Genomic DNA, 121,091 nt, shown 5'->3' on the forward strand with positions numbered 1-121,091 from the left:
CCTCAAATCCTGCCTTTTTCCCAAGACAAGAGTTCTCACCTACTACTGTTGCCTGCACTAATCCCTAATAGAAAACCCAGGGTTTCAGTTTCCAGAAGCTTTTGCCCCATTCCAACATTGACAAATGCCTTTTTCCACATTCCCAGTATTTGCAAATGGTTTGCATCTCTGCTGGATCTTTCTTTGGATTCTGCATCTCTTCACTCTTTGCCCTATTACTTTCCTAAAGGCATTACAAAGTAAGGTGTTACCCATCACGTGAGCCCGAGGGCGAGGCAGAAAAAAGGTAGAGGAAGCCTTGGGATTTGAGCTGAATCCAAAGCTGGGATGGACTGGCTCTGCTGAGATGGACATGGAGGGTTCAGTGGACCATAAATAGGATGAACATCTGCAGTGTCTCCTGGCTGCTGCAGTGATGTCCTGGGTTGCATGGACAGATACACCTGTCAGGGGCCAGTAAGGGATTGTTACCTTTACCTGGCACTCATTAGATCACACCAGTTGTGCTGTGTTCAGGCCTTGCAAAGCAAGAAAAACTTGGATAAACTGGAATAAGTTCAGAGGAAAGCCATGAAAATGTCTGAGGCCTGGAGCATGAGGAGCAATGGAAGGAATGAGCTTTTTTCAGCTTGGAGAAGTAGAAGTGAGCTGAGGTAGATGTAAAACAGCCACCTGAATTTCTGATTAACCAGTGGAGAACAAGAGTGATCCATCCCAATGTTCAGCAAGTACAACAGGAGGACAGACAGACTGAGTGGAAAATTCTGGATCGGATTAAAATACAAAAAATTAAGAATGTGGGGGGTGGAAGCAGCATCAAAACTACCCAAGAGACATACACAGGCATTGCAAGGACATCAGGAACAGAACTAGAAAAGTCAGAGTTCCTCTTGACCTCACTGAAGACCAGGAAAGAAGGAAAAGTGCAACACCTTACCCTCCCCTGGCTGCTCCAAGTTGATGAAGAGAGAGCCTGTTGAAGGTTAGGGTTGTTGTTTTTCTCTTGGATTTTTCTGCCATCTGTTGCTAAGAGACAATAATAACTGGTACTTAATATGGAACGAAGCGACCAAGGTGGAGGGAAAGCCAGCACTGTGCCCTGGTGGCCAAGAAGGCCAATGACAACCTGGCCTGTATCAGGAATAGTCTGGCCAGCAGAACCAGGGAGATCACTCTTCCCCTGCGCTTGGCACTGGTGAGGCTGCACCTTGAGTGCTGTGTCCAGTGTTGGGCCCCTCAGTTTAGGAAGGATGTTTAAATTCTTTAGTGGATTCAGAGAAGGGCAACAAGACTGATGAGGAATGACTGAGGGAGCTGGGGTTGTTTAGCCTGGAGAAAAGGAGACTCAGAAGTGACCTTATCACTCTATCACTCTCTACAGCTTCCTGAAGGGTGGTTGCAGTCAGGTGGGGGTTGGTCTCTTTCACCGGGGGCACCAGCTGATGGAACCAGAGGACAATCAAGCTGCATCAAGAAAAATATAGATTGGATATTAGGAAAAAGTTTTTCACTGAAAGAGTCATAAAGTTCTGGAATAGTCTGCCCGGGGAAGTGGTGGAGTCATCATCCCTGGATGTGTTTAAAAAAAGACTGGATATGACACTTGATGCCATGGTTTAGTTGAGGTGTTAGGGCATGGGTTGGACTTGATGATCTTAAAGGTCTCTTCCAACATAGTCATTCTGTGAATTCTGTGAAAAGTGCAGCTGCACTCTTGTAGCTGAGGTGGCTTTCTTTTGGAAGGGCAGAGCTATCACAAGATTTTGCCGGGGTGTGAGGGGTTGGGTTCAGCTCTTTTCTCTCTCAATCTCAGGATCTGAGGGAACAGTTGAGTGGCTCCTATTGCTGGCACTGCGGAGTCCAGCCCGTTACTATTTTCTCCTACAATAGGTGAAGCTTTTGCTCATACGAGCATCTGTTGCACTGGGACCTTACTGACACCTGCCTCAGCAGAAAGGACCCTCTCCGTCTACTCGGGTGCCTCAGGGGAACCCCCGCGATCCCCAGGCCCCCTCCCCCTCCCAGCGGAGTTCGGGAGCCGAGCGGCCACCGCCCGGCCCCGCCGCTTCTCCGCCACGGCTCCGGGCTTCTCACTGCCCCGGAACTCAGCGCCCCTGCCTGCCGGGACACCCCTCGGCTCCTGCTACAGCTGCGGAGTTCCTGTTACATTCTGTTTGCTACTCCGGAGTCTGCTCGTCCCTGCGGCTCCAGACACCGCTCGAGGTTCCTGCTGCGGCCCACTCGCGCCATCCAGCCCGCCGCCATTGCCGTGGGGCGAGGCGGCTGAGCCCGCGCCACAGCGCCCCCTGCAGCCGCGGGGGAATCATCGCACCTGCCCGGCCCGGCCGGGAGCCACCGGCGCCCCTGCCGGCTGTGCCCGGAACTGCGCCAAAGGGGAGAGTGCGGGCGGCCGGGAGAGGCAGGGCCGGGGCTGGGCTCCGGGCCGGGGCTGGGCTCCGGGCCGGGGCTGGGCTCCGGGCCGGGTCTGGGCTCCGGGCCGGGGCTGGGCTCCGGGCCGGGTCTGGGCTCCGGGCCGGGGCTGGGCTCCGGGCCGGGTCTGGGCTCCGGGCTGGGGCTGGGCTCCGGGCCGGGTCTGGGCTCTGGGCCGGGGCCGGGGCTGGGCTCCGGGCTGGGTCTGGGCTCCGGGCCGGGGCCGGATCTGGGCTCCAGGCCGGGGCTGGGCTCTGGGCCGGGACCGGGGCTGGGCTCCGGGCCGGGTCTGGGCTCCGGGCCGGATCTGGGTTCTGGGCCGGGGCTGGGCTCTGGGCCGGGGCTGGGCTCCGGGCCGTGTCTGGGTTCTGGGCCGGGGCTGGGCTCCGGGCTGGGTCTGGGCTCCGGGCCGGGGCTGGGCTCCGGGCCGGGGCTGGGCTCCGGGCCGGGGCTGGGCTCCGGGCTTCTGTTTGTTGTTGCTGCTGCTGTTGTTGTTTGCCTTAATTTATATATATATATATATATATATATACACTAGTAAAGAACTTTTATTCATGTTTCCATATCTTTGCCTGAAATTCCAAAATTTTGAAGTTATTATTATAATTTGGAGTAAAGGGGGTCATAATCTCCATTCCAAGGAAGGTTCCCACCTACCTTGGCAGACAGCTATTTTTCAAACTAAGACATAGCACATGCTAAAAAGAGCCCCATCTGTTACACAAGAGTAACAGATAGGCTTCCTGCAGTACAGCTCATTCACGGTGTTCCCCAGGTGCAGGAGGAGTGTATGGTGGGATACAGGGTAGCCCTCAGGGTAGCATCACCTACTGTGTCTCACCTCTACTGGCTCCCCAGGATTCAAGAATTCTTCCAAACTAATAGGAAAACAGATTTCTTGGCAGCTGAATGCCATGAAAGCACCACTGAAAACAAATGAGTCGGCCAAGTAGAACAATGCCATTGCTTATTTCCAGTCTGACTGTGGCAGCCTTTGGAACCAGACCATGGGTGTGCCTGTGCAGAGCAGCTGCTGTTTAAAGAGAGAAATAATAAACATTATTCTAAAGTCAAGGAAGGGATTATTTGCATCATTTTTAATGAAATTATGCACCAATAATCTCTAACACTGTGAGTTTTGTTTTTCACATACAGAGCTAGATTTTATTCTCATTAGACTTCCAGGGATCCAACTGTCAGAGTAGCCCCAATTCTCAGCAACCTGTGGAGTTCAGGTTCCTTCATTTCACGTGCAAGCCCCTCATCATTTAGTCTTTTGGCAGTTTGGAGAGGACTGTGAAGGAGTGTGGGGCTGGCCCTGAATGCAGTTCCTCTGAGTTGAAAAAACTCACATTATCAGCCAGGAGCAATCCCAGCTCTGCTCCAAGAATCACTGCTATGCTGGTAGAGCTATGCTATGCTGGTAGAGCTGTGGGAGGGGAGCATTCACTGCTCACACCCCTGCATTATTATTATATAATGCCTGGCACTCATCTGCTAAAGAAAACAAACACAGTTTTTTTTTTTTAAATAACAATTTGGCACTTAATTTTCAAATCCGCAGCCCAACTGCATCTGGCTAGCAATTACTTATTTTGTTCTCTTCTTTTTCTAGTGAATTGCTTAGGCTGGACTTTTTGGCTTCTGTCCAATTGGCTATCCTTAAGTTTGAGGCAAAGTCCCCAAGGTCCTATAAGGTGTCTTTTAACCAAATTGAGGAGAGAAACTTCTGGGTTTTTTTTCTTTTTAAGGAGGCAGAGGATAATTTGGTCACTCTATCAACAGGGGGCACATTCCCACACTTGTGCTATTAAATAAACAAACCAGCTCCCACTGGAGTTCAGTTTTTAGTGTAGAAAGGTGTAAGAGGCAGTCTGAAGACCCTCACTCATTTGCCTGCCGATTGCCACAAGAAGGAACTCCCTTCCCCCTCTGCAGTTCTGGCTTAGAGAAGGCAACAGTGCAGGTGCAGCCGCTGCACTGTTACGTTGCTGTTCCCAACGAGGCCCGGCAAGAACATGGCAAGGAGTTGACAAGGACTTGGCGAAGACCCAGCACAGACCCAGCACGGAGCGGCCTGCTGCAATTCCTGCTTCACTCTCCACCTATTAGCCGAATGAACTGTTGGGGTGACTCTGGTGGTCTCTCACTGAAGACCCCTCATCTGCCTCGCTACCACTGTGACAGACAGAGATCAAGAACCCTCTCCCCCAAGGACTGAGACTGAGACCCCTACCACAAACAGTGGGCGGGGGGGAGAGAATGACCTGACCTGTTCTTCTCCAGTAACTTCAATGGACTTATTATTCATTGTGTTTGTTCAGCCTGGATGATTTTCTGTAGATACACCTGTTCCCCCCACAGCAATTTCAATAGACTCTCATTGTTCTGCCTATTCCCCCCTTTTCCCTCTGTGGACTATAACTGGACCCCTGGGTTGGGTAGGACTTTGGAGACTCTCCCCAACACAACAAGACGGATCCCAATCGTCCGGACCAGTGAGGACTCCGCCTGTGTTGGTAGCTATTCCCATCCCCCCTTCTTTCTCTCTCTCTCTCTCTATCATTTTTATTTCTTTTCTGACCCCACTATCGCATTTATTGTTTTGGTTCCTAATAAAGGTGCATTTGTTGTGATTAACCTGCTGTTTGTCTTTTGCACTTTGGGATCGGCTAACGAACCATCATGACACCCCGCTATATGCGGATCGTGACAAAAGGTCAAAGCAGAAACCTTTGGTTCCACTTTTGAAAGAGAATTATCAACTTATCTCATAATGCAATGTAACATGCTACATGTGTTTGGGAGTGCTGATTACTTAACCCAAAAGGAAAAATTCTGTGTGAAGAATCCTGTCCTGGGTTGTAAAATAAGCTTGTATTCTATTTGCCATCTGTTGGAGGTTGGGGCAGGTTTGTTATCTCTCCCAAAGACAATGGTTTGCCCCGTAGAGGCAATGGTTTGTTTATACACTATTGACTGACTCACTGCAGGGCTGGTAAATGTAACACCATCCCATTGTGAGATGCTCCACCCAGAGGGGAAGGCCAAGCACTCCTTTATGGTATAAGGGGGTACCTTTTTGGGGACAGAGCAGCTCTCTCTTTGGGGGATTGCCAGAGAGGCAGCTCCTTCGGCGGCACTCGCAGAGAAGCAGCCGGAGCGCGGTGAGGCGGCGGCGGCGGAGCTCGGAGGCAACCCCGGCGCAGAGGAAGACCGGCCCCACTGCCACCAGATCTTCAGAGGAAAACTATACCCTTCAAAAGATCACCACTGCAGCTGCAATTCATCAGCCACTGCAAGAGGAGCAGCTATCATTTCCACCGGACTACTACCAGCACCCCGACTCCTCAGGTTGTGGACATTATCACTAGTTTTTGTTTGTACCAATTGCATTTGCCTTTTTAAATTGTTATCTAGTTTTCTCCTAGTAAAGAATTGTTACTCCCATTCCCATATCTTTGCCTGAGAGCCTTTTAATTTAAAGATCCTGGTAATTCGGAGGGAGGGGGGTTTGCCTTCTCCATTGCACAGGAGGCTTTGCCCTCTTTCACAGACTCCTGTCTTGTCAAACCAAGACAGATTTTGGCGCATCAACGTGGGGCCCGAGGGCATTGAGAGGGAAAAAGGATTAACAGTTCTTAAGTAATTTGGTTTTGTTTTTTTGTTGTTGTTGTGTGTAGAAACATCTTAAGCATCACCATGTGGTCTAGTTTACCTTGGTTTGGGTGGCATGTGATCGTAGCTATACTTTTCCCATTTGCAGACCCTTATCTAAAAATGAGTCCCATAACTAAGGCTATGGTGTCTGTTATCAAGTTTGGCTGCTGGGTTAATTGGGTGAGGAATTCATGGATCTTTAATTTCCTCTGGAAGGCAGGTACATGGATTCATAGCTATCACACACTAACTGTATGTTTTTGGGGTTACTTTAATAACGGTACATACTGTGAGGAAATAGCACCTGGGGAAACTTTCTCCCAACCTTTTAACCTTCTTTTTGGGTCTGCTCCACCAGTTCTCAAAGGGTTAAGATCCTTTCTAAGTGCTAATGATACCATACAATGGGTCGTGTTGCTGATAGTCCTGTTATATTTAGCACTCAGAGATAAGGGAAGATTAACCTGGATAACTACCCTCACACCTACACCAGAGGCTAGATATGCTCCTGCAGAACCTGACACTGCCCCAGAGACTCGAGATGCTGCTACTCCAGAGCCTGACCCTGCCCCACAGCCCACCTTAGAAATGAACCACCCAGATTGGGTGAGGGCTCTGGTTAAGGAGATACGAGAGATGCTGAAGGAGTGCATTTCCCCAGCTGGTGAGAAACCAGCCCTTTGCCTTGAGGAGGAACAGTCTAATAGTACAGCTGTGGAACCCACAGATGTTACAACTGTCCAGGATCCAGCTGAACCACAAAGGCAGTCACGGTCAGCAGCAGTTGCCCCGGTAGAAACAAGGAAGTCTAAGGTGAAAGCAGAGCACCCTGCAGATAGGGACAGGAATGGAGGAACCTCACAACCCACAGGGGAGCCAGAGATTGCTATCATCACCAAGTCCCTGACGTACGAAAGTCTTCGTAATCTGCATAAAGACATTGTGAGACGAGGGTGTGAGGTTTATACTACTTGGTTACTCCTGGTTTGGGATCTTATGGGTACAGGCGTGCAGCTGGACAGTGGTGAGGCAAGGAACTTGGGACCCTTGACCCAGGACTCGGGTATAAATCAGGTTTTTGTAAGGGAACCAGGGTCCCTTTCTCTCTGGGAGCGGCTCTTAATGAGTGTCAGGGAGAGCTTTGTCCACAGAGAGAAAATGCAGGAGCACCATCATAGAATGCGCTGGAAGACCCTCGAGGAAGGGATCCAACAGCTGAGGGAAGTGGCAGTATTGGAGGTACTCTTTGGGAGGGATGGACGACACAATAATGACCCCGACAAGGTCAGGTGTACGGGACAAATGCTGTGGAGTGTAGCAAATCTTGGGCCATCTCAATACACCACTTTCATTGCAACAATCAATGCTGACGCTCACCAGGAGACAGTGGGCTCTGTTGCCAACAAACTTAGGAATTATGAGTATGATTAATGGCCCAATGAAGGCTCATATCTCAGCTGTGATTAAGGAGTTTAAAGAGGAGATGAGGGAGGAGAATAGGAAGGTTAATACAGCACCCGTGAGAGTCACAGGCCCCAGAATCAGCGCCCAACAATCCCCAGTTAGAGAGAGAGGGTACACCCCAAGGGCTAATCTGTGGTTCTTCCTGCGTGACCATGGGGAAGACATGGGGAGGTGGGATGGGAAACCCACTTCTGTCCTGGCAGCACGGGTCCGTCAACTTAAGGAGGGAAACTCTAACCAGGGGAGTTCCACCAAAATGAAGGTAGCCTCAACCTCCCGTGACCAAGCTTGTGGGTACGATCTGTCAGACCCCCTTGAAGGGACCTCTAGTATGTATGCCCAGGAAAGGAATGATAACCAGTTAGAGGGGCCCTGTCTCTAGCCAGGGAGAGGCACGGGAAAACCGGATCTTCTGGACAGTGTGGATCCGATGGCCTGGCACATCAGAGCCACACAAATATGATGCTTTAGTTGATACTGGTGCACAGTGTACTCTGATACCATCGGGACATGTGGGGGCAGAGCCTGTTTCCATTGCTGGTGTGACAGGGGGATCACAACAATTGACTCTGGTGGAAGCCGAGGTGAGCCTGACTGGGAAGGAGTGGAAGAAACATCCTATAGTGACGGGCCCAGATGCTCCGTGTATCCTGGGCATAGACTTCCTCCGGAACGGATATTACAAAGACCCAAAGGGACTCAGGTGGGCTTTTGGAATAGCTGCTGTAGAGGCAGAAGACATTAAGCAATTGAACACCTGCCTGGACTGTCAGAAAACCCCTCTGCAGTAGGACTCCTAAGGGTGGAAGAACAACGCGTGCCAATTGCGACCTCGACAGTGCACCGCCGGCAGTATCAGACGGATCGAGATGCCATGATCCCCATCCACAAAATGATTCGGGAGCTGGAGAGCCAAGGGGTGGTCAGCAAAACCCACTCACCCTTCAACAGCCCCATCTGGCCTGTGCGCAAATCTGACAAAGAATGGAGATTGACTGTGGACTATCGTGGCTTAAATGAAGTGACTCCACCACTGAGTGCTGCTGTACCGGATATGCTGGAACTCCAGTACGAGCTGGAGTCCAAGGCAGCAAAGTGGTATGCCACCATTGATATTGCTAATGCGTTTTTCTCCATTTCTCTGGCAGCATAATGCAGGCCTCAGTTTGCTTTCACCTGGAGGGGCGTGCAGTACACCTGGAACCGACTGCCCCAGGGGTGGAAACAGCCCCACCATCTGCCATGGACTGATCCAGACTGCACTAGAAAAGGGTGAGGCTCCAGAACACCTGCAATACATTGATGACATCATTGTGTGGGGGAGCACAGCGGCAGAAGTGTTTGAGAAAGGTGAGAGGATCATCCAGATACTACTAGAAGCTGGCTTTGCTATCAAGAAGAGCAAAGTCAAGGGACCTGCCTGAGAGATCCAGTTCCTGGGAGTGAAATGGCAGGACGGACGGTGCCAGATTCCCACTGAGGTCATCAACAAGATCACAGCTATGTCCCCACCAACCAGCAAAAAGGAAACACAAGCTTTCCTAGGTGCCATAGGTTTCTGGAGAATGCACATTCCCGAGTATAGCCAGATTGTGAGCCCTCTTTATCTGGTTACCCGAAAGAAGAATGATTTCCACTGGGGCCCTGAGCAGCAACAAGCCTTCACCCAGATCAAGCAGGAGATCGCTCATGCTGTAGCCCTTGGACCGGTCAGGACGGGACCAGAGGTCAAGAATGTGCTCTACTCTGCAGCCGGGAACCATGGGTTGTCCTGGAGCCTTTGGCAGAAGGTCCCTGGGGAGACTCGAGGCCGACCACTGGGATTCTGGAGCCGAAGTTACAGAGGGTCTGAAGCCAACTACACTCCCACAGAGAAGGAAATCTTGGCTGCCTTTGAAGGAGTTCAAGCTGCCTCGGAGGTAATTGGCACAGAAGCACAACTCCTCCTGGCACCCCGACTACCGGTGCTGGGGTGGATGTTTAAAGGAAAGGTTCCTACTACCCACCATGCCACTGACGCCACATGGAGCAAATGGATTGCCCTCATCACTCAACGCGCCCGTATTGGAAACCTGAATCGCCCTGGGATTTTGGAGATAATTACGAACTGGCCAGAAGGTGAAAACTTTGGTCTCACTGATGATGAGGAGCAGGTACAAGTGGCAAGGGCTGAAGAAGCTCCACCATACAACCAACTACCAGCAGAGGAGACCTGCTACGCTCTTTTCACTGACGGTTCCTGTCGCATTGTAGGGATGAACCGGAAGTGGAAAGCAGCCGTATTGAGCCCCATACGCCAAGTTGCACAAGCTACCGAAGGAGAAGGTGGATCAAGCCAACTCGCTGAACTCAAGGCCGTTCAGCTAGCTCTGGACATTGCTGAAGGGGAGAAGTGGCCAAAGCTCTACCTTTATACTGATTCGTGGATGGTAGCCAATGCTCTGTGGGGCTGGCTGGAGGAAGGCCAACTGGCAACGTAGAGGAAAGCCAATCTGGGCTGCTGATATATGGAAAGACATTGCCTCTTGGGTGGAAAAGCTAACGGTGAAAGTCCGTCATGTAGATGCCCATGTCCCCAAAAGTCGGGCTAATGAGGAGCACCGAAACAACGAGCAGGTAGATCAGGCAGCAAAAATAGAGGTGTCAAAGATAGACTTAGATTGGCACCATAAGGGGGAGTTGTTCCTGGCTCAATGGGCTCATGATTCCTCAGGTCATCAGGGCAGAGATGCCACCTACAAGTGGGCACGAGACCGAGGGGTGGATCTAACCATGGACAGTGTTTCCCAGGTTATCCATGACTGTGAGACGTGTGCTGCCATCAAACAGGCCAAGAGAGTGAAGCCCCTATGGTATGGTGGGCGGTGGTCCAAGTACAAGTATGGGGAGGCCTGGCAGATTGACTATATCACACTGCCCCAGACACGCCAAGGCAAGCGCTACGTGCTGACCATGGTGGAAGCCACCACTGGATGGCTGGAGACTTTCCCTGTACCTCATGCCACTGCCCGGAACACCATCTTAGGCTTGGAAAAGCAAGTCCTGTGGAGACACGGCACACCTGAGAGAATTGAGTCTGACAACAGCACCCATTTCAAGAACAGCCTTATCAACACCTGGGACGGAGAACATGGTATCAAATGGATATATCATATTCCCTATCATGCTCCGGCTGCCAGCAAAGTTGAACGGTGCAACGGACTCCTTAAGACTACCCTAAAGGCACTTGGTGGGGGAACATTTAGAAACTGGGAAATTAACCTGGCAAAAGCAACCTGGATGGTCAACACCCGAGGGTCTGTCAATCGAGCTGGCCCTGCCCAGTCAGAACCCTTACACACAGTAGATGGAGATAAGGTCCCTGTAGTACATATGAAAGGTATTTTAGGGAAAACTGTTTGGATTAATCCCACCTCAGGCAAAGACCAACCCATTCGTGGGATTGTCTTTGCTCAAGGACCTGGTTACACTTGGTGGGTAATGCAGAAAGATGGGGAGACCCGCTGTGTACCACAGGGAAACTTGGCCTTAAGTGAGAACTGGGTGTAAGATTTCATGGTGTGCAGATAGAAATAGAATAAGGGGTGGATAATGTCCTGGGTTGTAAGATAAGCTTGTATTCTATTTGCCATCTGTTGGAGGTTGGGCAGGTTTGTTATCTCTCCCAAAGACAATGGTTTGCCCCGTAGAGGCAATGGTTTGTTTATACACTATTGACTGACTCACTGCAGGGCTGGTAAATGTAACACCATCCCATTGTGAGAGGTTCCACCCAGAGGTGGAGGCCAAGCACTCCTTTATGGTATAAGCGGGTACCTTTTTGGGGACAGAGCAGCTCTCTCTTTGGGGGATTGCCAGAGAAGCAGCTCTCTTTGGCGGCACTCGCAGCGAAGCAGCCGGAGCGCGGTGAGGTGGCGGCGGCGGAGCTCGGAGGCAGCCCCGGCGCAGAGGAAGACCGGCCCCACTGCCACCAGATCTTCAGAGGAAAACTATACCCTTCAAAAGATCACCACTGCAGCTGCAATTCATCAGCCACTGCAAGAGGAGCAGCTATCATTTCCACCGGACTACTACCAGCACCCCGACTCCTCAGGTTGTGGACATTATCACTAGTTTTTGTTTGTACCAATTGCATTTGCCTTTTTAAATTGTTATCTAGTTTTCTCCTAGTAAAGAATTGTTACTCCCATTCCCATATCTTTGCCTGAGAGCCTTTTAATTTAAAGATCCTGGTAATTCGGAGGGAGGGGGGTTTGCCTTCTCCATTGCACAGGAGGCTTTGCCCTCTTTCACAGACTCCTGTCTTGTCAAACCAAGACAAATCCATACTTTTGTGGGCCACCTATGGGCACTGTGATTACTGAGTCCTTTACTTTTGATCTATTGTTGCATAAATCTCTTGAATTTTGTTTACTTTTCATCTAGTTTTCTCCTCACTCTGCACATTTCTCCTTTGGTGTCAATGTCAGGTAACACCCTGGCCACACCAGTCAATTCATGACCAATTTTCCTTTTAGTTCTTGTCAAAAAAACCTTCTCATATGAAAGAAATAGCAACATTTGATTTCTACAGGACACTCTGTTCGGATATATACAACAAAGGACTAATTGGAAGATAAGCTTATTGGAAGATAAGATATACCCCCATTACTCTTATCTTCCCAGGAAATGGTTTTGCCAGGTTGTCCCTGCAATTCTTGGCCCATTAGTGAGTCTTCATCTGAATGAATTGACTCTAGGAAGGACCTCCCCTTTGCAGTTCCCCCATCTTCCTCAACCTTTGCATCATTCTTGCTGCTTTTCTGACTTCCTTCCTTGAGTACCTCAGTGACCAGTGGCTGTTGCCTGCCCTGCAGAAGGTCACACGTATACCCCAGAGTCTGCAGATACTCCTTGTCTGCAAGGATAAAGCATGGGCAGGTAATCCATCCACGCAAACAAGAAGCAATAAATGTTAGAGTTCTAAGCTTTTGTTAACCATGTTGTGTCATGAGATCAGTCACAAAAACTGCTTTGTAGCTGCCTGGTGGCATATGGTACAAACAAATAGCACAGCTGAGAGCCAGCTCACACACAGTTGCTCCTCTGGAATGGTGTCACTGGAGGATGAAGAGGAGTTCTTTTCGCCTCCATCGTGGCCACTCAAAGCCCTCTTGGGGTAGGTAAGAGATGTGCCATTGCTCAGCGGGACTCAGCCTGGGCAGGCAGTGTCCAAACAGCTTCTCTTACAAGAAGTACCTGGGTCTGCTCAGGTAAATGAGCCCAGGTCACCTTGAGGCTGCAGGAAAGCTGGTGCCAAAATGGTGGAGGATCCTTCCCACAGGCACTCTACCTCTACAGATATGCCTCCTTCCTCTGCAGCACCTATGTGAGTCTACCTGCACAGGGCACAGCAGTTTGCAGCAATTGTCCTCTTCACTGGCTGTGACTGCTGTCCATGTCTCTTGTCCATGCTGCAAACTGAGCATCTCAACCCACCTTCCCCTCAACCTCCCCTTCACAGTCGGGTTCCCCACAAGCTCATTCTGGCAACCCCTTCTCCTGTGCCCTGTTCCTGCACAGCAAAGAGCTGTGAGTCTATGTGAGTCTACCTGCACAGGGCACAGCAGTTTGCAGCAATTGTCCTCTTCACTGGCTGTGACTGCTGTCCATGTCTCTTGTCCATGCTGCAAACTGAGCATCTCAACCCACCTTCCCCTCAACCTCCCCTTCACAGTCGGGTTCCCCACAAGCTCATTCTGGCAACCCCTTCTCCTGTGCCCTGTTCCTGCACAGCAAAGAGCTGCATGCTGGGCCTGGAGGAGTGCTCCTGCCTGGGCCCAGAGCACCATGCCTAGATGTCAAGGTGCCAAACACCAGGCACCAACAAAAGTAATTTGCTTACACTCTCCTACGGGTAGGCAAAGGAGAGGGAAAAAAGATGAAGGACTCATGAGTTGAGATAGAGACTAGGAAAAAAACACTCTAAGGGAAAAACAGGTTTAAATTTAAAGGTACAAATTAAATTTATTAACAGAGTCAGAGGAGGATAATGAGAAGTAAAATAAGCGCTTAAACCACCTTTTTTCCCCTCAGCCCCTCCCTTCTTCCCAGCAACAGCACAGGGAGACAGAGTGTGGGGGTTTTGGTCAGTTCATCACTCAAGATCTTCTGTTCATTCAGGGAGAGGAGTCTTTTTTCTGCTATGCCATGGTGTCCCTCCCACAGGCAGTCATCCCAAACTGTTGTGGCTTAGGTCACTCATCCCTTAGGGGTGCAGTCTCCTAAGGATAGGCTGCTCTAGTTTGGAAGCGAGGGGTCCCTATCTCTGGAAGCTGGGGCCCTCTCTCTCTATTCGGCTCTCCCACTGGGTCACAGCTTTCTCTGGCATCCATCTGCTCCAGTGTGAGCACTTTTCCCACAGACTGCAAGTGGCTATCTTCTTTCCTCATGGACTTCATGCATTGCAAGGGAACAGTTTGTTTCACCACAGTCCTCACTACACCTTGCAGAGGAATCTTGGCTCTGACCACTGGAGCACTTATTCACCCTCTTTCTTTACCACTGATCTTGGTGCTGCCATTTTGTTTTCCCTCACGAGTCCTCACTTTCTCTTCTTCTCTGACTAGAAGAACTACTGACAAGAACTACTTGTCAACAAGTTTTACTGTCACTATTGGACACAAAATGAGTATATAGAAGCTTGGCGAGTTCAAGAGAGAAAAGGAGCTAATTTTATTTCTGATCTTGTAATATATATAATTTTAAAAGTGACAGGATTGGAGGATGAAATCATCACCTCTCCAACCACACTGATTGAACCAACAGTCTATCAATTCTCTCCTCCTACAAAGAAGAATACAAAACAATCATTATTTACATGAAAAGTGTGTAAGAATTCTAATAGAAATATGTAAACATTATCAGAAGGCTAAAGAAGTTTTATGAAAACTTTAGCACTTTTAAAAGAACTACAAAAGAAAACTTAACACTTTTAAAAATCAAGGTAACATTTCATTAATTCAAAGATTCCTGCAGGATCCCACAGTGCTGAGAAGCTGATCTCGTCTAGGTTCCACACTGGGGAATCACCCGTCATGCTTCTGCTGCAGCCACGTGGCCCTGCTGCCATTGCTCAGGCAGTGGTGGCTGCCGCGGCGCTGCACCATTCAATGCCTCTCCTTGTGCAGGGCACCGGGAAGGGGAAGCTGCCACCACACCTGCCCTTCTGCCCGTGGCACAGCTGGCTAGGAGTGACCAGGTGAGTGCAGCTCGCCACAGGCCGCACCAAGGTGGCAGCAGCTATGGTGGTGCATTGCTACATGCTACACCAGGGATGGCCCCAGTGGTGGTGTTTTCACTATCCATTGAAAAAGCAGTGTGTGCGCTGTGTCCATTTTCTTCTTAAATATGTAATCACAGAGGTCTTACCAACTGTCTGTAATTGGACCAGCAGCATGTCCATCTTCAGAGCCATCAGAGATTGGCTCTGTCAGACATGGTGGAAGCATCTAGCAACCTGTCACAGAAGCTACCCATGTACCCCTCCCCAACCCCCCACCCCTCACTACCAAAAACCAGGCTGTGCCAAGCCAACATAATGGGTCAGGGAGAGGTGTGGGGTTGTTCTGGTTTGAAAACCAGCGAGACACTCTAAGTCAGAAATACAATTTATTGGGAAAAGGGAAAAGAGACAAAATACATGCAATAATATAAAAGGAAGACCACCGACAAAGTCAGAATACAACCTGACACCCCTTTGGCCAGCGTGTTGGTAGCAGTCCAAATTGGAGTGGCTGCAGTCCTCTTGGAGTGGCAGATGTGGTTTCTGTTTGAGCAGTGGCCCTGTAGAAAAAGTGTAGTCAGTCTAGTGGAAAATCCCAGCTGTGTCCTCTTGGAAACCTGTGGGAAGGCTGCCTCTCTGTCTAAAAATCCCAGCATAGATCTAGGTGGGAACGCTTAGCTGCTCCCCCCTGGGCAGAGCATCTCACAATGGGCTGATGTCATTCTGACTCATGTGGTGGGTACTTGATCACCTGTTAAACTGGCTCCTGGATGGAGTTACCTCTGAGTCATGTGGGAAGACATTGATGGGCCCATTCACAGGAGATAAGGAAAATTGCCCAGAGAATAACTGCTACAAAGATGGCAATAGAAAACTTCTTGCTCTCAATCTCGGAGAGGGGTCCAAGAACACACCAAGCTAGAAATGAGGGCCAGCTTCAAGTCTTTGTCTGAAATCGGAGGTCCTCACAGGCTCCACTGAGATGCCAGTTTGTGCTCTTGCCTGTCTCTGGAAGCTGTTTATGGCTGGACAGCCCAGGACACCACTGGTACAGAGTGACAATTGGGCAGAGTTCATCCAGCTTCCTAGTGCTGCCCAAAGAAGCAATGCCCCCTGGCTTCTCCAGCCACACCATCCAGCCTGCTCCCCCTTGACAGCAGTGACTTTCAGGTGGCCCACCAAGGGACTGAGGTATGGCCTCATACCCACAGAAGCTATTCCTAGCTACATGGCATCTGGCCATTGCAAAGCACTGGCCACCTTGTAAAAGGCAGCAGGAGTACAAATGGAACTTGCATTTGTCCAAAGTGACTACTCCAAGGGAAATCTGTGGGTCTGTAAATGGCGTTTCCCATCTGATAAGGATGAAACATTTCCATCCCCAGCAAGACCAGCAAGGAGGAAAGCTCAGTTTCACATGGTCGCACTGCACCATACCCAGAGGAGCAGCAGTGTAAAACTCCCTGTACAGTGGCTGCAGGGGAAACTCCTTTTGTGTGGGTCCCTCAAAGAAGGCAGGACATTGGCTTCTCAATGACAACAATAAATGTAGTTTATCCAAGGATATACTTCTAATTTAGAAGTGATTAGCAACTTGGAAGACCAAAGCTAAGACATCTATAATTGCAGAAGTGGATACAAAACGAGGGAATTCCATCACATGGCTGCAGAGACTGTTAAATCAGTGTTGTAAGGCTCAGTGCAGCTCCAGAAGGGTTAAATCCTTTCCTTTAGAAGACAAGAGCAGCCTGCCTGAACTGGCAGGTACAGATAGTGTCACTATAGTGTTGCAGAGGATAGATAGATATGATTGTTATTTTAGCTAGCCAGATGTCACTTCTACCCTTGGATGAATCCTGGAGTGAAATGGACTGTTCCATCCCACCCTGCAAAAGATTGTGGTTCATCCCGCACCTCTGTACCTGCCCCTAAAACAGAGTCTGTAACCCCATTGGCCCATACCTTGTCCCAGCCCACCTGGGAGCCCCTAATAAGGGGGCTCTGAGCGGCCATGCGGCCTCTTGGCCCTCTCCTCCCCTCTTGGACTTCCTCCCTCCCTGGGGCTTCCCCTCTCCTAAACCCTCCGTTTCTCTCTCCCCTCCCCCATCCTCCTAAGCCCGGCCACGTGCTACGCCTGAGAGCACGAGGCTCGAGCATCCCTGAATTCTCCAATAAACCTCTTCCCCCAAGAGCAAGCTTCAGAGATCTCTGCCTCCCAACACCCCCAACCGTGCAACAGGAGCCTACTCTTCCCTCAACTGGCGCCCAACGTGAAAGAAAAAGGAACCCACGAATTTCGACACCTCCATGCACGGTAATTACCTGTGATAGCCTCCTCTTCGCTCTGAGCACAGGCTGTCGTTGCTAAGCAACGTAGAAGCCTTATCTCTTTAAAGTTTGCCGAGGCATTTTACCCTCGAGCACCATCGCCTGTGAATAGCCGGCTTTTGGAGCTCTTGGGACTGCCCGAGCAAGGAGCTGTGAGCCGGTGGCACGTGGCCACGTTAAGAGAGCGCACCGAGCACTGCCCAGCACTGCCTGCGCTGGAAGCCCCGAGGGGGGAGGTCTGAAGGTCCCGAGCACGGAAAAGCCGTCCGGAGAGACGCCCGGAGCTCTGAGGGGACCTGTGCAGAGTCCTGAGGAGAGGATCTCTGCTTTTGCGAACTCGAGGTGAGCTACACAGGTCTAAAATATGGGACAATCCCACTCTACCCAAGATAGAGATCTCTATAAGCAATTTAACCATCTTTTACGTAGTTATAACAGTAGTTTGCCTAAGAAAGAGTTAAAATCCCTTTTGGAATGGGTCCTGCCCCACTTCCCTCATGCGGATCGATCAGCCGCCTTTACCAAAGACTTCTGGGACTCAGTAGGTGATAGGCTTTTTATTGAGATTTCCAGGAGAGACGCCGTTGCTTGCAGGTTACTCCCAGCTTTTAGAGCTGTGGCCGAATTGTTCGTTCTGCAAAAGCCGGTCCCGGCCATGTGGCCGGCCCACGCGGCTGCTGACGACTGCGCCGCGATCCCCTTCCGCCCCGCCCCTCCCCCTCCCGCCGCGGCCCCGGCCGCAACCGCCGCAGCCGCCCCCCTGAGCGACGCGGTTCCCACCGCCCCCGCCCTGGCCCCTGCGACCCCCCATCCAACCCCCGCGCCGCGCCGCCGGGCGCCGGCCCCCGCGGCCGCTTCCACCCCTGCCGCTTCCGCCGCGACCGCGACCCCACCCCCAACCGCCGCGGCTGCGCCGGCCCCCGCGACCACCCCCCGCACCCCCCCGATCCCCGCGCCGCGCCGCCTGCCGCCGGGCTCGGCGGCCCCCGCCGCGGCCGCTCCCGCCCCTCCCACCTCCGCCGCGACCTCACCCCCCACCGCCGCGATCAGCCCCGGCCCCGCCCCACCCCCCGCGGCCGCCGCTCCTGTCCCGGCCCCCGCTGCCGCCCCGCCCCCCCTACTGGCCGCGGGGCTCGTGCCCGCCCCGGCTCCCCCCGAAACCCCCCTAGCAGCGGCTGTTGCTACTTTCGTTGGCTCCTTACAAAGCGCCTTCGCCGCGTTTCTACAAACGCTCGATCCGGCGATCACCGCCGCCGCTGCCTTGCCGCCGCTGCCCGCGCCGGGAGGGCGCTTGGCCACGCCCCCAATCCCGGACGTGCGACAGGAAGCACCGGGAAGCCCGGTGCGCCCACCCCAGCCCGAGCCCCGGCCGTGGGGGGACACCCCGGGTCCCCGCGCCGCGACCCCGCCACCCCCCGCCCCCCGCAAACCCCCCCGCGGAACGTGCCCATCGTCAGCATGCTCCGGCGGGGCGGCAGACGCGGCCGCCATCTTGGTTCGGCCGGCGGACCACGTGGTGCGCCCCGCGCATGCGCAGTTCGCGGTGCCCCCGGTCCAGCCGGTCCCCGTCGCCTCTGCCGCGCCGCCGATAGAGCCTGCCACTCCCGCCGCGCCCCGTGCCGCGACCCCACCACCCCCCGCCTCCCGGCAAACCCCCCGCGGTGCGGGCCCAACATCAGACGGCTCCGGCGGGGCGGCAGACGCGGCCGCCATCTTGGTTCGGCCGGCGGACCACGTGGTGCGCCCCGCGAATGCGCGGTTCGCGGTGCCCCCGGTCTGGCCGGTTCCCGCCGCCTCTGCCGCGCCGCCGACGGAGCCCGCCGCTCCCCCCGCGCCCCGTGCCGCGGTCTGCGATCAGCCAGAACCCCCGAGCTCAGCGGCGGCGCCGGCAGAACCCCCGGAGCCGCCAGAAGGAGCCCCACCGCCGACGCCGGGGACCACCGAGTCGCTTCCGGGTTTGCCGCTAAAGCCCTCCGTGCCGGGTGCCCGCCCGGAACTCCGGCCAGCCGTGCAACAAGTAATTCTCGTCACCCCACCGCCGCCCCTACAGCCCCTGGATGCCCCCACTTCCTCTCCTAGGCTGCATCCACATTCCACAGCTGCAGCCTCAGCTTGGAGAGATCCCTCCGCATCCTCAGGTTTCTCCCACGAGCCTTTGCTGACAGTCTCCACTCCTGCCCCTCTGCCCCAGCTGTTGGCAGCTGCTGCATCTAATTCACAGCTTAGCATGCAGCCAGGGAAAGAGGAACAGCACCTGGCAGCTGCTTTGACGAGTACAGGATCCACGGAGAACTGTGCTACCCCTACCAGTACCACCCCTGCTGCCTCAGTTTCCCAGGATGCTCAGGGAATCATTGATGGCCTCCAACTGATGGACAGGCATATATCCAAGCCTCATGGTCCCAGAGAGTGGACAGCTGTCCCATCTCTGGACGAGAGAGAATTCCTAGTAGCGGCAGGAGATAGTAGCTTCCATTTCTCCTATTGTTACCAGCTGTTAGGGGGTACCATAGAAAAGACATCTGAGGCCCTAGAAAGCAGCTTATTAAAACAGACAAGGGGAATATATAAGGCCACACCCCAAAATAGGTTCAGCAAAGCCCCATACGCATACAATCTTTCAAATTGCTGTATAGGACAGCCTGACATGCCCATTTACAGACACTTTCTGAACAACAAAAAAGTAAAAATAAAAGTCTTGATCAAGACCTCAGTCACAGGACAAATAGAAAGCCCATGCAACCTTGTAACGTGGGAGAGAGGGTTTGCTTGTGTCTCTACAGGCGAAGGACTCAGATGGACCCCGGCAAAGAATGTAAGGCCTTACCATACACCGAAATCTGGCAGTGCCCTCACCAGTGGCAGTGACTTTGCAGGTGCAAACCAAGAAGCAAGCGCTCAGATTTGAACTGTGCTAAGACGAGATGAAAACTACCTGCCAGAAACAATTCAAGACTATGGACATTTATTTTCACATGCATGTTAATTTTGTACCCTTGTTGTTACATTTGTTCTCTTATTTCAAATTTTTGTATTGAGATTTCACCTATAGGTTAACCAAAGACAAATGCCTGGGTAACTCTGGCCAAGACTGCAAGCTCTGATACCATATCTCTAACTGATACAAAGCTCTAATAGACTTTTTCAACCTAGTCAATTATAGAACCTTCCTCAAAAGATTTTAATAACACTACCTCAGTTAAATTCTTCCATTAGACTAAAGCAGTCAAAAGGTTAAAATGCTCAATCAGTAAAGAAATAAACGCCACCTTGATTACAATTAATAATCTAGCTAAACAGTTTATCTGAAGGTTTGAGCTCTGCATCTTGGCTGAAGGAACTCTGTAAAGTAAGCTTGATTGTTTTTAGAGTAATAAGTATAGTTTCATTAGCAATATGTTATGTACCCCAAGTTGTGCAAAAATAGTAATTAAGTCTGTATTTACCTTTTCAAAAGTTTAATGAAAAGGGGCAATTGTTGCAGAGGATAGATAGATATGATTGTTATTTTAGCTAGCCAGATGTCACTTCTACCCTTGGATGAATCCTGGAGTGAAATGGACTGTTCCATCCCACCCTGCAAAAGATTGTGGTTCATCCTGCACCTCTGTACCTGCCCCTAAAACAGAGTCTGTAACCCCATTGGCCCATACCTTGTCCCAGCCCACCTGGGAGCCCCTAATAAGGGGGCTCTGAGCGGCCATGCAGCCTCTTGGCCCTCTCCTCCCCTCTTGGACTTCCTCCCTCCCTGGGGCTTCCCCTCTCCTAAACCCTCCGTTTCTCTCTCCCCTCCCCCATCCTCCTAAGCCCGGCCACGTGCTACGCCTGAGAGCACGAGGCTCGAGCATCCCTGAATTCTCCAATAAACCTCTTCCCCCAAGAGCAAGCTTCAGAGATCTCTGCCTCCCAACACCCCCAACCGTGCAACAGGAGCCTACTCTTCCCTCAACTGGCGCCCAACGTGAAAGAAAAAGGAACCCACGAATTTCGACACCTCCATGCACGGTAATTACCTGTGATAGCCTCCTCTTCGCTCTGAGCACAGGCTGTCGTTGCTAAGCAACGTAGAAGCCTTATCTCTTTAAAGTTTGCCGAGGCATTTTACCCTCGAGCACCATCGCCTGTGAATAGCCGGCTTTTGGAGCTCTTGGGACTGCCCGAGCAAGGAGCTGTGAGCCGGTGGCACGTGGCCACGTTAAGAGAGCGCACCGAGCACTGCCCAGCACTGCCTGCGCTGGAAGCCCCGAGGGGGGAGGTCTGAAGGTCCCGAGCACGGAAAAGCCGTCCGGAGAGACGCCCGGAGCTCTGAGGGGACCTGTGCAGAGTCCTGAGGAGAGGATCTCTGCTTTTGCGAACTCGAGGTGAGCTACACAGGTCTAAAATATGGGACAATCCCACTCTACCCAAGATAGAGATCTCTATAAGCAATTTAACCATCTTTTACGTAGTTATAACAGTAGTTTGCCTAAGAAAGAGTTAAAATCCCTTTTGGAATGGGTCCTGCCCCACTTCCCTCATGCGGATCGATCAGCCGCCTTTACCAAAGACTTCTGGGACTCAGTAGGTGATAGGCTTTTTATTGAGATTTCCAGGAGAGACGCCGTTGCTTGCAGGTTACTCCCAGCTTTTAGAGCTGTGGCCGAATTGTTCGTTCTGCAAAAGCCGGTCCCGGCCATGTGGCCGGCCCACGCGGCTGCTGACGACTGCGCCGCGATCCCCTTCCGCCCCGCCCCTCCCCCTCCCGCCGCGGCCCCGGCCGCAACCGCCGCAGCCGCCCCCCTGAGCGACGCGGTTCCCACCGCCCCCGCCCTGGCCCCTGCGACCCCCCATCCAACCCCCGCGCCGCGCCGCCGGGCGCCGGCCCCCGCGGCCGCTTCCACCCCTGCCGCTTCCGCCGCGACCGCGACCCCACCCCCAACCGCCGCGGCTGCGCCGGCCCCCGCGACCACCCCCCGCACCCCCCCGATCCCCGCGCCGCGCCGCCTGCCGCCGGGCTCGGCAGCCCCCGCCGCGGCCGCTCCCGCCCCTCCCACCTCCGCCGCGACCTCACCCCCCACCGCCGCGATCAGCCCCGGCCCCGCCCCACCCCCCGCGGCCGCCGCTCCTGTCCCGGCCCCCGCTGCCGCCCCGCCCCCCCTACTGGCCGCGGGGCTCGTGCCCGCCCCGGCTCCCCCCGAAACCCCCCTAGCAGCGGCTGTTGCTACTTTCGTTGGCTCCTTACAAAGCGCCTTCGCCGCGTTTCTACAAACGCTCGATCCGGCGATCACCGCCGCCGCTGCCTTGCCGCCGCTGCCCGCGCCGGGAGGGCGCTTGGCCACGCCCCCAATCCCGGACGTGCGACAGGAAGCACCGGGAAGCCCGGTGCGCCCACCCCAGCCCGAGCCCCGGCCGTGGGGGGACACCCCGGGTCCCCGCGCCGCGACCCCGCCACCCCCCGCCCCCCGCAAACCCCCCCGCGGAACGTGCCCATCGTCAGCATGCTCCGGCGGGGCGGCAGACGCGGCCGCCATCTTGGTTCGGCCGGCGGACCACGTGGTGCGCCCCGCGCATGCGCAGTTCGCGGTGCCCCCGGTCCAGCCGGTCCCCGTCGCCTCTGCCGCGCCGCCGATAGAGCCTGCCACTCCCGCCGCGCCCCGTGCCGCGACCCCACCACCCCCCGCCTCCCGGCAAACCCCCCGCGGTGCGGGCCCAACATCAGACGGCTCCGGCGGGGCGGCAGACGCGGCCGCCATCTTGGTTCGGCCGGCGGACCACGTGGTGCGCCCCGCGAATGCGCGGTTCGCGGTGCCCCCGGTCTGGCCGGTTCCCGCCGCCTCTGCCGCGCCGCCGACGGAGCCCGCCGCTCCCCCCGCGCCCCGTGCCGCGGTCTGCGATCAGCCAGAACCCCCGAGCTCAGCGGCGGCGCCGGCAGAACCCCCGGAGCCGCCAGAAGGAGCCCCACCGCCGACGCCGGGGACCACCGAGTCGCTTCCGGGTTTGCCGCTAAAGCCCTCCGTGCCGGGTGCCCGCCCGGAACTCCGGCCAGCCGTGCAACAAGTAATTCTCGTCACCCCACCGCCGCCCCTACAGCCCCTGGATGCCCCCACTTCCTCTCCTAGGCTGCATCCACATTCCACAGCTGCAGCCTCAGCTTGGAGAGATCCCTCCGCATCCTCAGGTTTCTCCCACGAGCCTTTGCTGACAGTCTCCACTCCTGCCCCTCTGCCCCAGCTGTTGGCAGCTGCTGCATCTAATTCACAGCTTAGCATGCAGCCAGGGAAAGAGGAACAGCACCTGGCAGCTGCTTTGACGAGTACAGGATCCACGGAGAACTGTGCTACCCCTACCAGTACCACCCCTGCTGCCTCAGTTTCCCAGGATGCTCAGGGAATCATTGATGGCCTCCAACTGATGGACAGGCATATATCCAAGCCTCATGGTCCCAGAGAGTGGACAGCTGTCCCATCTCTGGACGAGAGAGAATTCCTAGTAGCGGCAGGAGATAGTAGCTTCCATTTCTCCTATTGTTACCAGCTGTTAGGGGGTACCATAGAAAAGACATCTGAGGCCCTAGAAAGCAGCTTATTAAAACAGACAAGGGGAATATATAAGGCCACACCCCAAAATAGGTTCAGCAAAGCCCCATACGCATACAATCTTTCAAATTGCTGTATAGGACAGCCTGACATGCCCATTTACAGACACTTTCTGAACAACAAAAAAGTAAAAATAAAAGTCTTGATCAAGACCTCAGTCACAGGACAAATAGAAAGCCCATGCAACCTTGTAACGTGGGAGAGAGGGTTTGCTTGTGTCTCTACAGGCGAAGGACTCAGATGGACCCCGGCAAAGAATGTAAGGCCTTACCATACACCGAAATCTGGCAGTGCCCTCACCAGTGGCAGTGACTTTGCAGGTGCAAACCAAGAAGCAAGCGCTCAGATTTGAACTGTGCTAAGACGAGATGAAAACTACCTGCCAGAAACAATTCAAGACTATGGACATTTATTTTCACATGCATGTTAATTTTGTACCCTTGTTGTTACATTTGTTCTCTTATTTCAAATTTTTGTATTGAGATTTCACCTATAGGTTAACCAAAGACAAATGCCTGGGTAACTCTGGCCAAGACTGCAAGCTCTGATACCATATCTCTAACTGATACAAAGCTCTAATAGACTTTTTCAACCTAGTCAATTATAGAACCTTCCTCAAAAGATTTTAATAACACTACCTCAGTTAAATTCTTCCATTAGACTAAAGCAGTCAAAAGGTTAAAATGCTCAATCAGTAAAGAAATAAACGCCACCTTGATTACAATTAATAATCTAGCTAAACAGTTTATCTGAAGGTTTGAGCTCTGCATCTTGGCTGAAGGAACTCTGTAAAGTAAGCTTGATTGTTTTTAGAGTAATAAGTATAGTTTCATTAGCAATATGTTATGTACCCCAAGTTGTGCAAAAATAGTAATTAAGTCTGTATTTACCTTTTCAAAAGTTTAATGAAAAGGGGCAATTGTTGCAGAGGATAGATAGATATGATTGTTATTTTAGCTAGCCAGATGTCACTTCTACCCTTGGATGAATCCTGGAGTGAAATGGACTGTTCCATCCCACCCTGCAAAAGATTGTGGTTCATCCTGCACCTCTGTACCTGCCCCTAAAACAGAGTCTGTAACCCCATTGGCCCATACCTTGTCCCAGCCCACCTGGGAGCCCCTAATAAGGGGGCTCTGAGCGGCCATGCAGCCTCTTGGCCCTCTCCTCCCCTCTTGGACTTCCTCCCTCCCTGGGGCTTCCCCTCTCCTAAACCCTCCGTTTCTCTCTCCCCTCCCCCATCCTCCTAAGCCCGGCCACGTGCTACGCCTGAGAGCACGAGGCTCGAGCATCCCTGAATTCTCCAATAAACCTCTTCCCCCAAGAGCAAGCTTCAGAGATCTCTGCCTCCCAACACCCCCAACCGTGCAACAGGAGCCTACTCTTCCCTCACTATAGGACACGTGAAAACACGACACGAGCTGCTGCTATTGCAAAGGTGAAAAAGAGAAAGTTTATTTTCTGACTCCAGCATTTATACTTTTCCAAAAGTGACAGTGGATTGGAAGGTGAATGTGCCACCTCTCCAATGACAGTGGACAAACTACCAGTACATCAAATTTCTCCACCTCTATGGAGGAACGGTAAACAATAGATTGTTTACAGAAAGTTGTGTGAGAAAGTTCTCTACAAGAATGTAAACTCAGAAGGCTTTAAAAAATCTTAAGAATCAGGACAACACAGATAGGCCCTCTTCTCAGGCAAAGCAAGCAGTTGGATTGGCCAGGTGGTCAGAAACCATAATTCAGCAGAGGCTCCAAGGCATAGGCAATGGTTGTTTTCCAGTTTTTCCTAGAGCAGCTGGATTTGGGAGCAGTTGCTGTCTGTGGCAACATGGGTGACAGCTTTAGTGGTGTGCATGTGCTGTAAAAGAAGACCTTGCACAAAACAGAACAGCAGAAATACAGGCACCTCTAATACCCTGTTCATGGGTGTTATATGTGGTGACCAGGGAGCTGCTGCAGGGGCAGCTGCCTTTCTCCTCCTTACAGGAGGGCACCTGCATGGCCCCTCTGTGTGTGTCTGTGTCCATGCACATGTGCTGCTCCAGAAAGGAGACAATGACTTGACCAGAGCTGCTGGTGCCCTTGCATGTGAGGTGATGTAGGAAAGGATTTCGCCCACTGTTTCTTCTGGTTTTGGTGGTAGAGGCTGTTGGTTTCTGATCTGGTTGCAAAGTCTTGCAAGTTATCAAATACTTCTCAGGGAGACTGTCTAGACCTCAGTTTACTTGCTAAGAGCAGCATTTTCTTTAAAGTCAGGTTCAAACTCTTTCACCTAGAAGATCCAAGGACCACTGTGAAAACTGTCCTGTGATGTGATGTGATGTGATGTGATGCGATGTGATGTGATGTGATGTCATGTCATGTCATGTCATGTCCTGTCCTGTCCTGTCCTGTCATGTCATGTCATGTTATGATGTGATGTGATGTACAAGGCAGTGTTTTGTTTAAAAATGTGCTTGAACCTAACTAATAAACCACCACCAAAAACTGTAGTTAGAGTCTCTGACTGTCTCAAAGCAGGGCTTAAAAACTCTTGAGAGAGCCAGTGAGGAACACAGTAGCTGCACAGCACAAGGCAGCCAGACACTGACCTGGCTGAGTTGAGATTGCTGCAACAGCTCTCCATGATGCAGCAGTCACTGTGTGAGAGAGAGACGGCATCCAAAGACAGCAGGGTCATTCCAGTGGGAGGGGGCTGTTTTTATTAAAAGAGGTAGCAGTGAGGACTCTGTGGTGACCTTTACTTCCCTACCAAGGAGTTTAAGCAAGGAAGCCTTGTGGATGTGGCAGCCTGGTCAAAGAGAGAGAAAACTAGGTAAGTTTTCTCAGAATTGACTTGAGAGACTTTAGGGAGTTGAAGATAAATAATGATAGCTTGCTATTATAAACAACCTGCAGATGCTGTTTTCCTACTCTCTGCTTTCTTGTTTTTCTCAAAGATTGTTTATAAGAAAGGTGTCTTCTTAATTAGCCAATCATGTGAAATGTGTTGATTAATTGACCAACCAGGTCTGTCTGTATTGGAACAATGTATAAAAAGAGAGGATCTGAAGTAAAGATGAGGTGCTATGCAAACCAGCCTTCTAGTGAGTCTGTGTAATTTCTTACTCAATACCAACAACATCTAGTGACCCTGCTGTTAGTCACAGCGATTGGCCCTTTGTGGATGGCAGGACAGACAGAGACGCCCCGGACCCCCGTGTAGTAGATAGGGACAGGCGATCGGAAGATCTCGGGATGTGATGGAAAGAAAGACCCTTCCCCCTCTCACCCTGCAACATGTTATCTATTACCCCCAGAGCATGTAACCACACCTAACCCAGTAGTTTTCCACTCCTTACTAATCCTAGAGACCCTACCAACCCCCCCTGATATAGCAAAGTCCCCCGAGACTATTTAAACCCATGAGATAAGATAATAAACGCTTTTGACCATCCACCACATTGGTGTTAGCGTCTGTTGTTAGCCCGAGTAGCCCGGGCAAAGCTGGGCTGCCGTGCTGTTCCTTGCAACCAGGTTGCCTTGCCTTCCCCTGAAGGCAACATATCTGGTGCTGAAGCCCAGGAAGATTCTCTCGGGTAGTGGGAGTCACCTGGACAAGGGCAGCGGCCGAAGCGGTGAGACCGTATCTTGGCGAGGGAGACGTCCCGGGACCCGCGATCATCATGGACACCATCGTGAAGGTCGTGAGTGCGATTCATAAGCAGTGGGGTATTAAGTGCAGGCTCAAAGACTTTTATCTTGCTATAGCAAGGCTGCTTGAGCTTGGGGCAATTGACTGCTCCATGGATGTTTTACATCCAGAGATATGGGAAAAATGCACAGCCATGCTGGCCGAGGACACGAAATCCTCAGGCAGTGGCAGAAGCCTTAAGGCGTGGGGCAAAGTAGAGAAAGCCCTACGCAAAGCAATAGAAGAGCAGGAGACATGGAGCGCAGCGCGTACGTGTTTATTGGTTACACCCAAGCTAGGGGTAGGAGCGGCAACGCAAACCGCCCCTGAGGGCGATCTGCCCTGGAGCGGGGATCCGGGGGGGCCCGGCGCGCCACCCTCCTCCCTGGGCTAGAGCCCAAACCCCCCCGCGGAAACTACCCAAAAATATGCGGCTTCCCCATCCGTCCCGCCACCACCGATCGGTGACCCGCTGCCGGAGGTGCAGCAGCGCGCGGAATCCTTTTGGCAGGGACTGGCGAGGGAATCCAGAGAGGCAGAAACCGCGGCTCAGGAAGAGATCCTAACCGCGCCGCCACCGTACTCTGTTGAAAATGGCGCCGGCGGCCAAGGAGAGGGGCGGGGCGCGGGCGGTCTCAGCGGGAAAAGCCCGGAGGCGCGGAGTTTTACGAATGTGTGTATGCGGGAGAAAGAGGAGGAGAGCGGCAGAGGGCACGGAGCCAATCGGCAGCCGTGGCGGACGCTGCTACCATTTAAGGGAGAGACCCCCCCCTGCAGGAGACAGGGCGAGCCCGGGGGGCGGCAGCGGCGCCACCCCCGGGGGGAGGAGCAAGGTTGGAGCCAGGCAAAAAAGCACCAAGCCCCGGAAGTGCACTGGCATTCGACTTCCGACTCGGAGTCCAGCAGCAGCTCCGGCAGCTCAGAAGAGCTGATGGAGGCTGGCTGGGACTCTGAAACGGAGGAAACGGAGCCAATGCAATTTAAAACAAAACCGAGTAAAGCTTTAAGCCGCACCGAAAAGCAACCACAATATGAACCAGCCCAGTTTAACAACTGGAGAAAAATAAAAATAGCCTGTGCTGAATGGGCCCCAGCGGCTGCTATCCAAGCCTTCCCGGTGAGGATCACCGGCCCGGAAGGAAACCAGCAGAGGGTATATACCCCGGTAAACCCAGAAGATGTACAGTCAATTGTCAAAGCCATTGCAGAAAAAGGAATCAATTTGGCCATGGTCTCCACTTTAATCTATGGTCTCTTTGGTAATGACGACTTGCTTCCCTTTGATATCAAGTGAATAGGTCTCATGATACTTGATGGTGCAGGAATGATTGTGTTTAGACAGGAATGGGAGGATAATTGTACAAAGCTACTAGCCCAAGCATCTGATGCGGGGCAACCACTGCACGGCTTGAGCTTATCCAGGCTGATGGGAAAGCACGATGATATGATCACGCCTCTGCAACAAGCCATGCAGATGCGGGCTGAGGAGGTCAGGGTGACCACTCGGGCTGCTAGGGAGGCTATTCGTGCAGCCTCCCGGGTCGTGGCTAAGCCGTCGCCGTGGTCCACCATGAGGCAGGCAGGGATCGAAAGCTTCACGCAGTTTGTGGATCGCCTGCAGGCAGCGATAGACTCCTCTACCCTGCCAGCAGAGGCAAAGGACCCCGTGGTAGCTGACTGCTTGCGCCAGCAGTGCAACTCTGTCACCAAGGATATCTTACGTTCCCTGCCAGCCGGAGCCAGCCTGGCTGACATGATCAGACATGTAGTGAGGGAAGAGCACCTGACACCCATTCAGGCAGCCATCCACACCCTGACCAGTGCCATGGCATGTTTCAAGTGTGGTAAGGCAGGTCACATCGCGGTGAGCTGTCCCCAGCCGGCACGGCAGCCCGCCGCGGCGCCTCCACCCCAAGCACGCCCAAGAGGAGCCTGTTGGGGCTGCGGGAGGAAGGGGCACCTCGCTAAGGAATGCAGGTCCTGGCCCCAGGGAAACAGGAAAGGGACGGGGTGTGCGTGCCGCACTCAGCCTCCTCCCACCACGAATGCAAGGCGGCCCATCTATGCCAATCCCCAGTGGGGCGGGGCGCCCTTATACCCCATACCCCCACGGGAGGCAGCCAACTTTGTACCCCCACCAGCGACACAATTGCAGATTTTCGCAACACAGCCTGCGGTACCTTCGCACCCACTACCACCGCAAGCAGCGCCTGTGCCGCAGGGTCAGCAGGAGATGCCCCAGAGCGGGACCCCTGGGTGGCCCTGGCCATGAAAATAGGGAAGGAGCCCCCGAAGGTGTGGGGGACGTGCCGCCTTTATGGCAGTCAGGACCCCCATGTCATAGGGCTTCAGTTTTGGGCAGACACAGGAGCAGACTGCTCCATTTTTCCCCAAACACTGTGGCCCCAACATTGGCAATGCCAAGAAGTCCCCCCAGTGAACGGAGTGGGAGGGCCGTCCCGAGCTTGGAAAAGCACCCAATTAGTAGCTATAACACTTCATACAAAAAAGGGACCAGAACAAACAGTAGCAATCCACCCCTACATTTTGCAAAACTCTCCACCCCTGATAGGAAGGGACATCCTTGCTATGTTAGGAGTCAGGATTACAAATTTATAATGAGGGCCACTGACATACACCCACTGCTGCCAATCAAACTGACTTGGAAATCACCAGACCCCATATGGGTCGAGCAGTGGCCTCTATCAAAGCTTCGAATGGCAGCCTTGCTGGAACTGGTCGACTGCGAGCTGCAAAAGGGTCACAAAGAACCCTCCACCAGCCAGTGGAACACCCCCGTATTTGTAATCCCCAAGAGATCTGGAGAAGGTTATCATCTCATCCACGACCTGAGGGAGGTGAACAAGACAATCCAACCCATGGACCCAGTTCAGACACTGCTGCCCACGAACTCAGACATCCCTGAAGGGCAGCCATGTGCGGTGCTGGACATCAAAGACTGTTTCTTTTCAATACCCCTGCATGCTGAGGACAAAGAACGATTCGCCTTTTCCATCGTGTTCCCAAACGGCGAGTGACCTAACCTCCGTTTCCAGTGGAAGGTGCTACCACAAGGTCTCGTGGACAGCCCGACCGTATGCCAGATCACCGTGGACAGGGCACTGATGCCAGTCCGACACTCCCACCCTGCTGCAACCATCATTCAGTACATGGACGACATCCTCGTCGCTGCACCATCAGCAAGCCAAGTGGACCACCTAGTGTCCACGATCACAGAAACTCTCCAGGCCAACGGCTTTGAGATCGCAAACACGAAGATCAAGAGAGGACTGTGCGTGACCTTCCTGGGAGTGGGGATCACAAATTCCTACATGACCCCCCCCAGGGTGAAGGTCCGCCAAGACATCAAGATGGTCCATGACATGCAGCGCCTTGTGGGATCTCTGCAGTGGCTCCGCAATGTCATCCTGGTTCCTCCAGAGGTCATGGACCCCTTATATGACCTCCTGAAAGGAAAACACCCCTGGGACCCCAAGGAGCTGACACCACAAGCAACGGACTCTCTCGATTCATCGAACGTCAGATGTCCACTGGCACACTTGCCAGGTGGAACCCAAGCGTACCACTAGATTTATACGTCCACTTCATGCAGAAGGGAGGAGTGGGAGCACTGGCCCAAGGACCTTCCGAAAAATCCCAGCCGATCCAATGGGTGGTCCTCGGAAGACCAACTCATGCATTTTCCCCAGGAGTTGAATGCATTACTAACCTCATCATGGAAGGCAGGAAACTCGCCCTGAGACACCTGGGGACTGAGCCGGCAAGGATCCACCTCCCCTTCCGCAAGCGACTGACCATGGAGTCAACCGCGATATTGGAGCACCTGGTCCTTGCTCTCACTGGCTTCGGAGGAGAAATCTCCTATGCCACCAGACCACCTTGGACCCAGCTACTGACCATTGTCGACACAGATGTGCCACCAAAGGTCATGGATCGACCGCAGCCAGGACCGACGGTCTTTACAGACGCCTCCTCCACGACTTCTACTGCAGCAGCAGTGTGGCAGGCAGGAGAAATATGGCATTGTGTCAAAACATGTGACCCCACACTGTCAGCAACAGCTGGAAGCAGCAGCAGTCGTCTTGGCATGCAGACTCTTCCAAGATGAACACCTCTACATCGTAACAGAATCTATATTCGTGGCAAAGCTTTGCCTAGCCATGTCGAGACCAGGTGTGTCAGCATCTACAGCGGCCTCAATGCTTGAAGAGGCACTCATGACAGGGCACTGTGTCTGTCATTCACATCAACAGCTACAACCCAGTCAAGGGTTTCTTCCAGACTGGAAATGACAAAGCAGATGGCACGGCAAAGGGAGTGTGGACGTTGCAGGAAGCTCATCAACTGCACGAGTCACTCCACATTGGAGCCAAAGAACTGGCGAAGAGATGCGGGATCTCGACAGCAGACGCAAGACACGTGGTGGCCACTTGCCCTCACTGTCAGAAGTCACCCCTATGGACCGGTGGGGTCAACCTGAGAGGCCTCAAGGCCTCAGAAATCTGGCAGTCAGACTTCACTTTCTGCGAACTGCTGAAGTCCCGAGCATGGCTTGCAGTGACAGTGGACACTTACAGCGGAGCAATCGTGGCAACACAGCACCTCAAATCCAACTCTAATGCCACAATCCAGCACTGGCTGACAGTTATGGCATGGCTTGGTATCCCCAAGCAAATTAAAACTGACAATGCTTCCAATTTTATCTCCAAATCAGTGCAGGAATTCGCCTCGGTGTGGGGCATCGCCTTAGTACAAGGGATCCTATATAACAGCACCAGACAGGCCGTAGTTGAGCAAGCAAATCAGACCCTAAGAGCCAAGCTAGAAGTATTGGCAAAGGCAGAGGGCTTTGCCAATTCCATTCCCTCAGGAGACCAAGCACGCATGCTGGCAACCGCGTTGCTAGCACTGAACCAATTCCCTAGGGGAGATGAGACAAATAGTCCCATTCAAAAGCACTGGGCCACCCAGACACTAGAGGAGGGCCCACAGGTCATGATCAAAAACGAGCTAGGCGAATGGGAACGGGGCCAGAGACTGGTGCTTACGGGACGAGGGTACGCGGCAGTCAAAAAAGAGGACAGAATCAGGTGGTGTCCACTCAGGTCAATCAAACCTGACCTTCAGAATGAAACTAATGAAAAACTGTGAGTTTCTGTTTGCAGGACATGCTCGTGGACCATCCCCATGACGCATACACCCCTGTTCCAGAGGAAGATGATGGACCACCAAGCCACCAGACAAAACCCAAGAGTCCCACACCAGTGAGATCCAGACATGCACAGTGTCTTTGTGTGATTTTGCTGTTGGGGCTTGTGGCCGGGGGGCAAGCCGACCCAGGCCATTACCCCCATCAGCCATTCAGGTGGGTCATGCAACATCTTTCAAGCGACAAGGTGTTCAAAGAGGTCACCACAGTGAACACCCCATCCTTCATGTTCCACATAGCTGATCTGTTTCCAGGACAACCAAAACTACGGCCCATAAACCCATGTATCGTACTCATGTACATATCCTACTGGTGCCTAGCGTCCAACCCAGGGAAAAGGTACTGCAACTACCCGGGGTGGGGACATCGCGGATATTGGGGCTGCGAAACCATTGTTACAGATGCCAGACCATGGGGAGATGGGTGGCAACTGCAGGAGCCCGACAAATTTTTACAGTTCACCTGGGCACCCTTTGGCTGTGGAGACCACAATGCACAACCTAGATATCGGGGATGTGTAAGTTATAACATGACTGTTCTACAGCCAGATCACCCTAGTTGGGCCACAGGTAGAACATGGACAGTGGTCCTCAGAGGACCGAGAAGGTGGGTGAGTGTACGAATTATCAGGCTCCAACCACCAGCACCTCGACCAGTAGGACCCAAAAAAGTTATCAAGAACGTGCTAAAAGGGAAAAACACAACGCACCCCAGAACCTTGCCCCCAAAGGTCACCGATACCCCAACCGGCCATGCGGATGCCCTCCAGATAGGCCACACAGCTGAGTCAGACCCAAACCCAATCTTTCGTATGCTAGAAGCTACCTGAATGAAACCAAACCGAACCTAACTAACTCCTGTTGGCTTTGCTATGATGTTAAACCCCCTTTCTACGAAGGTATTGTTTTAGACACTCCCTTCAGTTACTCCACAGCCAGTGCCCCCCACCAGTGCAGATGGGACACTCCCCGCAGAGGAATCACCCTGAGTCAAATCACAGGACAGGGCAGATGTTTTGGCAATGCAACTTTAGCAAAGCAGAAAGGCAACTTCTGCACTAAAGTTGTCAAGCCCAACAGAAAGACCAATAAGTGGGTGGTCCCATCCACATCTGGGATGTGGGTTTGCCAACGATCAGGAGTAAGTCCTTGTGTGTTCCTTGCCAAATTTAATGACTCTATCGACTTCTGTGTCCAAGTTCTGATTGTTCCTAGGGTCCTGTACCACTCGGACGAAGAGGTATACCACCTTTTCGAGGAACCCGACAGACTCCACAAAAGAGAAATAATCACAGGTATAACTATCGCAATGCTGCTCGGCCTGGGAGCAGCTGGCACAGCCACGGGTGTCTCAGCCATCGCAACCCAACAGCACGGACTCTCTCAGCTGCAAATGACCATCGACAAAGACCTGCAGAGGATCGAGAAATCCATCTCCTATCTAGAGAAATCAGTCTCCTCGCTTTCAGAAGTAGTTTTACAAAATAGGCGAGGACTGGACCTCTTGTTCATGTAACAAGGAGGACTATGCGCAGCCTTGAAAGAGGAATGCTGCTTTTATGCAGATCATACAGGAGTCGTTAAAGACTCCATGGCAGAACTCTGAGATAGACTGGCTCAGAGAAAGAAAGACAGGGAAACCCAACAGGGCTGGTTCAAATCCTGGTTCAATCAATCGCCTTGGCTTACCACTTTAATTTCCGCCCTGGTAGGTCCACTGGCAATACTGCTTTTAGCTGTTACCATAGGACCATGCCTGCTGAACAAGCTAGTCTCATTTGTTCAGCCCATCTAGAACGGGCGAACATTCTGTTTGTAGGCCAGCAACAAATGCTGTAAACCAAAAACTGCAAACACTGCCAGTCGCAAAAGCCTTCGAAACTCACCTTGCGATAATTACTCAGGTTTACCAAACCCCTTTTTCCTTACCAAGTTACAAGTTTGTACCTCACTCCAGTGCCTATATCTACGACTACCTCATTTTATTTATGAAAAGGAGGGGGGAGATGTAGTAGATAGGGACAGGCGAACGGAAGATCTCGGGATGTGATGGAAAGAAAGACCCCTTCCCCCTCTCCTCCTGCAGCACATTATCTATTACCCCCAGAGCATGTAACCACACCTAACCCAGTAGTTTTCCACTCCTTACTAATCCTAGAGACCCTACCAACCCCCCCTGACGTAGCAAAGTCCCCTGAGACTATTTAAACCCATGAGATAATAAAGGCCTTTCGACTGTCCACCACATTGGTGTTAGCATGTGCTGTTGGCCCGAGTAGCCCGGGCAAAGCCGGGCTGCCATGCTGTTCCTTGCAACCAGGTTGCCTTGCCTTCCCCTGAAGGCAACACCCCCGCCAGACCTCTGCCAGGACCCCACAGCGCCCACATAGCCCACCTGTTTCTGGACACCCTCTGTTCCACCAGAGAGGTAATGACCTTTCCGTGCATCCTCCTGGAAAGGACTGGGAACGTGGTTTTGCCCTGATAGCTTGGAAACGTGGGCGGGAATGAATTCCCCAGCAAAGCGGACAGTTCATACTTCTTGCTGGAGGTTGGGGGCCAGTATTTCTGTGATGGGGAGTCACCTCTCTAGAGAAGAACACGCAATTGTTTCTGTGTGAAAGGACATGATTTCCTTTATTGAAGTCTCTGTGTCAGATGATTCGCTCTGCACTCTGCTTGCCTGGGCCAAATCTCATGACTTTCTGGTAGATATATACACTGCTGTTAGTCTGCAATTATGGGAGGCATTGGGCTACGGGCTCTGGAAGAAATTTCTAAACTGGGCCCCACCACAACTCGACTTATACCTCTATGGGGACTCCTATCTCGTGTGTTCTAAGGCCACACCCGGGGGGGCAGCCAGTCAGATATGGCGATCCTCCACCCTGGGGGGAGGATTTCCAGACCGGGTGGCTGTTGGCTTTTTCCAGCTCCACGTGGACTGGCAAGGAACATGGGGACCTCCCATGGAACCTATCTCACGACTAGAGATTATGTTCCACCAAAATATCCTTATCCCTACAACTCTGTGAAGCCGATATCTTCTCCTCCAGTAAAACCAACACTGCTGAGAGCGATAGCTGTGTCTCTGCCATGCCCGGGGAACGACCTCTCTCTGTTTGCACCATTTTCGACCCCTCCATTGCCACAGATAGAGCCAGAACTATCACCGCTGCAACCAGTGGGTTGTTCTTCTCTGCCCTGTGAAGAGAGGCTGGCAAGCCACTGCAACAACTGGCCCTGCTCCAGCTGCCAGTGATTCCTGCCTCCATCTGGAAGGGAGCAGGGGGATGGCCTTGCGCTGCCCCACAGGCAACTTGGCCCTGCCAGACAGCCCTGCCTTCCCCCTGCCACATGTTGGGACCGACTCTTTCAGGGTTGGCAGGAGCTGCTGTTCCCCCCCCCATCGTGGGTGAGGGTGGAGCCATCTCTGCTGTTGGTGGTTGCCACAGCCAGACTGGTCACTCTGTCAGCTCCCTTGTTGTCAGCACAGAGCCTGCACAGATGTACTGGCCACCCCCATCATCAGTACCTACCGGTGGGTGTTTCTTCCAGCCAATGTTGCAGCCCCTGCCAGCTTGCCCCTCCTCTTCCATGGTGCCTACACAGACAACAGCAGCTGTCACCACTGCATCAGCAGTATCTCTCCAAACAGTAAATCACACAATAGGAGCTATGTTCCCATTCGCCCGCTCACCTTTAGTTGCAGAACAACTGCCTTTTCCTCCTCCCTGCGCAGCAGCTGACTTGGTTGACTAAATGTCTTTTTCAGCTTTGCCATTGTAACCCACGGCAATGATAGCAGTGCTGACAGCCACAGCCACACTGCCCACTGCCGTGCCTCCCGCCGCACCATCTGTGGCTGGACCCCCGGTTGCAGCACAGCCGGAGGCCAGTCCCCCTGCATCTGAACTTGTAACCAGGCCCTTGGCTTCGCAGTCTGCAGTCAGCCCCTTGACTTTGGAGCTTTTGGCCAACCTGCCAACCCCTGCTGCTCTCAGGCTGTCCTCCCCATCCCTGGATGGGGACAGTGACAGTGATGAATGCCAATGGGCAGCCCCTCAGCAGGGGTGTGCCTTGGCGGCAGAATGCGAACACTGACAGGCAGCATCATTGTCCCTGTGTAATGTCTGGACTTTGACCCTCTGCTGAGGTGAGCCCCAAGAACCCTCGCCGTTTTTGGGAAGCAGCTAAGAGCAAGTTTCAGAAACTAGGGATTGGAACCTCTTAGAGAGGGTGGGAATGACACAGTGTGAAGCTAACAACACACTAGATCTGAGGGAAGGGGCTACAGATGTCAGTCAAACAGTTAATCCAGAATCTGTGGGGGAGACACAGGTGGTTCAAGACCACAATGTTCCACCACAAGGAGAGAGTCAAGCTTTCCCCATGTATAAAGCTGTCCCAAATACAGGACATGCTGACAGGTATGATGTGATTGCCTGGAGGGTGGTCCAATATTTGCGAGATAAGGTTGCAGAATATGGCCTTGGCTCCGTGCAAGTTATGCAATTTCTCAGAGTGTTAAACACAGACCTGCTTGCTCCATTTGATACTAGACATATAGCTCGGGCATTGTTCCAACCTGTGCAATTTAGGGTTTTTCTGGACAGCTAGAGGCAGGCCTATGAAAGGCTTGCAACAGAAAACAGGCATTTGCCTCAGGGGGATCCTAGGATTTATGTGGTGGATATTCTCAGAGAAGAGGCCTTTTCCAATCCTGATTTTCAGGCTACCTGGGACTCTGCCATTCTTGAGTAGAGTCATAGGGTAGGATTTAATGCATTGTTAAGAACTATTGAGATGGCTTCCCCCAGGCCATGATATACATCAATAACTCAAGGAGCAGATGAGCCTTTTCTGCCATTTGTTGAGAAGCTTGCAGCTGCTCTGGAGAAGCAAGTTGAGGATGGTATCTTGAGGCAGGTTTTATGCAAGTAGTTAGCTTGGGATGATGCAAACTCTGAGTGCCAGGAGATCATAGATGCTCTTCCAGGCCACCCGATGCTAACAGACATGGTCAACACAAGTTTCAAAATAGCTGCTGTAGATCACAAAGTGTCTGCTCTGATGGTTGCTTTACATCCAGGCCAGAAATCCTCAGGGGGCGTATGACAGAAAAGCAAAAATAAGGGCAAGAAAAAGCAAGGAACACACAAGCGAACAGGGCCAAATACCAAATTCTTGTGCTCTAGATGCCTAAGGGCAGGTCATTATGCAAACAAATATAAGTCTAGATATGATGCTAATGGCCAATCTTTGGTAGGCCTGGGAAACAGGAGGATGAGTACACAGGGGAATTAAGCTCTGACACAAGTGATTCCTCAGGGTGTTGCACAGGCTCAGGCCTACCCAGCCAGCTCAGAGGCAGCACCCACAGCTCCGCCAGGGTGGATGTATGTATCACAACAGCAGTCATCTTAGAATCCTGTCATGAAGATAAGGTTCCTTTGGATGTTTGTTGTGGGGTGATTTTATGGCTTACCCCAGAACCCCGGTTTCTCCCGTGAAGGTGTCCTTCCAGTTGTGTCAATCACCGGAACCCCCCTGGACAGAGCCCCCAGAGACACTGTCTGTGATCTCTGTCCATGGAAAATAGTTTTCAATCTTACAGGATGAATTACCAGCTCTGAGTGTTTGATATAAGTAATAATTAAGTCTGGCACAGGTGCAAAAGTAAAATTTTAGGATTCTAGATAAGGGGTTCAAAGGGGACAAGATGGAGGACATTGGGTGTGCCTTGTCCTTTTTCTCCTTTTTCATGCCCTCCATGTTTCACTGTGGTGTTGGCATTTTTCTGTTGGTTCAGGCTGGGGACACACTGTCCAACGTAGGTGGCAGATATTGGCACGTTATTGTAAATCCAGCACAGGGAGTTTCTGGTATTTAATGTTTGTAACATCCCACTGAGGGCAGAGCCCCACATGCTGCCCTGCAGGACAGAGCTGCAGCAGGGCAGCAGAACATGTTAAACAGAATAAACTACCTTGAAATCAGCACAGACGAATAATGACTTCTTCTTTGGCAGTGGGGCAGAAAGAAAGAGACTTTCTACAATCTCGGAATCATCAATACCACAGATTCCAACAGCCTGTCACTCCTGGCATTCCCGAAGTGAGCCATCCAGGTGTCCTTTGTCCCTTGAGACCTCCTCTCCTGTACCTGGTTGGTGGCTCCCTAACCCTTCCCTGTTGCAGAGGATAGATAGATATGATTGTTATCTTAGCTAGCCGAATGTCACTTCTACCCTTGGATGAATCCTGGAGTGAAATGGACTGTTCCATCCCACCCTGCAAGAGATTGTGGTTCATCCCGCACCTCTGTACCTGCCCCTAAAACAGAGTCTGTAACCCCATTGGCCCATGCCTTGTCCCAGCCCACCTGGGAGCCCCTGATAAGGGGGCTCCGAGCAGCCGTGCGGCCTCTTGGATTTCCTCCCCTCTAGGACTCCCTCCCCCTCTGGGGCTTCCCCTCTCCTAAACCCTCCGTTTCTCTCTCCCCTCCCCCATCCTCCTAAGCCCAGCCACGTGCTACGCCTGAGAACACGAGGCTCGGGCATTCCTGAATCTTTGAATAAACCTCTCTCCCCAAGAGCAAGCTTCAGAGATCTCTGCCTAACTACACCCCAACCGTGCAAAGGAGCATAATCATCCCACACTTCCCCCCTCGCCTCCCCCAGGTAAAAGAGAGTTCTGATGGGGCAGTGACAGGATTCAGAGGTCTGCATGGGAGTTCTGCTTAGAACTGTGACTGGATTCAGAGGCCTGCGGGCCAGAATAAAAGCTCAGGATTAAACCCCCCATCAGAATCGACTCCTTTCCTTCACCATAGCCTTAAAGGCTTCTCCAACAGCGGGAAATCTGAGGAGCGGACCTCAGTGAAAGGAAGCCCCATCCCGCCACCTGAATTCTGGCTTGCCTGGACTTGTCTCCATGCAACAAGTCCTGCAACATCCAGCTAGCCAAAAGTGTCTCTGGGGTGAAACACCACAGTTGCTGCTATTTGGTTCAACAGCAGGGGCCAGACAAGCCAGGGCACGTCCCATTCTCAATACTGGTAACCACCAATAGATGTGTTTGAACCTCTGAGACAAGGATTGAGTGCACCGCTTGTGGGAAGATCTAGTGTCACCCACCAAGAAATCTTTGTTCAACCAGGTGTCATTGACTTGGCTTTTCAGGTCAAATTTGTACTAAGTTTCCACAACAACCACCCCCCCTCCCCCTCCACGCCCCCACACCCCCCCCCACCCCGTCACTATTCCGGCAGGGACTCGGATTGCTTCACTTGTGCCTTTTCAGTCATGTGTCCCCAGCACTGGCCAGTGGACTCGTGGGAATGGTGGCTTTGAATACATGAGACTGACACAAGTCTTATGGTCTACAAATTTTTCTGTTTGACAACCCCAGATGATGTGTACTCTGACCCTACTGCTATATGTGTATGATAATTTGTGCAAATAAAATTGTCATGTATTTTATAGTTATGTGCTGTAAGATATACTCTTATAAGAAGTTTTTAAAAACACACAAGCCAGCTACAGGGATTGCAACACAATGTTGAAACCACCTAGACAAAGGAGGGAGGACTCCATTCACAAGCAGTTGAACATAGCCAGCCCGGAGATGGATCACCCATCAAGTGGTCCAAGGAACGCCCAGATGATAAATATGCTGTAAATATCTGAAAGTGAGATAGCCAGAGCCATCAGGGAGATACATCTCAATACCTAATTCCGGGAACATGATCATGGGTGTTCATCACTCTCCGGACATGTACTGTTCAACTTGCCACAGAGAAAAGAACTCCACCTGAATACGTGCAGTCCAAAAAGGAAGAAAAGGGACTCTGCCTCAAGCAAGAAAAATCATATAAAAATCAGCCAGACAGGTCAGTCAACATGGAGCATAAGAGACCCTCTGCTGCAGCAGTCAAACCTGTGTCTCACACAACACCAACACCCGGGCTTGGCACTGACCTTTTTTTTATTTTTTGATAGTGTTTGATAGTGACTTTTCTTTTTGTTGTTATTCTCTAAATTTATATTTAGTACATTTAATAAATTTTCTTAAATTAATAAATTGGAGCTTTCATTTATATACTACCGGATGCTTCCCTGACGAAGATTGGGCTTTGAGGTTTGATCGACACAGGGGTGGATGTGACAGTTGTCTCCCTCTTTGCATGGCCTTCTATGTGGTCTTTGGCTCCCAGAGGGTTGGCCATTGAAGAGGTGGGGGGTGCAGCACATACTTTGGTAAGCCAATGGTCTGTGCTGATCAGTAACATGAATGGGCAGACAGCTGCAGTTTGGCTCCATATCACTCCATCTCTGATCAATCTTTGGGGGCAGGATGTATTGTCTGCCTGGAGTGTATGAATTGGGATGGATTTTTAATTGGGGCCACTGTATTGAAGATATGCTGCACTGCCTTTATGGTGGCTGGTGGACAAACCCATTTGGGTACACCAGGGATCCCTGACAAAAGACAAATTGGTCACCCTTCGTGAATTGGTTCAGGAACAACTTCAACAGGGACACGTTGAGTGTTGAGGAATTTTTGCAGGTCAATGGACACATTCAGCAGATGCACAATCCAGCCTTCTGGTAACAAAGTAGCCAGTTCAAAGAACGGGGACAGTGAATCCTTGAGGACGGAGAAAAGAAGAAGAGTCAGCAAGAATCAGCAAAGTTGTCAGCAAAGTTGTCAGCAAAGCTCGGGAAAGTGAAATAAAGAGGACTAAGGGTGGGCCAGATGACCACAGCAATATGCATGTAGAATTGGGTGATCCAATCAGCATTTAATCTTAGATGTGTGGACAGTTTAGATTAACCAATACTGTGTTAGCTAGAGGAGCATGGACAGCAGAATATATTATAACTATAGGCTTCTGTATAATAAAGTTGGCTTCACTTGATCATATTGATCAAGGTGTGATGTCCCATTTCTGATCCTCCGCATCACAACTGAGCCTTCTACTAGTCCTTGGAATACTCCTGTCTTTGTGATAAAGAAAAAAATCTGGGAAATGGAGTCTCTCATAGGACCTCTGAAAAATTAATGCAGTAATAGAAAGCATGGGGGCACAGCAGGCTGGTATGCCCTCACCTACCCTTCTCCCTGGAGGATGGGAAGGAAATCTTGATCATTGATTTGAAGGATTATTTCTTCACAATTCCTTTGCATCCTGATGGCAAACCAAAGTTTGCCTTCTCAGCGCCTTCAATCAACAACACCAAACCTGTGCAGCTATATCAATGGAAAGTTTTGCCACAGGGCTGTCACAATAGCCCTGGTCAGTCATATGTAGCTCAGGCCTTGTCCAGAGTTCACAAGCAGTTTTCTGACACATGTTGTTATCATTACATGGACAACATCCTGGTGGCACCACCCACCCAGGATGAGTTGCTGAGGATATGGCCTCAGCTGTTTGCAGCTCTGCTTTCTTGTGGGCTGCAGGTGGCTCTGGAGAAGGTTCAACAGCATCCTCCTTGGAAATATCTGGGAGTCAAAATTCTTGCCCAAACTATTCAGCATCAGGAGGTGCAATTCTTGGATTTTTGACCTTGAGTGATGCACAGAAATTGATGGGTGTCATCAGCTGGTTGTGTCCTTACTTGTCACTAACTGACAAACAACTGTCCCCACTGTATGATACTCCAAAGGGGGACCCTGACCTGAGATCACCTTGGGAATTGACTCCTGAGGTGCAACGAGCGCTGGGAGAGGTCCAAAAGGCTGTTTCTGCTTGTCAGGTTCATTGAGTAGACCTTTCTATAGATATCACTGTCTTCATTACCAATCCAGATTTTTATCCTATGGGTGTCATTGGCCAATGGAGTGACAAATGGTTTGATCCTTTGCACATTTTGGAATGGGTCTTCCTGACCCATCAACCAAGAAAGACAGCACCCTCATTATGTGAGCTGATCACTCATTTGATAATCAAATGCCATCAACGGTGTTTGCAATTAATGGCAGCTGATCCCGCAACAATCATTATTCCAGTAGAACGGGAAGAGTTTGCTAACAGTGTTCCTTTGCAAAGTGCACTGCAAAACTTCTCAGGGTAGATTGCCTATCATATGCCCAATCACAAGTTATAGTAGTTGGCAAAAAAAACTAACCTGTTGTTGCGGCTAAAAAGTAGCCAGGTGCCAGTGCAAAGGCCCACTGTCTTCACTGACAGTTCCAGAAAAATGGGAAAGCCATTGTTACCTGGAAGGATGAATCTGGATGGCAAATGCTGGAGGGCCATGAGTAAGGCTTGGCCCAACTGGTTGAGTTAAAAGCCATTGCCATGGCACTCCAGAAATTTTCTCAGGTGCCCCTGAACTTGGTCACTGATTCTGCCTTTGTTGCAGATATAACCAAGTGTTTGGATTGTTCACTTCTGAAGGAAGTCAATAATGCAGTTTTGTTTCAGTTATTGACAGCTTTATGGAGTGCAATTCAGGCCTGAATTTATATGTATTACAACTTACACATTTGGAGTCACACCAAATTGCCAGGTTTCATAGCAGAAGATAATGCCAGGGCTGACAGGTTGGCTAACCCTGCATGGGTAGTGCCTCAACCTGACAAGATTGTGCAAGCCAAAGCGTCACATGATTTTTTCCATCATAGTGCAAAAACATATCCTGCAGAAACAATTTCATTTGATGCCACCTGAGGCTCATGACATCATCAGCTCTTGTGCTGAGTGTCATGGAATTGCTGCACCTTTACCAGCAGAGGCCTAAAGGCCTTGCAGCTCTGGCAAACAGATATTACTCACAGCGCTGAATTTGGCTGACTCAAGTATGTGCATGTCTATTGACACATTTTATTCCACCATGTGAGCCTCTGCTCACACTAGAGAAAAGGGTTGCAATGTGATTGTCCATTGGAGGATGGCTTTTGCAATCTTGGGAATACCTTTTTCTGTGAAAACTGATAATGGCCCCACCATGTCTCGCAGAAGATGCGGCAGTTTTTACATTTATGGGGAGTGTCACACAAACTTGGTATTCTGCACTCTCCAGTGGGCCAGGCCATTGTCAAATGCACTCATGGTACCTCAAAGCATGTCTGAACAAACAAAAAAGGGGAATGCCTGGGGAGACCCCACATAGTCAATTTGGAAAAGCTCGATATATAATCAATCATCTTACAGTGCCACAGAACTCAAAGAATCCTGTCATTCTAAATCATTTTCTCTCATTGCACTCTTCAGGTGAGACGCACCTGCCTTGAGCGAACGTCTGGACACAAGACCTAGACACTAATACGTGGGAGGGCCGATACGACCTTATCACCTGGGGCCACGGGTATGCATGTGTTTCCACAGATACTGGAGTATGATGGGCACCTGTGAGGTGTCCATCCTGATTTGTGACACCAAAAAGAGAATGTGTCCAACAAGCAACCTCCAACCAATGATCAAGATGTCAACCATCAGTCAGATGGTCCCTCCATGAGTGGGGAGTAAAAGTTCCATCCTTTCTTTGTTTCTGAAAAAGAACTGTTGACAGGCTGTCAGTTCTTTGAACAAATTAATGATAAGTTATTGTTATATTAGACTTAGTATTGAGATTGTATTAGAATAGCTAACTGATTTTAAGATTAATAGTGTATTTCTGGTAAGAGGGAATCACAAGATTTGATTTCTCTGACCATTTCAAAATGTTGTCCAGTTGAGGTTCTGATTAATAACTAGCAACTGCTAGAGGAAGCTTGAGCTGTGCTCTCCTTTCTGCAAGGGACCTCACAGAGGATTACAAACACTGCCTCCTCCATTAAACAAAAAGGGGGACCTGTGGATGTGACAGCCTGATCAGAGAGCAAGAAAACTAGGTAAGTTTTCCCAGAATTGGCTTGAGAGACTTTAGGGAGTTGAAGATGAATAATGACAGCTTGTTATTGTAAACAACCTGCAGATGCTGTTTTCCTACTCTCTGCTTTCTTATTTTTCTCAAAGATTGTTTATAAGAAAGGCGCCTTGTTAATTAGCCAGTCATGTGAAATGTGTTGATTAATTGACCAACCAGGTCTGTCTGTATTGAAAAAATGTATAAAAAAAAAGGCTCCAAAGTAAAGATGAGGTGCTATGCAAACCAGCCTTCTGGTGAGTCTGTGTAATTTCTGACTCAATAGCTACAAATCCTCAGTTTGGTTTCGATTGCTCCCTGGTTCTATTACACACCAGGGACTCCTTCACCTCTTTCATTTTACCAACAGAGGCTGAATAGACTCTTGTCCAGCTCTCTCCTTGTCTTGGTTTGACAAGACAGGAGTCTGTGAAGGAGGGCAAAAGCCTCCTGTGCAATGGAGAAGGTAAACCCCCTCCCTCCGAATTACCAGGATTTTTAAATTAAAAGGCTCTCAGGCAAAGATATGGGAATGGGAGTAACAATTCTTTACTAGGAGAAACTAGATAACAATTTTAAAAGGCAAATGCATTTGGTACAAACAAAAAACTAGTGATAAAGTCCACAACCTGACACCCTGAGGATTCGGGGTGTTGGTAGCAGTCCAGTTGAAATGACAGCTGCTCCTCTTGCAGTAGCTGATGAATTGCAGCTGAAGTGGTGATCTTTTGAAGGGTATAGTTTTCTCTGAAGATCTGGTGGCAGTTGGGGCCGGTCTTCCTCTGCGCCGGGGCCGCCTCTGAGCTCCGCCGCCGCCGCCTTACCGCACTCCGGCCGTTTCTCTGGGAATTCCGCCGAAGGAGCTGCTTCTCTGGGAATCCCGCCGAAGAGAGAGAGAGCTGCCCTGTCTCCCAAAAGGTACCCCTTTATCCCATAAAAGAGTGCTTGGCTTCCCCCTCTGGGTGGAGCATCTCACAATGGGATGGTGTTACGTTACCAGGCCTGCAGTGAGTCAGTCAATGGCTCATTAACAAACTATTACCTCTTCGGAGCAAACCATTGTTCTTGGAAGAGATAACAAACCTGCCCAACCTCCAACAGATGGCAAATAGAATACAAGCTTATCTTACAAACCAGGACACTCCTGCCCAAAGGACAACGAAGGAGCACAGTGGAGCATTAGTGGCAATTACCATCAAGTGCCCAAATAGGGCTATCACAGCACTATGTGTTTGTAAGAGAGGCCTTGCTCATCATCATCACAGGTTTTGTGTCTCACAGCCACAGCCACTTCTTAGCTGGTAAAGAGACAAATCATTTCTGTTGTCTTCATGCCCTCTTTTCAGAGCCATGTTCTTCTGTGTATAGGAGTAATTCCAGCCCTCAGAGGTCCACAGTTGCAAGAATAGTGTGTGTGATGAACCCCATGAAGAGATTTTTGCTGCCTGCTGTTGTGAGTAATTATTTCCTGGAAGACAGAGAGGCTTCATCACTTGGAGAAACACTGTTCTTGGACATGTGAAGCACAGGTTAGAACCACACAGCCCTGAGACTTGCAGAAGTGAGTGGGGCTTCCAGCTGTTTCAGGTCTAGAGGCCTGATGCAGAACAGCCAGGATGCACTGGAGAAGGGGCACTTCCAGAAGAAACCAGACATTAAGAGCAACACCCTTTCATCTCAAAGGGAAAGCCTCTTATTACCTATGGGAATGGTTCTGAAGTTCTTTCACATTGGTTGCTATGCATATTTTGTTAATTGACATAAGACAGTAGCCTCTGAATTTAAGGTAGCCTGGATTTAAGCATGAAGCTGAGCCTGTCTCCTGCCTGCCTTCCCTATGACCAGTCTCTAGCTACTTGAGGCTACTGGCTTATGGGGTGACCCATGCTGCCTACTGGAAGATATCTAGCAGAAAACTAGATCTAGATCTTGGCAAATGCAAATACCTGCACCTTGCAAGACCTTAGCCAAGAACGGATAAGAGAGGAAGGTGAAGCACTGCTGAGCAGTATCAGGCTACTGTCTTGCTTGTCCTCCTCCCTTCTGGGGAGATGAGTCAGTTAATACTTGGAAACGACAGGTAAAGGGCTTTCCCCCACTGTGCCAGCTATGGAAGCACATCCTGTGAGAGGATCTTTCATCCGATGTTACAAAACAGTTTGTTGTTGGGTACAGGCTTCACAGTGACCCTATGGAAATTCTGGCTCCCCTAGAAGAAGGGAAGGGAGATTTGCACTTCCATAGCTGCAGGTGGTGGATCTTGGGAGGTGTGTGTGTATTTTTAGCCATGGTGTCATGAAAGGGGCTGGCTGAAAGATGAATGCAGTCAAAAGGACAGGTGGAAATCAGTTTATATCTGGTGTGTTTGCCTGCTTTAAGAATCTATACCTCTGCAGTGAGAAGGATGAGCTTCAGTTTCAGAAGACAGTGGGGTCCCAGGGAACACCATTCAGCTGTGCATTCTGTGCCTCTGTCAGGCAGGCCATAGGTTGTGCTGATTCTGTATTTGGAAAAGAGGAAGTACACTAAAATAAACTTCATCCGTCTTGAGACAGAGAAAATCTCTGTCTCGGTTTGAAAGACAGATGTCTGCCAAGGAAGGTGGGAACCTCCCTGGGAATTGAAAATGTGATCTCCTTCCCTCCAAAATATTTTAAATTTGAATTTATGGAGCATTCAGGCAAAGATAAGGGAAAAGGAATAACAGTTCTTTACCAGAAGGTATAATAAACCAAACAAACAACCGCAGCAGCAGAAGCAACAGAACCACAAATCCACTCCCGGCCAAAAGCGCAGACCCGGCCCCGGCCCGGAGCGCAGACCCGGCCCAGAGCCCAGATCCAGCCCGGAGCCCAGCCCCGGCCCCGGCCCGGAGCCCAGCCCCGGCCCGGAGCCCAGCCCCGGCCCCGGCCCGGAGCCCAGACCCGGCCCGGAGCCCAGCCCCGGCCCCGGCCCGGAGCCCAGCCCCGGCCCGGAGCCCAGCCCCGGCCCCGGCCCAGCCCCGGCCCCGGCCCGGAGCCCAGCCCCGGCCCGGAGCCCAGCCCCGGCCCTGCCTCTCCCGGCCGCCCGCACTCTCCCCTTTGGCGCAGTTCCGGGCACAGCCGGCAGGGGCGCCGGTGGCTCCCGGCCGGGCCGGGCAGGTGCGATGATTCCCCCGCGGCTGCAGGGGGCGCTGTGGCGCGGGCTCAGCCGCCTCGCCCCACGGCAATGGCGGCGGGCTGGATGGCGCGAGTGGGCCGCAGCAGGAACCTCGAGCGGTGTCTGGAGCCGCAGGGACGAGCAGACTCCGGAGTAGCAAACAGAATGTAACAGGAACTCCGCAGCTGTAGCAGGAGCCGAGGGGTGTCCCGGCAGGCAGGGGCGCTGAGTTCCGGGGCAGTGAGAAGCCCGGAGCCGTGGCGGAGAAGCGGCGGGGCCGGGCGGTGGCCGCTCGGCTCCCGAACTCCGCTGGGAGGGGGAGGGGGCCTGGGGATCGCGGGGGTTCCCCTGAGGCACCCGAGTAGACGGAGAGGGTCCTTTCTGCTGAGGCAGGTGTCAGTAAGGTCCCAGTTCAGTGCTGTCACGGGCAAAAGTCCTGGCAGAAGCAGCAATATCGGGCTGGGCTCCTTCAGTGGCAGTGATCCCTATCAACTCCAGCCCTCTTCCTCTGAAGCCGAGAGTAAGCCATCTTGTAGCTGCCCCAGCCCTTTCTTTTACCAGCCCAATCCTTGCAGTATTTGCCACTCTGAGAGAAACCCTCAGATTTCAGAAACCCTCAGAGAAATGCAGCCAGATGCCCTTCTCTCCACTGAGCTTGGCAATTTATTTTGCCCTTCTTAAGTACCCAATCGTTATTGTTTCTTACAAAAAAATAAAGGGGATGGGAGGAAATTCCCCAAGAGAAAAGAAAAACAAAAGGAAAACCTTTAACCTCCAAGATGCTATTATAAACAAATCACTCTGTAGAAAAATGACAATGGAATTCTGGAAACTTGGGATACCCTGAGCACTGACCCCTCAGCATCTTCTTTTACCCCTTTTCTGTTGAAATGTTGGGAAATATGTTGTGGTTTTTAAATTAAATTATAATTTCTTTCTGATCACATGAGACCAGTGTCTGGTTCCAGTATAAGAGTTTAAAGGGCCATGCTTAGAAGTTACTTGCCTTCCTGCCACAAAAGAGGGAACAATTCCAAGCATAAACCAGAATTCTCTCTGTCCAGACTTGGTTAACACTTCCTCCAGTGTGATACAGGTTGAATTTTGCCTCAGTAATGTTATAAATGAAAATATGTCCAACCAAACTAATATTTAAAAAATAAAATATTTATTTTGCAATCATATTCTATCTAGCCAGCCACAAGGAAAGAACAGAGCTGAGCCCGGGGTTGGCACTGGGTGTGCATCAAAAAAGTCAGCCTCAGCAGAGGTTTTCCTTTATGCCACACACCTCCATCCTGGCACAAGTGGTTTTTATAGGGAAAATTCCACCTGAGGCCAAGATTTCATCAGTCAGTTTTTTCTTCTATTCAGAGTCCATAGGTTAATAAGATTTTATTTTTCAGTGATGAAGAAGAAAAATTCAGTGTCAGGAGTTGGTGAATCTCTTGATGAAATTTACGGGAACACTGCATTCACATGGATCTGTCCGAGGATTTCCATGATATCCATCCCGGGTCGTTCACCAGATGATCAGCGCCTGGGGTCCCCCGTATCTCTCCAGACATGGTCCATCTCCTGGCCGAGCCGCATCCTTCTACGTGTAAATCGGGCTTCAACATACACCAGGTTTCACCTGCGAGGGTTGGGGGGAGTCCTAATACAAATGTGTCCAACAGATATTCAATATCACATATATCATACTAGAAATGGCATGAATTTCTACTACTACACATAACAGTAAGGACGTAAATTTTGTAGCAAAAGAATATTATTTTTCAAGGCTCCTGTCAAACAATAGATGCTGGATTCAGAAAAAAACACACCCTTTACACATTACAGTGTGATGTCTTGTCTTGAAAAAAACCTTGTCCTGCAGTCAGTCTGCTATTGGCTTTAAGCCCACAATTGTGTGCCATGTTCCTCTTTGCTCTTTTTTACATCCCAGCAAACTTTCTCGTAGTGCATGAGGAAGATTTCACCCATTACTCATGGTATACCATTCATTTTATCTACTTGCTTTAGTGCTTTCTGTCCTGACACTGCTGGAAACAATTTTATTCAATGAAAGATGAAATTCAGGAGCAGAATTCTGTGGTATGAGTACTACTTCCAGACTTGGACTCATTACTAGCAATTTTTTGAGCACTAATGCTGAGGCCAGATTGAATTTGGACTGATAGGAAAATGTTATGTAATATATGTTGAGTCCCTTCTAGAAGGAGAAAGCTAGAAATAATCCTATTCAAGACACATAAATACAAGACTGTAAAATGAGAAACAGGAGGCCATGGCAGCAACTGCTGAGAAACCAAAGCAGTTAAGAAATAGCATTGGAAATCCTGTATCTCCAGATTTATGAAAATGTCAGTCATTATAAAATCCCAGATAGTATCAGAAAACTTGTTAGACGCAAATGTACAGGAAACTGGTCAACAAATGAGAAGGAGCTCTGCATCAAAGGCTACACAAGGTTTTCCTTTGTCTTTATTACGTACTGGAAGCAATTCCATTATTTATCTGGTAGAAGAAACACTCCATACCTAAACAGATCCAATCTCTACTGTCTGTGTCTGACATCCCAAAAATTTAGTCTTATCCTATGCACACAGTCAGCTATGTTGCAAGTGTCTTTGAGCTAGAGCTTAAATGACTTTTTATCAGGGTGGGACCTGTACCTGCAGCAGTTTCCTCCTCTGCTCCACCTTCCACAAAGGGAAAGCCTGGAAGAGTGGGCAAGGCAGGAGCTGCAGTGTACTCTGAACAGGTTTCCAATCTGAATGCGCAGGAATGCAGCCCCAGGGATTGCCAGGATCTTCTGTTTTCCCAGCCAGGTGAGGCTGACACATTCCTATACCATCCCTTGGTCAAGTACTAAATTATTTTGTCTTGGGGTTACAAATCCATTCTACCTGCTCAAACCAGATGGAGTTTATTGTGAAATTTTTTTGGTAGCAAAGACCTGTCAAGGCCTCTAATGAAAAACTAATTGCTAAATATTAAGAGATGAATCACCATATTGAATGTGGTTCAATACTAAATCCCTATCATTGGAGGGATCCAAGAGGACCAGTGCCACAACTGAAACATATGTTGCACTGAAACATAGCTGGTGAGTGGCCACTCAGCTTTTCCACTTCCCTTTCTTCCTTGATGCTTCCTCTCCCCATCTCACCCCCAAACCATTCCCTTCATTTTAGAAGAGATAGGAAAAGTGAACATATTCAGTTAACAAGTGGAGACTGGTGTCAAGGATGAAATTGTGCAAGTGTCCAGGTTACTGCTAAAGAAAGGGTCTTCCTAAAAAATGTAGAAATATCAGGTAATTATCAATGCAAATTTCAGGAAGTATATTTTGAAAAAATATTTATTGCAGTACAGTTGATAGCAACACTATGAAAATACACAGTAACACCAGAAGGGGATAAAAACCAAACCAAACAAACATTAAAAAGAACAAAACAAACAAAAAAAAACCCCACAAAAACCCCCAACCCAAAATGAAACAAACCACAAAAAAGCCAACCCACCAAAAAAAAAAAAACAAAAAAACAGCCACAACAAAACCAAAACCAAAACCAAACAAAAAAACCCAACAAATTCCAAAGCGCACAAACTCTTGTAATAAAGTTTCTAAGCCATTTTCTCAACTTCATGAACAAAGGGGATTTACATCTGGTTTACATTATCAATCAAAATTAGGCAAAAAGCTTAAAATAATTTCTAAAATATGAAAGATGTACAGATGATCACATCAAATAACAAGAGAAGTGAGCTAACCCAAAAATGCTTATACAGAGGCTTTCAGCATTCTTAAAATATTTTTCCTGTCTTAACACAGAGTTTATAGCTGGTCTTCCACAAATTTGCTAGTGTTAGAAACTGAATGTTAAAGAGAGAAAAAGTTCACTCTTAAGTGCACGGCTTGATGCTCAGGGGTCTTTTTTTTGTTTGCTCGGGTGTTAGAGATGACACGGACTGCGTGAGGCAGGAGGAGGGGCCGGAAGGGTGCTGGAGCCGGTCCAGCAGCAGTTCGGCTACAGTTTACAGACAGGCGCCAAAATTCAAAACACGCACTGTGCTGTACTGCAACTCCCAAGTGTGGCTGGAACAAAGCGCAAGAGGCAGATGGGGCAGGTTCCGACCTCATTACGAGCAGCGACCACAGCACCCTGGGATTTGTAGTCTCTGCTTCCTTCCCGATTCAGGCAGAAAGCTGAATGTCATGCTAATTCGCTCATTATATCATCAGATCTCACTAGCAGCACCCTGCCGGCAGTGACCCTCATGTAGAGAGATTGTGCCTTTCAGAAAGTACATGGGAAGTGATCTTGCTTTCATTTTAGCTGTCACTCATAAACACCCTCTGGGGAACCCACTGATATCCACAACTCCACAGACTGGTGTGGAAATTTCTGTCCTTGGCTCTTGGTAGGAGACAGAGGTGAAGGGACATGCAGCGCTGTTCCAGGAGAGGTGATGCATGAGCAGGTGGGACAGGCACTCTGCTGTCCCACACAGCCAGGACAGCTAGTTTTGTATCAGATGCAGATTTTGAGGTAAATGCAGTCAGGTGAAAAACCGTGATTTATGCAGTGATTGCTAGGGAGACTTAAAGCTATTTGCCCACATGGATATTGAGAACCCAGAATTCCTGGGTTTATTCCAAGGTTTTCCAGTTTGAGGTGTATTTGATACCAGGATTTCACATGAAGATTGTTTTAGTTCTATTTTGAGACCAAATAACTACTACCTGCTTTTTCACCCTGGGTCCCTAAGTTTTCCCTAAGTTTTCATTGTATGTTGTATTTTCTTGCTGTCTTTCCTGTTTTTCTATCCAGACCTATCTTTGTATAATGCTCTTGCTACTTTTTCTCTTTGCTGTTCATACAGATGACAGTCTTTTCAATCAGTTTTTTCAACTTCTTTTTCTCAGCCCTTCCTTGTAGCTGAAAGGCACAAGACCAAGAATAGCTTTTGGGAATGGTAATCCAGTTTATACTTGTTAATGTGCAAGAACAGATAGAATTTGAGGTTTTGGGGGAAAATACAATTCCAAATATTCAGGAACAGAAAACTCAGCAAATTTTAGTTTGTACAAACTTTAACTATGTAGCCAAAAAACATCACTCTTTAGGAACTCCTAAAAACATCAACCTTGGGGACGTCTAATGCTTTCTCCATTTCAGCACAGAGCTGGACCCTATCCTGTGCAGAGCGGACAGCAAAGACGGGCAAAATCACACAGTGCACAGGCGGCTGTGGGCGGTATTTTAGGGAACTACAGTGAAAACACACGAATACACCTTTCAGTGAACCCATCAGCCCACAGGCCTGAGCCCCGTCAGCGACCCGGGCTGCTGCTCCGCCAGGAGCGGGTGAAGGTCAGTCCTGTTGGTCGCTCTGGCCCCTTCCACAGTCGCCACCAAAACCTCTTCGCTTCAGAACCGGCCCCACGCTCGGTTCTGTCCTTGACGCGTAATCCGAACAGCAACGGCGAGCCTTGATCAGGCGCAAAATGGCGGGCAGCGCTGAGCCCCGCGGCCATCTTGGCGGCGGGACTGCATGTCCCAGGCGGCGCCGCGGCGCGAGGGGCCGCCCGCCCGCCATCTTAGCGCTCCCTCCCCCGGTGCGGCGGGATTGAATGAGTCGCTGCCCGCCCGCCTGCCAGCCCAGCGCCATGTCAGGCACTCCGAGCCGCGGCACCCCCGGCGGGACCCCGCTGTCGCCGACCCGCATCTCCCGGCTGCAGGAGAAGGAGGAACTGCGGCAGCTCAATGACCGCCTGGCCGTTTACATTGACCGTGTGCGGGCGCTGGAGCTGGAGAACGACCGTCTTCTGCTGAAGATATCGGAGAAGGAGGAGGTCACCACCCGGGAGGTACGGCCGGAGTTGGGGACCAGCAGCGACTGCTTGTGGGGCGCCCCCCACCTCCATCCCGGGGCAGGTCCGTGGCCCGGGGCTCGCCCGGCCAGTTCCCGCCCGGCCAGTTCCCGCCCGTTCCCTGCGCGGGGTGCGCTGTGGCGGCTCCGTGCGGCCGCCGCGCCATGCCCGTCCGCCGCGCGGGGAGCGGGGGCGATGGAGACCCTGCACCTACTCGCGCGGCCCCGCGGGGCAGCTCTCTGGCCGCGCTGTCGCGCTGAGGGGCTACTGGCGACACATTCAAGGCGGCTCAGGCCGGGATTCGGCACGGGGAGGAGCCCGTGCCGGTGGCGGGAGTGGAGCGGGGCGGACGCGGCGCTGCGGGCGGTATTGGCGGCTCCCGCGCCGGCCGGGCTGCAGCGCGGAGCCGCTGTGGGGCCCTTGGCCACGGGCGGGGCTCGGCCGGGGTCGCGGGCGGTCCGAGCTCTCCAGTGCCCCGCGCCCACAGCACACGCGTACTCTGGTACCAGGGTGTTGGGTGTCCCCTACGGCCTCTGTCTTGATGGCTGATGCAATGGGATGGGAGATTTGAAAGGGTTTAGACTGGCTTTGCCTCTGACTGTAGAAAATATTTTACAGATTCCGTAAATACTCGGAATCAAGTCTGTGTAAGCGACTCTGATTTGTTTCCTCGAATTTTGGAACAAAACTGCGTGACTTTTTTCCCTAAACCTTGCTTTTCCCTATTCTGTGGTGTCTGCTTTCCGCGGTACTCTCCTTTCCTCATGCCGGAAGGAGGTAGTCGGTGACACACTGGGGTCAGTCCCGTCCTGTGCAAGCCCAAACCCTCTCAGCAAGGTGCGGTGTCCCGCCACTGAGGTGATGTTAAGGTGCTGTGGAAAGCCTATCAATAAACAGCCTGGACTGTAACTTCTGGGATGTGATGGATCGCTGTGCCACTGTGTAGCTTTTAAATTTTTTTTCTTTTTCCTTTTTTCACCCCTTGAGATGCTGATTTAATGGTGCTCGGAGTGTTGGGAATAGGGTTTGATTTAATTTAGTTTAAGCAGAGCAGATACTAGAGTGTCTTATTTGGAGATGGTTTGGAGTACCTGCAATCAGTACATATATGCCCAAAACCAAAGTACCTTTAAAGTCCCTTTGTATCACTTAATGATATATTGTATCTTCCATGCTTTCAAAATCGCTAGCTGTTTCTAAGCATGAAACATCACTTGTCATGTGAAATCATGCTATGAACAAAATAAATACATTTAATTTAGGGAATTTCTATGCTGTAGATCTCTGGAGGCTAGAAGGAGTATCCCTTTGAAATGCGAGAGGCAAAGTGTAATTCTACTGACAGCACACATGTAGCAAAAGTAAGAGAACAAACAGACAACGTAGATATAATTTCATTCGACTTTTAGCATGAGCATAAACCAACTTGTAACAGCGTTCTGTGTGAGCAATTCTGAAAAGTATTCTGATGCGGTAATCAGAAAGTAAACTGGAGAATATTTGGTTACTTTTTAACCTTTTGGTTACTTTGAGCTTTCTGTCTCCAGTTTTTTCATCCAGACTTTAAAAAGGTCTTAATCCTTGAACATAACAAACTTCTTCAGGATTCATGAAGCTCTTCCTTTGGACCACCTTTGTTAAATACTTTCCTCATCCATTTAGGAAGGTCTGTTTATTCTTTTTATATGTCCACAAAAGGAAACTTTATAGTTTTACTGTGTTGGTAGTGGGTAGTGGACATTGGTTTTGGACTATGGAAGCAGTAAGCCTTCACATAGTTGTCAGATTTTTGATTTACTGGAATGGGAGAATCATATCCTTTTACTTTTGGGACCAACCTAGTAGATTGGATTTTCTGCTGACAATTCAGCAAATTCCGACAATTATTAACTGTTGGAATTTGCATTCATAAAATGATTAGGCTTAGTGTGAAATAAGATATTAAATAAAAATAAACCCTCCAAATCCCACAACCCCCACAAACATACCCCAAAGCAGCTCTTAACTTCTGTGTAGAAACACAGTTAAACATAATCCAGTGAAATTTGCATACTGTTCTCTCTGTGTTATTAAATATATATGTAAGCATCTAAGCTCTGCATGCTTATAGGAGACTATTTTCTTTTTCCGCAGTGTTCAGAATGAAAGCTCATTTTTGTTGTTCTCAACTGTGTGTAAATTTGAGTTGGATCTTATTTATTATTTATAAAAGCTAATTGAATATTCTATTATTTTTGGCTTTTCTTTGGTAATGGCAGAAAACATCACCTGCCACTGTGGTAGGTGGTATGCTGCACATTGTGGGAAGCAGACACGAAGAACTGCTCACCAGTGGGCTATTGGTTACTACCTGAGACTTTTGCCTAGAGAGCAGATGATGGGGTCCATGATCAAAAGTGGATTTCTCAAGGTTAAGGATAGCTATGGCAAGCAGTATACAGAACCATGGTTAACATGAGAGAGATGTTTGTTCTTTGTTTGTCAACTCCACAGGGACCATACCTGAGCTGGGTGACACTGTTGTTTACTGACATGACATGTCCTCAGTAATGGGTGACCGTTCCTGACACTGCCTGCCCCCACCCTGCAAGTGTGGGAGCAGTTTTGATCTGTCCTCAAAGTTCTGGTTTAGGGTAGCATCTCCTGGATGAGAGAAGTTCTACTGATGCTGATCAGGCAAGGGCTGTAGTCATTCTTCTGCCAGAGATTCTTTAATCATCAGCTGATCAGGATGTACTTTTTCCTCATTGTTTCAATCACCAGTTTGAAGAAGATTGCAGAAAGCAGCTGTTTGCTGTTTGTGTGGCAGTCTCAGCATAATCATAGACAATATTATTCCTGTTCTTTTTTATGAACACAGGGCTGCCATCTCTTAACAGCAGAGAAAAGAAGCTTTGCAGTTGATTGATCTTTAGTTCTTTCTTAATTAAAGCCTTTTTCCTAACCTTGTCCATTGCTGCTTTACTTGTATGTGTGGGAATCAAGGGCTTCCCTCTGGCTGCCCTGGAAAGTCTGGGACCCTGGCAGGGGTCAGGAAGCCCCCTGGACAGAGCCCCCAGAGACACTGTCTGTGATACCTGTCCATGGAAAAGAGTTTTCAATATTACAGGATGAATTACCAGCTCTGAGTGTTTGATATCAGTAATAATTAAGTGTGGCATGGGTGCAAAAGTAAAATTTTAGGATTCTAGATAAGGGGTCCAAAGGGGACAAGATGGAGGAAATTGGGTGTGTCCTGTCCTTTTTCTCCTTCTTCATGCCCTCCATGTCTCACTGTGGTGTTGGCATTTTTCTGTTGGTTCAGGCTGGGGACACACTGTCCAACGTAGGTGACAGATATTGGCACGTTATTGTAAATGCAGCCCAGGGAGTTTCTGGTATTGAATGTTTGTAACATCCCACTGAGGGCAGAGCCCCACACGTTGTCCTGCAGGACAGAGCTGTGGCAGGGCAGCAGAACATGTTAGAGATAAACAGAATAAACAGCCTTGAAACCAGCACAGACCAATTATGGCTTCTTTGGCAGCAGGGCTGAAAGACAGAGACTTTCTACAATCTCAGGATCATCAATACCTCAGATTCCGACAGTATGCAGTAGGTACCTAGACAGATAAAAAGTATATACTGTAAGCCCTCAGTCAAATGCAAAAAAAAAGGTTTACAGATGTGGCTGAGGGAACCTCTAACTGTTCTCATTCCTTTTCTGCTTTCCTCCATCACTGCCCTTGTGTAAGGTAGCCTGTGACAGAAGAGAAATTGAGCTTATCCCCTTGTTTTTTTAAACCTTAGTACATGACTGATTCTGTTCTCACTGTGTTGGGGTCACTGTTGCAATAACATAATTTGTGAGGCTGGGAGGGGACATACTGGAAGAGTTAAGAGAACAGTCCTAGAGCTCTCCTCAATTCCCTTTTACTAACTCCCTTCCCTCTCCTGCAGTGCTTATGGTTGTAGCCTTCTTGAATAGATGTTTTAATGGGGACAGGAGAGATTACTGCGCTGTTCTGAGGACACCCCACTGTGCTCCCCCCTCAAAGGAGAATTAGAAAAATAAGATCCTTGGGAGCCTCAGCTCCCGATGGGAATTGCCCTTGTAACAAAAGCAGGATCTATGGGGTTCCTTATTCATCCATGTCTTTCCATCTCTGTGGATGTGAGTGCAGGTGGCTGCAATCTCACATGGTTTCCTCTTACCTGCCAGTGTTGGAGCTACCATGCCCTTTGGTGACCAGAACTACTGTCATGACCAGGATATGAGTGTCTGGTGTTGCCTAGGTGTCACCTGCAAAATACATGCTTAGACGCTGCTGTAGATGTTGGGTCACTCAAGTTGCATCCTCTGAAATACTGAGTTAAATTATTTTCTGGCACTGTAGATGTCATCTGGGAGGTGACGTAACACACATCTTCATTGTTCTTGAGAACTTGACTGATATTCTCGGTGGGCTTGAGCTATAGCTGACTGGCAGTCCTTTGTCAATCTATAACTGGCTAAATAAGAACATACTAAGCCACACCTGGTGGGAATACACTTATGTTTTGCACATTAATGTATTCTTATGAGATTAATGTTTCATCGCCAAATTTGTCTGGAGTCACTTGTGGTTGGCTGGAACATGTTTCTTGCCATGTTCTCGTTTCTAGCATGTTGCTTCAGTGCCTTCTTGACATGTTTCAAGTCTTCACTGAATTACATGCTGCAGCTTTTCTCAAGTGGGGTTGTTTTGAGAGGGTGTTGGTGTGTCTGCCCTTGACCCACTGCCTACTGAGCTTTAAATGCTCCCAGTGAAGGTAGGTAAGAGCATCCAGCAGTTGTAGCTTTCAGAGTCTGCTATGGAAGCATCTCTGTTTTCTTTTTCTATTTCCTTGCTCCTGTGTTGCCCAACTACAAACTCACAGACTCTTTTGCCAGCAAAAGAGGGGGTAAAAAAGTGAAAGTACATTTGTGGTGCAATAAGGGTGTCTAGGTTGGCCTATGTGCAGGAAAAGTTATGCTTGGGTGCACATGGACATGAAGTGGATTGGGCTGCAGCATATCCTTTTGTTTTCTGGTAAACATTTTGGGTTTTTTTCCTTTGCTTTCATATGGGGTTTCCATTTTCACAGTTGAGAGACCAATTTGCTGGCCTAACTTGTCATCTTGGAATGTTTGTTGCTGCTTCCCAGGGTTTGTATTCTGGGCATTGTAGAAAATCTGCTGAAGCTCACATGGCCATATGCGTTTATCCATTCTGCTCCTCAACAGAGGGACCAGTGCTGGGGACAAGAGGGACCTGAAGAGTATCAGACATAACTACATGGCTCTGGGTCATTGTTGGAGGTTAGGGGTGGGTTCTGTTTGGGGTTTTTTTGGCTTGGCTGTTTTTGGTTTTGGGAGTTTTTTGGTTTTGGATTTTGTTGTTGGGTTTTTTCCCTTTTCTTTCTCATACGGAGTTTTTCTCCCATTTGTTGCTTAAGAGACTGCAACTATATATTGAGAAAGACAAAGGCCAAGATGTGCAGAAGGCATGCAGCTGGCTGCAGTACCTAAGGTTTTCTCTTGAGAAGTGCAGAGGCACTATGAGATTTTGGCTGGAGGTTCAGGGGCTGGGCTCAACTCCTCACTCGCTCTCAGGGTCAGAAGGCAGGCAGTTGGGCTGCTGCTACTGCAGGGAGAATTTGCTGCCACCACGGAGTTCTGTCCTGCTTCTACTACCATGTATGAGCCTTTGCTTATAAGAGCGGCCGTTGAACTGTGACCTTTTCAATACCCAACCTCACTGCAAAGGACCCTCATCTACTGGGGTGCCCCAGGGGAAAACCTGGAACCCTGAGCTCCTGGGATGAAGTGTCTCCCAGCTGCCACTGCCCAGCCTCTCTGCTTTTAGCGTCTGTTTCTGGCTTTTTGCTACACTTTATTGGACTCTCTGGGTCTCGCTGACCCTGGCCTCACTGTGTTTGCCACCCTGGGTGTGCCTGCCGCTGCTCTTCCAGCTTGTTTCTCTGAAGTTCCTGCTGCAGGCCATTCAGCTTTCCAAGTGGCGCTGAGACCAGCTGCCCCACTGAGGGTTTGCAAAGGAAGCCCTTTCTCTCTTTCACCCGCCATTGCCGTGGGGCGAGGCGGCTGAGCCCGCGCCACAGCGCCCCCTGCAGCCGCGGGGGAATCATCGCACCTGCCCGGCCCGGCCGGGAGCCACCGGCGCCCCTGCCGGCTGTGCCCGGAACTGTGCCAAAGGGGAGAGTGCGGGTGGTCGGGAGAGGCCGGGGCCGGGTCTGGGCTCCGGGCCGGGGCCGGGTCTGGGCTCCGGGCCGGGGACGGGTCTGGGCTCCGGACCGGGGCCGGGTCTGGGCTCCAGGCTGGGACTGGGTGTGTTTGTTGTTGCTGCTGCTGTTGTTTGTTTGCCTTGTTGTACATACACATACTAGTAAAGAACTGTTATTTGTTTTCCTTTATCTTTGCCTGAAAGTCCCAAAATTTCAAAGTTATAATAATTTGGGGAGAAGGGGGTCACATTTTCAATTCCCAGGGAGGTTTCTGCCTTCCTTGGCAGACACCTGTCTTTCAAATCAAGACAGTGATCATCAGTGGCATCAGAGCCCAGGTGGTGTGAGGAGAGTGAAGGGCTTGAGGATAGCCAAGCAGATCCTGCAGAGCAGCTCTGGATTCCACAACTGCTGTTGGCAGCAGGGTTTTGGATTCTGTAACAAACCCGCAGTGCAAATTTAGTCTGGGTGGAGAATAGATTGAGAGTCACTCTGGGACGGACTTGGGGGTGTTGGTGAGTGAGAGGCTCAACCTGCCCTGACCATGGGCACTAGCCCCCACAAACCCCCTCTGTGATGGGCTGAGCCCCCAGTGTGGGCAGCAGGGGAGAGGGCATTCTGAACCTCTGATCTGTTCAGAGAAGCTATGCCTGCCCCATCCCTGGAAGTGTTCAGGCCAGATTGAGGCTTGGAACAACTGGGGATAGTGGAAGGTGACCCTGCACATGGCAAGGGGTTGGAATGAGATGAGTTTTAAGGTCTTTTCCAACCCAACTCATTCTTTGATTCTTTGACCATGGAACTATCTTTCAGGATTCACAACTGCTTCAGAGAGACAGGATCAGGATCCACCTGACTAAATGTTCAGCATACAGCTGGATAACCCTGTCACATGCTGTGTGAGGAACTGGCTCACGAATTGGTCACAATGGGTTATAGTAATGGAGGGACATCAGGCTGACATTGATCACAAGTGGAGTTCCATCCTTAGCCCATCAATATCTTCATCAATGATCTTTAGATCCAGGACTGTGGTGGATTCTACGAAAGTTTGCCAGTGACACTAAACTGGGAGGAGCTTTCAACACCTGCAAGGGAAGAGAGGCCCTCCAGAGAAATGTTGACCAATCAGAGATGGGAAATCAACAACCATCTGAAGTTTAACAAGGGCAAGTGCTAGATGCTGCCCCTAGGATGGGGCAGCCATGGTTGTGTAGATGGACTGGGGAACAAGAAGCTGAAGAGGGGCTACAGAAAGGGGCCTAGGGGTTCTGATTGATTGATTGAAGTTGGATCTGAGTCAGCAGTGCCCTGGAGCCAGGAGGGCCAACCATGTCCTTGCCAGCTGGGCGAGGGAGAGGATTGTGTCTCTCTGCTCTGCACTGGAGCAGCCTCACCTTGAGTTCTGGGGGCAGTTTTGGGCACCACAGTATAAAAAAGATATTAAGCTAATAGAGAAGTGTCCAAAGAAGGGCCACAAGGATGGGGAAGGGTCTAGAGAGGAAGTTGTATGAGGAGCTGCTGAGGGCACTTGGTTTGTTCAGCCTGGAGGAAAATAAAGGGAGACCTCAATGCAGTATTCAACCTCCTCATGAGAGGCAGGTACCAGTCTGTACACTCTCATGACCAGTGAGAGAGCTTGAGGAAACAGCATGGAGCTGAGTCAGGGAAGGTTTAGTTTGGATATCAGGATGTTTTTTCCCAGGAGGTAGTTGGGCACTGGACATGCTCCCTGGGGAAGTGTTCAGAGCACCAAGGCTGCCAGAGCTCAAGGAGCATTTGGGCAATACTCTCAGGCACAATGTAAGATTGTTGGGGTGCTCTGTGCAGTGCCAGGAGTATGACTTGATGCTCCTGACAGGTCTAACTCAGCATATTTTATGATTCTATGAAAGTTGTTCTGGCATCCTTTCACAGAAGCAAAAGTAGTATTCTTACATGGTCTGTACCTTTTAGTTGTCTGATATAACTTTGAAATAATCATGCCTTATAAAAAATAAAAAGGTATAAAAGACTTCAAGATGCCTCATGCAGTTTGTATTGCTGATTATATGATAAATGATTTTGGGACAGGGAGAAGTCTGTAGTTCTTTATCCTATGAGATAGAGAAGACTGGAAGCTCATTTCTGAGCAGTTCACATTTCTATAGTTCATCTGGTTTCAGACCCTTTGTAGCTTTGTAGTGGAAGAACAGCAGAGTCAAATTGGGCCCTTGGGCTTGTATTCCACAAAATGTCTTCATGTGTTAAAAAAAAAAAAAAATCTCCCAAAGCAGCAGTGTTGGGAATAACGGCAAGTAATTGAAGTTAAGATTGTAAGGTGCACTGATCTAGTTCAGTTTATCTCTTGGGAAGGTTTGCACATTTCAAACATAGTATGTTTTGTCGCAGTGGTAATAAAAACTAAATATTTGGGTTGCTCGTTAATGGAAAATGTTCAATATAGAATGTTCTTAAATGGCAGTAATCATATCATACACCCTTTTTCAAAAGAAACTTGTGTGTAACCTGGTCCTATGTTTCAGTTCTTTGATAGTTGTTGTGATGTTCTCATACCCAATACTTTTTTTTTGCCTTAGGTGAGTGGAATCAAGAGTCTCTATGAGTCTGAACTGGCTGATGCTCGAAGAGTTCTGGATGAAACTGCCAAAGAGAGGGCTAGATTACAAATTGAAATAGGAAAGCTGAGAGCAGAACTTGAGGAGTTCAATAAAAGGTGAGGAGAGTATTCAATTTCTTTTCTTTCAATTAGAATGGACAATATTTGCTGTGCAAATTATACTAATGATGCTTCTTAAAACGCCTTTTGGAAGCAGATCCATGAGAAGATTCCCTCCATGTCAGAGGGAAAATCCTTCAGCTTGTTGGTACAACTGTCAGAGCACATAATTCCAGCAGTATATACACAAGTATATTTGTAAATGTAAGATGAATGTCATGTGATATGCGAGTCAAGCAAATGGCTGTGCCTGCTTTGTTGTGTCATACCTCCCCTTACATGAACGTGCATGTGTGCAGCTGCTTGGTTGTCCTAGGTTATAATATTGGGGTGTATTTCATTACCACCTCAAGATGCAATCCCTTTCTTTCCTTATCTCGTGACTCAGAGGTAAGTCCCTCCAGGAGGACCTGTTCTTTTAGGCAGGTGACTGATAAGATCACATCATTCTGTTGTGAGATGCTCCGCCCATAGGGAGGAGCCAAATGATGCCATCAAGGATATGAGCGGGGTTGTGCAGACAGCAAGGAGATCCCCTCTTCCAAGGGGAACAGCTGAGACCTTCTCTACACTGGACCTCCAGAGGGAAACTACATCAGTCTACAGGAGCACTGTTTGGACAGAGCCATATCTGCTACCACCGCCCTAGCCAGCAAATGTCAGGTTGTATCTCTAACTCTGTCAGTGGTTCTTCTTTTGTTATATTGTGTGTATTTGGTTCTTTGTTCCCTTTTTCCTAATAAATTGTACTTCTGACTTAGAGCCTCTCACTGGTTTTGCTTTTCAAACCAGGGCATAATTTTGGCGCCCAATGTGGGGCTAGAAGCTACTAAGAAAGTCAAAATTACAATTTTGCTATGATGCTTAACATGTTTATATGGGTCTCATACCTAACTCTATGTTTTTCCATGCTCAGGCATTATCTGCTGATCATAATGCTCCTGTGTAAATCAGGATACAGTATAAAAATTGCATTATTGGTCTATTATTTCTATAGCATGATAACCTCAGAAACAATGAATGTAATTTGGAATATATATTCACTTTTGTTTTCTTGTCCTCATCTAAGCTGCTATGTTTGGGGCCTCAAAAATCTCACCCAGTCCCTGGGGGGGGGGGGGGTAAAGAATTACTTTTCCCAGCCTTTCAGGTTTGACACGCCATTTTTGAAAAGGTTGAGCTCTTTCTATATACCAAAGATAGCATAGTGTTGCTGTTAGTTCTGTTTTGTCTTCTCTGCACATCTTGCAACCTGCTTAGGAGCAAAGCACTATATGATGTGGTGCAGCATTTTCTTGAAGAAGAAGAAAGGAGAGGCAAAACAACAGTATCCATGCCCACGCAGACTGCCACAAAGGAAGAAGAAACCAGCAGCGAAACAGCATCCATGTCTATACAGACTGTGCCAGAAGAGGAAGGAACCGAATGTGAAACAGCAGCATCTGTGTCCATGCAGACTGTCATAGAAGAAGAAAGAACCACAAATAAAGCAACAGTGTCTGTGTCTACACAAACTCACAGAGGAGGAAGAAACCCAAAGCACCGTCAGCATTTCCACACAGACCATCACTGAACCCAAACAGCCTGAACCAGTAGCAGTTGCCCCCATTCAGAAGAAGAAATCAAAAAGCAAATCAGTCCGCATAGTGACCGACGAGGATGTGGCAGGACCCTCGCACCCAGCAGAAGAGACAGAGCCAGAAATCATCACTTGGTCTCTATCCCTGGGTGAGCTGCATGACCTGCAGAGAGAATTCACCCGCCAGATGAACGAGTCCATCCTGACCTGGCTGCTCCGCATCTGGGATGCTGCAGCCAATGATACCATTCTGGATGGAAGTGAGGCCAAGCAACTGGGAGTACTGTCCAGGGATGTGGTCATTGACCAGGGGATTGGGAGAACCCAAGAAACTCTCAGTCTCTGGCGACTACTGCTGACAAGCATGAGGGATAGATACCTTTGCAAAGAAGACCTCCACGTACACCAAGGAAAATGGAGCACAATAGAACAAGGTATCCGATGCCTGAGGGAATTGGCTGTGCTGGAGATAATTTTCTCAGAAGACGAGACTTCCTAAGAGCTCAGATTGTGTCCAGTGCAAATCACAGATGTAGTTGATATTTGCACAGCTTGGAACAGAGATGTATTCCCGTTACCTGGCAACGCTGCAATGGAGAGAAGGCGAGGACAGGGTGGGTGTCTTAGCCAATAAACTAAGAATTTACGAGGACACTGTCACCGCCCCGTTTCATACCCATGTCTCGTCCTTAGAAACAAGACTGGCTGAGCAAGTCTAGGGCTTGATTGAAGACAGCCATCAGAAACTAAAAAAGGAACTTAAGGAAGAAGTTGACCAGATCTCACCAGAACCAACAAGAGTCTCTGCCATTAGGAGCCGGTGTTCCCCAGCCAAGGAGAGAGGATACACTCCATGAGGTAACTTCTGGTTTTTCCTTCAGGAGCATGGAGAAGCCATGAGGAAGTGGGACAGAAAACCCACCTCCTCCTTAGCAGCCTGGGTACGTGAACTGAAAAGAGGAACCCCCAACACGAGAAGCTCATCTAGAGTCAATGCTGCTCCAGTCTCTCACACATGAAATTCTAGACAATATAGGAATAATGATATGACCGACCCTCTTGAAGGAACTTCAGGAAGCTATTTGCAGGAAGAGAGAAATGTGTACTATGACCAGGCATAGAGGGGCCCTGCCTCTAGCCAGGTAGAGGACAGGGACAGTCGGATCTATTGGACTGTGTGGATCCAATGGCCTGGCACATCTGACCCACAAAAATATACAGCTTTGGTTGACACCGGTGCCCAATGTACCCTGATGCCATCAAGTTATGTAGGAGCAGAATCCATTTCCATCTCTGGGGTAACAGGAGGATCCCAGCAGCTGACTGTATTGGAGGCCGAAGTAAGCTTAACTGGGAATGGGTGGCAGAAACACCCCATTGTGACTGGCCCAGAGGCCCCATGTATCCTTGGCATAGACTACCTCAGAAATGGATATTTCAAAGATCCAAAAGGACATTGTTGGGCTTTCGGGATAGCTGCTGTAGAGACAGAAGACATCCGGAAACTGAATACCTTGCCTGGTTTTTCAGATGACCCTTCTGCTGTGGGACTGCTGAGAGTTGAAGAGCAACAGGTACCAATTGCCACAGCAACAGTACACTGTTGGCAATATCACACCAACAGAGACTGTGATTCCCATCCATGAGATGATCCGTAAACTGGAGAGCCAAGTGGTGGTTAGCAAAGCTCATTCCCCTTTCAACAGCCCTATATGGCCAGTGCGCAAGTCCAGTGGAGAATGGAGACTGACAGTGGACTACTGCGGCCTAAGTGAGGTTACACCACCACTGAGTGCTGCCGTGCCAGACATGTTGGAGCTCCAGTACGAGTTAGAGTCCAAGGCAGCAAAGTGGTATGCGACCATTGATATCGCCAATGCCTTCTTCTGCATCCCTTTGGCAGCAGAATGCAGGCCTCAGTTTGCCTTCTACTGGAGGGGAGTGCAGTACACCTGGTACCGACTGCCCCAGGGGTGGAAACACGGCCCCACTATCTGCCATGGACTGATCCAGGCTGCACTGGAAAAGAGCAAGGCTCCTGAACATCTACAGTATACTGACGACATCATCGTATGGGGGAGCACAGCAAAGGAAATTTTTGAAAAAGGAGAAATGATTGTCCAGATTCTACTGAAAGCTGGTTTTGCCATTAAGCAAAGCAAAGTTAAGGGAACAGCTCAAGAAATTCAGTTTCTAGGATTCAATTGGCAAGATGGACGTCGTCAGATCCCAACAGAAGTAATCAAAAAAATCACTGCTATGTCTCCATCTACCAACAAGAAGGAAACACAAGCTTTCCTAGGTGCCATAGGTTTCTGGAGAATGCACATTCCTGAGTACAGCCAAATTGTGAGCCCTCTCTACCTGGTTACCCACAAGAAGAATGATTTCCACTGGGGCCCTGAAGAGCAACAAGCCTTCACCCAGATCAAGCAGGAGATCGCTCATGCGGTAGCCCTTGGCCCAGTCAGAACAGGACCGAAGCTAACAAATGTGCTCTACTTTGTGGCCAGGAACCATGGTCTGTTCTGGAGCCTTTGGCAGAAGGTGCCTGGTGAGACTCGGGGTCGACCACTGGGATTCTGGAGTCGGAGTTATAGAGGCTCTGAAGCAAATTACACTCCCACAGAGAAGGAAATCTTGGCTGCCTATGAAGGAGTTCAAGCTGCTTTGGAAGTAATTGGCACTGAAACACGGCTGCTTCTGGCACCCCAGCTACCAGTGCTGGGGTGGGTGTTTAAAGGAAAGGTTCCTTCCACACATCATGCCACCGACACCACATGGAGTAAATGGATTGTCCTCATCATCCAGTACGCCCGTATCGGAAATCCAAATCGCCCTGGGATTCTGAAAGTTATAACAAACTGGCCTGAAGGGGAGACTTTTGGATTGTCTTCTGAGGAGGAAGAGCAGGTAGCATGTGCTGAAGAAGCTCCACCATACAATGAGCTACCAGAGACTGAAAGACAACATGCTCTTTTCACTGATGGTTCCTGCCAAATTGTAGGCACTAACCGGAAATGGAAAGCTGCAGTGTGGAGCCCCACACGACAAGTTGCACAAGCCACTGAGGGGCAAGGTGGATCAAGTCAGGTTGCAGAGCTTAAAGCTGTCCAGCTGGCTTTAGATATTGCTGAATGAGAAAAGTGGCCGAGACTCTTATCTCTACAGCTGCTCATGGATGGCTGAGTTGCTGGAAAAAGGCCAACTGGCAGCACAGAGGGAAACGCATCTGGGCCGCCGAGATTTGGCAGGACACTGCCACCAGGATAGAAAGGCTGACTGTAAAGATTCGACATGTGGATGCACACATACCCAAGAGTTGGGCTAATGAAGAGCATCACAACAACAAGCAGGTGGACCAAGCTGCCAAGGTGGAAGTATCACAGGTGGATCTCAACTGGCAGCATAAGGGAGAATTATTCCTAGCTCGTTTGGCTCATGATGCTTCTGGTCATCAGGGGACAGATGCTACATACCGATGGGCCCATGACTAAGGGGGTGGACCTTACTATGAACAACATCTCACAGGTCATCCACAACTGCAAAACCTATGCTGCAATCAAACAGACCAAGTGGGTAAAGCCTCTGTGGTACGGTGGACAATGGTTGAAGTACAGGTATGGGGAAGCCTGGCAAATTGACTACATCATGCTTCCCCAAACCCGCCAAGGTAAATGCTACATACTGACCATGGTGGAAGCAATCACAGGATGGTTGGAAACCTACCCTCTGCCTCATGCTACTGCCCAGAATACCATCTTGGGCTAGAAAAGCAAGTCCTGCGGAGACATGGCACCCCTGAGAGAATTGAGTTGGACAATGGAACCCATTTCAAAAATGGCCTTATAAATACCTGGGCCAGGGAACATGGTATTGAATTGATATATCCCCTATCATGCAGCAGCTGCCAGGAAAGTTGAACGGTGTAATGGACTGCTTAAAATGACCCTGAAGGCATTTGGCGGAGGAAGCTTCGGAAACTGGGAACTGAACTTGGCGAAAGCCACGTGGATGGTCAACACCCGAGGATCCATCAATTGAGCTGGACCAGCCCAGTCTGAGCCCCTGCACACAGTAGATGGAGACAACGTTCCTGTGATACACATGAAAGGCATTCTAGGAAAGACTGTTTGGATTAACCCCACCACAGGCAGGGGCAAACCCATCCATGGGGTTTTTTTTGCTCAAGGAACTGGTTACACTTGGTGGGTAATGCAGAAGGATGGGAAAACCCATTGTGTACCACAAGGAGACCTAATTTTAAGCGAGAACTGTATGTGAAGCTTCAGTCTGTATTTGTAAAAATATGTTGGTTTGGGTATAGGTGGTAATAGAATAAGGAGCAGATTATGTCCTAGGTTATAATATTGGGGTATATTCCATTACCCCACCTCAAGATGCAATCCCTTTCTTTCCTTATCTCGTGACTCAGAGGTAAGTCCCTCCAGGAGGACCTGTTCTTTTAGGCAGATGACTGATAAGATCACAGCATTCTGTTGTGAGATGCTCCGCCCATAGGGAGGAGCCAAATGATGCCATCAAGGATATGAGCGGGGTTGTGCAGACAGCAAGGAGATCCACTCTTCCAAGGGGAACAGCTGAGACCTTCTCTACACTGGACCTCCAGAGGGAAACTACATCAGTCTACAGGAGCACTGTTTGGACAGAGCCATATCTGCTACCACTGCCCTAGCCAGCAAATGTCAGGTTGTATCTCTAACTCTGTCAGTGGTTCTTCTTTTGTGCTATTGTATGTATTTGGTTCTCTGTTCCCTTTTTCCTAATAAATTGTACTTCTGACTTAGAGCCTCTCACTGGTTTTGCTTTTCAAACCAGGACATTGGTAAACTGGATTGAGCAAGACGTCTAGATTAAAATTGATCCACCCAATGAGGGTTAATTAATGATTTTTATTGTCTGGTTCACTGTATGATTGATGGGAGGGATGGAAGCAAAGGGAAAGGGTTGGCTCTGAGCAGTTTGGGAATATAGAAGCAGTGTTGCCTTGAAAAGACATGAAGCTACAATGTAAATGTGCTGGGAGAAGACCTTGTACTGACTAAATATTTTTACTCCTGTTCAGTTTGCATCACAGAGAATTGGCATAATAAACTAGTTCCTGAAGTGAAGTAGAATCCATTATTTCAATTCCCATGAGAATTATTTGTAATAAAACACTGTTTAGCAGTATAAACTTTTTTAAAGTTAATATATGTAGTGGAAAAATAAATTTTTGCTTCTAATTGAATTTTGCTACCTATTTTAATATATAAGATTTGTGAATTACAGATTTTTCCTGAGCAGGTAATTATGTACATCACCTGTTTATCAAATGGTGTCATCTATAAAATAGATTTTAATCTGGCAGTGCCACTAAGGCCTGCTTTAAATTTCTCATCTCTCTTCATTTGCAGCTAAGTGGTTATAATAGGACTTAAGTGTTTCCCTCTCCTGTCTTTTATTTTTTTTCTGACTAGCTAGTTGATTTATGATAAAGTATTTCATGTTTTCTCTGTAAATTTTGCTATATCACTGGATGCTCATTTTCTCTGCTGGGCCCTCTTTTTAAAGTCATCCATTGGAGATATTTTTGTAATTTGTCCTAAAACAACTGTCCAAACATGAAATAGCTATAGTGTAAGCATCTGCATTTGAGTGAGTCAGTGTAAAGTCTGTTGAAGCATGGCTAATACCATAGGCCTGCATGTGGTCAGGCAAGCTGTGTGATGGTATTTGTGGACTTGGTTAGGTCACCTTTTGTTAACCATGAAAAAGTCCTACGGTAACTAGGTCAGCTGTAAAACCTCTGAAGTGTAGTGAGGTGAATCCCATCTGGCCCTACTGGGATGTTCCTGTTGGGACTTTTTCCTCTTCAAAGCCTCAGGCCAGCAGTCTTGGCATTTATTTTGGATAGTATATTTTGCATGGCAGTTGGCATCACATGGACTAAGGTTGTCTCTCTTGTCTTGTGATAGCAGGTACTCTTCTTGCTTGGCTTTTAAAACAAACTCCATAAGAGAGCAACAGTAGTAACTGGGAATTTGGTTCACCTCTCGTGTTCTGCAATATGGTGTTTCTCTGTTTTGATTAAGGTATCCTTAGAAGTATCTTCACTTGGCAGATAGTGAGAATCCAGTTGATTCCTGTTCTTTAGACTTTTCATAGCCCTAAGAGATGTTACAAATACTTTGTTGTGGAAAATTGTACATGTAAAGTGATGGAGATGGTATTTTCCCTTGGATCACTCCCTCATCCAGTGTGGACAACTGAGTTGCCCCTTACCAGTCACTTCAATGACAAATTCTACCAAACTAATTTACTCTTTTTGTTTGCTTGTCTTGTGCGATAGATGAGGAAAAAATACCTGGTTTTCTGTGTTTGTCTCTGTGTTTACAGTTCATACCAGTAGAGTTGAATTCCTCAGCTTTAGAGTTTCTTCTATTTAATTCCTTCTAGTCCATTGAGATGCTTGTAATGTTCTTGGAGTGTTCATGGAGTGTCTAGCTTGTGATACGGCCAGATTTTAAATATGATTCTTGTAAGCACAACTTTCAATTTTTTGTCTGATTTGCAGTGTTCACTTGACATCTAGCTCATTACTGAAGCTTCCCTGTCTATGCTGATAGTCAGATGGTGCTTCTCTCAGACCAAACTTGCTTTGAGAACTGTGTAATGGAAGAGTAGGTTATTGCATAAGTTTATATTCACTACTATTTCCTCTATCTCTCTTTCAAGCTCATAACAGAGGAGAGATTCAAGGATGCCAGCACAGTCTGGCCAGGAGGGATCCCGAGCATTGCCATTCTGTTGTTTGCTTGGAATAGGTTGGCACTGTCAAGAATTCTGTATGGTTCAAGCTGTACATCAAATACTTCTATTCATTCCCATCCCTGGAAGCACTCGCTTGCTGCCTGGCTTCTGCAGGTGGGAGGAAGCAGGAGGTTGTGTGAGCACATACTGCTGTTCATGATCAGAGTGAAGTGGCATTTGCTCTTTGAGTCCTGCACAGGCAGAAGGCTCCCAGGTCTGATTGGTTGTGACACAGGCACAGTGGCTTCTTTTACAACACATGTGTAATATAGTGCTTGTAACCTTCTGACTACTGCTAAATAACTGTCTTTTAAATAGAAGCCATGTTTTGTCTGTGCCTCCAGGAAGCTGCTGAGTGTGAAGACACTGCACATATGTTGCAGAACAGAATTCACAGTGACAGATTGGACTGATGATAAGAAAAATTGGTTACAGTTAAATAAAAACAAATTCCAAGATCTAAACCATGAAATGCAGATAGAAAACACAAGCATATTGCATCACAAAATAAAGATGTCAGCTTAGAAAAAGATTTACCTGGGCCTTCATGCTGAACCATGTAAACCATTGGTAAACCACTGTATGAGCCACAGGTAAAGAGCACTGTGTGTAGGGCACACCAATACTCAATAATGGAGGATTTTTGTAAAGTAATTCTGGCCAGTTCAGGCAAATCAGAAATTCAAGAAGACAGTACAAGTGCTGAGCGTTTTGGGAACCAAGCTTCAGGATCCGGACTGGTTAGCAAGGTTTGTATTAATCTAGAACAGTGTTTTTTCAGCTTTTTTTTTTTTTTTTTGAAACATAATAGTTTTTTTCCATGTTTGGAGTTGCAGATTGAATAAAGAGCTTTTAAAAGCCTGTATGTAGTAGGAAGTCTCTTCAAAGCTATTTATGTGGGCCCTTAAAACAGCTTATGGACCACAGGTGCAAACTACAGATCTATAGATCAGATTAGAAGTGTGAAGATAGAAAGGGAGAAAAGGTGTCTGCGATGACGTAAGAGAAAAACATTTAAAAAACTGTTCCCTCCATCCCATGTGGTGTGAGACTAGAACAGTGAACTTAAGCAGCAACAAGGAAGGATTATAGCACATAACAGATCCATTTTTAATAACATAATGATACATGCTGAGAAAAGCTGCAGAAAGTCACTATGTTAGATGAAAAGAGTAAAAATTACTTGGTGGGCAGAAGGAAAATTATCTTGAGCATATCTGAAAGTTGGATATAACAGCTCAAATAATGATATTTAAAGCACTTCGACATGCTTTGCCCGTAATGAATACTGCTGAAGAAATACTGTTTTGTTCCTGAAAGGTGACCACATTTCCATAGTGGATTACTGTATTTTACTACTTTTTGTGGGATTACATCATAAAGAATACGCTTGACCACATGAGATGTAAACCCTTGGGTGACAGATGTAAACCCAAGGGTTTACATCAGGGCTTACACATGGGATGTAAACCCTTGGATGTTCAGGCCTCTTTGACCACTGCATGTTGTGCTGCATCTGTGGTCCCCAGGGGGGGCCCCCAAGCTGTGAATTCGCTGGTAGCAGCAGGCAGGCAAGAAGACTCCACACAGCTTCTGAGAGTGCTAATTAGATGAGGGTTTATTGGGGGTCCTACCCCTGGGAAGCAGCATGGTTTCTGAGGGAGAGGGGAGGGGAGGAGGAGAGAGGGAGAAGCTAGGGAGAAAAGGGCCAAAGAGAGCCTGGTCTCCCCATCACACTTATCAGGGTCATTCAAAGTGGGCACAGAATAAGACTTGGGCCAATGGGATTACAGATACATGATACTTTAGGGAAGGATTACAAGCTTGGAGTAAACTGTACTTTTTTGAGGGGTGAGACAGAGCATACCATTTAACTAAAATGTAGCATCACAATTGCATGCACTTTGTTTGCTTCATGGACTGTACTGCAAAGTAGAAGGTACCGGATTTGAAGCTGCCAAATAAAAAAGTACTGTTTATACTTTGTGTGTGTTGCCATCTCTTAGCTGCCAGAGTTGCCTTCTCGTTTTTCTCTTGTCTGTCCATGACATGTTTTTTACTGTACCATGCATTTACAGACCATAGTACCAGCTTCACATTTTGGGGGTGTTCCAGGTCAGTGATCAGCAGCATTTGCAGACTACTGTAGGAGCCATGTAGTGGTGAGCTGGGCTTGATGAAAGGTATCTGATAACAAAATACCTGTGGCTGTAATTAAAACATGCTCAGGGTGGGTGTGCACCCATATAAGTATAATGTACTTTTGTTTTTCCAGCTACAAGAAGAAAGATGCAGATTTGTCTGTGGCTCAGGGTCGTATCAAGGATCTGGAAGTTCTCTTCCATAGAAGTGAAGCAGAACTCAATACTGTCCTGAATGAGAAACGCAGTCTGGAAGCAGAGGTGGCTGATCTGCGTGCCCAGCTTGCTAAGGTATGGTAGGGAATGCTCTCTTGCTTGAGCACAGGACAGGCTGTGTAGCTTAAATTCCCTTTTTTCTTTGCAGTTAGTTTATAGTCTGGACATCAATGATGCACCTTGCTCACTGCTGAATCTTTGGCTGCCCCTCTTGGATACAGAATGAAATTTTAAGAAATCTATGTAAAATATCCAAAGCAAGACAATGTTTTAGACATTTTGGTTGTCAGATGTTTGTTTTTTTTTAAATTCCTGATGTGTTTATATCTTGAGTCATTAAATATTATCCTTTGTAAGGTCCTGCATTATTTTACACCTGTGCTGGAGTACCCAGTGGGACATTGCTAGCAAGAAAAAGAAAGTGCAGTGTATTGTGCATGAGGAATTAATAATCCTTAGCCCCTTATCAGAGTGTATTGAACTAATCCTACATTTTAAATAGCTGATATGCTTGTTTTTTTTTTTCTGGAGCTTTTTTATTTATTGTGTTTTCTTTATGGTGGTGGTGTGGATTGGTTTTCTTTAAATCAATGGCTAGATATTAGTTTTGTTGTTGTGAGTAACTGCTCCAAAGACATCAGATGAAGACTGTAAGAGGTTTATGGATGGACGATAGGAATCCAGACAAAATTATCTTTAAAATTCTTTACTAGGCTGAAGATGGTCATGCTGTGGCAAAGAAGCAGTTGGAGAAGGAGACACTCATGCGTGTGGACCTGGAAAATCGGTGCCAGAGTTTGCAAGAGGATCTGGATTTCAGGAAGAATGTATTTGAGGAGGTATTATCAATCTAGTAATCTTGCCACTGTCTAAAGTTATGTAGCTTTTAATCAAATTGACTATGAGCAACTACTAACTAGTCCAGGCAGAGAAAATCAATATTATCCTTCCTATAAATGGGTTGAGTAATAAAATATGTGAAGGTTTTATACCTGTTTACATGGTAAATCAGTGGTGGAATCAGTGTGAGAACCAGGTGACAAGAGTATTTTTCCATGGGCAAGTGAACTGGAGCCAGCTGACTGCTGTGGGAAAGGGAAAATCTTTTTCCCTCTCTCTGGACCTGTTTGCATGATCCTGCTCTTTACTTACACCGGCTTTGGTTGCTGGACCTGATTATAACCTGTTTTTATTGACTAGAATAGTATGCAACTGCCTTGCTTATTGCAGAGGTAGTTTTCTGCCTGTTAAGTGAATAGTTCTAGTAAAGACCAAAATTTTTGTAATAGTGGGAATAGGGAGAGGAAGGCAAGACTCTCTCTGTACCTGATGCAAAGTGTTATGTCTGTTTATTCCATCTCTGGTGGCTCTGCTAGCTCATTCAATTAGTGGCTGCTGAGCAGTCGCCACCTGCTTCCACTGTTTATCTCATCTACTCTAGGTGTGATTCACCTAACCATTTCAACCAGATTAACTAGAAACATAATAAAGTTTTCTTGGTTGAGTTTAATTTTTGACTGCTTAGTGGCTGAGTTGATTTACCACAGAATCCAGATGAGTGCCAGGGACAGGGCTATGTGGCTAAGGACAGGAGACAGGGGCTGGAGTAGGGCAAAAAAGCCAACCAGGGAGATCAGCCTGAGATGTACTGACCATAGTCTCATTTCTATGCCCTGGAGTGGTTGGATTGGTACACTGACTGCGGTGACAGATCCTTATTTGCTTGTAGGACCTTAAAATAACTTTTCTTCTTGGGAATAATGTGTTGTTATTGAATGAAGGTGAAACTAAATGAGATAGCAGAAGCTAATCCTAAAGCTTGCTGTGCTCAAGGGTATGTTCTTTAGCCATTTCTGAAGCTCTTTGATTCTTGTATGCACCAATTCAACACATGAAGCAATAAATTGATTTCCTTTACATTAGTGAATTTATTTGGTTTACTGAAGGGTCCAAATCTCCATTAGAATTGAGTCATCATGACTGGGGGTGTGGCAAGTGAAGCCTGCTTATTCTAGTGGTGTTAAACTGCTGGATCAGCTCGGCCCTTCACCTGATCCTTTGTAGTCCCCCACAATATTCCTTTAGCTTCTGAGCTGTCATTGCCTACAGTTACTGAGAGACTGCTGCTTGCTAGTTTTCTTGGTGTAAAAATTAACCACAGAAAGAAAAGTTTATTCCATATCACTTCAGAGCACATTGCTGCTAGTAAAAGGACATGTTTCTGGGAATCTATTTTAGATGTAGAGCATTTCTGTTAAACAACTAGTAAAGTTGTTTTGAGTATGTGTTAGCCTCCTATGACTCCAGTCTAGCAAAATTGAGCCTTGCTTCACTTGCTCTTGTTCCTCATGGCCCTGCTGCTAACTTCAGGCGTCCTCCCAGTACTCAGAGCTACTCCTTGGTTGTTTGTCCTGCCCTGAAGGAAGAAATTATTTTTCTCATACCACACATTCAGATCTAGCCAGTCTCTGCATGAATATGTGCATGAGTAAACCTTACCTTACTAGTTTGCAACCAGTGTTCTTAAGCACAGAAAACAAATACACTTCTAAAAATGAAAATTTCTCAGTGCGAACTCGGATCATAAAAAATTATGTCTTCAGGATTGCTTGGATTGCTGCTTTATTAATGCTGTAATCGAAATCTAATAAGAAGAGGACATCAAGTATATAGAACATAGATGAGACCCACATGTGCTTAAGAGTGAAATTTGAAGATGCAGTTTTTCTCTATAATTTTTTAAAATATATATAATGTTCACAAATGGTGTTAATTTTCATTTGACTCCTTGTAGACTGCTATTGTAATGTCAGGATGCATATTGAGATGACAGGGTTTGTATTGAAGCATATGGAATCTCTTTGCTATGTAAAAATTGATGTTTTTTCCACCTCCCTTCCCCCCATGTTGACTTTTGTAGCATAAACCAGCCCCTTACTTAGACAGTATGTAGGTATTTTTGAAGCTGGTGTTAAGTTGGATCACTTTAAGAATTACATCCTGACAAATGAGAACAGTAATTTGAATCTGTTAGTGCACGCAGCAATTCCCAGGCTTAAATGCCTGTAATACTGTAGCTCCATTATGCTAAATAGTTAGTACTGCAGTAGTTAATTGTTGTCTGAATGTAAATACTTGAACTGTTTACCTTAGTGTGGGAATTTGTCCCTCTTTGTATGTGTGTATGTAGGAAATAAGGGAAACAAGAAAACGACATGAACATCGTTTGATTGAGGTGGACACAAGCCGCCAACAGGAGTATGAATCTAAAATGACCCAGGCTCTGGAGGATCTGCGAAATCAACATGATGAACAAGTCAAACTGTATAAGATGGAGCTGGAGCAGACATATCAGGCTAAGGTAACAACTGCTGTCCACAGCACTGTCAGACTGGAAGCCCAGTTTTTGAGATAAAAACCACTTCTACCAGCTCTACTGGACTTGTGTGAAGGTGCATTTCCAGGGAGGTTATAGCCAAGAAGCAATAGCTTTAGTCAAGAGAGGTCAGTGAGAAAACATGTGGAGCTGTTGTTGGTCTCTGCAGAAGACACAGTGGGAATAGTGGATGTCAAACAGTAGCTGATTAGACAATGTCTTCTGCTATAAGGGTTCTTTTCTTATATCAGTAGATCCAGTTTTTCTTCACAAATGGAGGGGTTGGGAAAACTTGCAATATGGTCAATATGTTGTGCATAAGAAGCTGGAGGGGGGGATTGGAAGTGGATGTGTCTCAGTATTGGCTTTTGCTTGGATGCAGTGAGCTTGCAAACTAACACAGACACACTGGAAGGGGCTTCTTATCTAAGGGGCATTGTCACTTTGCTCTTAACTGTGGCTGTTGCAGTGTTCATAATCACGCCAATACACTTTTAAATATGTCTAAGCCTTGCAACATTTCAATGATCTAAGATAGTTCTGGACTGGAAAATTACTAGATGCAGCTGTGAATTCTTTGGTGACAGGGAAGCTTCAGGCAAGATACCAGATCTTTCTTAACCAGCTTTGATGATGAAAACCATGGTATGTAATTGGAAATCATAGAATTATAGAGTGGTTTGAGCTGGAAGGGACCTTTAAAAGCCATCTAGACCAGCCCCCTGCTGTCACTGTTGAGGCAGGACGGGAATGAGAAGACTTACTCAGAAGGCTGCTGAGAGTAAAAACTCCGGTTTATTCAAAATACACTGCTCTTTTATACAGAGCTTCGTGAGGGCCAATTACATTGGACCTGAAGTGAGAACAACTCACAGCATTGGTGCAAAGTGCTTGACGCAAAGTGATAGAACTTAACTATAAACAATGTGAATAACAAGAGAGATAAAGAATTATTTACATTCTTCTCCAGCTCTTTCCCAGGCTTCTGCCTGGATAGACACTCTCAATTTCTCTTTGACTGAATCTGAGACCCACATTTCCCCCTTTTTGTTTAAAGAAGGAGGCGGTGTTTGTCTCCTTTCTGCAGGGCCTTTTGCAGAAGAGAGGACAAACACGACTCCGAGGTTCACTAGTTGATAATTCAAAACCTCATTGGATGTTGGCTCAGAATGGTCAAAGAGCTTCCAAACATATAATTTTCAAGGAATCAGTTACCAACTCTAAGATTGTAACAACTCATTGTCAAACTGTCAAAGGACTGGCAGTCCAACTTGTCAAAACCCATTTCCCAGTGTGAGCATGACATGACAGAAAAGAAGGTATTTACAACACAAGCACATACCCAAATCAGCCAAATTTGAATTTGGCAAGATGCATAACATCTGTTTGCCACAGCTGCAAAGCCTTTAGGCCTCTGGGATTTGTCCCAGCCAGTAAGATGCAGCAGGTGAAACATTGGTTGGCATTCATCAGAATTGCTTTTACAAGGTGTGTGTTAATAAAAGAATCATGCAAGGCTTTGCCTATGCAATCATGTCCTCAATGGACAGCTTGAGTGATGAAATTGAACTCAGGTCCAAATTGCATCCTCAAAGCTTTCAAAACAATTGAATTAAATTGACCCAATTTAGAAAGGACTAAATTCACAACACTTGAGAAACCTCTGAAATGCCATGAAATCTCTGAAATGCCATGGCCACAGCCCTTAATTCAATCACTTGGGCTGAGGTTGATTTGTGGCTTTCCAGTACTTTGAGCTGTCAGTGAAAACACAGCTCTTTCTGCCTTTTTTTTTTTTTTTTGAAGAGCCAGCGGCAGGCTCTAGGACCCAGCGATGCTTGTCAAGGCGGGGGACCCGGCTCCGTGGGCAGGGCCAAGTGTCCCAAATCCAGCCAGGGGGGCGGGGAGCCCAGGCTCTCTGCTGAGCCAAGATTCACCCAGCTCGGCCCCCAGCTTCTCTTTGGTATTTCCTGGGGCCCCTGAATTTGGGGTCCCTGGGACACTCCAGGACCACTGATAAATCAGCAACCTCTCCCAACCTTACAGTTCAGTGCACGTCCCCAACAGGCTGCGAGAAATGCGGCAATTCCTCCGAGTTTCTGCTCTCCCCTCACTCCGCTTAGCCATGGGTCTTCCTACAGCTTCATGGCATCCCGCTCCACAAACCACAAGATAAGGATGCAAATGGTATGAGAAGGGTGGGTTTCCCCAGGAATATAAAATTCCACCCGGGCTCCAGGGCTCCCTGCACCACCCAAGCCCGCCCAGAACAAGGGGCTGCTCCTCTCTTCCAGTGTGCCTGTGCTGCCGCAGAATACAGTCGATCACTGCACAGTTCCCTGATTCGCGGCCCCACACCCCTCATTCCCAGCTTTGGGACCAGCAGCAGTGGCGCTGCCGCTGGCCAAGCCGGTGCCTCTTCCCACCCCCTCTCCCTTGGAGGGACAGAACTCGGTGCAGTCTGGAGGAAGCGAAGGGCTGAATTCATTGTCCAGCGCGGGACTCTTGGCCGCCAGATCGCAGGGTGGAGCCGCTGCTGATGAGCCAGCTTCAGGGGGTGCAGTGTCTGGAGCTACTGCATCCTGTGGTCCCTTCCCCACGGTGAGCAGGGCGGGAAGCACCACCGCGTCTCCCGGCAGCGGCAGCCACAGCACTTCCGCCAATTCCAAGGTCGGTGGCAGCAGTGGCACTCTTGGCGCTTGCAGTTGCAATGCAGAAGGCAGCATGGGCACTGGAGCCGGCAGCGGGCAGTGCCGCGGCTGTGGCGGTTTCTCCTGGGAGTGACACTGGCGGTCCTGGGGTGGGCAGAGGCGAGGCTGCTGCTGCTGCTGGAGCCAGTGGTGGACAGGACAGTAAAGCCTGCTGTTGGCAGGGGTGGCGGCATGGCAAGCGTGGCATGGAAGGCAGGCACCATCCCCAACGCAGGAGTCTATCCCACAGTGGGCAGGGGGGAGAACAACATGGGTGTCCCGCCCAAGACGTGCTGTTGGACAACTAATGCCAGCACAGTAAATGAAATCAAAACAGCCGGTCCACATGGCACGCAGAGGGGTGGACCGGGAGTCAAAGGCTGTCCCTTCGCTACAGCTGAAATCCCCGCAGGTGGCGGTGGGCATGCCAGGGGATGGACCAAAGGCTGCAGTGGCGTCTGCGCAGGCTCCATCAGCGAAGGAGTCAGGAGGCAACCCCCACTCCGTGACATGATGCGGGCAGTGCCAGCCTCCCCACAAATGTGGTTTGGAAAGGAGGGGGCTTCAGGGCCATGGGCGGCGGCGGCTCCTGCCAGTCCAGGGCCACCCTGTGCAGTCCATGCAATGCTGGGTGTGCTGAAGCTGATAGCTGTGGCAAAGGCACCCCGGCTGCCTCCTGAAGGGCGGATGATGTCGCCGACACTGCGTTCAGGGCAGAGTGCACCTGTGCAGCCAGCCACCACACGGGCTGTGCCGCGGTCTGTGTCCGGAATCCCGAAATGTTCTGGTCAGAATCGCTGCCTGTGTCCAAGGCTATGTTGATGCCTGCCCAGATTGCAGCCAAGTCAGACGCTGTAGTGTCACCTTTGTGCATTTGCGCCGTGAGACAGCATCCCAAGTCGAGCCAGACCTTACGATCAAAGGAGGACCTAGGATTCACAGAAAATCCCTGATCCTGAGCCCAACTCAAAAGTCTGACCAGGTCTTCCTCAGAGAGCCAAGCTCCCACAAGAGGGATGTAGGCTCACCAGGCAGTCAAGACTGCTCGCTCGACTGCAGATGGCTGGTTTCCCATTGTTAGGAAACCTTTCCCTAGCAGATGTCAACTTCAAGAGTCCGACAGTCCGCTATTTCAGGGAAAACCCATCCCACGCAGTTCTGACCTCTAAGAGCCAGTCCGCAGTCCAAACAGGACCATGCCTTCTCCGGAAGGCAAGAGGTTTCAGCTTTACCTTTCTTTAAGAAGGCAAAGGTGTCCAAGCACAGCCTCCAGGCTGTTGGCGTGGAACCGCATCAGAGGGAGACCCCCCGCAAGATGCCAGGTTCGGGTCTGCTACCGAGGCTGAAATTCCACGTCAGGTCACCAGACCCTGTCCCTTCAGGGCAGGGTGCGTATCACGTCAGGGTCACCAGATGTCGCTGTCAAGGCAGGACGGGAATGAGAAGACTCTGATCAGAAGGCTGCTGAGAGTAAAATTCCGGTTTATTCAAAATACACTGCTCTTTTATACAGAGCTTTGTAAGGGCCAATTCCATTAGACCTGAAGTGAAAACAACTCACAGCATTGGTGCAAAGTGCTTGACGCACAGTGATAGAACTTAACTATAAACAATGTGAATAACAAGAGAGATAAAGAATTATTTACATTCTTCTCCAGCTCTTTCCCAGGCTTCTGCCTGGATAGAAACTGTTTATCTCTTTGACTGAATCTGAGACCCACACCCAGCCTTGAACAGGAATGTCTTTAAACTAGGCCAGGTTGCTCAGAGCCCCATCCTGGCAATTCTCACTGTTGAAAGTACTTGTCAAAGTTACAGCCACTTGTTCTTTTGTGCTGGAAGAATGATGGTACTGCTTACATTGTTCTCTCCCAGCCTTCACTGAGATTCCCTTTGAATTCTTTGGGGTAATGATTTGAGAAATACTTATCTACAAATATTTAACTATTACTTATGGCAGCAACCCTATAGATAATAGATACTAATACCCCAAAATTAAAATTAAAACCCCCAACACAGTTGACAGGGTTGGAATTATTCACAGAACTCTGGAACATGTAATACCTAATACAAGGAGCTATTTGGGTTGACTTGTCACAGTATGAAGGAGGTTCAGGATAGAAGATGCTTAGTAGAAAAAAAAAAAAATTAAAAATGATGCAATATACAGACTTAGAGAATGAAAAAGTGACAAGTTTTGAACAGGGGAAATTAAGCTGCTTTTTCCCTGCATAAAGGTGGTTGTTATGGATGAAGTTGGAGTATGGGGGGAAAGTGATTTAGCTGTGAACTTAGTTCTGTGATTTCTGAACAAAGACATGTCCCTCTTAGAGAGCCAAAGCTGGGGAGGAATATTATGTCAAAGCAAATCACTAGGTTTAGCTACTGAGCAGCTCCAGGATGAGATGGTCTTGGTTAAAAGCTCACTTCTTGCGCAGGGCAGTTGTGGAATGTCTGGAAAAAGTCCAAAGAAGGTCATAAAAGTCATCCTGAGGACTGGACCACCTCTCATGGAGAGAGTTGGGAAGTTTAGCTGGGATGTTCAGCTTGGGCAAGAGAATTCTCCAGGGAGACCTTATTGCGACTTCTGAATACTTAAAAACAGCTTCTAAGAAAGATCATAATGGTCTGTGGTAATAAGCAGTAGAAAGCCTGAGTACTTGGCACTATGCCAGCTTGACTGTAAAGTAGTGAAGGCTAGTAAAGTTGTCAGATTTCAAATATTTTTTAGTTTTAAACTTTACAAGAAGTAATGGCATGTGTAGTTGATGTTCCTTCAAAATCTGTAGCCTAAAGGCTCTGTGTGTGCTGCTCAGAAACTAGTGAACAGCAGAGCTAGTGAAGATTGATTTTGTAAACCTTTGTGCTGTGTGGCTAAAGAACATCTGCCTGTAACTGTTCTTAGAATTAGATCAATTTAGTTTTTGAGTGGATTCCATGGTGTGGCAAAATTGTTGAAATCCACCTCTAAGGCATATAAAGGATGGTTTTTCTAGCTCTCTGCTTTCATGAAACTTACCATGTAAGATTACTGGTTTTGCTCTGTTTTGGTTAAAATTAGCCACTAGAAATTAAGCTTGTTCACTAGGTGAATTTAACAAAAAATAAAAACCAAATTTTTTATTGGCAACTATTTTGGAAAGAGAATAAAACCAAACCAATTTTTTGCCTCTGGGACAGGATGTCATCTGGAGTGCCATGCATAGTTTTATTTGCAAAAGTACTACATAATTGACAGAGACAATTTAGAGTGGGAAACAATTCATGCATGAGAAAATTTTAAGTAAAATTTTACCTGGAAAAGAGATACGTTGCAAGAAGTGAAAGATACAATGGATGTCTGTAAGGGGAGAAATAGCATGGAGGAAGGTGAATGAGGAGTGATTGTTTGCTATTTTTCCAGTAGGAGCAGGAACAGTGAATGTCCAGTGAGAATGTCCAGATAGAGAAGAAACAGAAAGTATTGTTCTTTAATATAGAGCTAAACTCATTGTCCCAAAAATTCAAAATTCCTAAATTTTGACACAAATTCATGCCTGAGAAATCCACTGAGAGATAGTAAGCAGTAAAATATTTTCCCTGACTGAGGAAGTTCCTGAGTTGCATATAGCCAACAGAGACATAATACCCATGAAATATTTTATTGGGTTAGTCTCTGGGCATCCAGGGAACTGTTGGACCAGGACATGAATTAGGTAGGCAGCCTTTGCTGTCACCCAGTGTGATTTGCCTTAGGACAAACAAGCAGAGCATGTGGTCAGTTTTTTGGAAACTAAGGTTGTTTGTATAATGGGAGGGCTAATAGAGTATTTTTTTAACAGCATAAGTGAATCCTGAAATACATTTTCCTTCAGTCCTTAGGGCATTCCTTAATGTTATGCAGTTCTTATCCTAAACTTACCAGACCATTTAAAATTTTATAAAATTAAATACATGCTATTTTTTTACCAAAAGCATATTTCAGGATTTCTAACTCAGTACAAGTGAGCTATATAAAACTTTCATTCCAGCTGGAGAATGCCAAATTGTCTTCTGACCAAAATGACAAAGCTGCTGGTGCAGCTCGAGAGGAGCTGAAGGAGGCTCGCATGAGGATAGAAGCTCTTAGCTACCAGCTTTCTGGTCTTCAGAAACAGGTAAAGGGACTAAATTGGCTTTCATCTCAAACACACAGCTGTTTTATGTGAATATATTAATGTTTCTGACCCTTCATATTTTCTGAATTTTGCACAGAGAAATCTTTATGTTCATTTGGGAGGGAGAAGGGTTTTAACTTTTTGAGTGGACCTGCATGGATGCCAGGCGAGCTTTTTCTTCTGCTGTGTGCCCAGGCCAGTGCAGCAGAAGATCGCATTCGGGAACTGGAGGAAATGATGGCTGGTGAGCGGGAGAAGTTCAGGAAGATGCTGGATGCAAAGGAAAGGGAAATGACAGACATGAGGGACCAGATGCAGCTTCAACTTACGGAGTACCAAGAACTACTTGATGTTAAATTAGCCCTGGACATGGAGATCAGTGCTTACCGAAAGCTCCTGGAAGGCGAGGAAGAAAGGTGTGTAAAGAGTCCACTTTCTTTTCTAAGGACTCTTAAGTGTTACTTTCATTTCTTGCCCTTATTTTTTTACCCCTTGAACAGGAATGCCCAGATTACCTTTCACTGAAATTATATTGGCTTCACACCACAATGTTGTTACATGGAACACTTGTTCTCAGCTGAACACTGTACTTATTTTGGGGTTTTTGTAATGGTCTTGGAGTACAGTGAAATACACCGTTCTGTGCTTGGTCTTTATATCATCTTTTTAATTAAATGCTTGTACTCTATGGTTTTAAATCATGGGGCTCAAGAATAGTGTGTTAGATAGTAGCTGTACTGGAGGGAAGGGTTAAGGGATCTGTGCTGCTCTCAGTATCACAGCTTTCCATGTCACGTGGTCATACTGCAAGAACATTCCTCAGAAATGGGTAGCCCCCTCCTCCTCATATATGCAGTACTCTTGACATATAGAGTGAGAATACTGTCAGCCTTGGACCACATTACAGTCTGGTTACTTGATGATATTGTAGCTTTGTGGTTCTCTGGGTGAGTTAATTCAAATGTTTTCTTGGTTGTGTTAAGGTTGAAGCTCTCTCCAAGTCCCTCTTCCCGTGTCACAGTCTCTCGGGCTACCTCCAGCAGCAGCAGCAGCAGCACTTCACTTGCTCGCTCTTCCCGAGGCAAGAGAAAACGTATTGAAGCAGAGGAGCTTTCTGGCAGTGGAACTAGTGGGATTGGCACTGGAAGTATCAGTGGCAGCAGCAGTAGCAGTAGCTTTCAAATGTCCCAGCAAGCTTCATCTACAGGAAGTATCAGCATAGAAGAGATAGACCTGGAGGGCAAGTATGTTCAGCTTAAGAACAACTCTGAGAAGGTGAGCATCAGCAGAACTCATAGAAAACAAGCAGGAACTAAACACAGCCTTTTGCAGCATGAGTAGGTTCGGCCACGTGGAGAGTAGGAGCAGCATCTCAAGGTGCAGAATTCTGCAGGAATTAATGGGGACTTTAAAAGTTGAACATAATGGTGGGCTGACATGCTGCAGGAAGATAATACGATTTGTGTCCCAGGTGTGTAAATGTGTGCTGGGACATTGCTCACAGAAGCAGCCTGCTGTCTAGCAGAACTTTGTTGTGTGAAATGGTTGTCTTTTAAAATCTTGCTGAATGATGTTAAGGGATTTACACTTTAGACTCTGACTGGATATAGGCAAATACTTTCAAGGTAGAGTGCAAATGTCTAACAACCATATAGATAAATTTATATTCCTATTATTTTAATAACAAAGACCTAGATTCTGATGCTTGTTTGTTCTGTTTTGTTCACTCTGAATAACTTTCTGACTCTCTCCATTAGGATCAGTCTTTAGGTAACTGGAGACTGAAAAGACAAATTGGAGATGGAGACGAAATTGCTTACAAATTTACTCCTAAGTATGTCCTCAGAGCTGGGCAGACTGTTACAGTAAGTTGTATTTACCGTATGTCAACAACATATTCTTCTGTTGATGATGTGGCAATTGAAAATCTTGAAGTCTGGTATAGCCTGATTCGATTTCATGGGTCTCACTCTAGAGGAGCAAGATTTCAGTTATAAAAATGCAAACCAAAAAATTAATTTCTATATTAGTACTTCCGTATTTAAGACCATTTCTTTGGGCACATAATAAATAGAAGAAAAAGGTATTTTTGGGGATAAGTCAAGAACTATTTGTTTCCAAACACCTTTGCCCTGATTTAGAACCCTAATCCTTAAAGAATTGGGAACAGTTCAGAGCATTCATCCAGACTGTAGTTAAGATGGACATTGATAGCATTAACTGTAGTTAATGCTGTTGAACAGCTGCTTTTCAATAATTTTGTATTTTATTTTCAGTCTGCAACAGATGTTCTTTAGGAAGAAACAAATGTATCTTTTAATCATTTGCAGCTATTTATACTTAAGTATCAATTGTTCAGATATGGATAAAAGATTAAGTTGATGCACTATGTGTTGCTTTTTGCCTTGCAGTATGGTTATTGAGACAGTGGTAGGAGAAATTTGTTCAGAAAAGAATTCATGACTGCAGTATTAGAGTTTTTAATACCTTACTACAAGTAATAGTGTCATTAAAATTAGGGTAATTCCAACTGCCATTGGAATTCAGAAAAGAAACCTAGTATGTAGAGAGAAGTAAGAGAATTAGGGGGATATGTATATTTAAAAGAAAAAATTGGATAAACAGCTAATTACCGATTGTCATTCTCTCTAGATCTGGGGTGCAGATGCGGGCGTATCTCATAGTCCCCCTTCTGTTCTTGTGTGGAAGAATCAAGGCAGCTGGGGCACTGGTGGAAATATCCGCACTTATCTTGTCAACTCTGAAGGAGAGGTAGGCTGTGTCGATGGGTTGGGTTATCTCCCAAACTCTTAATTTGAGGGTGGGGAGACATGACACTATGACAAAATCCTGATTGTAAGATCTCTGTGTTGTCTTCTAATATGACAGTTTATAACACTGAAATAATTACATATTATTTATGTACATATCTCTGGCATTTTTTGGATATTTTTAAAAACTGTGATCATCATGATAATGCCCACAGACACTTATTTCCTATTTTAGAAGAATACCCTGCTAGTATAGAATTTGTTTGGAATTTGAGTATGTACTTTCAGAAGAGTAAAAAAAAGAAGCATTTCTGGCAATTCAGTTTCATTATATAGTCCTTATGATGTTCTGAGGTGCAATGTAAATATTAATGTAAGAAGATAATTGTCCTTTCCACGTTAGAAACATATCATAAGTTCTAATTTGGCAGAGGTTCCTGAGCATTCTGCATTGTCCTACATCTCTGCAGATGACTTTTGCAAGGAAGAATCATGCCTTGGCTGTTACTCATAACCATACCATTATCCAAGCAATCTGATAACAGTAGGAAAAGGAAACAGACCACAGTCATATCAGTTTTTGTGTTGCCTTTCTCGCAGTTTTCTGGAAGAACTTTGTGGGCAGGATGAGGTAGGAGAGGGTTAATTTGTACAAATAGAAAACTAATGCTCTCCATATTCAAACTGTGTGGTCAAACTAGTATTTGAAAAACTTTCAAATCTGTGTCTGTTTTCACTATTGTTACCTTTAGTATCCCTGCTTAGGAGTGTATGTTAAGGGCAACTTCTTCCACAATTAGAGATTTTCACCTGTGATTTCCATGGTGCAAGTAGGCAGAAGAATTTCTTACTATTTAGAAGTGTTAAAATAATTTAGTAGTAAAGGAAGCTTCCTGGAGTTTTAGAATGTCCTTTAGTGCCTGGCTTGTAAAACCATGCTGATAACCAGTGTATGCAATTAACATTGGATATTTATTAGAAACTGGGAGTATTCCTTATGTTGTGTAATCATACTGAGAAAGTTTGGTTTCTTACATTACACTGTGTCTCAGACAGCTCCTACCCGTGTCTGCTGTGACCTTGTGTAAAACTGACTGTGATCACCTGAAACATGTCTGCTTCCTCTTAAATCCCAGGGTAATGAAAAAAAATTAAGTGACTGAATTACATTACCATGCCTTTTAGTGCACAGAAATAGGAATTATGCTGTGGTTTGCAAGATATTGCTTGTATTTGCTTGCATAGTTAGTGGTTAAATGTAGGCCAAGTTGCTTTAAACTCTCCAAAATTTAATAAGGATATTACATTGATGATATAGCAAAAACTTAACAAATAGATAAAGACTCCTGGCCATCTCCTTATCTGTCATTTTGTGTAGGAAGTTGCAGTGAGAAGTGTTACTAAATCAGTAGTCATGCGAGAGAATGAAGAGGAAGAAGATGAAGCAGAATATGGAGAGGAAGACCTTTTCAACCAACAGGTAATCAGATGCAAACCAGATGTTTAACTTGTGCCTCATTAGTTGGATCAATCAGGCATAAGGTTTAGTGGGGGGATCCCACTTCAACTTTTGTCAACTCTGAGCTTCCTAGTCCTTTCTTCCAATGGTTGCTTGCAACATTGCAGTGCACCAAGAGAGGACAATGTGAGCAGTGCTGCCAGGAATTACTGCTGGGATCCATCCTGGTACAGCTCAGGCAGTGGCTGATGCCTGCTCAGGGTATCTGTGCTTCAGATCACATAGTTTCAGTGTTAGCAGGCAGTGTTCCTCCCAGTATATGCTGCCCCAGGGCATTCTTACTGGAAACAGGATATTACCAGATAACCACTGAAAACCGGGAATGGGGGTGCTTCTGTTGCTGCAATTATTTTTCTTAATAATACCACATGTATGTTTTGATAACCTTTAGTTTAATAATGTGAAATAAGCAACCTGCAGTTGACAGAGTAAAAAAAGGAGAAAGATATATAGGTGATACCAGAAAATATTTTAAATTTGAAACTTAAGGGATTTGTTCTTCTGATCAATGGCCATTAGTAGGTCTTTTCACAAAGAATGCATTCTGTGCAGGTTTGCAGGTGAGTTATCAATGCTTTTTTGGTCCCAAAGTTTAAGCAGTGTGTTTGTAGTATAAAACAACTGATTTTTCTTACCCAGAAAAACAGCTATACAATACAGCAGAGATTGCTCTCAAATAAAATCAGCATTTGAAATACAGGAACTTGCTGGTCTATAGCTAATCGCATCACAATTTTTGTTTGTCATCTGTATCACTGTTGGAAATATGGAGACTAACCAGTAAGCCTGTTGCAGGAAACCACAACCAGGGGCATGGCATGTACTCTACTTCCTCTTATGTGGTGATGTTCCCTTAATGTAACTAAACTACTAAAAATGTGCTTTTGACAACTGAGATGATAACCAGAGTTTAGGCTTGCAATCTGAATAGCTGGTAAGAATTGAATTCAACTCTGTCTCTTATTTTAGGGTGATCCCAGAACAACCTCTAGAGGATGCTCAGTGATGTGAAGAAAGAAGAAAGAAACTATTATTTACGCTTTTCCCCCTTCATTTATTTCCTTTTATTTTTGCTATTTTTTCCTTCCAGAGCCACTGAAAACTATTTTTATATGCATCACCTGATTTCTTTGACATTTACTCCTTGGTACATTTTTATAAAAAAATTCAAAAAAACTTTACTGAACAAAACTGCCAGAATTTTTAATAGATTTCTTTATTTTTCCCTCTTTGTTGAAACACTGTATTGGAATACAATATTTTTTCCCCCATACAGAATTTAAAGTCTTACATAGAAACCTAAAGGAGAAAAGAGATTTTTAGCTAAAATGAGATGAGACTCCTTGAGTGTATGGTAAATCTATAATTACATATATAACCAGTATAATACCCCAGAAAGAAAGTTTAATGAAGTGTGTTCATTTACAGGGCCCTGGGAGAGATTCACAGAGTGTTTCCTCAGCAGTTGTAGAAAAGCTAGTATTTTGCCTGGTATCCTCAGCAATTCCCAGCTTAGGAAAATTAGACCACAGATTCACTCAAAGTGCTGCTCCACAATTGCAATGACATGGGGAAGCTTCATTTTAGTAATTTTTGACTCAGGACCTTGCCATTGTGTCTTTCTTCAGGGTTTGACAGCCTAATGGTAAAACATCTGGGTCTGTCACACCTGAGCTCCATGTCATCATTTCAGAAGTTGAATGGTGGGTTCTGCTTCCTGAATATGCACACCATCCTAAGTTGGAAGTGTCAAACCCAGAGATTGAACTGTTTGATTTTTAGGGGATTTTGCCATTGTCACAAGTTAAATCATGGACACAAATTGTGATATTCAGTATTTATAATTTAATCCTTTTGACATATTCAACTTTTAAAATGTTTGATTAAGATTTTAGAAGTAAAACATATTTATACTTTTGGCAGTGATAAATATTGGGGATTTTAAAGGTTAACCAATGTAAATGTTGACCTTTTTAATCAGAGCTAGATAGAGCTTGTTCATACTTCTCTTAGTTTCAAAAGGGGCATTATCAGGTATCCCAAGGAGCAATATTTGCAAAATAGAGCAGAAATAATTGAATGACTTTTAAACAGTTCAAAGGAACTGCCTGTGTTAAGGATGTAAGCAATGCAGCGTTCAAGTCCTCAAAGCAAAATCTAACAACGAGTGAAGGAACAATAATGCTTTTTATAAACAATGTGTTGTATGGGTAGCAGGTGATTTTTATTTTAATAGGATGCATTTTTTATCTGATAGTGTCCATTTAGCTTGAGGTTTCTGCTGCTGCATTTCTCTGGAGATAACTGAGTCCCATAAGGGTTAGTTAGTGTTCATCTTTAAGCACAAGGAAAAATACTTGACTGTTCCAAAGAATGCAAATGTTTTTTCAACTACCAGCTGAAAAACAAACTTAGTACTTTGGATACAAAATTTGGACACCATTTGATTCCAGCATAAAATCCTGTTTTTACCTGCACTCTTGAACTCTGATCTTGTAAATCAAAATGTTAAAACTCCTCAGACAAGTGACAAGATGTGGATGTTTTCGGTGGCTTTTGGACATCATGTTCTCTGAACAGTATTGTGACTGACAGATATAACCTAGAAAGTTGGTTTAGTGGCTTGGATTGATGGCTTTGTTATGCAAGCAGAGTGGGAACAAAAGGGGCTTTAAGCTTCAGGATTTATTTTGTCATTTAAAAATAAAGATACTACTTTTCTCTCCTTGAGTGGGATAACTGAGTTGCTGAAGTTAAGCTAGTAGACATTTAGAATTATGTTTTAATCCATTATCAGAAGACCCATTACAAAAAAATGAGATAAAGATTCGGCTGTTTGGGCTGATGGGATAACTGCATTAATGTACTTGGCCATCTTTCTATTGTAATTTTTCCACTCTGCTTGTGTAGAAGGTTAAATATGTAGTAAATCATGTCTCTCTCTCTGTAAGATGTATCTAGTGAAATTATGTTTCTCAGACATACTGTTAAAATTACCTTTTCTAAATTCATTGTTATGCAAATGAATGCAATCAGTGTAAAGTTATTTTTGCAACACACCTTCCAGCCACTGGACACAATTTCCCTTTTCTGACCCACAGCTTCTATAATATACTGACATAGTGTTTGAGGGCTTTTTTGCTTTTTCCCTAAAGATCTGTATTTTTTACATTGGCCAGTTTTTAGACTGCTTATTCCTTTAAGATTGTCCTGTAAATTTAAGATTATTTTGTGATCTTAAATACTAAAGTAATGAATATGTAGTTAATTTACTTTTTTTTCTGTGGTTTTTGGTTTGTTTGTTTCCTGTAAAGAATGGCTTCAGAAAGGCAGCTCAAATGAAGAAAAACCTCTTGCTACCTGAGCCATAGTTTTCCTAACAGCTACTGTATGAGGAGTGTCTCTTTTTGTAGCCTGAAGAACTGGTGCTTGCAGATCTCGTGTAATGAGCACTGTGCCCTTGAGTAACAGTCTGCAGAATTTGTCTTTAGAATTGGAACTGTGGCCTTTAACTTTGGAAACGGTTTATTTGATTCTTTGGGACCATGCTTAGGTGCATACAGGTCAAATAAACCTGTGAACACTGTGGGAAAAGCCAAGTCTGAATGTGGATGATTCTGTTACCACAGTGCTTTTTAATAGGCTACTACAAATATGATAAATAACTCCTGGCTGTAAATTACAAGATACAGAAGAACTACTGTATTCCATGTACTTTGTTTTTTGTGTTGCCTTCTCCAGACACCATCCTGGCCTTTTGCTTTTGATGCTGAGCTTCAGTCTAACAGCGCTGTTCCAGCCATACTGGGAGGCAGTTTTGTTGCTTTAAATACCCAAAAAACATAGTTTATTATTTTTTTCTGTCTTTCCAAGATTTCTCTCTATTTTCAGGATATTTAAATTTTTTTGTTCAAATAAAATCCAGTCTCCTTGCCCCCTTTTTCTCTTGATAAAAGTCTTGATAAAATTAGAATGTGGACAGCAGTTCTACTTCAGTGCTGGTACTCGGCATAAAGCTTGAAGGAGAAATAGATTTGACTTGCCCGGAGAAAAAGTATTTTAAGGTGTCTCTGATGAGGGAAATGAAGCTCTTATCAAGTAGTTACTTGAGCATAACTACCCATATGGATTTTCTTATTCCAGAAATATAACCTTATTGTGAATGAAATAGTAAATAGTTTTTCCTATGTGTAGCTCGTAACAGAATACCATATAAAATACAATAAGCACATCCTGCCTCCTCCTAAGTTCATGCCACATGAAAATGCTTGTCTCAGAACAAGTCCATCCATCTGCAGACCTGTCAGGAACGTGGTGCCTTCTGGAGTGAGGTGTGGCCTCAGAGTCCCTGGCATTTCATGCCATTTTCTTCTCCCTCACTTCTGCATTTGTTCCTTTAACTGTTGCATTGCAGTGACATACTCCAAGGAGTGGAGTGGCTGGGATTCCCTTGTTCCTACACATCCGTATTTCCTGTGATTTCTTTGCTGCCACAGGTGTATTTCCTGTTCCCTTTGTTGCTTCACAGCTCTATTTCCAAGCAGGTCTCTTTATGTCTACATGAGGCTCCAGCTTGGCTCTGACAGAACCCATCATTTGCACTGACATGTTGCTCACTTATCTTCAGCTCTGTGTTACCATTAGATGGGCAGTTGGCTGCATAGTCTTTGTTTATAGCAGGAATCAAAAGTCTCAGGACTTTTTAATGCTCATTCTATATAAAGGCCCTTTAACTGCAACCTTAACAGAGGTTGCAGGTTAGAAGAGACCTGTAAAAATCCTCTTTACACCCCAGGACCTTGGAGAATCTGTTACCTTTATGCACATCAGAAAGGTTTTGATGCTGCAGGAAAGTATGCACGCTGTATGTTCTAGGTCTCTTGTAGCCACCTCTCATGTCTTCACTGTTAAACCACTGTGTCTCTTCTTTCTGTATCTTCTTTTGAAAGTCTTATCTCTAAACAAAGACATATCTATATTTGATCCTGCATTTTATTGACACTGTTGGGTCCAAACTCTGTGTGAGCAGAGCCTTGTGAACCAGTGAGCGGAAGGTGACATAGTGATTGCATTTTTCAAAGCACTGTTTTAGCTGAATGTCGGGACAAATTATACTGGATAGATTGTTTTCTCATTATATTGGCCTGGGAAACAGAATTTTTATTTGCCTTTCAATATGCTTAGCTTTAAACCAGTTTAAAATTATTTAAAGGTGTTTGTTGGGTTTTTTTTTATACAAGACCATATTTATATGCAATTATTATTTGTAAACGTAATGCTTTTCTTGAAATGCTAAGGTCTAGAGTGAAAATGATGCAAAAGCCTCCATTAAGAATAGCACAGTGAATTGACTTGGAGTTCCAGAAAAGATGTTGTTTATTGAACTTCCAGATTTTCTAGTTAGCTATTACTGAAGTGACAAGTCCATCTTGGTAAGGCAGATGTTACTATATATTCAGCTACCCAGATTGTTACACTAAAATTACATGCAATAATCTCTTGAGCAAGTTTAAGCCAAAATGCTTTCCATTTGGGCACAAAATACAGTTGATCTCTTATTTTCATAGAGTGATGCCTTGTGACTTGAATTGTGATTTTTATGTTTAATTTTTTTTTACAAAATTTTGATTTAAACAGGTCTGGCTTGAGGGTGCTGCAGTAACCACCTCCAGTCAGCTGCTGCAGATGGGTTTTTGGAAGGTTCATGTTTTTTAAATCAGGGAGCTATGAAAAAGGCTGTTAACAGAAACATAAAGACAAAACAATGAAAGTGTTCACTTGAAACTTAGAAAAACTACATCATGACCTAGACTTTATAATTTCAAAGTGGTTTGTTTTTTTCTTTTTAGACTATGCATGCCAAATGTCTTGTCTTTTTCAATGATTTGTAATATACATTTTATGACTGGAAACTTTTTGTACAACATACTCGAATAAATGTTTTGCATTTTATTGGTTTTCTTCTGTCTACTAGCCAACACACAGGTAACATGGGCTATTTGAGATGATTCATCAAAGGAGGCCTTTCAGTGTGGAGAGAGGACATAAAGAGCTGCTGTCTGTGCTCCTAACTGATCAGCTGAATTGTGTTCCAGCAGGGATCGTGGGGTGTGTTCCAGAAACAAACAAATGCTTTCCTTAAATGTGATGGAGCCTGGTGGAACCTGCTGTCCTCTCTGATCAGTACCAACAAAAGCAGGGGGAAGAATATCTGGTGCGGTGTGGAGGATCAGAAACAGGACATCACGCCATGATCAATGTGATCAAGTGAAGCCAACTTTATTATACAGAAATCTATATTTATAATATATTCTAATGTCCCTCTAGCTAATACATGATTGACCATTCCTGTCCATGCATCTCAGACTAAATGCTGTTTGGATCACACAATTCTACACACATATTGCTGTGGTCGTCTAGCCCACCCTTAGTCCTTTTTTTCACTTTCTCGAACTTTGCTGACAACTTGGTGATTCTTGCAGACTCTTCTCTCTTCAGGAATTCACTCTCCTTGGTCCTTGAACTGGTTGCTTTGTTACCAGAAGGCTGGATTGTGAATCTGCTGAATGTGTCCATTGTCCTGCAAAAATTCCTCAGCAATCTGGGGCCGGAGCAGATAAACCTTCACTTGCTTTCTCATTGCCGCTGCACTGAAGGGGTTTTTTGATTTAACCTACTTGACGCTAAATAAGAATGAGAGTAGAAACGGATCCCTGGCAGGGATGGACAGAAGTATTGCCACCAGCTGATGCATTTGTCTGCCTGGCTCAGCCTCCAGCCCATTTTTGAGTACAGACTCAAAAGTGGGCTGGAAGCTGAGCCAGGCTGGCAAATTTTAAATTCATTTTAAACTTGTACCTTAAACGCGTTTCATTTTAAATTTGTACCTTAGGTGGCTGCCCTATTATTAGCAGTAGCAGATGATGTTTCTTGTGGAGTGGTAGGAATGCCTTCTGTTTGAAGTGGGCAGATCCAAAGACAGGATGATATGGTTTACAATACTCTGAGTGTGGGCTCGGGCTACTGACGATGAGCACAGTTTTGGCTTCAGCTTTGCTGTGGTACTCAGTGCCCTCCTCTCATGCCATCTCCTACCTGCACATCACATCTCACCCATGAAAAAGAGCTCCCTAGCGTGGTCCTCTCGCATTCGTTTCTACTTCGACCCACAGCATTCTTACTTAATGGAAGGAAGTGTAATGAAGCTGACTTTAAGGGCATGGGCCTCTCACCCGAGTCACCTAAGGCAGAAGAAAGCCTCGAAGAACAGAAGGATGAATTCCAGGAGAACCCATACGGCAAGTTTCTCTCTGCGGGGATCTCAGCAGAGCTGCTGTTTCACCACCGGGTGCAGCTGTGCGGCGTTTGTGTCTCTGGTGATGCCAGTTTAAAGCCCCTTCCCGTTGCCCTCAGTTCGTGGGGCTGCGCTGAGCCCTGGTACTCGAGCCCTGCTGCCTGAACCCCTCGGGAGCTCGCTCGGGGCCGCGGCCGGCAGCGGCACGGGCGCCCCCGGCCGCGGGGCGGGCGGAGCGCTCGGCCCCGCCCCGGCGGGGGCGGAGGCGGCGCTGGGCCCGCCGGGAGCCGCAGGCCGGGCGCCGCCATTTCTCCCTGCGGCGGCGCAGGGCCTCGGCCGCGCTGACTCTGGGCATGGAGAGCGGCTTCGGCTCCGACTTCGGCTCCGGAGGAGGCGGCGGGGGCAAGCTAGACCCGGTGCTCATCATGGAGCAGGTGAAGGTGCAGATCGCCGTGGCCAACGCGCAGGAGCTCCTGCAGGTCAGAAGGGGCGCGGGGCCGGGCGGGGGCTGGCTCGGTCCCGGCGCAGGTCGCGGGGGACGGCCAGGCCGCCCCGCTCCCCTCGTAACGGGGGCGGCGGCTGCAGTCGGAGCCCCCGGACCGCGCTGCCACTCATGGGCTCTCTCCGCAGCGGATGACGGACAAGTGCTTTCGGAAGTGCATCGGGAAGCCCGGCGGCGCCCTGGACAACTCCGAGCAGGTGAGGGCGGGCGGGAGAGCTGGGCACCCGCGGCCCCTTCGCTCGGGGCTGCCGCTGAGGCTCTGTGTCCCGCAGAAGTGCATCGCCATGTGCATGGACCGGTACATGGACTCCTGGAACACAGTTTCGCGAGCCTACAATTCTCGGCTGCAGCGGGAGAGAGCCAACATGTGACGCCTGCCGGCCTCCGGGCCGAGAGGGACCATGTGGGGAAGGGACAGCGGCCAGTCCAGGTGCTTAGGGGTGAATCCTGCTGCCTTCCCAGCCCCTGCCATGGCAGAGCAATAAAACCTCGCTGAACCTTTTGCATCTATTGGCTTTTATTAGCACCAGCTCCAGGAGAGAGTAATTTTTTTTTCCATGAGCTGCTAGGTTTACTTCTTGTCCTTCCTAAGTGTCCAGACTGGCCCAAGGCATTATATCAATTGGTAAGTCCCTACTGAAAGGGCTGTGACAGGCAACGAGCCTTCTGTGGAAAATAGGGACCAAGCCAAGTCAGCAACACAGTACCCTTGCTTGGGATTCCAGCATGGACCCATCCATAAGGTTGTTAGTCCCTTTTCATAGTGGAAAAACTGCCAGAAGATTGTCCACATGCCACCTTGGATCTTTCATTGCTTAGATCTGTATAGCATTTTGTGGGGCTGTCTTTGGGGTCACAGGCTTTGACTCAGCTCAGGCACAGTGTTGGGGAGCAGGACAGCCTTGCAAATGGTTGTATGAGCACAGCTAGGGATGCAGGGTTGAGAAGGACTGGTTGGGAAGTACTTCTTTTCTTTATAGAATACAGTGTGTTGTGTGGCTGTGATACACTCTAGTTTCTGGTTTGGCTCTGGCACAGGTATTCCCTCTTGGAACCTATATCCTGAGCATAATTTTTTTGATGGAGGAGCATGTCTGCAACAGAGAATGTCAGTCTGCATTGGAGCACAAATCTATTTTTGTGCTTCCACACTGCTCCTGAAAAGGTTGGTTCATGCTGTGTGGTCAGCAGTGGATACAACAGCTGGAAGAGGAGGGTGTTGGAGATCAACAGTGCCCATGTAGTGAGATTTTTTTGTTTAATCCTTTTTTTTTTGAAGCTCTTCTGTATTATATAAAAGATTTTGTGGTTTGCTGGACACAGAGACAGACTGGAAGAATGACACCTCTGTACCTGCTAGGACATTCACTGGGATGTGGTAGAACCTAAAGTGTTCTCACATCAGGTATACTATGAGGAGATATTGGGGTATTTGGACTTACTGAAACTGGAGTTTCCTTTCTAAATTGTAAGAATGACTACTTGAAAATAAAGTGCTTTCAGACATGTTTGCTTAGGGAGCTTTTTACTTTTCTTTAAGGCTGTATGAATTCTGTGGTACTGGCTGTGCAGCAGTGCCATTTCATTCATGGGAGCATCCCACAGGTGTTCTAGCCAGGAATGTGAACCCATCTGGAGCTGAGCATGCCTGGAAGCCAGGTCTCCCACCTAGCTGGTGCTTTGTCTCAGAAAGTTGCAGATCTTGCTGCCAGCTGGGTTGGGATGGAGGAAACATCTTGTTATGCCCAGATGCAGAACTTGAAGCACCAAAAACGAGGAAGGGGTTTGGGGGTACAAGCAGCTGTTCAGTTTTGGTGGCTGAATCAATGGGGACATGTCTAAGTATGCTTTGCCTAAGACTTGGCACATGAGCTCTGCTTCAGTACTTTGCTTGTGAAAAAATTTTGTCTACACGTCTTACCCTGGCTGATAGGATCCGACAAGTGTACTTTGCACTGCTATCTCAGCACTTTAAATTTTTCCCACCCAGCTTAGCCAGACAGTGGTCTGTGTGGTCATTCCTTAATCTGTGCCAGTTTAATCACCTGTTACCTAATGCAGAAGGAGGTGCAGGCGGGTGTGTGACAAGCCCCTCCTTATACTCTAGTACAGGTCAGAGTTTGTGCAGTCTTAACTCCCAAGTGTTCTAGTCTTGCATTCTCTTAGGATCAAATGGTGAGCCAGGAGGTCATCACTGAGCTCTCTAGTGCCACACACTAATTGGAAACAGCATCACACCTTTCCCAAAAGCCACTGTACAGCACAACAACTCCATCAAGTCAGTGAGCTCTGAAGCTTCTGCAAGGGCATAACTTTGGGTCACAAGTCTGTTGGCTTGGTCATGGGATGACAGCTCATAGGTGGAGGTCAGCCAAACTCCATGAATCTTTGCAGATGTTTCCAGGACCCATCCAACTAGGAAGGTCGTGTTTTAATGTGCAGTGTGTTTGGCCAGGTCTTAAGATGTGGGACATGCTTAATTTATTTATAGAAAAGGTTTAGAATTTTTACCTTTCTATGCAAAGCAGTTATCAAATGCCTTGGTGTAACAACCAGCAGGTCACGCAACACTGGCATTTGCTTAATACCTGCAAGGTCGTCTTCACCCCTTTGCAACATCAGAAAAATGTACAGTAGCTGAGGAGTTAGTGCATCCTCTGGCAGTTATTCCTCTCATTCATCGCCTTCCCTGAGTGGTGAAATGCAGTTTCAGAGCTTGAGGTTCTGTACAATCCAGCCTTGGACAGCTGTGACTTTGGTGTAGACACCAGGGAAGTATGGCCTGGCACAGCCATAGCCCCAGCTTGTGATTCCTGCTAGAAACCACTTCCCTGAAGGTTCTTTACATGCCAGGGGCCCACCTGCATCACCCTGCAGAGAGAGGAAAAGGATCCATATCAAGCTACAAGCAGTGCAGTTCCCCCAGCTGTGAAATGTTCTTTCTCCCTGGGGTATGGGCATTTGCTGTCCTGTTCCCCACTTCCCCAGGAGCCCCATTCCAAGCTGGAGGACTGCTCAGTGATGTACCTGCATGAACAATCTGAACCTGGGGGTCTGGAACATAGAAGAGTGTGTTGAGAGGTACAGTGGGGTCACGGAACAGATTAATGCTTAGCATTACCTCTCTGTGTATTTCCCTGACCTGTCACAGGTTGGTGAGGCATACACAGCATGAGGTGTATGCAGGATGGACATGGATAAAAGCAGCAGCCAGCTGATGGATGGACAGACATCTGAGCTAGGGGAGGCAGGGCAGGGCCCTCCTGAGAGAATATAGTCTGCGGGCTTAGCATGAATTTGCTCTGTCCCAGCTGCAGCATTTGCTGCTCTTGCACTCACTGAGCAGCTGTCGACAGTGCCCTGCGGGAAACCAGCGCACAGCATCCTGCTGCTGATCTGGACAGGGTAGAACTTTTTGCAGGCCTGGTCTCCGATCATGTTGACTGCTGCTTTTTGCAGGTGCTTTGACATGAGACCTGAGGAGACAAATATTGCTGTTAGCTGGATAAGGAGCACATGAGAAACAACAGCATGTGAAGTGGGGTCTCTGTGGCCTTGCTTGCCAGAGGGAGAGACCTGCTCTGGGAAAGTCACCTGGTTCAGCAGAGCAAACTCTGGATGGTCCCTTGGGTGTATCGTTTGTCAGGCAGCATGGCTGACCAGACACAAATGATACTGGGTTGGTCCTTGTACTGCAGGAGCACAACTGGAGCAGCTGCTGTGGGGGTGGAGAGCACAGTGGCTGGCATGTAGAAAGCTTGGGAAAGCTTCAAGAGGGAAGAGGTGTAATAAAATGGAGGAGTACACTGCATGGTAGTTGGGAAGAAGATGATGGTGACACCAGGCCTTGCCCAGCTTGGCAAGTATATGCAGCATATGGCCTAGGATGGGAGTGTTTGAGATAGTGGTGTGGGAACTTAGATGTTTGGGCTTGCAGTGTTGCAGTGTAGGTGGTCAAGCATTGAGCTTGGCCATCATGATTGTGGGAGGGTCCCTTTTAGCCAGTACCTCCTTCCTTTGTGGAGCCCCAGCCTGTGATGAAGCATCTGGCCCCTTCACGGAAGATGTGAGAATTGTCTGGGAGACATATAGGTCTGATGGTGCTGCTGAACGTGACAGGTGTGCTCAGTTCCAGTAGTGCCACATCATAGTCTAGGCTGTAGACGTTGTAAAAAGGGTGTTTGTAGATACGAAATATTTTCTCCATTTTGCCATCGATGCCACTCAGGAAGGGTGTTCCTAGAAAGGCCACCCACATTTTGGGGTCACTGTAACTGCAGAAAGACAGCAAACCTGGCTGTTAGGAGCATAGCCTCACAAGGAGGGCCATTCCTCCACTTGCAGGGCTGGCCGCACCTTGGGAGGTCAGTCCCCCTGTCTCCAGAACAGTGGATGTACTCAGGCTTTTTTCCACCCATTCCTGTTCACACTTACCTGTAGGAGTATTTCTCTGATAGGGGGTGTGTGCTTCCTGTGGGACACAGCATGCCAGCCAGGTGCTGGACCACGAGGGAGGGGAAGGGCAGGTTGGCTGATGGGACTGAGGCAAGAACCAGCTGACTTAACTAGCTTATCTCAGACTTACATGTTAAAGCAGTGAGCTGCAGAGAGCAGCCACCGATCAGCAATGAGGACAGCCCCACACTTGTGCTCCTTCCGCTGAAGCCAGAGACTGACTTGCCAGGGCCATTCTCCTCGAGCCGCACTGCTGCCACCCACGATCTTGCTAAAGGCCAGAGCGGTTGTTGAGCCACAGTCTGGAACACATGAAGAAGCACCATGGTTTTCAGTAACCGTAAATGAAAGGAATTACTTCCTGTCTTCCTTAACCTGTGCTGTGGGACAGCCTTCTGGGGAAGCATGCACAGGACAGTAGGATGTGATGAATTCAGTTCACCCAGCTGAGGCGAGGCTTGACAGACAGGGTATATTTTGCAGACTTGTTATCCCATATCACACCTTCCAAGGATGTGGTATGCAAGGAGTGGGTATTTGGATGGACTGGCTCAGCTATCAAATGGCAAAAAATGTGCAGCCCAAAGTGCAGTCCCAGGGATGCCAAGATGCTTTCTGGGCTGCCATGTTGTGCAGCACTGTCTTGCCCACCTTGTGCTACCAGACTGATTGGCCAAAAGACCTGTGTGCTGGGAAATGTGTTCTAATGCCTGTAGCAGAGTAGAAGAGTCCACACTTTCTGGCAGTAAATTGGGATCCAGCTCATCCAGCTTTATCTTGTTTTAGGGTCTGGCAGAGCAAGTATGATCTGGACCCCAGTGGGCTGGCCTAGGTCCCCAGTGTCTGAGCCCAAGACAGCCAGTGTGAATACAGTGGGTACCACTGTGGAATCTGGGTCATGTAGATCACAGCTGACAGCAGCCATGGGCTACAGAAGAGCACTCACCACAGTTGTGCTCGTCGAAGCCGTTGCTGCAGTCCACAACACCATCACATTCAGGATTTTCTTTTCCAATACACACCTTGCTGGAACACTTGAAAGTGAGGCTGGTACAAGGCACCACTGGAAGGCAATAACCCATGACCTGCTCAGTACCCTCTGTGCTGGAGGCCTCCTGCTAACATGTCAGTGCATCAGTTACCAGTTTTACCTGGGGTTTGGGTAGGCTTGGCAGTCTTGGTCGTTCTCAGAGCTGTGGAGGTTTCACTCATGGTTGTACTAATTTTTGTCTCCAGGGTGGTTCTGTTGGCTGGACCTGCAGCCATTGTGCTGGGCTGGATAAAAATGGCTGTGGTGGAAGTTCTAGGGATGGCTGAACTGGGAGGGATGCTTGTACCACCACTGGGCAACTGGGAGATGGTGTCCAGGATCCAGTCTGTGAGTTTGGTAATTCTGGAATACACACCAGGTCTCATAGCCTGGGCACAACCAAATCCCCAGCTCACGATGCCAGCAAGATAAAACACTCCTGGGGTCACCTCACAAGCCAAGGGCCCACCTGAATCTCCCTGCAGAAGAAGCAAGGCAATGGCTGCTGAGTCCAATCACATCTGCCCCTCAGACACACCAGAAGGACTTAACTACCCCCAACTCTTCTTTCTCCAGCCTTGTGGACCTGTTTGCTGTCATGCAGTGTGTATGCAGGGCATGAGTGTGGAGAAGTTGAAGTTGGGGTCAGTGGCTCAACCTGTCAGCACATTTCTACAGCTGCCACCAACTGCCACTGATTCACTGCCACAGGAGGACAGCTGCTTCATCCAGGATTTGTCAGAGTGGGATGTTGGTTTAAGTAATTCTCAGCTTGATGGAGCTTTATTTACTTCTCTAAATCTCCAAAGTAGTGGGGTGGGGTTTTTTGTGCTCAAGTACATGTGAGTTAACACAGCTGGATTACAGTAGCTCAGTAAATATTTCACAAGGATCTGCTGAAGGCAGAGTTAGCCCAGCTTTCTAGAACAATCTACAGAGTAGACAAATCCCACACTTTTACCTGGCATGAGTCTACCATCCCCTCCATGAAGCCAGCACAGATCATTCGGTCAGTGAGGGAGAAGTTGTAGAGGAAGTTGCAGGTGTTCTGTTCTATGATGCCCACAGATGCTTTCTGCAGGATCTTGGGCTTGGTGTCTGCATGAAAACCACAGAATTAGTGACTGCAGCAGAGAGAAGGAGCTAGCTAATGGCTTTCTGACTGACTCAACACATATTTTGGGAAAACAGGCTCTAATCCCACATGGGAATTGAGTCCTATGTAACCTGTTTTCTCTGCAGCCCTGAAACTTGTGGCTCCCCCAAGGGTGCAGTTTCCTGTCTGTGCTAAGGATTCTGCACACAGTTTGTGTCCCATGCCCCTGAGAGTTCAGCTTCTTGTCAGCTGGACTTCTTTGGTATCACACGTGCCACTCTCAGGCCTTCTCCCTATAGTGGGATCTTTGCTTATGCTCATTGCTTGGAACATCTCTGTGACTGAGAGTGGCTGCTGTGGCTGACATCCCATCCTGAAAGAGCTGCAGAAGGCTCTGAGGCAAGTGCCTGGCACTTGCTTAGCACAGTAGAGCTACTGAGGGCAGTGCAGCAGACTTCTCCTGGTTTCCACCAAGCTGCTCTCTCTATTTTCTTCTTTGCTGGTGACTGCTAGGTAACTGTGGCTTAAGGTAGCGCTCTGTGTGCCTTTATTCTTGCTTATTCTTGTGTTTCTGTCAGTTCCTGACTGTCCCTGTTACTGACCCCTGTTCTATATGTTCCCAGGACTGTGAATCACAGTGGCACGGGCTTTGCTGCTCAGGGTATCACTGTGCCGAGGCAAATCAGCAGGTAATGCATTACTACTTACCATTCCCTTCCTGGAGGTCACCCCATCCAGAAATGAGGCATTTCTTGCCAACAGGAAACTTCTGCATGGCAAGTGGGAGGCACACGGGCTGTATGTATTTGTTGAAGACAAGAGGTCTTGCCAGTTCAAGTACAGCAATATCAAAGTCTAGAATCATGGGATTGAAGAGGGGATGTGGGATCACTCTTGTTACATTCACTTTCACTGCATTCTTGTCTGTTCCATTTATTGATGTTGTTCCCACATAGGCTTCAATCTCTTCTGGCATTGTCCTGCAAATATATAAACCTAAATGTACATACTCACACACTTATCCCTGGCATGAATTCTGACATTGAAATTAGAGACAGCTTTACATGATCAGCATGTAGCAGAGCAGCCCTGCTAAGTGAGGCCCAAAGAACTATTTCCAGCAGTGGCACCTGCTTCCTTTTGATTGTTTTCCACCAACTTTTGGTGATTATTTGGTATCTTAAAAAGGCAGTCAAAAGACATTCCCTAAACACTTTGTACCCTTCATTATTGTACAGTCCCATCAAACACTGCCTTCCCATTAGTTATTTTTTTTTCCCCAAGTCTAGTCTGATCTATTTTGTTGTGCTTGTTATGATGCTGTTCCACACCCTGCTCTTCCCTGAGCCTTGTGTACACATTCACACAGTGTTACTCTTGCCCTCCCTGTGATGTTGGAGCAGTTGGTGTGCTGTGCACTACCAGCAGCATCCCACTCATCTCCCTTGTTTCTTACTGCATTCCTGTGCTCATTAACTGCCCCGCCACAGGATTGCTGCTGTCAGGGCAATATCCACCTGTTTCTGACCTCTTGTTTTGAATTGCAACAGCTGATGGAGACTCATCCTCATTCACAGACAGACAGCACTGCTAGTTTTGCTGTGTACCTCATTTCACACTTGCCTACCTTGCATTTCACTTGCTTCTTTATTGCCCAGCTGTTTAATGCATGAAGTTGCCTTAAAATCCTTCAGAGTTAGTAACCCACCTTTTCTGCTTTCAGGAATTTATTCTTGACAAGCATTATCTTCTTGCTACCCACTTCTTTAGGCTATTTATAAACCTAGGCTTGGGTTATTGCAGTTTAACAGAACTATGCAGGATTGAACTGAGCATTTTCTCTTTATCAGCTGACCATATGTCTCTATTTCACATATTACGGACAATTTTGTAAGGTTACTTTATTAAAGAAACAATCTTGTGGCACTCCTCCTTCCACTCCTCTTAAATATGTTGTCCTTTCTCTTTGATTAGGCTGCTTTAACCTTTCTCTGCCTCATTCCAACCTCTCCACAAGCTTACTTTTGCCATGAATGTCTAGTTATAGCAAAAATTAATGTCCAACATGTGTTCTTGATTTCCATTTCTTGTCTGGATTTGGTTGCACAGCTCTGTGCCAGTGGGCAGGTGAGCTGGAGCAGGGACAGGGATGGGCTCTTACTCATTGAAGCAGTGAGCTGCTGACAGCAGCCAGCGGTCCCCAATGATGGTGGCTCCACAGAAATGTCTGGAGTCTTCTTTCAGGCTGACTTGCCAAGGGATCTCTCCTCTGGAAGCATCTGTTCCTCCCACAATCTTGCTAGGTTTAGAGAACCCGGGTCGTCCTCCGCACTCTGAACAAAAGTCAAAGCATGACTTGTGAGTATTCCTAGCAGAAGACAAGCAAAGAAAGACTTTGCTCTCTCTAACCAGTAAGCCTTAGCAGGGACAAGTTAGGCCTGAGGTGTAAGATATCTACCCAAGCCCTGCTGGCTGATAGTGGCAGTGCCTGATGGTGGCCGTTTACAGCTAGACTTTCACATAAACTGCTGTTCTGCATCTTGCTCTTGGCAAGTCATGAATCCTGGGCCTTTGTTGAAGGCAGAGTAATCAGTAGCTCCCTGCCTCTTAGCCTTGCCATTCCAGATAAAAAGTTTGTTCTAGATTTAGAAAAATACCCTTCATTTGCATCTCCTTGCAAAGCTGCTGGAAATGCTCCTTGGAGTGGAAAGGTCATCCTGCAGACATTTGCCCTCCTTCCCTTCAGGGATCATGGCTGCTGTGAAGGGGCAGCCGTCAGTTTTGAACTACTGAGAAGTCCTTAGGTGGCAAGCAAAAGTAAGTGATCAACAGGTTAAATATTGTCAGATGCTGCTGTGCTTTAGTGACCTGCCAGAGCAGACCAGTTACACAGCAAGATTACACAGTCACAAAAGCAAAGAAGTGTATGGAACTGCAGAGGTACTGAGTGACTTTGCCAAGTTGCTCTGGACTGAGCCAGGGCAGCCATATAGTGTCATTTGTGCCTTAGCACTTTGGCAAAGTTGTGTGAATCACCCTACAAAAAGTCAGCTTAGGTCAGCAGAGGACTGAACCTGATGTTTGGACCTGTACCTGCCACTCTGCCTGCCAAGGTGCACCCGCTGTGGGTGCTCATACCTTGTGGTCCTGCTGCAGTTGCTGGCCTGCTGGCAGCTGGGGCTGGTAAGGTGGTTGGGGTTGCTCTGGTGGTGGTGTTGACGTCTTCAGCGTTGACCATGTTACTGCTAGTCCTGAAGTGCATTGGAGGAACAGTACGGACTATGGAGGTAGGGAAGGCTGAAATAGCATCCAAGATCCAGTCTCTGAGTTTGGTAACACGTGTGTAAACCCCAGGCCGTCTGGCTTCAGCACATCCAATACCCCAGCTCACAATTCCCGCCAGAAAAAACCTGCCAGATGGTTCTTGGCAAACCAGAGGTCCACCAGAGTCACCCTGCAAGAGGAAGCAGATTATGAGCTCTCCCTGGGGATGCACTGAGCTTGCCCTGGCCAGCCTCAGCATCCGTCTACCAGGTAGGGTCTCTCTGTCCCTGTGTATCCTAACTCACTTCATATTTCTTCCAGCCTAGTGATGAGTGGAGCATCTCTGTGCTGGCCTTTGGGTGTCTCTCCATGTGGGCTGTCCTGCTGTTACACAGAAGCCTTGTGCCCTTTATATGCCATAAAATCAAATGACACAATCTGTAAAATCTAGGATTAAACATTTCTACTGCTTTAATAGTTTGTTAAACCTCATAAAGGTTAATCCTAGCAGCCTGTACACAGCCAGATGATGAGTGTTCATTGCCTGATACACAACCCAGGGAGACCACAGTAATGTTTACATAAGATTTTCTTGATATGGCCTATGGTTCCCTGGTCAGTTCTTGGTTATTGTGCAGTCCTGTAACTATCATGATGGCCTTGTAGTGTCTGTGAAGCTGGTAATGCCTTCTGAGGATGAGATTGCTCTAGCTCAGTGATTAATAACCAGATGAGTCACATTCATCACCCAACCTTGAATCTTCAATTCTTGGCCTCTTCTTTGGTATTTGTGCTGTATTTGATGCAGAAATACAAAGCACTACCACCAGAAAAATGCAGATTTGTTTAGCTGGTTTCTGTCGGTTTGAATGTTCCTGCCAAACCACAGAGACTGACCTGGAAATCACAGTCCTCCTCCAGCATCACAGTTCTCCTCTGTCCATAATGTCAAAGGCAGGCCTGGTTCCAGCTGACCACTTGCAGTTCCAGGATGGATAAAGGCTAACTAAAAAACCACTCTGTTGTTCACCAAAAACTGTTGTGTATGTTTGAGTTTCCAGATAGCCCTTTGGCTATCTGGATTTTTATCTGAAAACTGTGTGGAATATTGGTAGGGCCAGACTTGGTGACAGCTCAGGAAGATGAGAAAAGTAGTTAATTAGCTGAAAGAGCCCCTTAAACAACAGTGCCCTGCTCTAAGCAGTAGAGAACATATCCTCATTTGTGTCTTACACAGTCACTGATCTATGCTTGGGTCCAAGGCAGGACCTCAAACCTCAATGGGAAACAGTGAACATAGTGTCAGTTCTGCTTCTTGAAGTGTCACTAGATGCATACAGGGAGGGAAAAGCCTTATGCAGGCAGGTGTGGCATCTTCTCTGGGCAAAGCTTACCTGGCAGGAGTCAACTTTCCCCTCCAGGTAGCCAGCACACATCATCCTGTCTGTGAGGACATGGCTGTAGAGACTGGAACATAGGTTCTGATCTAACAGCTCCACTGTTGCTTTCTGCAGGAACTCGGGTTTCACCACTGAATGAGAAAATCACAATTGTGAGCTCAGTGCAGGAAGTCCTGCACAGGATCATCAGCTCAGCCCACCTCAGCTGGCCAGAGCAAGGTCCGAGTTCCCTTCCCTGATGCATTCTGCCCCACTCACACCCCACCATGTCTCCTCTGCTGCCTGCTATGCTTTGCTTACAGAAATCCTCCTTGAGGTAGCCCCAGCCAGAGATAAGGCACTTCTTGCTGGTGGGGAAGTGATGGCCAGCATCTGGCAGGCACACAGGCTGGATGTACTTAGTGAAGGTCACAGGTCTCTTCAGCTCCAGCACGGCCACATCATAGTCAGCTGTGTCAGCATTGTAAGAGGGGTGTGGGATGATCTGTGAAATGTCCATTTTCACTGCACTGCTGTCAGAGCCTCTGAGGGAGGTGGTTCCTGTGTAAGCTGCCCACATGGCTGGGTCCTGAAACCTAGGGGAGAGACAGTGGGGTCCATGTGAGCCTGCAGCCACAACATTGTCCTGCAAACCCAAGCTGCCTACTGCCCATCCTGCCATCCACTGCAGAAGTGATGGAAACTCCTCATTCTCCTTGTGGTGGGGCAGAGAGATGCAACGGGAGCTTGAGCAGATAGGGCAGCTTTTGGAACAGGTATGGAGGGTGAAAAGTGTTGTGACTGAAACTTACTCAGTAAAGCAGTGAGCAGCAGACACCAGCCACTTCTCTGTGAGGATTGCAGCACCACAAAAGTGCTCATTGTTCTCTCGAAGGCTGACTTGCCAGGGGAACTCCCCTCTGGATGCCTCTGAGCCTCCAACTATCCTGCTGGCAGTCTGCATGGCAGGGCGACTCCCACAGTCTGAAAGGGAGGAGAAAGTCAGTGCATCGGGATCTTGCTACTGCACCCCAGCAACATGCTCTTGGGGGCAAGTGGGAAAAGCTGCTTCAGCTTTGTGTGTACTCTTGGCATATGCTCAAGCAGCAGGGTGGTACTTGGGATGTCACAGAGCAGCCTTTAACCTGCAAGCTTGGAAAGAGCACTGCAAAGCATTGGGCCATCACAGCATCCTCCCTGAAACTTTTCTAGAGCAGGAAGCTGTAGAGCAGCATCCTGACTAGTTTGATGAGCTTAGCTACTGCCTTGTGATAAGCTTCCAGCAGCTCGTGGACATGTGGCTCTTGTCCATTGTGCCAGCCCACCAGGAAGGTAGATGTTGTCACGGCCCTTGTCACCATCACTGATGGGACCAAGGTGTTTCCAGGGCAGTGTCCCTCATCCCAGTGCAGCCATTTACTATTGGCTTGAAAAGTCATGTCATATCCTTGGCTGTCTTCAAAGCCTGAGAGCCACTGGTGTCCCGCCTCCAAGATCTCCAGCAGTGGGTGCAGCCGGCCTCTATGTGCAGGAGACCTGCTGTGGGAGATTCAGCACAGCTCCCTCCATCAGAGGCATCAGGCAGCCTGTTTGGCTCTCACATTCAGGGCTTTATTTTCACATACTGGATCTTGGAGCAAGTGACTGCCTGTGTTCCAAGGGCAGCTCCCTGGGGATAGTGAGGCTTGAGCCACTCATGTCCTCTGCAGTCCACACAGCAACTCTCCCCTGGCTTCCCCAAGGGCAACCACCACTGTATCCTTGTCCTTCTGCTCCCTGGCTGCCCCAGAGTCCCTGCATGGTGCTGGGAGCAGAGCTGCAGCTTGTTTTGAGCTTGCAAGCCCCTGGGCCACCAGGTTATGAACAAGATGGGGCCCAAGCCTGTATCTATCTAGGCTGCTGGTGTGGAAGAGGAGAAGGAGGCTGCAGAGTGCAGGTGATTCTTCCTGCTGCCTGGCTCTTACCTGATTTCAGTCCAGGTCTGTGGGAAGAAACTTTGTTGGAACCTGGGACAAAGAGGAAGAAATCAGGATCAGCAAGGGCAGGGCAGCCCAGCCTCAGGTCCTGGACTGGGGCTGCCACAGCCTTTGCTGCATCTTCCTTTCCTGCCTGGTGATCTCTTTGCCCACCCGTGGCCAGTGTGAGGCAGAGTCCAGGTCCCTGCTGGGGACCTGTGCTCAGCCACAAGGCAGTGGAGAAGCAGTGCCCTACTGCCCTGCAGGCTTTGGGGTGACTCTACATACAGAGAGAAATTCCCAAAAGCTGTGGCAGTGAGCTGCCTCTCAGAAGCAGACTGGGGCTGAAGCTATGCAACGCTGTTTGCCTAGAAGACAAGGGCACTCTCAGCACCTTCCATTTGGGCAGCACAAGGCTCCTGGAGATCCAGGGGTCCTGCCCATTATGGCAGAGGGTGCAGAGGGAGCTGCAGAGGACCTCATACTTTCTTGTTTCCCAGGCTTATGGTTTTTTTTTAATTGGCTGGACCTGAAGTCCTACAGTCACATGCAACTCCACAGTCACATAAGAAAAGGAGAATTTCTTGTCAGGTGGTTTCAGAGAGTAATTAAACTATGAGAATTAGCATATATGAGCTGTAGTTATTGCTACAGGTCTGAGGTCTGCCGAAGGGTTGCTGTGCACAAGCAGGAACAGATAACCCAGCCATTAACCTCCTGGAGCTTCATTCCCTGTCCCTCAGACTGATTCCAGGTGCTGAAAGAAAAGCCAAAGCAGTTGCAATTTATACTTTAGGTTCTGTTGTTCTCAACCTGCTCTTTCAGTGCAGAGCAGCTGGACAGTATTATTAGTGTTGGTGGAGTATCTGGGGATCCCATAAATGTCTCTTAAGCTGACAAGATCTAGGCTGGTTTCTGCTGCTGTCTGGTGAAGCTAGAGCAGCTGGGAGCCAGGCAGATCATTTTATCAGTTTGCTGGGTGCCTGCCAGCACCCCAATTTCTAGCACTGCTTCTAGGCATGAAGCCTTGACTGGATATCCAGAGCTAAAACCTTGCACCAGTTTGGCTGAAACTAATGGTAGCTTAGCTGTGGCAGTAGGCTGGCAGAAGCCCCAACACAGGGCACCCTGCTCTGCCTGGCTGGTAGTGGCAGGAGGGTCATACCTGTGAGAGAAACTGAGGAGATGGTCCCATAGGCAGCCAGGGACAAACCCTGCTTGTGCAGGGCAGCCGCCAGCCCATGTCTGAAAGCTTCCTCCTCCAAGGTAGAGCTGAGGGGCTGGGAATCCCGGGGGATGAAGAGGAGGCGGAAATGGACGATCACACTGGAGTTTCCATTCCTACTGGGAGACAGAGAATTAAGGGGGACCTTGGCTCCATGATCAGTACAAGGGTCAGGTTCATGTGCTAGCTGTCTACAGGGAACTCAAAGGAAACATTTTATTCTTAATATTTGATTCTTAATAACTTAAGGTTTCTCTGGAGATGGGCTCTGGGTTGAAGTGGTCATTTGAATTTTTTTCCCTTTGGCCCAAAGCTGTAGTTGAACAAAATTGTTTTCCTCTGCCTTTCTCACTGCATTTTGAAATAAAAAAATCCAGAACATTGTTGCAATCCCAGATGAAAATCCAGCCTTGACCAAAAACCAGTTTCTCTTTGCATTAGTTTTAAACAAGAGCACAGGTGTGAATTCACCTTCATGCTGAGGCTTGTCAGAATGCTCTGAAACATGAGCTGCAGGGTCTGCAGAGGGTTTGCCTACACTCACCTGTAGCCCAGGATGGTGCAACCGGTGCAGCTCCAGTTTAGCTGGGAGTCTTGGAGACTGGACAGAAACTGCAAAGCAAAGAGTGATGGTTACACACTTACTGGACCTCAAGGAGGTGGCAAGAGATGATGCCTGGGATTTTGCTGGATTGTGGAGCTGTTGATGTATGGTCTCTTGTCTCTGTAAGCAAAAGCACCCATGTCCAGCTCATATGTAAACTTTTTCCCACCCTGGCTTTTAGGGCATGAGGTAGTACATCTTTTTCTTTATGCAAGGAATAGGCTTTAACACAAATTTCCCACTTCATGAATGTCTCTCAGGGCCCTGAGAGGGCTTCTCAAAGTGCAGTTCAGCCCCACAGTGTACCCTGCTGATGTTTAAGAATTCCTAGTTTTCCTCCTACCCTTGGCATAGAAATTCTGCTGGTGCTACCACTGCAGTATTTCACAAGTGTTTTTCCAGAAGGCCCAGATCAACTCACCAGCCTCTCAAGAGCAGGCGTCAGCACCCTGTAGTAGTCTGAGTTCTCCATCTGTAAGCTGCTATTGAACGTGATTCCTTGCAGCTCCACTGTGTGCTCAAAGCTGGCCTCTTCCGTGGAATGACAGGCTGCCAGAAGGGGAAGGTGTCTGTCAGAGGCAGCTTTCCTCACAGCTTTGCAACATGAATATCATCATGTCCTTCAAAACCCCCTGTTTTTAGCAGCTTGACTGTCCCTGCGCATCCCAGCTGCCTCGGGGTTGCCCCATAACGGGACTGGGGTACTCTGCACATTTGCAGTAATAGCATTTTGTACTGAACTTGTTTGAACTTGAAAACAGTGGACTTTTGTCAAACCTGAGACAGAAATTCATGAACAGATGAGTATAGCCTGGCAACCTGAAACTGGCCCTATCCTTGCAGGAACAGGGAAGGTTCTGCTGGGTACTGAAGCCACCTCAGAAACTGTAACTGTACAGGTGGCGTGTCACTCATGTCATGCTGGGGTCCTCACTGGGTGCTGGCCTGAGGTGGCATCTGGCTATAGGGCAGCTGAAGCAGCAGGAGAGAGGTGGAAGAGGGAGGGAGATGGTGGCCATGCTCTGGAGTGGGACAGCAAAACAGGCAATGCTCAGTGGCTGCAAGTGGTTGTGACAGGAAATGGCAGAAGCAGCAAGGTACAAGGTACAGTGCAAAAAAATTCAGAGTCACAGAGAGAGATTACAGGACAGAATCATAGAATCATGGAATTGTTTAGGTTGGAAAAGACCTCTGAGATCATTGAGTCCAATCATTTCACCAGCACTGCCAAGGCCACCATTAATCCATGTCCCCTAATGCCACATCTACATGTTTCTTAAATCACTTAAATTGCAGGCATGGAGATTCCACCACTGCTCTGGGCAACCTGTGCCAGGTCTGGACAGCCCATTCAGTGAACAAATTTTCATAATCTTCAATCTTAAACTCCTGTGGGCCACCTTGAAGCCTTTTCTTTCCTATCCTTGTTCCCTGGGAGCAGAGCCCGACACCCACCTGGCTGCACCCTCCTGTCAGAGAGTTGTGCAGAGCCAGAAGGTTTCTCCTGAGCCTCCTCTTCTCCAGACTGAGACCCCCAAGCTCCCTCAGTTGCTTCTGGTGCTTCAGCCCCTTCCCCAGCTCTGTTCCCTTCTATGGACACGTTCCAGCCCCTCAATGTCTTTCTTTTAATGAGATTTTCTGAAACTGAGCTCTGGATTTGAGGTGGGGCCTTACCAGTGCCCAGCACAGAGGGACAGTCACTGCCCTGATCCTGATGGCTACACTATTGCTTCAGCAGATCAACATCCCACCCAGCTTGGGTTGTCTGTGAACTGACTGAGGGTGCCCTTGGTCCCCACTGAGAAAGATATTTAACAGGGCTGGCTTCAAAGTGGCCTTGAGGAACACCACTGGTCACCAGCTGGATGTGACTCCATTCACTACCACTCTCTGGGCCTGGTCATCCTGCTAGAGCACACCCATCCAAGCCACGAGCAGCCAGTTGCTCGAAGAAAATGTTTATGGGAAATGGTGTCAAAGTCTTTACTGCAGTTGAGGTAGACCAGATTCAGACCCTTTCCCTCATCCATTAGGCATCTTGTCATAGAAGGACGTCAGATTGGTCAAGCAGGAAAGGAATAGAGCATATGTATCAGGAGACACTGAAGATAAAGTGCTCCAAAGTCACATATTGAGAACATGAGCTGACTACAGCCCTTGTAGTTTTTGTGCATTGTGCAGAAAGGCGTCTGTATTTTGTTCTCAGTAGGAGGCTTTTTGCTATAAGCAGTGCAGACCACTTCTCTTTTGGAGCAGATAAACTGAAAGAATGTACCTGGCTGCACACTCACCCAGCAGGATCCCCAGGCAGAGGGCTGTTGCACTGCCTGCCACGGCAGCAGCAGCAGTTACCTTCCAGCAGCAAGCTCCCAGCCTCCTCCTCTGGGTGCCTTGCCCTGGCTTTATCTGGTCCATGCTTTCTGAGCAGCTCTACAGATGGGCTCTGTGGTTAAAAAGGAGGAAAATGACAAGAGTGGAATGAAATCTGTCATGCCAGCTAAGGTTTCCCCAGGAGCATCATTGTCTGCTTCTGCTGGACCATTCCAACCTGGCTGTGGAAGTCTTGGCATTAGACTACTTATATCCCCAAGGTGCATGTTATATGGATTAAAACTCTTTAACTAATAAACCTCAGCCTGTAGTTGTTCATGAGGCAGATTCCAGGATGAGGTTTCATGTATGAAATGCTGGGTTCCAGGACAGCTTAGATGAATGGAGACGAGAGATCTCTGCAGGCTGCTCTTGGGATATCAGGTTTATTAGGGATGGAGAAAGCTCCTGCCTCGAGCTGCCAGACACAGCACGTGGTGAGGCGTGAGGTGATGGGGAGGGGAAAGACAAGAGGATGCTCTAGGAGAGGGTGGAGGTCCTATGAGGGGGAAGATCCAAGAGAGGGTCTGGCCCCTCGGAGACCCCTTCTCAGGGGGCTTCAAGGTGGACTGGAACAAGGCTTGGGCCAATGGGGTTACAGGCACTTGGTGTTTTAGGGGTTACAGGTGTGGGGTGAACTGTACATTTTGGGGGGTGAGATGGAACAGTCCACTTGGCTTTTGGACCTATCTGTAGGTATTGTCCAACCAGTAGGGGGGATTGTTTTCATCCTGGCTGTACTATTGTGACCGTTTCATATAGCCCAATGCTATTCCACATTCTTTGCAGGAATTCTGGAGGAATTATAAAATCACAGTGGGTGATTTTCCCCCCTCCCCAACCCCCCACCCCCCAATTTACAGCATTTAGCAGAAAGCTCCCAATGCCTAGTAATGCAGAGCAATCAATATGTCCTTTCCTTACAGCTTTGCTGCTACCCTGATGAGCAGATTCTCCTTCCCTGTGGCCAGCATTAGCACTGGTGCTTCCAGTATTTTGCCCCAAGTGGTCCTGTACCAGAAGCAAAGTCCCTTCATGTCACCTTTTCTGCCTCCACATTTTCCTTTGCTTGACTGGTTTCAGTATGTCAGTGTTTTTCATACACTGAAGATGCTCAGATGGGATATGGTGTCCCAAGTGTGTATTCAAAAATGCCAAAAATAGAAATAATATCTCTCTTGCTTTTTTTTTTTCTTCTGCACTCTTGCTAGTACAAGCCAGACTATATCTGGCCTTTATTTGCACATCATCAACAATTGTGTATAACTAGGAATGAAATCAGCCTATAATATACATAGTTATAACATCATTCAGACAAGTTAGTATCTGCAACAAGAGATACTGATGAGACAAGGAGGGGCACTGATTTCCTGTGGTCTTAATATTTCTCCCTCATAGGCATGAAGAAGATGTATAATGCTGCTGTTCAAACTGGCAGGTTGAAGTAGTCTCAGACAATTTGTGTGGTCAGAGTGGAAATCCACAGAAGTCCATTCCTCTTGGCCAAGGGTCCAGAGCTCCTCAGCTGCAGAGTGAATTTTCTGAGGATTTAGCCTCTAACTGTTGGGAAACTCAGATTTACAGGAGACACCAGAAAAGCCTAGGCAAGGCACAATCACCTCTCAAACTTACTCTGTCTTGATATTGACAGTGTCAAGAGTACAAAGCCCACACAGCTCTTCCCTCTTCAGTTCCGAAGTCTGTCCTGCCGAGGGACATCTCACCTGGTCACTTCCTATCCTCTCTGTGCTGTGAGAGGCTGGGCAGCCACAGAAGCAATTCCCCACCACTGTAAATCAGACTGGCACTTCAGAGAAGCTGCAGAGGAACAGCCTTTTCTAATGTAAATGCATCCAGCAATGAAAGGAAGAGGGGAGGAAAGGGACACAGGGAGAAGCAGCTCCCTGTTTCAGAAGAGCTTTTCAGTGTTTTCCAAGAGGCGTCAGCAGCTCTTTAAACCGAAGCTTCTAGATAAGAGATTTTAGAAGGTCACTTCTTTGTGAGGCAGCAGACAGAGAAAGGGGAGAGGGAGAGTCTGTCCAAGATGCCTCTTTTTTTCTAGCAGACATCCAAATATTCTTTTTCAGCTGTAACTGAGCCTGGCAGAGATTGGCACTGTGGCCCCCAGGTTCTGCTAACAATATCTCTGTTTGACAATTCAGCTCTGACTAAGGGGGGACAAGCAGGGAACCTTTTTTCCAGTGGTCCTTGTGGCCTGAATACATACAGATGAGGAATCTCTCCTTCCCTCTTTTGGTAGGTTTTGGAGTCACTGTCCCTCTGGCTGTGTGCTGAATGTGAGCACTCAGAAATCTAGTTCAAGTGTGCTGACCAGTGCAACAGTGGACTTCAGTGGACCTCAAAGGTAGGACAGATGCATCTGAGGGAAAAAATAAAGATTGCGGACAAAACTGGCTCTGGCTTATTGGGGTTTTTTTTGACAATACAATCTTAGTTGCATGTAAAAGTCATACTACAATAAAAGGTACTTGGAACCCTAGAAAAAAGTTTGTATTAGTGATTGCAGAGGCATTTTTACTGGAAAATAGACTATTTAGAGAAACGTTCTACTTCTCAAAACTTGTCTTTGCTCTCCCTTTAAGCATAAGGAAAGTTTATTTTCTTTTGGTGTCAGTGGTGTGAGTTAAAAAATAATTAAAAGGACATGTAAATGGAAAGGCCATTTTGCAATAGCAAAATAGAGATTACAATTTCTTTTTTCTGAAAGATAAAAAGGATCATCTATAAATGCATAGTGGCAAGAAGCTATAGGCAGTGAAAAATATTGTGACATAAAATCAGATGAGTGAAAAGTAGATTTTGTTAGTGGGGTAGAAATTTGTAGAGTATTAACAGTCATGAGTTTCCAATAGGAATACTGAGATGCAAAAGGACATTTATGGGTTTTTTGTCAGCTTATAAATTCTGAGTGGTTATAAAATATATGCCCTTGTAAGCAGGGCTAAGAGAGTCCCCACACCAGGGGGGGTCTCTCTTCTGTTGCATTTTAGCAGAGAAGGCATGTCTGATGTGCAGCACAGAATCAGTAAGAGCTGTCCTGCAGACTGTCACCGTCTCTGGTTGTCCCTGAGGATCTGCCACAGTGCAGGGAGTTGGCTACCACCCCTGGTCTGCTGCTGTTTGCCAGCCCAGGGTTTGTTTTCTCCACAGAAGTCTGAATTTTTCTCTAGGGCAGCCTTGAGTAATTCCATAGGATTTCCTTGGAAGATGACTTTTATTTCTCAGATAGTTCAAGTGTGGAAATTGTAAAATATAAAGTGATATTGTAAAAATATTCCTTTACCCGATTAGCTAAACTGTCATTAACACCCACTCTTCTCATCAAAGATGACAAGTAGCACACGTGTGTGTGTGTGTGTGTGTGTGTGTGTGTGTGTGTGTGTGTGTGTTATAGTGTGTGTATGTATGTGTGAAACCTTGTGAGTGTGATTTCACATGTGTGTGTGAATGTGTGACTGTGTGTGTGTGTGAATGAGTGTGTGTGTGATAGTGTGTGCATGTGTGTGTGAAACCTTGTGTGAGTGTGATTTCACATGTGTGTGTGTGTGTGACCTCACGTGTGTGTGAGATCTCGTGTGTCTATGTGCATGCACAGTGTGTGTGAGAACAGGCATGTGCATGTTGGGGGAATATCACCTGCAGGAGCAGCAGAGGGACAAGGCAGGGCCCCAAGAGAAGCACCCTGGTTGTTTGCCCGTGTGCTGCCCACAGCCCCAGCCTCGCTGGGGCAGGTGTCTCTCCAGCTCAGGTGATCCCACACACACCTGCAGGACTGGCCCAGTCCCCAGCACAAATTGCGCTGGCTCCTGTTTTCATCTAGAAACTATCTTCTTGTGAAATGCCACAGCTCCTGAGTCTAAAGCACAGTGCTGACCTCCCAGTACTGTGCTGGTGGCTGCCGAGCAAAGGGGCTGCTTTTCTTCATTCACCTCCACATACCCTGGCCTTCTTTCTTCCACTGCTTCGTACTTCTCTTCCTTCACCTCACTGTGTCTTCGCCGTCATGTTTTCACCTCCTGAGGCCTTCTCTTCTGCCTTCCTAGCCTTCTCCAGTCTCTCTCTCATCAGAACAGGAGTGTTTACACGCCTGTCTTGCACTGCACTGCCCCAGGCTTCCTCCTGCTTTTCTCCAGCTTCTCCCATTCCCAGTCTGCCAGCCCCTGCCGGCAGCTCTTGACCATGGGGACACAAGGTGAGGTGCCCTGCTCTGAACTGTTGGCCAGAGGAAAGAAAGACAGGAAAGAAATAGTAGTAGTCGTGTTTTCAAAAGTCAACTTAATTTACACATAACAAATGCAAGGAAACCCTGATGTCCCTCGAGGGACAATGCAAGAAAACCACTCCCCCATCCCCACACAATCCCCTTGATGGTGAGTCTGGGCTGCTCTGGGGTCTTTGTGCTGCATTTCTGTATTCTAGCATGGTTGGTTTCTCCCGCACTGTGTTGATAAAGGGCAGCCAATATGCTGCAACCATTTGAATAACCAAGTGTTAATGGAATATTTGCTTCATCCCATAATGGGGTAGTGTGGCTTTAGCACAGCAATATGGTGTCTACTGAGCCTTCAGACACAGGTTGTAAAACTGTCTCATTGTGACCTGTAAATCCTCACCCAGACAGAGCCTTTGCAAAATGATGGCGCAGGTATGAAAAACAAAGCCACTTGCTCAAGGCAGACCACAAGCTCAGCAGCAGATCTGCCTGCAGCCTCAGCAAGTAATGAGTCTGTGGCCAAAGGCAAGTAAAGGACTATTGATTTTATCACCAAGATAAGACTTGTGGCACTTCAGAGGGGGAATACAGCAGAAGCCGGATATTTCTCCAGAAGGAGGTACCCCAAAATCAGAAAGCAGACTCCAATATGCCTCACTTGGCAGGTTCACCATCCAAAATCACAGCTGCCAAGACAATAAACCTTTGGTGACATATATATTTACACCAAAGCACGAGCCTTAGCAGGAGAGAAGACACTCATTTGCTGTAAGTGAGATGAGAAGCATGACCACAGGAGATAAGAGATGTGGGTGTGCTAACAGATCTGCTGGCAGAGCAAGGTGGTGGGAACAGCCAACCTCAAACATCTCTGTTAAAATGGGTCAAGCCTAGTGATTTTATCCTTACAGCTAGGAATTTAGTTGTATTGAAATGAAGCTCAGAACTTGTGTCAGGAGGTACTGAGAACGGTAGAACACTTTTGTAGGGGAGTGGATTTATAACCAGTGGTATTTATTGGGTGGTGGTGCAGTGCGAGGTCATGTTGGTCTGGAGAAGCCAAAAACTGTGTGCCAGTTCCTCCTTATGGCTCACTCTCTGAGTGAAGCCATAGAAGAGAGTGTTGGAATTTATCCCCTTAAACCTTCTGATGAGATAATCTTACATGAAAAAAAGCCTATGCAGAGACAGCAGCAGCTGGTCAAACAGATCAGAGGACAGAGCTCTCAGCATCAGAGGCAAACATGACCAGCAGACACAGGCTTGGCTACATGGTCTTTTGTTCTGTGTGACATGAGCTTCACCTACCACAACATTGGTTCCCTTGATCAGTCAACACAGCATTTCTCTAATCCTTTTTACTTTAACCCATCTCCAGTTTCTGTAATGGATGTATTGAGCATATCCACATTCCCATATGTCTGCAGGTTAACATTTAGAAGTGGTTGTGCAGCATTTAAAAGGCTAAACCCTACTTTCAAGCGGAAAGAAACTCTTGTCATTTAAGAGAGTGCAGATTGAGCTGAGGACACCTCTTATTATTAAGGTGAGTGGAAAGCCCTGACACTGCAAGCTCCCAGATCATGCAAGTGAGCAGATCTGAAAGCTCCTGCCACTCACAGCCACAGAGCAGTGCCACATCAGCAATGAGGATCCCTGCTCACCTGCAGCACTCATGGAGATGCATCTGGTTCAGCTGTAGTCCTGCTCCCAGCAAGCCAAATGATACTGTGCTGGCCTTGTTTATTGTCCCTACAAATGTCTCTCAATTTACAAGTAAGAAGATCCTCTCCCTGCCTGCCAGCTCAGCAGTCTCAGCTGGGGCATGACAGACAAGCTGAGCTCCCCAGTGCTGGTATTATCACGGGTAACAAAGGCTCTAACATCACTTCCACCTTGGAGACACTCAGTCCTGAGCTCTCTCTCTGGTAACAAAGTTCTGGGCAGATTTGTACCTGCAATTACTTCTTAAACTTGTAGCCATGGATTACACAATAAAATAAAGGTAGCCTTGCCCCCCTTACCCCCCCTTCCTCCTCCCCCCCCCCCCCAACTCCACAACTGTGCTGGCTTGAAAACTCAGCACAGATAGTAAATACTGAATACACATAGGGAGTATCCAGTAAACCAGGAAGTCCATGTTTGTCTGTTACTTTCCACAATAGGAGCACTATATAATTTGATCCTTTTCAGTTCATGAACGGCCAAGAAAAACTCACATGCTTAACTCGTGGCATTTCCTTCATGGACATTCACTCACCTCCCTTGAACACTGCCTAGCCCAGTGCAGAGGGTGTGCGAGAAACCTTGGTGCCAATGAAGCTGATGGACATATTGGGACCAGAGGCTCTTGGAGGAACAGGGGCTAAAGTAGAGGTCTTCATTTTGCAAATAATCACATTTTATTCTTTCTTACCAGCTGACATACATTAGAAGGAATGTATAAAGTACATTTTTACCTAGCTTCAGCTGTTGTTATTTATTGTCAGGTAGGCATTAGTGTTCATAGATAGGAAACCTCTAAGCTACCCTGAAATCAGTTACTTGCAATGCATGCTCCCTCAAAGGAAGAATTCACACAGAGAAACCAGCAAGTGATGAACGATATCAGTCAAGCAGTGCACTCACAGCCCCGGAGTCAATTGGAGGCCTCAGAGCGAAACTCTCCGTGTACCGACACGGGGCAGCGGCACATGCTGAGCTGCAGCACGGCGCTGCGTGCCCATGCACAGCGCGGCCAGCGCGGCCGCGGGACGCGCAGCTGCTCCGCTCACAGGGACCTCCCTTGCAGCATCGGGCAGCATCAGCGGCTGTGCCGGAGCTCTTGGCAGGGCAGCCTCAGGGCTGGAAGACAAGTGGGTGTGAAGCAGCGTGACTCTCAAGCCCTTCCCTTCAGCCATGGGAACAAAGAACCATCCAGCTACAGAAACATTTATTTAAGCTCAAATTATGGTGCTATTATAAGCCCATAGAGGTTGTTTATAAGAGTTTGTCCCATGCCTAGGTCGAAGCTGCTCGCTGTCACGGCTGTTTCACTCTTGTATTTCCTACATTGATAATATTGATTTTTTTTCAGCATTTAGGTCAAAGTTGCACTTTTTGTTTTCCATTAAGTACCCTGAGTTTTCTTTCTAGAATATTTCCTAATTTGTTATAGCTTTCAAATAATATAGACCGTTCTCTCTATTTGGATTCCAAAGTGTTTAAGTAACTAAGATATTTCTCTTAACTAGTACTTTCAGAGAAGAGGGTGAGGGTCTAGAGGTCGCTGAATCACATTAGAGTTACATGGGATCGAAAAGCACTCCAGCTTGACTGAAAATCTGCGGGTGCAGGCAGCAAACCTGTGTGACCCTGATGGAGAAGCAATGAGGGAGAACAGAAGGATGTGGTGAAGAAGGAGGAGAAGGAGGAGGTAGAAAAAAGAGGAGGAGGAGGAGGAGGACTGCCCGAGCCCCAGCCAGGCAGGAGGGATCGCGCTGGGCGGTGGGACCGCGGGGCGAGGAGCATCCAGGGGTGGATGCAGCTGTCGGGAAAGGTGCAGGTTTTTGTCTTCCCATCCGAGCCAACAAAGCCCGGCACCTTGAATTAAGTAAAAATGGCTCCTAAGAAGGAGCAGGGACTCACCTGCTTTGCTTTTCCCGTTGCCGCCAAGTGCCTTCCCCGGCAGCTCACCCGGCCCGGGCTGCGGGGAGCTGGCGGGGGCGGTGGGAGGCACTGGGGGAATTCGCTGCGGAGCTTAAAGGCGCAGGCTGAGCGACAGGAACGGTTCAGCCTGAAGAGCTGGTTTGTGCTTTCACTGAATTTTGGAATTAAGCAATTTCCCCCCCCAGCTTCCCCCCCCCCCCCCCCCCCCCCGCCCCCCGCTCGCTCTCCAGCTGCCTGCGTTGGGAACGGGATCATTGATGCCCAGCTCCTGCCTCTCCCCAGTCACGAGACATTCCTGCAGTTCGCTGTCAGCTCCCATTCTCTCCAG

General features: G+C 47.9%; 3 protein-coding genes and 4 long non-coding RNA genes across 7 annotated transcripts; 4 read left to right on the forward strand and 3 right to left on the reverse strand.

Moving 5' to 3' along the window:
• Window positions 1-15,357: 15,357 nt before the first annotated feature.
• On the reverse strand, window positions 15,358-36,369 carry LOC110469504 (uncharacterized). The gene is made up of 3 exons (XR_002465257.1): window positions 36,329-36,369; window positions 36,168-36,232; window positions 15,358-15,378 (listed from the first exon to the last, which is right to left on the reverse strand). It is a non-coding gene; the product is annotated as an uncharacterized LOC110469504 (long non-coding RNA).
• Window positions 36,370-45,009: 8,640 nt separating this feature from the next.
• LOC144247585 (uncharacterized) lies at window positions 45,010-47,383 on the reverse strand. The gene is made up of 2 exons (XR_013341212.1): window positions 46,871-47,383; window positions 45,010-45,950 (listed from the first exon to the last, which is right to left on the reverse strand). It is a non-coding gene; the product is annotated as an uncharacterized LOC144247585 (long non-coding RNA).
• A 315-nt stretch (window positions 47,384-47,698) lies between these two features.
• LOC116184530 (uncharacterized) lies at window positions 47,699-49,456 on the forward strand. Its single transcript, XR_004149285.2, has 2 exons — window positions 47,699-47,787; window positions 49,027-49,456. It is a non-coding gene; the product is annotated as an uncharacterized LOC116184530 (long non-coding RNA).
• A 3,770-nt stretch (window positions 49,457-53,226) lies between these two features.
• Window positions 53,227-93,659, forward strand: LMNB2 (lamin B2). Its single transcript, XM_021528183.3, has 12 exons — window positions 53,227-53,501; window positions 62,327-62,463; window positions 73,134-73,290; window positions 73,929-74,054; window positions 76,406-76,576; window positions 83,292-83,417; window positions 83,613-83,833; window positions 84,401-84,692; window positions 85,175-85,282; window positions 86,070-86,189; window positions 87,567-87,668; window positions 88,677-93,659. The coding sequence occupies exons 1-12, from the start codon at window positions 53,265-53,267 to the stop codon at window positions 88,716-88,718; spliced, it is 1,839 nt and encodes a 612-aa protein (XP_021383858.1). The 5' UTR covers window positions 53,227-53,264; the 3' UTR covers window positions 88,719-93,659.
• A 1,633-nt stretch (window positions 93,660-95,292) lies between these two features.
• TIMM13 (translocase of inner mitochondrial membrane 13) lies at window positions 95,293-96,009 on the forward strand. The gene is made up of 3 exons (XM_021528184.3): window positions 95,293-95,480; window positions 95,632-95,700; window positions 95,776-96,009. Exons 1-3 carry the CDS (start codon window positions 95,355-95,357, stop codon window positions 95,872-95,874), a joined length of 294 nt encoding a protein of 97 aa, XP_021383859.1. The 5' UTR covers window positions 95,293-95,354; the 3' UTR covers window positions 95,875-96,009.
• A 1,958-nt stretch (window positions 96,010-97,967) lies between these two features.
• TMPRSS9 (transmembrane serine protease 9) lies at window positions 97,968-113,094 on the reverse strand. Its single transcript, XM_021528265.3, has 18 exons — window positions 112,803-113,094; window positions 110,933-111,060; window positions 110,452-110,519; window positions 109,848-110,023; window positions 108,692-108,733; window positions 107,540-107,711; window positions 107,049-107,323; window positions 106,743-106,879; window positions 105,223-105,538; window positions 104,246-104,417; window positions 102,793-103,064; window positions 101,950-102,086; window positions 101,110-101,467; window positions 100,905-101,021; window positions 100,089-100,260; window positions 99,512-99,777; window positions 98,843-98,979; window positions 97,968-98,374 (listed from the first exon to the last, which is right to left on the reverse strand). Exons 1-18 carry the CDS (start codon window positions 112,924-112,926, stop codon window positions 98,213-98,215), a joined length of 3,231 nt encoding a protein of 1,076 aa, XP_021383940.2. The 5' UTR covers window positions 112,927-113,094; the 3' UTR covers window positions 97,968-98,212.
• LOC116184527 (uncharacterized) lies at window positions 102,620-115,295 on the forward strand. Its single transcript, XR_004149283.1, has 2 exons — window positions 102,620-102,773; window positions 115,142-115,295. It is a non-coding gene; the product is annotated as an uncharacterized LOC116184527 (long non-coding RNA).
• The last annotated feature ends 5,796 nt before the right edge of the window (window positions 115,296-121,091 follow it).

This window comes from Lonchura striata, chromosome 28 (assembly GCF_046129695.1).
Source record: "Lonchura striata isolate bLonStr1 chromosome 28, bLonStr1.mat, whole genome shotgun sequence".
Taxonomy (NCBI): domain Eukaryota; kingdom Metazoa; phylum Chordata; class Aves; order Passeriformes; family Estrildidae; genus Lonchura; species Lonchura striata.

Excerpts from the sequence above, each read along its gene's own strand:
- LMNB2 (XM_021528183.3), top strand. The coding sequence starts at position 53,265 with ATGAGTCGCTGCCCGCCCGCCTGCCAGCCCAGCGCCATGTCAGGCACT. Across the intron at positions 83,418-83,612 it reads TTTCTGGTCTTCAGAAACAG|GCCAGTGCAGCAGAAGATCG; the intron begins GTAAAGGGACTA and ends CTGTGTGCCCAG. Across the intron at positions 85,283-86,069 it reads GAGCTGGGCAGACTGTTACA|ATCTGGGGTGCAGATGCGGG; the intron begins GTAAGTTGTATT and ends CATTCTCTCTAG.
- TIMM13 (XM_021528184.3), top strand. The coding sequence starts at position 95,355 with ATGGAGAGCGGCTTCGGCTCCGACTTCGGCTCCGGAGGAGGCGGCGGG. Across the intron at positions 95,481-95,631 it reads ACGCGCAGGAGCTCCTGCAG|CGGATGACGGACAAGTGCTT; the intron begins GTCAGAAGGGGC and ends CTCTCTCCGCAG. Across the intron at positions 95,701-95,775 it reads CCCTGGACAACTCCGAGCAG|AAGTGCATCGCCATGTGCAT; the intron begins GTGAGGGCGGGC and ends TGTGTCCCGCAG.
- TMPRSS9 (XM_021528265.3), bottom strand. The coding sequence starts at position 112,926 with ATGGACCAGATAAAGCCAGGGCAAGGCACCCAGAGGAGGAGGCTGGGA. Across the intron at positions 103,065-104,245 it reads GCAGCTCACTGCTTCAATGA|GACAATGCCAGAAGAGATTG; the intron begins GTAAGAGCCCAT and ends ATATATTTGCAG. Across the intron at positions 98,375-98,842 it reads GCACTGTCGACAGCTGCTCA|GGTGATGCAGGTGGGCCCCT; the intron begins GTGAGTGCAAGA and ends CTCTCTCTGCAG.